The sequence below is a fragment of the Toxorhynchites rutilus genome, chromosome 2 (assembly GCF_029784135.1).
Source record: "Toxorhynchites rutilus septentrionalis strain SRP chromosome 2, ASM2978413v1, whole genome shotgun sequence".
Taxonomy (NCBI): Eukaryota; Metazoa; Arthropoda; class Insecta; order Diptera; family Culicidae; genus Toxorhynchites; species Toxorhynchites rutilus.
Genome location: NC_073745.1, coordinates 183,774,892 through 183,919,070, shown reverse-complemented (window position 1 = coordinate 183,919,070; position 144,179 = coordinate 183,774,892). Strand labels below are relative to the sequence as shown.

Genomic DNA, 144,179 nt, shown 5'->3' with positions numbered 1-144,179 from the left:
GTGCCAACCTAACTACTGTCCAAAAGTTGTTGTATTCACTCAGTTTCAACCTAGTTTCACACTAGGTTCAACCCGAAAGCTGTTGGGTTCGCACTGAGGTGTTTCACGGGTTCGCACTCGGGTTCACCAATACACTGAACTACTGAACTGTCAAGTTTCGAGTATTGTTCTGGAAAATCTAAAAATAAAGACTATGAAAATGGAAAACCTGCTGCCTTTGTTTTTGTATTATTGGAATAGTAATCCAATTCGGATTCTAATTTTGAAGAGTATGTTCGCGTGGCGGCATTAGGCTTCGTGTGCTTTTATTGGAAGGCAAAAATAATTATGGGTATTCAGGTGGGATAAACATGCTTTCAAAATCAAAATTATGAATGAAAATTTACTTTAACGTATCGAATATTTATTTTATGTGTCGAAATAGAAGGTTTTTTTTCGAAATTTAAAAAACATATTGAACGAAAACTGTGTCTGATGATGATTTTATATTATAATAGTAATTATTAGTGGAACAAACAGGAAATGCATCGACAAATGGTAAAGTGAGTGTCAGGACTACATGCATTAGGTAACCAAACAATATGAAATAGAAAATTTATTCAGACTTTTATATTTTCACACTGCACTTGGTCCATCTGATCTGATAGAGAATAGTTTACCTCCCAAGCACTAATATCGCACCGTCGACACTGTATGTTTGTCATCGCAAATATAACAAAATCAGACTATATAACGCACACCAACAAACCACCGCATTCGTGAATCTGAAAACGTTTTTTTTTTATTAGAGTCAGTTTAGAACTAACTCAGTTTTAAAAACAAATTCGCTAGAAGTAACGCAACCTCGATTTCTCTATTTGTGTTTATAATTGGACAAATACCTATTTTAATACAAAAAGACAAATGCGCACCTTTGCCCCATAGTGGGGACAAAGGTACGGATTGAACTTCTGAGACAACTTATACCAAAAATGAATGCTTCACAGAAGCGGGAGAAGCATAATTACAAGAGAGTGTAGGCACTGTCTAGTAGGCAGGAGGGGGGTGTTCTATGTTTTTTTGATGGGTGGAGAAGAGTGGGTGTTATGGTCGAACATACCACTTGAAAGTTTTTGGTAGGGAGGAGACTGATAATATAAGATATCCGAAAATGTCCAACATTTGAAACAGAATTCGTTTTTATTAACAAACTAGCTGAACTTCGTCCCACCTACAATTGATATATTGATATAAATCATTTCGAACACTCAAGTTCCCACATAAATTATTTTTATGTACGTAATCTATATTCGCGGTATATAATTTGTTTTTTGACATTTAAACCTGATGCAGACTAGGACGCATCAATCCTGATATTGACTGTTGATCCGTTTCTCCGTTCTTGAGTTAAATCGTGAGGAACGGACGCCAAATCATTTTTATTTATATAGATCAAGTTTATAAATATATAGTTACCTTCACTTGATTTATTTGAAATTCAGTGTTGAAAAAAAAATGTTTATTTGAAGTTCATTGTGAAAACATAAACATAAACGAAACATAACCGTTATTGAATTGAATGCACGATGAAAATAAAAACATTTTTCATTTGAGATTCATTTTGAATTATTTTGAAGCAATTGTTTAATTTTATTCCTCATCTTGGATTTCGGTTCTGAGAATTCCGACGCCAAGGCAAAGGCCTATCGGAGAGACAGACGATAATTCCTCATGAAGCTAGAAACCCAGTCTCTTCCTGCCAGTTTTGCAACTTGGTTGAATTCGTGCTGGAGGTTGTTGGCTTCTGCAAAATCAAACGCCAGGCACCGTAAATCTTTGAGAGTCATACCATAGTAAGCTTGTCCAGTGTTCTGCAGTGGTTCGCCAGATCCTCAAACTGCTCACACGTAAATACCTTTCTGAACCGGCCTAGTATCTCACTCACAAATCTCAGCAGTAAGCCAAAGTTGAAATGTCAATAAAAGAATATTCAAATCAAAAATCACTTACTGATATGAGCCTCTTCCTCAGAGCTGATTCAGAAATACCGAGGTCTGCCGCAATCCAATGCTTCGAGACTCCCTCCCGAAGCCTCTGTGGGGCCATTTGAGCATTTCTGGAGTGCATTTCTTCAAATCAATTTTCTTCTATGGGTCCCGTTAAAAATTTAGTTGAAAACATTTTATAAATTTTGTTCAGAGCCAAACGCTAGTGCGAACTTTTACCCCACAGCCACTGCGCACCTTTGCCCCTCAAGCAATTTTTTAACTAATCGAATTTTTAAAAAAAGCTCTTAAACTTTTTCACAAAAACGAATACGCTTTATTATCTACTATAGAATGAAGATTTCCTTGACAGTGTAGTTCCGAACTTTCCAGTTATTTTAGGTAAGTAGATCGTCATCTCCAAAACTGAAAAAAATAGATTAAAACATCGCAAAACTCTTTTTACCTCATAACAAATTGCCACTTTCATGAAATGTATCTTGTTTATATGTGTGAGCTACTGGTGTAATAATGTATCAAACGAATACACTGTTGTCAAATTTTTATGCTCGTTTGCTTCAAAAAGACCAATGCGCACTTTTGCCCCGTGCGCACCTTTGCCCCGCACTACTCACTACTCTAAGGAAGGGGGTTTGTCTTGCGTTACTTTTTTGTTACATAGGGGAGGGAGGGAGGTGTTCCAAAAATCGCATTTTTAGCGTTACGTAATTTGTGCACGACGCCTTATTTGAAAAAAGTTCCGGCAGTTTCATTACGATAATTTTTCATGTCGTTTTTCACATACAGTGCTATCGGAAATAATACAAAAGAAATTGAAAGAATTCAAAACTTGAAATTTCGTTGTAAACATGTAAGCAGTGAATGAAACGTATTGGAAGAAACTGACAAAATATGTACACTAACCTGAACAGTACGACATTTTTGCGATCAGCACATTAGTGTGGCTTTTTTTCAGATCAATTTCGCTGTCTTTTTTTATGTCACTGCGTCTCTTTCCACCAAATCAAGGAAGGGTCATAACAAGTTTTCCTTGCCCGAGGGGAAAAGCAAATAGAGTGCCACCAACTTTTGTAGTGGATGCGACCACTTGTGTGTACAAGCTGTAGTAAATAAGGCAAGTGAGCTGCTCCCTTTGGCTTACATATAATGGTAGATATAGTGGAGAATAGATACAACCAGTAGTACCAAGCAGCGCTAGAACTCGGTTTACATCTGTATTTGTTAGACAAATGTTCGTTTTAATAGAGTTCAGGGCAAGTGAAAGTTCCTTGTACACTAGCCCGAAGTAAAATACGTACATACAGGCTGGATGTGAACCGAAAGGCAATTATGTTCCAACTAGTGTGTTACATTATTTCAGAAGCTAAAATTTGTATTACCGTATTATAATGTGATGTAAATTTTTGTATTATTAACGCTAAGAGGTTGGATTCTAACACGCGATGTCACCTGACCCGGTTTCGTTAAGGGTTCCCCGTCCAAAAGAAAGCATAAATTTTGTCGACTTACAGATTATGATTGTCTTAAGCGTAGTTGGAAATTAATTAACCCCTCGGTCGTTCTGATTCGTTGCGGTGAAAAGTCAGTGAGGGCGCACTAATTACATAAGCAGGCCGTCGGGAAAATTTATGAGAGGGATTTTTGTCGTTCGCTTCAACGCCGAACATCGATCCTGAATGGCCACGGCTAGCGAGAAAGTGTTATTTCGGTAGAAATTGTTAAGAGCACCATGCGATGACTCCTGTCCCCTTATCACGGGGGCCAACGTCAAGAGGCAGCGCGCAAACGCTAGAAACGAGCCTTATCGTCTCGTACTCACGAAAATGTTCTGCTCGCCACGACAGCGAATAACAAGGCTCCATCGCGTTCCGGCAATGGAAGATTCGGGGGGACGTTTTGTATAACGCTGCTTTTTTTTTTGTATGTAGAAAATATAATCCACTCGTTTCTCGGCTCCACCATGCCACCATTATTAGGAAATAAAAACATTTTTATACAACACCAAAAACATAATAACGTACAACGTGTTCACCGGAACTGTTGTTGTGATAGTCAGGGTTCAACTACGACAGGATACAAGATTTCGGACAACCACTTTCTGTAGAATATCGACTGGAGTGGATAACTCTTTCAAAATGTAATTTTGGAACAAGTAATCCAGGAAGTGATAAACTATCTGAGGATTGGATTTCTATAAAATAATCTCAAATTAAAGATTTTGTGTCTAGTTTTTCTTTTCGTCATTGATACCATAACGTGTTCGCTCTCCGGCTGCATTGATTGGATGTCACATCTTTTCAGTGCACGATTCCGGAGCAAGACCAGAAACCAACCCTGTATTCCACCCTCAAGCTTACCGCATCATGGTTCAGTGGTTTATAATAACAGCCTAAGCAGTTGTCTACCCAGTTTCTTTTCCTCCTCTGAGGCTCGGTATCACATCCAACCACCCACCCACCGGAGATGCCGACCCCTCCCACAGTCGCTAAATCACATCAACTTGCCATCGTGGTGGTGTCAGTGGACCATCTCTCTCCCTGTGGATACTGTACTGAGGACTAAATAACACAATGGATACTTTTCACGGGACTCGTTTCGCAACATTTATATAACCCGCCGACCATATAATTCAGTCCGCTTTTCCTCGGCTCAATCTCGGGGCTCACACAATATGAAGCCGCCGCTCTGCTGTCGCATAAAACATGCCATGAAAAGCGTAAGAAAAATCTGCTGAGCTAGCCGATGGAATAAGTGCCATTGCCGATAATAAAAGAAGAATATCCACCATGTCTGAAAAAGGATTTCCTTAACTGTAACCACGGCCTGCAATACATCGTTGTTTGAAGAAAAAAAGAAAGAATAGCGAATCTACGCTGAACGTAATTGTGTCCAACCGCAGTCGTGTCGTGTCCCATTATGGTTGGGTGACCAAATTGGCCCGCACGGTTTTTTTTTCATTCTACTTATACTATCTTCAAATAGATGCGCGATCGTGTGTAATTATGATAATTAATTTGATCGATTAAACGAGAGACGTTCGAGATTTTTAGCTAGACTTAAAGAAAGCGTTATTGAGCAATTTGTTTGCCATTTGTTTGACTATACATGACTATTTTCCAAGAGTGATTGTAACTAAATTTGACTACTCTTATATTCTATTTTATTTAATTGCAGACTCGTTAGCGTTTTCAGTTATAACAGACCCGGATTTAATCTCCTACATTCGGCGCAAAACAACTTCACTTGTTTCACTGTTTAGTTCAGGGGTTCTCAAACTATTTTGGCAAACGACCCCTTTTCCAGACTGAAGTCGTACCTCAGACGCCTATAGCCAAATTTCTTTGAGGATCCTTAGTTTTGTTTTTTTTTCTTACTGAATAATTATCAATTTAAAAACATTGCAGTTAGGTAAATGAGTAAATTTGACATTATTTTCTCATGGAGGTGATCTTACGTTGTGGTAACCACCGTACCTCTCACGCTAAAGGTCACTAGTTTAACTCTCACTCCCGACGTTCTTGCAAAAAATTGAAATAATGTGACAAACCAGCCAAAAGTGTTGAAAGTCACTATAATACAGAAAAAACATTTTCTCATCATATTCAACAAAATAGACATAAAATTTAGTAAATATCAATTGTAATTAATAATTATTAATACAAATTACTCACAAACTATAAGAACATTCAAATCGCAAACCAATCTATCCGCAGCTAGCAAAATATCAATCTCCGCATTCGTTGATTTTCAAATGGTTCCTTCGGTTTCGGGTTGTTTGTAACCACACTGAAGCCTTTTTCGACAATGTATGATGATTCAAAAACGAGAAGATATTTTTCAGCAATGTCCCACAACGCAGGATATTGTGTTTCAATTTTGTATTGTAACCAGAACTTATACAAATCTTGGTTGTACTCCTTATCTGTGCTGATCATAATCAACTTTCCTGGCATTATCACCTTGATTCATTCCATGGCTATGTAAATCGTCCAAGTGGGTATGATATAACATGATCTTGAAGCTTTTGTGATATTTTTGACAAATGCGGAAACTTTGAATATTCTTTTCGGCTTAAATTTAGTTTTTAAAGTTTTGTCAGATTTTTTCGTTATTTTTGGAACAGATTCTGTACGGCACAGATTACAGATTTTCGTCAAAAAGTACAGATTGGTACAGATTTTTCCGCGTGTGAAATTTCACTCGAAAATTTTATTGAATGATCTAGAAAAGCAGTACGCAATCTAAAAAACGTATAAGCATCATCAAACACACGAGTGATTCGAGGGTAGCAAATGTTAATGTACATTGTCGTAAGTAAATATTGATATAAAGTAAGAAAGTAGATATAATATTTTCAAGTAAACAAATGAGTATTTGTTCATATTTAATGATTTTTCTGTGCAGTGAATAATTCCAATGGTACAGATTTTTGGTACAGTTTTTTAAAGAAAAAATACAGATGAGAAAGATTTTTTTCCCTTCTGGTACAGTTCAAAATGTGGCAACACTGCTTATAACATAACATATAACATAAAGACTAATGCGATCCAGGGCTCAAATTTTTTGCTACTAAATGCTGTCTATGTATCACCCAGTGAATGACCAGTACCTGACCACGGCCTGAAAGATCGATTCTCCTCTGGTATCAATCACAATGTAGCAAAAATAATTTCTTGCCACATATTTTATCTTTAATATATTGAACATACCCTTACAATAGAGCTTCATTGCTGGGTAATGTAGACTCAACCAGCTGGAGAGAAAATCTGTTGGTCTATAATAAAGTGAATAAAAATTTTCCCTGTTCGCGACCCATCTCAAGTTTCATGAAATATATTTTTTTAATTGTCACGCCATGCACATAGATAACCAAGCATTTTGTAAATTCTTTTTCAATAACTTTATTGGAATTCACTTTGTTTAGCTATGTAAACACATTGTAATCTCTTGAATTGAATCAGTTGATGAGTGTATTATCATTCAAGCTCCAACGAATTTCAGAACACAAATGAACTTGCAACCTAAGGGTAAGCTTGTTATACAGTAAGGAGCAAATTTGGACATAACTTTGATGATGAAATCTTTCTTGTTAAATCGCGTATATGTTTAAAACACACACAAATTCCAAACGTACCCGAAGGATTTGTACGCTCAAACACATTATCTTGAACCAATTCCTTTATCGCTGTCGGTTCCTCGTCGCTGAAGCTTATCCTGTGTTTCGTTTTCAGATCGAGCAGCGATTTTTGAACTGGGTTCGGAAGCCGTAGAATCGGAAAAACACTGCAAGTTGTGTTTTTCGATCTCATTTTGGTTCTCGAATAATATTTCCAAACGACATAAAGGAAAATATTATTCATAGTGTAAAAATGAAAATTACCGAAATTAACGATTATTGATTGTGAAATTACCGGTACTTCGGTAATGAAAAATGACCCGGTATTAACAAAAAAAAATCGGTAACGGTAAAACCGGTTGACAATTCCTAGATGGTATCGATTCATTCTGGAAAAGGACCAAAATGCCAAAACTAGTTTGAGAATCCAGCTTTGAAGTATAAAGTGCGTCTATCACTGCAAAAAAGTGGATCAAAAGATCAAAACTAACTCACTCGTAGCTTCAAGCTCCAAGAGAGACTGTTTAATGCTCGCTTGCTGGAGCAAGACTAAAATAGATATCGCAAATGATATCTCTTTATACTCTCGCCCGGCGGAATATTTGTTGAAGCGTGGAGTTTAAGTTGCAAATGATTCCTCTGTCCTTAGTTAGCAATTTGAGCATATTTTGAACAAGCATGCGAAAGCGAACAAGCGGTCCAACAGAGAGGAAACAGAGAGACAATTGAATTGTGCATCACCGCTACGTGCTCGTGTCCGTTACCGACGACCAGAGTTGGCAATAATATTAAAAAAAACTGGAAGATTGCTCTTGAAAAAACTGGAAGAAAACTGGATCATGTAAAATCGTTTCATTTTAAAAAGTTTGTTTTTGATTTATTTAAAATCATTTTTTTTTGCTTATTCCAATGCTTGAGAAATATAATTTTCTTAGAAACTTCATATGGTATTTATATGCAGTATTTGTAATAGGAGTACCGGTAAGTTTCTTCGTTTTCTTTTTAAAAAAATAATACCTTATTCTGCAAAAATGGTTACAAATTTGATATTCAAAGTATTGCCCATCGCTAGTCACACCTTTTCTCCATCTTTCACGGTTCCCTTTGCGGTAATAATCGGCCGGTTTGTCGGCTAACCACGAATCGATATAATTTTTGACTTCATCAAAATTGGAGAAGTGCTGGCCAACCAAGCCATGTTTCATCAATCGAAATCGTCGGATGGGATAGAACCTCCCATTTCATCGTTTCCAAGTATGTTTTGACCGGTTTCGCGACATGCGACCGAGCATTGTCGTGCTGCAAAATAATTTTATCGTGTCTTTGCTCGTATTTAGCCGTTTTTCCTTCAGTGCATGGCTCAAACGCATCAATTGTCGTCGATCGAGGTCCCCCGTAATGAATTCATTCAGTTTTATCAGCTCATAGTTCACCACACCCTGCTGGTCCCACCAATCAGGCAGCATGACCTTCTGGCCATGAATATTCTGCGCGGCCGTCGATGTTGATGCATGACCGGGGTATCCATACGTTGTCCGACATTTAGGATTGTCGTAATGGACCCACTTTGCATCACCAGTAACGATTGCAAAAAAAAACCTTTCTTTTATGCCATTGGAGCAGTTGTTCGCACGTGAAAAGCCGGCGTTCGACGTCTCGTGGCTTTAATTGATACGGCACCCAATGCCCTATCTTTCGGATCATTCCCATTGCTTTTAAACGATCGGACAAGGTTTACTGAGCTACTCCAGGTATATCTGCAAGTTCTTATTGCGTTAGTGGCGGATCTTGATCGAGTAAAGCCTCCAATTCTTCATTTTCAAACTTTTTTGGCGGTCTGGAACGTTCTTCGTCTTCCAAGTCAAAATTACCACTTTTAAACCGTGCAAACCACGTCTGACACGTTCGCTTAGTTGGAGCATAAAGTTCCACCAAAATGCGATGACTTTACGCAGCTTTTTTCATATTAAAGTAATGAAGTCCCGCAAAAACACTCTCGTCGGTACGAAATTCCACGTATTCGAAGTGGCAAAAAACTATGTTGTTTACGCTTCAACTTTTTGACATATTCTGAAAAAGCAACATGTAATGACAGTAGCATTCCAGCGAATGTCTGGAAATTTGATTCACTGGAATAATAATCAAGTTACGCCATCTTTTGTTAAACCAAAGAAACTTACCGGTACACCTAATATAACCATTCGAACAGATCAAAATAACGTTTCCAACCACTCGGACATTACTGTGAAACAATGTTTGAGGATATTTTCTTCTAGAAACTCTAGCAAATATGGTTTTATTTGGATAAAACATGAAAATCTCCTACTTTTTTCACTCGACATAAAACATAAAACTCAGACAGCCAGTTTTCGCAAGCCTTTTTTGAGGCCAACTTAGTATCACCAAGAGCATTTTGCATGGACCGGAAGAGATGATAATCACAATAGGACATCCCATCCGAGCTCCCGAAGCTTTTGGCGGGTCATCAAAGATGTGTGAGGCCGAGCGTTGTCCTGGTGGAAAACAACACCATTTCTATGTGATTAATTGACGTACACGGTTTCTGTATATGGATCACTGCATCAAACCTTACCACAATTCTCTGTTCTTTTCTTTCTCGAATTTTGACATTTCTGTAGTGTTTTTTACCATCTTCATTGCTATCTTTTTTGCACTCACAAGGAATATGAAACAAAAAACCCTCCGCCTTCTCTGTTCTTTTCTTTCTCGAATTTTGACATTTCTGTAGTGTTTTTTACCATCTTCATTGCTATCTTTTTTGCACTCACAAGGAATATGAAACAAAACACCCTCCGCCAGTGAATGACAGATTTCCATAGTAGAATATCCGAATAATAACTATTGAACTAGAGCAGTGGATCCAAAGCCGCTAAGGAGAACGATTGTGAGTTGTTATCTATGACTATTACCTGATAAAAGATAACTCTCCGCCGTCGCGATTGAAGTTCGATACAGAGTACGCGCGATTGATAACGGAATATATCGCCTTGAATATTGGTTTAAGAGGAGTTCTCTCGGTTACCTTCTCAGGTTACCAAAAGATAACTCTGCTCTGCCACGATGAAATTTCTATAAAGAGTACACCCAAAGTTAATTTTTAGCACAAGTTATGGCATCTCGATTTATTACATTAAATGAGCTGAAAAATAACAGAAAATGTTCTACTCCCCAATACATGTATATCATTTGTATATCATATATGCTAGAGCCAATATGAGCGAGCGAGACAGGAGACACATTTAAATGAAAGCATATTAAAGCTTTTCGTATAGTTTGTCAAATACACGGCCCAGACAGAGAAAAATATATTCTCGTTCATGTTCTTCTTTATCCTCTTAGAAAACACTTTCTAACTTAATTTTATGATGAGGTGTAATATTATCACGCTTCAATATAACAGCGCTGGCAGCTATATGGATAGTGTGGTCATGTGAAATAGCTTTGCATTCCAGCCGACCTTGGTTCGATCCCTATTGACGTCGTGTGGACTTTTTTTTGGCACAATCCCAAATGAAATGAGAAAATAAAACAGAAAGAGATGTCTTCTCGCATACATACAAACCATTTTTAAGCTTTTTAAAACAGCTCATTATTTGCACATTTGACTCTCCAGCACACGAAATGACATCATTTCTGCCAAAGATGAAATGTTTTTGCCGTTTGGTTTTAGAGTTCTTCCGGTTATCTTTCCCAATAATAACTCTCCAGCGTCGAGAATGGAGTTCTATAAAGTGTATACGCTATGAATAACATGAGATATTGCCGGGAGGATTGATTGTAAAAGACACTTCCCTAGGTTACTTTCTCAGGTTTCCCACAGTTAAATTTCTATCGTTGCCATTGTATTGCGATTGAAAAAGATGCGATGAATAATATGATATACAGCCGGTCCAATTAATTGTTCAGGTTTTCCTTTTCAGGTTACCTAAAGATAATCTTTCCCGCATGTTGTCCGGAGATGTTCGGATTTTCATTTCGTCATTTCAATTGATGTAAACGAATGTAAACGGAAGGAAGATTACTTGGTTTTCATTTTCATATCAATCGAAGTTAATGGAACACATTGACCCTTTGATTTTCTGAGCTTTAGAATGATTTGGAGGACCTATAACATCTGATGTTTACATAAACTCCAAGGCAGCATAGCATTTGGGCTCTATGAATCATTTTGGGTACGTTATGAACATTGCACCAGTCGTGGTTGTAATGGTAGAACAATTGGTCTGAACTTCAGAACGTTTAGGAATACTTAGAAAATTTAATATTTATATGGTCGAGGAATAGAAAGGGTGAGGGAGGAATATTGTTTATGCATCGTGAATTTATTTTACAAAAACTTGGAAAAATGAAGAAACCGTATAAAAAAATCTGGATAAAACTGGACAATATTTGACAAAAACTGGAAGATTTTAAGGTTTGACTGGATCGAGGAAAAAAACTGGAAGAATCCAGTTTTAACTGGAACATTGGCAACGCTGCCGATGACAATGTTTTGGGAGTACAGATTGTGCGTACCAAAGGATCAACATGAATATGGGAATTTTGATCATATAGTGCTTGATTTTTTTTCAATTATTCAATAGTTTGTCACGTTTCCCACGTAGAGAAAGCGAATGTTAGTTATTCAGTGGAATACATCAGAATCTACCATACAAGATGCATTCAGGGCAGAAATAGATTGTTCGACAAACACGAGCTATGACAAAAGCTGCCGCTGTGAAGGCAATGTCGAACAAAATGAGATGGAATCGGGGATTCAAGTTTAGCTAAGACAATGACCCAGAGCTCAAGACATATGAAGTTCGCACATGATTACATTACAATTACTCAAAAGTTATTAATATTCCTCCACAATCTTCCGACATCAATCCCAGTAAAAAACTAAGGACGTTATCTGTGTAGAAAATTTAGAAACCATTAAATTTCTAAAAATAACGATTTTAAAAACCACTTAAGGGGGTATTCTAGTCTAGAAATCTGAAAAAATCGAATTTTTTTTTTACCATATTTCTGTAGTTTAGGCATTCAAGAATATACTCTAGAAAGGACTTATCGAAAATCCTATTATTTACCTAGTTAGAGCCATCTTAGTGATGTGGTATCTAACCTGTTACGGCCATCACAATGAACTTCAAACGCGTTTCTCTCGGAACTAGTTTTTTTCTAACTGGCGTACACGATATCTCAAGTTCTACTGAACCGATTTATGTCAAATTTATATGAAAATAATCTGCATACATCTCTCTATCGCATGAACCAATAAAAAATTATAACTTTTTAATTTTACTATTTTTAAAAAATCGGTAAACGCAAAAAAAACGTTTTAAACAGAATTTTTGTTTTCAAACGGCCGCCATTTTGTTAAAACCCATGTTTTTGACTTGTCCGAGGTTCATGCCATAGCGACATCTTTACTGATTCAGAATCTGTTCGATTTTTTTGTTTCAGATAACCAGAAGGACTGGAATCGTGTACGCCATGGCACAACTTTTTTTTGAACACCCTCACTTCACCAGCATGTAACTATTCTAATTATGAATATTTTTTTTCCGTCCTATTTTTGTTTTATTGTTGAAAGATAGATAAACGAATAATGGTATAATGGATAGTAAAAATATTCTTTGTTTTATTTTTACGGAGTTCGAAAAAATGTCCGAAATTCGTGTCTCTACACTAGAATACCCCCTTAATGAAAAAAATTATAAATATACCTTATGAATACATAAAAAAACTCGTAGATAAGGCTAAAGACAGCTAAAGATCCTTGCAATGAACAAGGGGTACCATATTAATGATGGAATTCGAAAATTGACCAAGGCCTTCGAAATCGCGTAGAGATTTCAACCAGCGTACGATTATGAGTTTGATTCAATTTTCATACATTAGCAAATACATTCGCCATTTTTATAGAAATAAAAACCATTATTCTGAAAACAGATAGCAAACCTTTCAACTCTCATATGACACTATAATTTTATCTAAATAGAATGTTCCGAAAGCTTGTTTTTGACTTTCAAAAGAAGGGAAAAGAGATCTGCATGGTGGAGTACGATTACGGATTTGAGTCACTGTATATGCATTATAAAACACACGAAAGACTTGCAAATGTTAATGTAGTATTTGTAGTAAATAAATGAGTATTTTTTCATGACAAAATTCTAAAACGAGTATTTTCGATGGTACAGATTTTTAGACGAAAAAGTACAGAAAAGAATGATTTTTAACCCCTCTGGTACAGATGAACCATACCATAACCATAACCATATTTTTCGTGGGGCAAAGTGACCACCGCATCCGTTCATGCGACCGTATTTTCATACGAATTATGCATTCCACGAGTACGGTCCCCAGTTTCGTTAACGGGTCAATCTAATACACTCAGCGAAACAAAAATAGCACCACCTTGTTTTTTTTTTTCGTTTTAAAAGCTGTCCGATTGACCACAATTTCTAAGATTATTTCCAATATGATTAAAAAAGCATTGGGGTTGAATCCACGATAAATTTAGTTTATTTTGTAGGACCGTTTAGATTTTAGCCACTGAAAGCTAAAAAAAAGTATGCGAAATAAAACTGGCACCATTCAGCAATTCCAAATGAAATCGTCCTAAAAATGCAGATTTTGAAAACTTGTATTTTTGATTCCTATGGAAGTGTGTATTCCGTTTGGGTTGGAGGAAATATTAGTTTTCCACAGCAATTAGGAATTTTTTTGACTCAAGCGTATCTTTTGAAGAGGGGGTATCGATTTTAGTAAAAGAAATCTTTGATAATTTATATCTCAAAAACTATGAGTCGTACTGGAATAGTGTCTTAGAAAGAGTTATAGTGTATTGATGGTTGAATATGAAAAAAATATACACTGAGAAAAAAAATTAGTACTCTTTTTTCATTTACAAAATAAAAATTAAATTTGCAATATCCAAAATACATATTTTTTATTTTTTTTTTATTTTTTCATACAAAATAGAAGTCATGTAGAAAATTCAAAAAATGGGCCCAAGAAGATAAAACTATTGTTGACGAACTTTGTGGAACATCGAATTTTCAGGAATTTTCGAAACTTCGAGTTTTTGTATGTTAGCAGTCATTTCAGTTAGTCAGTGATTTCTAAAACTGGACAAACCATGATCATTTTTTTAACAAACCATGATCAGAGGTGGTCAATCTATCATACTTTCTCTTTAAGCAAAATCGTTAAAAAACGCCTTTCATCGCCTTACGGTAGAATTAGAAACTAGATACTTAGGGCTTTTCAACAAACCCAAACTCGTCTTAATTATATGTGATTTTCATGAAGAAATATCGATTTGCATTTACTAGTTGCGTAAAAACACTCACATCGAACAACCCAACATCATTTACCCTATTAAACTTGCATTGTTAGATATGCTCGGTGACGCCGAATTCAAGATCCTGGCGGCACAGGGGGGGAAATGTTCAGTGTAATACTAGACATCAGCTATAATTACACCCTGTAGTCTTGAACCATAAAAAGAATAAGAAAAAGCAACTGTCAAAAAACATTATCAAAAACCATATTGGGAAGATTCGGCAAAACTCCAAAAGAAAATTGAAATCCGTTCTCGACTATAAAAAAGATACCAGATTGTAAGTAAAATGAATTAATACACAGATGAATTGCAAAAATAAATTTGTTACAGCTTTAGCTGATTAATCGGGAAATTCTAGTGTCTGCTAATTGAATTCCGAAACAAAACTTCGACGAACAATTAGTGTTGATAAAATTGGAGCAACATTTGAACACTTGCTTGAGAGCAATAATCAGAAAAAAGTTAAATTTCAAATTCATGAAAAACAAGCATTTGGAAACAGGTGTTTTAGAGCATTGTCGCATTGGCAAATTAAGGGACATTGTAGACTAAAAACCCAAAACCTGGTGTTACTATATCGTTAACAAACGATTAAACAGATCTGAAGAAAATATAAATGATCAGAAATCAGAAGATGCCAAGTGTTAATACGTCTCAAAAGCATTCCACTGGCAACGAATTCAACAATGAAAAATTTCCAAGTAATGATTGTTGCAGGAAATTTGCTCAATTTTACAACGAAGTTGTTAATCCCTCAAATTGGGTGATTCATACATGGAAATGTCCACAAACGTGTTTATAATGAGTCAAACTATTGTCAGAACACTGTCTATAGCACTTTGAGATGCTGCTTGTTAGTGTAGTAAGTTGTAATGCGAAACTACTACTACTATTTACTTCTAAGCAATGCTATCAAGGTTTATCATGGTTAGAAGTGAACTACAAATACCGCAACCCTGTCCTTGTCCTTAGCCTTAACAATTAACATTGATTGGTATGCAGCAATACTCAAACTCTTAATTATTTCAGCACTTACTGACATGCTACGACAATGTCTTCTACTCCCTGTTTGTCTGCCTAAAATTGGCATCAGACGTGGATAGCGCAATTTATGTCATTAACCCATGTCGTCCCCTTCTGGAACACAATGTGGTCCTGCTGTCCGACTAGTTTTCCACCTTTCACTGGCCAATGGTCCATGCAATGGTGACATATTAGCACTCATAGAAACAAGCAAACAAATTACAATTTCTAATTCCTATTCATATTATCCCTGCCGCGTCCTCGTTGTCGCATTGGAATAACTTCGAGCATTTTATTCAGTACTAGCTAACTGTTCGCATCTTCCCCTTTACTGCCTAAGCGAAGTGTGCTCCGACAGAGTTTGTGAGTTTGGCTGAGGGCAATAACATCTACATTTTATTCCGAAACGTGCCACGATGTTACATTGCGGAGAGTGTCATTCTGGTCGAAGCCGCATCATCGGTAGCATCACGACTACAGCCGAAGGAAAAGCACGCGGGGGTGATGATAGTTACACGACATAACTATATATATTTATAAGTGAAGACAATCGGCTTTTTTGGCAACAATGCATTAATAATCCCGACACACCCTTCTTGTCTGTTCAGCTCAACTCGACCTGCAATGTTTGCTCTCTTACGCCACCAGAACTCGTTTTTCCGTACGATGCAACTGAGAACCAATGAGACATTGAAATGATTGTTAATTGTAACATTTCACATCGTGTTGAAACGAACGAATGATATTTTAAATTTATGTAATTATACACAAATTGAAATCCCTTGTGTTAGATTTTATTAATCTTTGTTTGAGATTTGCTTTGTTATGCCGGAATATATATCAGTTGCCGGTAGACATCATATGAAGTGATAACGTGATAAAACACGACGGTAGCAGAAGAGTCAGAGGATATAGCCATGAAATCCATTAGAAACTTTGCTCCCAACAGAGTTCCAACCATTCATCCCACATCTCGTCTCCGTTACAGGCGAAACGGATTTCGTTTGTTGTTCGTCTTTTTTTCCGACCTACATGACCCAAAGTGTCATCAATTTATTTTAACGCTTATTTTATTCGCTTCCATAATGCGGCCATCTCTGTTGTTCCTAACAACCATCGTGTCGGAAACGAGAAACATTTAATTAAATCCTTCATTCTATTTTCTTTTAGTTGAATGAATTTCTGTTAGTTTCGTATATTGATCCGAATACATATCTATGCTATCTCGGGCTACGGTTAAACCTATTGGGGAGTCGCATCATTCGAAACTATAGCAGTCCGAGAACGGAGGAGCAGCTTTGAATCGGTCATATCACTCGGTTGACGATTTATCACAGCATCCAGTTTGCCGGGAAATTTATAACTTCACTCATTGGTGTCGTCCCGTTATCGTGTCGCGGCTACTTCAAAGGCACCAAATCGCGCGCGCTCCTTCCGTTGCACGGATCGACACAACACTATCTTATTGTGGCTCGGGAAGGGAATCGCATCGTTTATTCTTTATCGGTGACTGATTGCGACGATGAGACTTCTGATGTTAGTTTCTTCTTTGATTTTTCTAAATCAAATAATCTAACGTTGTTTTTCAGATAAACAATTAATTTTTAAAAAATGGCGTAAATCAGTTTTTGTGAAAAAATGTGGTTTACTTTTATGAAATACACAAGTTGTGATCCAAAGCAAGGTCCAGTCTTTTATTGTAAGCCCCTTAATTCCAGCGTATAAGTATGTTGGGATTTATTTATCTCAACGCGTACGACTTAGAGAATTCGCAACAGCAGACACTCTTGTTTCTGATTTTCACTAAATTCCACATACATTGGTATACAGTCAACTACATGACTTATGATTTCACTGTCGAATGGTTTTAGAAAATACCATTTTGTCTCATGTTCCGAATACTTCATTTTTAAATGTAAATTTACTACATTTTAATGTAGTTATTACTACATTTTAATTGAAGTAGTGTTCGGAATTTGAATCAAGTTTCTTTGCATGATTTAAATTCCGAACACTTCATTTTAAATGTAAATTTACTGAACTTTAATGTTATAAATAGTTGAATAATGAGAGCCTTGACATTCTTTGGGTTATAGGCTACATTTTCACATCATTTACAGGTATCGATACAGTCTATAATTTATAATATTGAGCATTTGCAAAAAAGTGGCAGTCAAAACCAACGATAAAATGTTTGCGTTAGCAAATTCCGTAAAAGACAAGCACCGTTATTTTTTCAGTTTTTGTAGTTTTTTCAACTATTTTGCTGTTTTCATGTGAAGTGCTAGAAAAGTAAGAATCTACATTAAATGGATGAAAAAAATTATATTTTATGCAGAAATATTTATTAAAATAATTATTGAAGTAGAGTTCGAAATTTGAATCGAGTTTCGACATATGATTCAAATCCCGAACACATCATTTTAAAATGAGAATTTACTAAACTTTAATGTTATAAATAATTCCATAATGAAAACCCTAACATTCTTTGATTTGTAGGCTTCATTTTAAAATTCATTTACGAGCATGGATACTGCCTATAATTTATAATATTAAACATTTACAAAAAAGTGACTATCGAAAACCAGTGATAAAATGTTTCCATTGGCAAATTCCCTCGAAAACAAGCATCGTGAATTTTTTGATTTTTGTATTTTAATTGTTGTTTATATGTTCGTTCGGTAAGAATCTCGTTACGAATCTACTATAAATTGTTAAAAAAAACTTTTATGAAGAAATCTTTAACGTAAACGTTAAAAAATTAACGTTGAAGTAGTGTTCGTAACTTGAATCAAGTTTCGACGCATGAATCGAATTCCGGAAGAAAATGTTTGAACACTATTTTCCGGCAAATACAACGATAGTGCACAAATTAGGGTACAAGGACAATCCAATTCTGGTGCAATAGTAAAAAAACATTTGTTAACAAATGTTTGCATACTGTTTCCTTGCAAAACGCAGGTCGAAGGTACAAATCAAATTGATTTTCTTAGCCAGGTCTTCAACTAAAACCACAATAACAAAACCGGGGTCCTGAAGTAACAGGGGGAACTCGATTATTATATTACATTTTTATTTAACATATCCAAAAATCAGAAATGTGTTGTTTTTTGTTTTTGAATTATAATTTTTCAAAGTTAATTGTTGGTCTAAAACTCATGTTTCCTTTTTTTTCTAAAAATTATGTTATTCAATTGATAAGACTAAAATAAAATCGTGGGGCACGTTGGAATTCCTTTATCCACAATTAGCGACTTCATCATATGTCCCACGATTTTATTTTAGTCTTATCAATGCCCTAGACTAATGAAGGAGAGGTGTGATAACTGCTAACAGCTACTTGCCTAATTATTTTCTAGCTTTTAGTACATTATTATGTTTAATCACAATAAAACCGTTTAACTTCAAAAGTTTTTTTTTTACTTATTTTAATCTTTTTGATAATTATGTTGTCTGTTGTGCATTTCGTTGATATCACTACTACAGGATTTATTTTCTCTATATGAGCATAAAAGGATATTATTATTTTTGAAATACAGTCATACCTCGATATAAGGCAACCTTGATATAAAGCAATCTCGATATAACGTAACTTTTTGAGATGTCTTAGAATTGAAAATAAACAACACAGAAATAGTTTTTGGAGTATAAGTTATATCGAATACAGGGAATCTTCGATATAACGTACCCTCTTTATAACGCACTCGATATAACGTACACATTTTGAAATTGTGAAGAAAAATTTTTTTTGAATGTTTCTGAAAGAACAATTAATTATCTGTATTGTGATACTCAAACATGTTTTGTAGCTTTGATCAATCCCGAAATACAGCTAGTTTTGTGATTCCGGATTCTAAATGAATCAAGCTTTAATCAACAGTACGAAGTTAAATATCATGAGGAAGGCTAGCTTCGTCTTCTAATTGAATTTATTCACTAATTTGACTTAAACAGCAACACAATAATGTATTATAAGCTACGTTTGTGAGTTCTTTGTTATGCTTCGATATAACGTACAATTTTGAATGTGAAATGTACGTTACATCGAAGTTACCCTGTAAATGTTTCTAGTAAGTTTTCAAACAAATAAGTACCGTAAAATGGGATAGCATTAATCCTTTTCTCAATGTTTTGTGAATACGTCCCATCTAAACCCAATGATATTATGTTTCAAAATAAATGTTTCACGTCCAGTTTTCAGTTTTTATATCAATCTGGATAACGGGATTATTCAATAAAGTTGAATTTATTTAGTTCTGGAAACTTCCGACGCATATCGATACATGGTTGAATTTGTACTGAATGGACATTTCACAAACGTAAACAATGACACCGAGTGGTACATTTAGCTGATGGAAACATTTCGCGAATTTGTTTAACGACTCTTTCGTTTCATTTACAGGTCTTGAAGAAGACGATGAGCTGTTACTCTCAGAAGATTTGTCGCAAGATATTTTATATACTCCAAAAACATTGCCAGCATGACTGTTTACCTTTCAAGAACTCCTAAAAAGTCTGACTTAATCCTAAGAAGGTTGCAATTAACTAATTCTGATCTTCTCCTAAGTAATTGATTCCTTATCAGAAAAAAACCCTCTTGAAGATTCCTTGCAGAAAACTTAATACTCTGTTGAAAAATATCCATTTGAAACGCAAAAAAAATTATTCATAGTTCATTATTTTTATGTAAGAATGTGTTTATTTGTTCTGAAAAGTAATCCTTTATTCGCTTCATGCACACGTACAGTGTCTTCCACTTTCGTATCCGCGAATAAAAAGCCGAATATCCGGCTGCCGGATATCCGGTATCCAGCCAAACTACTATCCGTTTCATCACTAATTGATGCAAATTTCACTTCAATTTCTTCAGACCTTTTCCTCTACTTGATCATGTATGTCTACAAAAATTATCTTAAATGTGTAGAAGAAAGGTTTATAAATACTGCTAGGTGATAGAAAATTAGTTTTTGTGCATTTTTGGGTAATCATGAACAGTTTTACTTCAATAAAAAAGAATTGTTTTTGCTTAGATATAACGTAACTCGATATAACGTAACGAGAAAAAAAAAGTTGCCTTATATCGAGGTATAACTGTATTTAGCTTGACAAACATTCGCAAATCTAGCTTGCTTCCATTTCACATTTCCTATTCTTCCTTAAAGTGCCTGTTATATATGTGTGATTTTTGATTAGATCATTTGCCAGTTGTACGCTTGTAAAATAGTTATCAGTATACACATGATATCCATTATACAAATAATTTCCTGATTTCAATAAAATTTACCCAACAACATAGCCCTGCCCATTCGTTTTTATTTCTTCTTTACTTTCGTTTGATTTTGCGTCTCTATAACAAAAAAAGAATCCCAGACAATATTTTGTCACAGAATCACAAAACATCCAGATTTTAATACCCCAGTTGTGATGTTTCTTATTTGGCAGATACTGTTTTATGATGGATTGACAGTGAGTGCCTTCTATGGACTCATCTATACTAATCTGACGATGAGGTGTGATGAGGTGCTCGCGAAATATTATATTTTATTAGCATCATTTGCTCAGAAGTCAAACTTACCACAGGGGTCGTAATCTGGGTGCCCTGGTGGACCCAAAGTACTGTTGTCAATCAGTTGAAAGAATTTTGAAGTCAAAAAAAAATCTATCCCGAGGAAACATTTCTCGAAACCAAGGTATGCTTCTTTTTTTTGTCCCATTTATTTTATTTTAGGCTCATTGGCATTTTAGCTGTAACAGAGCCGAATTTTAATCGTGTACATACATGTCACATGTTTATCATATCTATAATTAGCACATTACACAGTTGCCATTTTTCGGCGTTAGAGTATTCCCTTCTATACCATTGCATATAGTACACATTTACACAGTAGCAGCCATTTAGGCGTAAGAGATTTCTATCTGTTCTTCCATTATCCAGTTAGACCGGACAGCGGAGACAGTTGATTGATCATTGTTGAGTTATTTATAGAACAGCAGCCCGATGTGTCTTGCAGAGCAGAGCAATTGTATGGATGAATCGATCATATTTCGACCGTGGATCGATCTCTACCGCTGATGATTGTTGCGTGTACGTAGTTATTCTGTAATAACACAAAGATGGTCAATGAGGGCCCTGAGTTTCGAACTCACGATCGATCGCTTACTAAGCGAACGCGCAACCAATGTGGCTACGGAGGCCCCCCAGGTATGCTTCTTGATCTTGAAAAAATGCTTTAGAGAGAAATAAAGTACACCGGGGCAAGTTGAAACGATTTTTCGAAGTACAACTTGAAAGATAGATTGAAAACTCACTAAATTACCAAATTGAAATCTGTTAGCAGAATATTAATTTTTAAAATGTTTAGTTTTCATATACATTATTTCAAATTGTCCCGTAGAGCAGCGTAAGTTAAAACGTTTAAAAATCATGAATTTAACGTGCGGTTTTGCTCCTCGAACTATGTACAACTGATTTATGAAACATTAAATTGAAGGAATTACATATAAACAATTAGAAGAGGGGGTTTTGGTACAAGTGAGATGTGGAGGAGTAGTCTGAAATGGACACTATATGCTAGGAATTAACATACGAAACAATAACATCAAGAACACTATTTTAGACGCTTCCATGTCAGAGTAGTGTCACTCAAAACGGCCTCTAATGGCCACGTTGGAAGGTTATTCAAAAATTCATAAATTACGTAACGCACTCAGGAAGGGAGGAGGGGATCCCTTCTGGAAACTTGTTTGGAAATAAATCTAGATAAATCCAAACATTTTTATCCAAATGACCTTTTGTTACATGCAGTGCTACAAATTATCAAAATTTATTCACGAATGAAGGAATTAGATTTTTCCCAGTATCGGATGATTTCTCTTCTGTTGCAACTCAACACCGTATCTGTCATAATGTGTATAACACAAGAGTCGAGACGCGTGAACTTTGTCGATCGAAAACAGCATGAACGAATTTCGAAAAGCCTGCATTCAGGCACTTTCATTGCTGTCAATAATTTCAGGTGATTATCACGAACGTTAAGTTGATCTTCATCGCTTGCAGTGAATTTTTATTGAAAACGTGTCAGCCATTGCACATATAAACGATGTTGTATGCAATTTCCGAGCAATCGTGAGTAGATTCATAAAACGTAGCAAGAGTTATTGTATACATCCCAACGCCGAAGTCGACAAAAACAAGAATTTTGTGTGATGAATTGTCATCCTTTACCCTTAACTCTCAATTGGTGACGTTGAATTTTATGCTTTGATTTTCACTAACACGCAATGATCTTCAATTTCGACCTTACGAATACCATGACGAAAAGGAAGATGCAAATGAAAAATGAACATCATGGCAAGCTGATGTTGATGTTCATTCCACTGATGTCCATTTATAGTGTTGTTTCATATTTATCGACTCTCGCTTGAGCAGTAGGTTATCAATACAAAGAAGGCAGAAATTCGCCGAATTTGAATGTCGTGAACATGAATATTTTCAGCACTGGTTACATGTTATGTAGGGAAGGGGGGTCTCAAACAATAAAATAATTGTGTTATGTAATTATTGGATGACCTAGTTGCAAAATTACCAAATTTTACTTGTAAATGTGAGTTAAAATGCTCAAAGCTATACGGAAAAAGATTTTTCAGTTTATTTTTCAAAAACCACTACACTTGATTATCCCTATTTAATTATCGGACGTGCAATTCTGACGATATTTTTGAAAAAATCAGTGTTTGTAAAAGCGGGAGTATACCATTGAACTAGAAAATATTCTCAATCTCAGTAGGATGATGGATTTGCGGATCAAATGAGTGAACGGTATCAGAAATTGAGCGCTGACTAACGTCTAAGAGTTTCAGCGGCGATTCGATTTTTGAACGATACGTGATGATATCCATATCGATTTTTTATACTACTGCTGTCTTGTCCCGAGATTCAGCTTTATATCAATCAATTCCGATAACTTTAACAAAGCCCTTGATTTTCTTTTTGACGTAGGACTACGCCTTTTCATAACGATGACAAATCAGAAAACAATTTACGTTTCTATTAAATAATGTTAACGCTAATAACTATTTTTCTGCGAATGGATTTTGATGATTTGTTTGGTATGCCATGTATTTCAATCCCCTAGTCTGTAAGTAGTTTAAATTGATGAAAATAGGAAACATTCCAATTTTACCATACATTTGTTCTGCCCATTTGTTTGCATCTACCTGAGCTATCAATAAGGACCAACTTTTGCATGGATGTGGCACTATTTTTAAAAAGGCAAATAAACTTTCAAGTTACAAGCCTTCATAATATAAAGTGCCTTCAGCACAGCACAGTGCGAATTAGGTGCAAATCCGAATCAAGTATATGTTGAAGAAAATTATGCTTCGTGACAATAAAAACTTCTTACCGATAGATAACGATTGACCGATGTAAGTGTTCATATCGTTTGATTAAATTATCAGACAAGAGTATCAACACTTTTCCGTAAATGAACTTCATTGTTTTTCGGCGTATTGGCTTAAAACACGTCACAAAATGCAAGACCAAAACACTGAATTGGAAGAACCGAAATCCACTGATATTGCATGGAATTAGAATCTTTATAGTTGGAATGATCCGATTCCGGTTAAAATCGCACCGAGACGAAGAACTGTTGAGAAATAATATATTCCTTCTAAATAACTGTAACATACTTTCAAAAGTTTGTTTTTCATAAACATACCAACCAAACATTAATTCAGAACTAATGTTTGCTGCTGCTGTCCGGAGAATAAACTGAATATAACTAGAGTGAAATGAAAATAATTTAAAAGAAGATTGATTCACGATTTGAAACTTTAGCTTCCCCCAGCCAACCCAACCAACCAACCGACTTCCGGCTTCCTCGGGCGACTTTTTTTTGTGGTTGGCGCGTTCGTGATTCCATTGTCTTTATCCGGGAGTCGCCGTTGGCAAACGGTAGCTGGAGCATCATCCCTGTCTTTTCTACCACACCATCGAACGAAACCGACCGACTCCACGTTAGCAGGAGACGCCAGCGCCAAAAGCCATTATTATTATGTTACACTTATTTTCCTTTCTTTAATTTGGTGGCATGCACTGAATATGATTACAATTGGATATGAAATATAACAACAAGAAGAATGGCACTTTTTTATTTTGGTCTTGCTTCTGCCCTCTATTAAAACAAAACCTCCGACTCCGGGAGGAGTGGGAAAATCGTTGAAAGGTGGGTAAAATAAATCAAGAATTAATGATAGCTTCTCCTCTCGCGCTGTAGCGCTGTGAAACGCGAAAAACTCACAAAACGCACACATCCAAACGGCGCAAATTTGATGTAAGCACACACAATACACGATAAAACTGTTCGTACATAATCTTCCATCATTAAATCGACAAAGCTTCCATTAAAAATTATAATCGAGAAAACACAACTCGAGAGAAAAAACATCCGAAGGAGAGAAAAATGTAATCAGACAAGCTTTGCATAGCGATAGAATTTCAGAGTGGTGCTTCTGGTTGCGTAAAAGTAATTCTGCATTCACATACAATCATAAGAAAATCTTCGGAACAAAAAATTACCCCATAATGCGGGGGGAACCTAACCACATACAAAGGAAACAACCAGAAGCAAAAGCACGGGAACAAGAATCCAGTGTAATTTTTATATTACATATATTTACATTAATCTTCTCCACTACATGGGAATGATTAGTACACTTGGTAGCAGCGTTGTGTGTGGTATAATAGCAATATAAAAGAAATACTCCCCATTTTTCGTATATTCTTTTTTTTTTTGTTCTTGGCGATCACGCATGGCGTGCTGAGTTCGCGCGAGTGCACTGCCGCCGCCGCCGCCACCGCTCCTCTTGACAAAGGGAACACACGTACGTGTGCTGTATGTATAAAATGTGACAGAGAGCGGCGTCGTGAGTGGTAAAAAAGACAACATAATATCGAGGAAACTCACACCCCAAGAGCGCACCCTAGAGCATAAGGCGCTATACGGTCCTAATCTTCCATGTTCGTCACGTACACACTGATGTACCAACTGACAAAAATTAACCACACACAATTTCACCCCTCTCGCTCTTTCACGCTATTCCGCGCGACAGGCGCCTCCCTGCTCATGCTCGGGCGCTCGCACTCGCTGTTTTCAAGTGCCCGTTTTGAGATCTCGCTCGGCGGGGCGGAAAGTGATGCCAAAATAGCCGTAACCGTTTTGTCTGGAGATAGAAATGTTTAAATTTTTCATTTATTCGATTATCGATTAATCGTTGCGGCAACGATTCATTCAAATAATTGTCTTTTAGTATTCAATTAATCGAGCGAATATTAATCGTTTGTGATAATAATGCACAGACGTGATAGTAGAAAAAGATTATGATGTCATAATTTTAACTAACATTAGATTGCCCAAACAAGTCATTTTGACTGCTAGATTACTCAAGCAAGTCATTTTGACTGCTTTTCAATTTCAATTAGAAAAAAAATGATGACATATCATGACATAATTTCTTAAAAAGTTGTGGCTTTTTGTACAACTTATTGATGAACGTAACACGTAACGTATTGATTAATTTTCATTTATTAAAATATTATTTTGTCAAAAACAGCAAAAGTGAGGCAATATACGAGGGCAGCCCGATAAGTATTTAGCCTACAAAAAAACAATAAATTTGGAAAAGTGGCAATTTATTTCTCAACATAGTCTCCTTTAAGCTCGATACACTTGACTCAGCGATGCTGCAACTTCTTTAATCCATCTGAAAAATACGTTTTCTCGAGGTCTGCAAAGACGGCCTCCATGGCGGCGATGACCTCCTCATTCGACTCATATTTCTGCCCGGTGAGTGACTTTTTCAAGTTTGGGAACAAAAAAAAAATTGCACGGGGCCAGTTATGGAGAATTAGTGCCTTCATCACTTTTTTCATATACCAGTGTGAATCAGGTGCAAATCCGAATCAAGTATATGTTGTAGAAAATTATACTTCGTGATAATAAAGGCTTCTTTCCGAAAGATAACGATTGACCGATGTAAGTGTTCATATCGTTTGATTAAATTTTCAGACAAAAGTGTCAACACTTTTCCGTAAATGAACTTCATTGTTTTACGGCGTATCGGCTTAAAACATGTCACAAAATGCAAGACCAAAACACCGAATTGGAACAACAGAAATCCACTGATATTGCATGGAATTATAATCTTTGTAGTTGGAATGATCCGATTCCGGTTAAAATCGCAACGAGACGAAGAACTGTTGAGAAACAATATATTCCTCCTAAATAACTGTAACATACTTTCAAAAGTTTGTTTTTCATAAACATACCAACCAAACATTAATTCAGAACTAATGTTTGCTGATGTTGTCCGGAGAATAAACTGAATATAACTAGAGTGAAATGAAAATAATTTAAAGGAAGATTGAGAATTAGGTGGATGGGGCCGCAGTTCGTAGTGCAATTCGACCAATTTGGCCGTGTCGACGGCGGAATTTCCATTTTTATCATTTTTTTTTAAATCCGTGGAAACGTCATACGCGGTCAAAACAAAACTACGAGTCCGATTCGGCTGAAATTTTGACAGTAGCCGTTTACGAGACTGTACTACACGATACGTAATCTCTCTTGCGATACTGACACCATCGGGCGATGAGATCAAGTACTTATCGGACCGCCCTCGTATCTACCATTCATGAAATTAGTCAAAAGCCATTACAAAATACTAATGTGTTGTGTAATGATATTATGGTAATAGCTAGCTTGTACTTGGTTCGCTCTGACTGCAAAGAGAACGAAGTTTTGCGTGTCTAGCAACAACATAATTTTGTTTTGACGTAGGACTACGTCTTTCATTTCTATACCGGGGTGTAAAATCAAAGTTTCGAAAACGAAAGCGTTACGCCGGAGACCGAGATTTTGAGTGTTAATAGCTCCTAAACAACTGAACGAAATGGTATGATAAACACTTCATTCGAAAGATAAAATGTCTACGCGTTCTATACTTGTTACTTTCTGATCCAAAAACTTGTTTCAATAGTCTTAAATCTGCTTTCAAAATAGACTATTGAAATCACCAATCGGTATATAAGCGAACGCCGCTCGGAAATCCACTCAGTTCAAATTGAACAGCTTGTCGCATGTTGTCGCTGTTGCGGTGAAGCTCTTCATTTATCATGAAAGCGCGGATGAACGGTGTCACCAAGAGCCTGTTTGTGCACCTTAGGCCAGAAGGGAATCCATCAGGAGGAGAGTGATGCTACAAACGGTTCCCCGGGAAGATCTCGAAGCAGCCGCTACACACACACACATACACGCATGGAATTCTTTCCGTTTGGATCGAGAAAGATCCGGAAAATAATCTGCCAGTTCCTCTAGGAATTTAAAAATACATTCATGTGAAAGAGTTTATTTGAATGTTTTCTATCCATGTAACACTGTGACCAAATATGTTTCAATCAAGTGCTATTAACAGATGGTTATCGAGTTAGCATTAACCACTGGTGGGCCTCCAGTATCGAGGAAAGTATTTTTTATGCTAATAAAATGGATTTTTCTCTACAGCGAATATTTTCAATGGTACAGATTTTTGGAAGAAAAAGTACAGATTAGTAACCTTTTTTACCCCTCTAGTACAGATTAAAATGTGGCAACACTGGTTGTGATTTTATTGTTGTCCAAATATTGAACATCGTAGAAAGAATCTTTCAACTGATGTGATGCTGCCAGCCAAACATGACACATAATATAAAGAATCCCTCAATCCTCAAATTTGTTTTCCTTTTTTCGGAAATACACAACGATTTGCAACTAGTACGAATTATATGTTCCACCTTTTAATATCATTAATTATAATTCCTGTAATCTAAATTAGCGGAAAGTTTTGACGTAGGACTACGTCTAACCGGAAGATATAGGGGGTGAAATGGAAATCTAGGCACTGAACAAGTAGGAAAAAATGCAAGAGTTCCGAATGCGGGTTTTCTCATCGTCGCGAGCAGCTTTGCCAGCTTACTCGATCACTTCGGCGGCCAAAACTATATAACGCCGGCTAGGTGGACTGGTGCACTGGTACTAACGCGCTCGGCCTAGCTACCCTTGCGGGGAACTCCAGATCAACACGGTTCGAGCGGGATTTTGCCTTTCCCTTCACTTTTCCTCCTCTACCATGTCCAGACAAGGCTACTTGGGTTGGTTTGTTGATGTGTTGTGATGCGAACCGATGTGGTGTACGGTTTGAATGAGAATGATCGTTACGGCAGCGGAGCGGGGATTTTTAAGCTGACTGGCTGGCTCGAGAATTACGCATGTGTGAGACTGCGACCAATGTTTCGTTCATTTTTGACATAGGACTACGCCTAACCGGAAGATATAGGGGGTAAAATGGAAATCTAGGCACTGAACAAGTAGGAAAAAATGCAAGATTTGGAACGCTTATAACTCGAGCATTTTTTCCTACTTGTTCAGTGCCTAGATTTCCATTTCACCCCCTATATCTTCCGGTTGGACATAGTCCTACGTCAAAAATGAACGAAACATTGGTCGCAGTCTCACACATGCGTAATTCTCGAGCCAGCCAGTCAGCTTAAAAATCCCCGCTCCGCTGCCGAAACGATCATTCTCATTCAAACCGTACATCACATCGGTTCGCATCACAACACATCAACAAACTAACACAAGCAGCCATGTCTGGACATGGCAAAGGAGGAAAAGTGAAGGTAAAGGCAAAATTCCGCTCGAACCATTTTGGACTGCAGTTTCCCGTAGGTGTATTCGCCAATTGCTCCGCAAGGGTAGCTAGGCCGAGCGCGTTATTAACAGTGCACCAGTCCACCTAGCCGCCGTTATAGAGTTTCGGCTGCCGAAGTGATCGAGTTGGCTGGCAAAACTGCAACAACAGGCGGACGCAAACGCAATCGCAAAACGGCAGCAGGTAGCAGAAGAAAAACGTTTGTTCTTCGTACAAACTGCTTTGGTGGCAAATCCAGAACAAGGCGGCATCGAGGGCGTTCGAAATGGTTTTTTTCAAAACCACGAGTACTTAGTTTTCTAAATAGGAACCATTCCATAAAACAAGGCGCTTTTCAGGGCCATTAAACCTTCCAAAAAAGAGTTTAGGAAATACAGTTCAATGCTTTCTAAAACAATATCCAAAATAATAATAAAACACAAATTGATTTTTTCATAATTTGTTTGCCAGGATATGATGAGTATGTGAATTTGGCAGTTGTTCTGAGCTTTTTAATTTTCACCAATTCTTAAATTGCTTCTAGATTGAAAGTACAGTAATTTACACTTATCTCGACATTTAGCTAATTGGACGGACCTGTAATGCGACATATTTAGTTGGACATTTTTGTAAACATAGAGTTCGGGGTCCAAATTATGACCCCACATTGAAAGTCGACAATGTACCACTGTCATCGCAAATGTTCAATTACAGGTTAAAATTACCTCCAATCCGATACTGAGTGGTGGTAATGCGACGTGCCATTGAATGTAATTTACTGTAAAATATGTCACAAGCTAGATGGGAAGAAATTTTCCAACTGTGAAAGTTGTGGCGAGTGGCAAATGCAATAGCTAAACAGAAAGGTTTAGCCGAACAAGATGGGGATATCGAGTGATAACAAAACAAAAAACTCTTTAGATTGAAGATAATTTTGTGATCCTGAAAAGGACCCTTTTTAGCCTGCATGTGAATCCAACGAGCGAACAAATCGTAATGAATGTATTTTTTTGCCATCGCTCCCTTTTAACGCTCATTCGTTCGTCTCGTTGGACTCGCCCCTCTGGCTGAGTCTGCCGATTTGTCTTTATCCTGTGAGTGTGTACCGTTAGAGTACAAAACGCGCGGACCCCAAAAAAATATCTTATTTTTTTTCAAACCGTAAACCCGTGTGGTTGTACGGCATCGGCATCCTGGACGTAACAAAGGAGAACAAGTTAAGGGAAAGGCAAAATCTCACTCGAACCGTGCAGATCTCCAGTTCCCTGTTGGTCGCATTCACTGATTGCTCCGCAAGGGTAACTAGGCCGAACGGATTGGTGCCGGAGCACCAGTATACCTAACAGCGATTATAGAGTTTCGGCCGTCGGAGTGCTCGAGTTCGCTTGCAAAGCTGCTCACGACAATCAGAAAACCCGCATCAAGAACAGAGCAGCTTCGGTTCGGCGCTCATCAAGACAACAATTAGTTTCAGTGAATGGCAAAGTGTTTCTCCGGCACGTCGCATTAAATGTTATTTACTGAAAAATATGCTGGATGGGAAGAAATTTTCCAACTGTGAAAGCTGTGGCGAGTGGTAAACGCAACAGCTAAACAGGAATGTTTAACCGAACAAGATGGGAATATCGAGTGATAACAAAAACACAACACCAAAGGTTCTTTTCAGAACCATCAACATATTCATAAAGAGTAAACAGTAAACTAATCCATTTTTCAGGTAGATAGGTAGGTATTCACGTAGGAGAAGAAAATAAAACAATATATTTCAAATATATATTTAACAAAAGCTGTCCCCTTTGTATAGTCCTACGTCACTCCGGTTATGTCCCCGACATTACACACCCGTCTTTTTTTTATACTAATGCCACTTCGAATCTCTGGCAATTCTGGAATGGACTTTAATATAATACTTTGATGTTTCTTCTATACTAGTCTTCCATTTTTCTATGTACTCCAACGCATTATCATGAAGATTTTCCACAGTTTTGATACATTTAGACACCTGTATTTCATCTGAATCAACTAGTTCTACGTCAAAACTACGACCTTCAGTTAGGGAGCCAAATCAGAAAACATGTCACGATTCTATGAAATATTTTGACGTAGGATTACGTCTTTCGGGAACATATTGGGGTACAAATTGAAAATCAAAAATCGAGCACATCGTGAAAATTGTCCAATTTCAAACGCTTATTGCTCACTCATTTCATGATGGATTGATGAAATTTTTGCATCAATCGATTTCGGTACTCCATAACATTTTTTTTATTGAAGAAAATACTATATGTCATGAAACTAACTATCAAACAATTGAAAAATCTCAACCCCTATCCTAACGGAAATACCCACTTCTGATAGGTCGAAATTGAAGACACATGCCATGCGGCGGGTCCCTAACAGAGACATCAAAACCAAGCTGTCTGGGGGAAATCGGCATTACAAATACATGAATGTAGGGGAAACTTTTGCTCCCACCGAAATGTGTTCCCTAACAGAGACATCAAAATCAACCTGCCTGTAGGAAATCGACAATGCAAATACATGAAGGTAGGGGGAACTTGTGTTCCTACCGAAATGTGTTCCCTAACAGAGACATCAAAACCTAACGGAATCCTACGTCAACTATGCGGTCGTGTCTCGGACACAACCCTCCTGTGACTTTTGACGTAGGACTACGTCTAACCGGAAGATATAGGGGGTGAAATGAAAATATAGGCACTGAACAAGTAGGAAAAAATGCAAGATTTGGAACGCTTATAACTCGAGCATTTCTCAATAGATCGCAAAGGTGTTTGCATCAATTGATAGTAAATATATCTACGCATCTATCATAACGAATAACATTTAATTTTTCTTGAGATAAACAATTGAATAATTGTGAAATATCAAGCATTGTCCAAATTCACTATGTGCCCATTTTTGATTGGTCCATTTTGTGCTCTTCAAATCGTACCGACCAAAACGGGCAATCAGAGCAGCAGCGAAATACAATGAAGCACGATTGGAAAGGAAAAAGAAAAAGATGAACGAAACATTGGTCGCAGTCTCACACATGCGTAATTCTCGAGCCAGCCAGTCAGCTTAAAAATCCCCGCTCCACTGCCGTAACGATCATTCTTCGTGTGGACACCGACTGGACAACATCGTTGCTGGACGAGCTGGACGGCGAGGGATCGAGTGCCTTTCTCAAGGCAAGAGGGCGGAGGTGGTAGCGCTGGAGTAGAATAGAGTAGAGTTTTCAAAGGGCCTTTCTCAAGGCTAGAGACGAATGAACTGCAAAAGTTTAAAGTCTCTATAATACAATACCTTCCTTCCTTCCGTAACGATCATTCTCATCCAAACCGTACACCACATCGTTTCGCATCACATCACATCAACAAACTAACACAAGCAGCCATGTCTGGACATGGCAAAGTGAAGGGAAAGGCAAAATCCCGCTCGAACCGTGTTGGACTGCAGTTTCCCGTAGGTGTATCCGCCAATTGCTCCGCAAGGGCAGCTAGGCCGAGCGCGTTATTACAAGTGCACCAGTCCACCTAGCCGCCGTTATAGAGTTTCGGCTGCCGAAGTGATCGAGTTGGCTGGCAAAACTGCTCGCGCTTTGGTTCGGTGGACATCAAGACAACAACAGGCAGACGCAAACGCAATCGCAAAACGGCAGCAAGTAGCAGAAGAAAAAAGTTTGTTCTTTATACAAACTGCTTTGGTGGCAAATCCAGAACAAGGCGGCATCGAGGGCGTTCGAAATGGTTTTTTTTAAACCACGAGTACAAAGTTTTCTAAATTGGAACCATTTCATAAAACACGGCGCTTATCAGGGCCATTAAACCTTTCAAAAAAGAGTTTCCGAAATAAAGTTCAATGCTTTCTAAAACAATATCCAAAATAATAATAAAACACAAATTGATTTTTTCATAATCCTGTTTTCCAAGATATGATGAGTATTAGAATTTGGCAGTTGTTCTGAGCTTATTGATGGTTGGGGACTTTCCCGATTATTTAATTTTCACCAATTCTTAAATTGTTTCCAGTTTGAAAGTACAGTAATTTACATTTAGTTCGACATTTAGCTAATTGGACGGTCATGTAATGCGACATGTTTAGTTGGACATTTTTGTAAACATAGAATTCGGGGTCCAAATTATGACCCCACATTGAAAGTCGACACTGTACCACTGTCATTGCAAATGTTCAATTACAGGTTAAAATCGCCTCCAATGCGACACTGAGCGGTGCTTCGGCACGTCGCATTAAATGTAATTTACTGTACAACATGTCACAAGCTGGATGGGAAGAAATTTTCCAACTGTGAAATCTGTGGCGAGTGGTAAACGCAATCGCTAAACAGGAAGGTTTAGCCGAACAAGATGGGGATATCGAGTAATAACAGAACAATAAACTCTTTAGATTAAAGATAATTTTGTGATCCTGAAAAGGACCCTTTTTAGCCTGCATGTGAATCCAACGAGCGAACAAATCGTAATGAATGTATTTTTTTGCCATCGCTGCCTTTTAACGCTCATTCGTTCGTCTCGTTGGACTCGCCCCTTTGGCTTAGTCTGCAGATTTGTCTCTATCCTGTGAGTGTGTACCGTTAGAGTACAAAACGCGCGGACCCCAAAAAATATCTCATTTTCTTTCAAGCCGTAAATCAGTGTGGTTGTATGGCATCGTTTCACATCACATCGCATCAACGGATTGATGCCGGAGCACCAGTATACCTAATAGCGGTTATAGAATTTCGGCCGCCGGAGTGCTCGAGTTGGCTTGCAAAGCTGCTCACGACAATAAGAAAACCCGCCTTCAGAACAGAGCACATTCGGTTCGGTGGCAACAACTAGTTTCAGCGAGTGGCAAACGCAATCGCAAAACGGCAGCAGGTAGAAGAAGGAAAAAGTTTGTTTATACAGACTGCTTTGGTGGCAAAACCAGCCACCGTAAAACACGGCGCTTTTCAGGGCCATTAAACCTTTCAAAGAAGACTTATTAAAAGTTTTCACAATACCAATGCATTCTAAAGTGACATAATATGACATATAATATAAATAATGTAATATGACATATAATATAAACTAAAAATGGCTTCAAATTACAACACATTGTATGCAGGATGGCATTAACGAATTTTCTCGGTAGCAAGAACTGCTTTCATTGATTGATAACTGATGTTGAAAATTGACTGACGTTACATCTGCATTGTATAGAAACATAACTAAGGAGCAACATGATGAGCTATGTATTTCCTGCTGCTCTGTTCTTATTTTAAAGGACTTTAATCCTGTTTTAATTTACTGTTGCTTTTTCAGAACGCTTATAGCTCGTTTAATTCTCGACAGATCGTAGAGTTCGTCTCCAAAACCTCAGTTCTTTTTCATTTCTATTTACTTTGTTTGCGGAGATACAAATCATACAATTCATTCGTCTCCGAAACCACAGTTTAAGGTACGGTAATGTGCTCAATAATGAAATATATGATAGAGAATGAGCTGATGACCGCCTATGCATTCCCTATCACAGCCATCATTTTGATTGTACGATATGTGCATACACCAACAGATGCCCGGCGTTGAACCATTAATAAGTACAAAGCCTTCAGAAATAAATCAAGAATCAACTATGAGATAGTGAGAAAAAATTGAGAAAGTTTGTAAAAAAAAGCAAAAACACAACACAAAAGGTTCTTTTCAGAACCGCCAACATGTTCATAAAGAGTAAACAGTAAACTAATCAATTTTTCAGGTAGATAGGTAGGTATTCACGTAGGAGAAGAAAATAAAACAATATATATAAATATAGCAAAAGCTGTCCCCTTTGTATAGTCCTACGTCATTCCGGTTATGTCCCCGACATTACCCACCCGTCTTTTTTACGTTGATAACTGTTTTTGCTTCCCCCTGAAGTTGATGATTTGTATATCAAACGACTAGGAAATTTTCTTATAATTTTTTGATTTGTTAATCATTACACATACTTATTCCAGAATTTGTTTAAATTTAAAAAAAAATGGAAGCATGCTCATTTCCCATACGATTGTTCTGTGCATTCATGTGATCACCTAGCTGTGCCTTCTATATCGAGGAACAAGCGGAGTCATGAGGTATAATTTTTATATACCACAGAGAAAAAGGCATGCGTAAATCGCTCGTTCGTAAATCGAATGCAGCAGTACTGCATTCGTATGGACAATGTGGAGAGAGGAGAGTCTAATACTCAGTCTCTCTTCACCTAGCAAACATTTAGAAGTCTCTCTAAAGCTGATGTCACACACAACGGTTCTGTTCAATACAAAATTCAAGAGCAAAATAACCTCTGAGGATCGAAAAAGAACCTTTTTTCAAAATAATCGCTCATTGATGCGATAGAGAGCCTTTTGTCGCCATTTTCACATTCCATGCGCTGAATTGGACTTAGATGCTGAAACGGTTAAAAATCTGAACACTCTAACCTTTGGAGAGTGTAAATAGGGTTCCCTTGGACTGGCAACCACCCAGTAGCGATGGTTCTGCTTGTTTGCAACCCCAATCCGGTGGAAGCTATCCCCTTCATTTTAAACTACTAATTTATTTATTTGGTAAATCAATAGACACTTTACTGTCCTAATGATATTAATGAAAATTTCTTATCATAACAATGAAATTTCGCCGAACCGCACTTCGTGAAATATGGTAGTCGAAACCCGAAGCTACTTTGTTGAACAGCCGCTGCAGGCCTTGAACGGCTGAGTTGCATCCATAGCTAGTACGACGAATAGGTACTCGAAGGAAGACGTAGTTTCGTAGAGTTCGAGATTGAACGTTAAAATTGATGTTTTCGAGGATCACTGGGCATTCTGTCCTAGCCATCAAGATGTCATACATCAATAAGGCGCGGTTTAGATCTCTCCGTACATGTAGCGTTTCTAGACTTATTAGTTGGCATCGGCTCTCATAACTTGGCAGCAGATGAGGGTTGTTCCACGGTAGACACCGTAAAGCGAACTGAATAAACCGTTTCTGCACGGCTTCAATCCTGTTGACTCCATTCAGGTAATATGGATTCCAAATCGATGAGCAATATTCCAGCGTAGAGCGAACTAAAGCACTGAATATTACTCGCGAAAAACTCATGTAGAGAGATTGGCTGAAGCATTTCTTCACAATGCCTTTTGCGACAGATTCTGTACATTCAATTCCATTCAATTTCCTGGGTTAATATGATTTTGTAGAGATGGAACTTTAAACCAAAGCGAGGCCACAATATATTTGTGCACAGACTGTTTTGGTCACTGCTCAAATAAAACTCTTACTCGTTCGACGTTTTCAGGAGTTTTTCAACTCCTATGCCTTCCAATTTTGTCCTTAGAATTGTACTTCCTGCGGCAATCACATGGATCAACCATGTTTGCATTGCCTCAGACATAGGGACCCGCGGTCTTGTCTTGGTCTTAAGCCTTTATATTTATAGAACTCTTTGCACAAAGCTAGTCAAAAATACTGCCTTAATTTTTATGTTCCAAGATTCTAAGAAAATCATCATAATTAACAGTAACTTTATTGGCAGATAAGTCATCTCTTTAAAGAAGGCCGATACAAATTGCTAAAAATACGTACGTTTGGTCAGCCTATACAGTGATACAAACTCGTAATCGTACCCCGCTATTCCTTCTTTTGAATGTCGAAAACAATATTTTGGAACATTCTATTTAGATAAAGTCATAGTATTATATGAGTGTGAAAAGGTTTGCTATCCGTTTTCAGGGATTGATGTCGGGAGATCAACAATCTAGAGAAATACAAACCATCATTCTGAAAACAGATAGTAAACCTTTTCACTCTCATATGACACTATGACTTTATCTAAATAGAATGTTCCAAAATATTGTTTTCGATTTTCGAAAACAGGAAAAAGAGATTTGCATATTGGGGTACAATTACGAGTTTGTATCACTGTATATACCGTTCTGAATCATATTCGGACGCTTAAGGCATATGATGCAGAAAACAGATCTAAGCTTTATGTACAGGTATTATTTGGTTGATATTTTCGATAAATTAGTTCAATATGCTTTTAAGCTTTCTACTTTGGTACCGATTTGATTGAAAACATAAAAATCATCGGATAAAATGCTTTTCAAATGAAGCGAATAAGAATCAAACTTCGGACACTAAATCAAATTTCGGACAGATTGAATTCAAATTTCGGACACTTTATTTTGTAATTTTTTGGATGAAAATTACATTACACTTGATTATATCTTAACTTAAAAATGCATATTTTATTAATCGTGATTACTGCGACGATTAATCGATGTATTCATATTTTTATTTTGCATTTTTCGATACAAAACTACTCAATTATAATTGAAGATATTCGATAATTTCAATTAATCGAACGATTAACCGACGTCTTTCTATGTAGATGTAAACGTAACAACTGTAAGTGTAGTTTGTGGTAATTAACATTTCTTTTCTGTCGTTCTACGCATACTTGTCCCATGTTACTTTTTAACAATTTTCACTTTTCTCCATAAAGCGTTGTTCTTATGCATAATCTTACGGAAATACACAAAAAAAAACATATAGTTTGTTCCCAGTTTTTTAAAAAACAACAACAAGTTCAATTGTCCCACATTGATATTCTATTCATAACTATCCCACCATGTATATTTTGTAGATCCATATCGAATAAATCGGTTCAAGTACAAGAATTTCATGTCACACTTTCAGCAGGGCTAATGCACTCATTTCTGGTATGGAAGAACGAACTAATTCTCAAACAAATAAGACAAACTTTAACAGAACACGTGTACACCTTGTTAGTGAATGCCTAATTACAATGAGATTTATATTCTGCGAAGGTGGTTGCAGATCACTCATTTCTTCATAAAACGATGTTTCTATGCATGATCTTTCGGAAAAACACAAAAAAAATATTGTTTGTTCCCAGTGTATCAAAAAACAACATCAAGTTCAATTGTCCCATGTTGATATTCTAGGCATAACAGTCCCACCATGAATTTTTAAACCCGTAATCAAGCTTGATTGATTCAGTGAAGGGATCTCATCACATTTCATTAAACAATAGTACAGTGCTTCTAAAAAACCCGGTGTATTGCTAAATTGAAATGCTTAAAGCTTTTGGTAGACAAATATGCGAGAAAATTTGATTGCGTTTTTCTCAGTTGCTGATTTCGGAACATGGGATAACTATGCGTAGAACGGCAGTTTTGAGGTTTGAAATGTGCTCTAAGATGAACACATAGCACTAATTTCAAGATACGCGATCGTAAACATATTTAGCTGCATTGCAAAATGGAAAAAAAATCTACAGACGATCATAATTAAACTTCAAAACGGCAACCCTTTCTCTCATCACTATTCCGTAGGTGAGCTAACTGTCCGCGAAAAGCTCACCAACACAGCAAAATGATCTCTTTCGGTGAAATAATAGAGAAAAATGCACCTAAGAGACGGAAAAATCAGAAGAAAAACACTTCACACAAGGCGCAAAACAAAACAAACCCTCAGAAGCGCCGCATAAATTGGAAGAGCGAGAACTCATTCACCCACACACGCGTATACGCTCAGCTGAACATGCTTCTTTCCGCAGCGCTGAACGCTTCGATGTTTTCTCTGGTGCGATGATTTTTTTTCACCCATCCAAGCACACTCACTCACACGTTTGCGTGAGCGGTTCGAGAAAATATTGCGCGAAAAAAATATAAACCAGAAAGAATTCCGCGGATGCGAATGAGAGAGAGAGAGAGGAAAAAAAACTATTGCACACGCGCTCACCAGGAGCAGCGCTCGTTTGCGTGAGCAGCAGCGCATGTGTGCATTTGGAAACGAGAGGTTTGCATCGATTTTTTCTCTCGCTTCGTTCAATGGGCCACAACAAAATCGGGTTCTTGGTTTTTATTCCGGAGCGCACTGTTTGTACGTGCGCGCGTGTGTGTTTGTGTGGTATACATATTGAAACAGGAACGAATGAGCGAGCCGAAGCAAGCGAGTGAATGCGCGTGTGAGAGTGAGAGAGCAAGAGAGCGAGGAAAAAAGAAGCGAAATAAAATGTTGTGCTATGAGAAAAATAGGAGGAGGTGTCAACCATTACCTCCTCTTTTTGACGGTTTCAGCCGGTTTCAGCTCGGAACGGGTCTTGGGCCTTTGTGTAGCGACAGTTGTAATGCTGATTGTAGTGTAGTGTTGTTGTGTTGTTATGTATGTCGTGTGCGCGAGAACGAGTGCAGCAGCAGCAGCAGCAGCAGCAGTAGCAGCCAGCGAGCAGTGAGCAGCAGCAAAGAGTAGCGGCAGCCGTCGTTTCGTTCGGTTTCGTCGGGGTTTTGTGTAGTGACAATAATCAACCAGGTGACATTACAAGCTATTGGCAGTAAAGTTACGGCTACCGTTTCGCGGATTGGTGTTTTGACGCTTGCCAGAACCGTGTTCACCGAATGCTGTCATCGACTGGTAGTATCGACAACGACGTGTGTGACTTTGGATTGTGATTCTTATCAATAGCATGTGCTCCACCGTTTTACCGTTCGCGCCGTGATTTGTCCGAAAGCCTCTGTAATTAATTATGAAAGTGCAGTGATTTTACACAAATAAAGTGTGTGTGTGTGCCATAGCAGTGGGTTTCATTAGAACAAGAATCGATGGATGATGGATTATCGAATAAGTCGCACCAGTGCATTCGCGCGTTATGAATGATACACACGAAAAGTGGAAAAATGAATCAATATTTTGGATGATCTGAGTGAGCCGCGAGTGATTAACAATTCGCAGCAATAGTGCTTCTTTGTTGTGCTTCAATAGTGTCAATCGGAGACAGAAAAAAAACATACACACAAAATCACAAACAACAGGTCGCCCCAAAATACGTGAAATACATGTGAGTTAGTGGAGTCCAATCATAGCACTGTAGGTACGCATATCCCAGAGTGAATGATTGAGACAGTGTTAAGCAGTGAACGGCGGTCCAGCATTCCAGGCGGAGAGAAAACCATGTCACATTTTCCTTTCCGAGGATCGCCCACTACCCAGGTGAGTTCGTAGGCTAAGCGCGCGTATCAACAACTCGTGTCGTATCGTCGCGCTGTCTCGAAGGCCGCCAAATGTGGTGCTCTCTTCGCGGTGATAACAATCCTATCTAATTTGTTCAATTTAGAGGTGATCCATCACCTCCGATGGTGGTTTATCAACACACTTTGGCCTAAGGTGGCTAAGGTGCGGACAGTGAAAAATTGTTTTATGTAAGCCTGAGCGGGCAAAAAGAGCAGACAAATGGGGATGGTGGTGAGGAGACTCACAATACAGCGTGTAGTACTCGCATCGTAATAATCGCAATCGACCGATGTTCAGTGCTGTCACAGTGACGCAATTGAGAGCAAACCTGGTTTGAACTATGCTGTCTCTGATGGCTTGCGAGAAGCTTGCGATTCACCGCTTGCAAAACGTGATTGCGGCAGCTGTTTTGGAAACATAGTGTGCTATGAAGCAACAACCGACAGAACCTACTTTAAAAGCTGATATGCGAGCCAAAAAGAACCTACTTCGATCTCATAGAAGCGATCGAAGTAGGTTCTGTTAAAATTAATGAGTTACTTATAAGTGGAGCAAAAACAAATCATAAAACAGTCATTTTTGCGGGAAAAAAATGCTCGTTTTCGTCAGAATATTTGCAAATAGCTGCCAATCATCAAGATTCCGGGACAAGTCAACACTTCAAATATGCGATGGATTTTCTGATCCATGAAATCGCTTATTTTCGTCGCTTGGTAATCATAACATTTCTATATTTTGCTTCAATTTCAATTAAATGCCATCGTTTTGACGTGATCATTTGTTATCATTATCGGCAAACCAAATTACCAAATATTCTTCTAATGAGCCTAATAATTTTGTCTTCCAAATTAAAAGCTCAAAGTTAAAAGGTTCAAAAGAAACTGTTTCTCTATAGATTTCCCTTTGCTTGCATCGAATAATTGCGCGTTTTTACACACTTAAAGATCTTCTAAATGACAAAGAATTGGATACAAAAGCGATTTTATTTATACCTTTGGAAGCTGAAATGAGACTTGATATAGTTTGAATGAGATTACTCGTTATTCATTCATTTTCAGATGAAATTCTTGTCCTATGAATTTCTGATCCTGATACTGATCATATTTAGCAATTCTCGATAAGTCAAGGATTCTTTGGGTTTGAAAATTTCTTGGAAAGCCTAGGGGGCATTCCAGGAAATTGTTGATCTTGAATTGTGATTTTACCCGAAGTGATCTCAGGTATAGACGTTTCGAGAAAGTATCTGACAAGACGTTTCGAGAAAGATATTGGACATTGTCAAAAGTTTGTTTTTTTTACTAGTTTGACTGTAATATTTTAATCTGTTTTCATCGTTGACTGTTTAATTGGACCTGTCTACATCGCAGAATTGTGAAGTTCATTTGTGTTTTACTGTTTTGGCGACCCGAAGGATATAACTCGAAACCGTATCTCCGTCATTTCACCGTCTGTTTTGTTTGTTGGGAGATGGAGAGAAAACAATGCGGAGAATGCCAGCTGGAGATAAATGAAATCGAGCCACTGCGTTGTGGCTTTTGTGAGGTTTACTTCCACATCAGCACGCAATGTTGTGGTTTCAACCTCAGTCGTGCAAGCAAAGATCTGTTCTCCCAAGGAAAGGCAGTATTCGTATGTGCGACTTGCCGAGATAAATTGGGAGGTAGAAGTGTGAAAACCTATCTACACGACGAGATCAATGGCACTGCTTCGTCAACTGATGGGTTACCCGCTCAGGTCCAACAGTTAACCAAATTGGTGAAATCGATGAGTGATAAAGTGGACAAATGCATCTCTATCGACAACTCTGCCGGGCGTCCACCGACTCGACCAAGGATGGAAAATACCTGGCCCCGACTTGGTGTTAAACGTCGTCGCGGTAATGAAGGCGAACCGATTGGTACTTCTTCTGTCCGCGGAACCAACAAAATTGATCTCAGTGACTTGTCTCTGCCATGCCTGACACCATCTATCCCCGCTCCTAAGTTCTGGCTATACCTATCCGGATTGCACCCGTTAGTAACTGTTGACGATGTTCAAAAAATTACTTCTCGTTGTCTGAATTTGACCAGTCCTGCTGACGTGGTACGTCTTGTTCCTAAGGAGGCAGATACTACGAAGCTGACTTTCGTTTCATTCAAAATCGGATTGGATCTATCATTGAAAGGCCTCGCTCTCGACGCATCCACTTGGCCCGATGGATTACTATTCCGCGAATTCATCGGCTATCCAAAAAACCAGCGTGCATCCAACGGCAATGCTCAAGCAACTACTTAAGGTTCTGTCTTCTGGACGGTGGAAATCCTAGGGTTGACACCATTACCAATAATCATCTATCGCGACGACATTCTGTGAATGGTGAGAAGCCTAGGGTTTCCACCAGAGGTGGGTATCTGTACCATTCACCAACTGTTCCCGCGCCTGATGATTGCTTGTTGCAGAACTCAACCAGCGTAGCTAGTCGTTTATGGATTTACTACCAAAACGTTCGAGGACTGCGGACCAAGATCGACGATTTCTACTGCAACACCCTGGATTGTAATTTTGATGTCATCATTTTAACCGAGACGGGGCTCAACGACGCCATCAATTCGACGCAGCTTTTTGGTAGCAACTATACTGTGCACCGATGCGACCGAAGCTGTAAAAATAGCAACAAATCGAGTTTTGGAGGAGTTCTAATTGCCGTACACCATCGATTCGTCAGTAACAAGATAATTGTATCCAGCGGCGAAACTTTAGAGCAGGTGTGTGCATCTATTACGATTGGCTCCAAGCGACTACTGCTGTGTGCAATTTACATTCCGCCAGACAAGAGCAAAGACCTCAACGTACTAAATGGGCATATTGCGTCCATCCACGAACTAGGGAACATTGGCTCCGATGACGATCGCTTGCTAGTATGCGGTGACTATAATCAACCTGGAATTTCCTGGAGTTGTTTTGATGGTCTCATCCAACCCGTGAATTATGTTCCTTTATCAATGGCTAGCTCCCTATTGATTGATAGCATGGATTTCCTTAATCTGCTCCAAAGGAATCTTGAGTACAACCACTTAGGACGAATTCTCGACTTGTTTTTCTGTTCCTCTGATTTGCTTGTGGAAATCTCGAGATCGGTTTCACCACTTCTACCAGCTGACCTTCACCATCCGCCTCTTGTCATCTCCTCTCCACCTTTGGTCGATGATTGTGCACAGTCGCATAATATGAATGAGAATGTTGAGCTTGCGTTAGATTACAGGAAGATTGATTTCCTTGCTCTAGATGACTTCCTGACTGGCGTTAGTGATCTTCTTGATGGACTGAATGTTGATGAAATGGCTGAAACGTTGTGTTCCGTGCTAAATAATTGGATGAATTCGAATGTCCCAACTCGTCGACCTGCTGTTTCTCCTGCCTGGAGCACCTTGCTGTTACGAAAATTGAAACGGAAACGTAATGCCTCGCAACGCAGACTTCGACGTAACCGTTGCTTGGCAAATAAACGTATTTTCCACTTGGCGTGCAACGAGTACCGTAATCTAAACTCATCGCTCTACAAATCGTACGTATTGCGAGTCCAAACTAATCTCAGGCGAAACCCAAAGAGCTTTTGGAGCTATGTAAACTCTAAACGGAAGAACTCGACTATACCTCCCAGCATATTTTTAAATGATGTTGAATCATCGTTCGGCGAGCAGAAATGTGAACTTTTTGCCACTCATTTTTCTTCAGTGTTTACCTCGGAATCAGTTAATTCGGAGGACCTTATCTCAGCTGTTGCGGATGTTCCGGTGGATCTAGTCAACATTGATGCCTTTGAAATCACGCCCAATATGGTAAATAATGCAGTCAAGAGAATCAAATGTACCTTCGCACCTGGACCAGATGGCATTCCATCTGCTGTGTATTGCCGTACGAATGGAGTTCTCGTTGAGCCGCTGTGTAAAATATTTAACAAATCTCTCGTTGAGTCGAAATTTCCAACAATCTGGAAGCAGTCTTTTATGGTACCGGTTCACAAGAAAGGTGACAAACGAGATGTTAAAAACTATAGAGGGATAACTAATCTTTCATCTGCCTCGAAACTGTTTGAAATAGTTGTGAGCAGCATCATTCTCGAGAGCACCAAATGCTACATCTCCAGTGATCAACATGGCTTCATGCCTGGACGTTCGGTTACCACTAATTTGCTTAGTTTTACAACGATCTGTTTCGAGCAATTGGAAAATGGAGCCCAAGTAGATGTCATCTACACCGACCTCAAAGCAGCCTTCGATACCATCAACCATGATATCCTGTTGGGAAAACTTTCAAAACTTGGCGTGTCTGAAAGGTTAACGTCGTGGCTTCGCTCATATTTGACTGATAGGTGTTTGCGTGTAAAATTGGATTCTACTACTTCTTCGAGTTTTACAAATATGTCAGGTGTGCCGCAGGGTAGCAATCTTGGCCCCTTGCTGTTCAATTTGTACTTCAACGATGTATTGCTTGCACTTGGAGATGGATGTAAGCTAGCATATGCGGATGATCTGAAGTTGTATTTCATCGTGCGGACTGTTGAGGATTGTATGCGTTTTCAGTCGTTATTGAATATATTTACTGACTGGTGCCGTCGAAATAAGCTTACGGTCAGTATTCCCAAATGCTTGGCAATGTCATATTATCGCGTCGAGCAACCAATCACTTACGACTATACCATAAACGGAGAAATACTTCATAGAATCGATGAATTCAGTGATCTAGGTGTTCATATGGACCAGAAGCTAACATTCAACCTCCATCGCTCTGCTCTGATCACTAAGGCAAATCGTCAGCTTGGATTTGTGTCAAAAATCTCAAAAGATTTCTCTGATCCTCATTGCCTGAAAGCCCTCTATTGCTCTCTGGTACGCCCAATCCTGGAAAATGCTTCGACGGTTTGGTTTCCTCATCAGCTAACATGGAGTTTGAGGATCGAACGTGTTCAGCGCAAGTTCATCAGGATTGCGTTGCGAAATCTACCATGGCGCGATCCGCAAAATCTCCCACCATATTCTGATCGCTGCAATTTGCTGAGGTTGGAAACCTTAGAACGTCGACGAAAAAATCAGCAAGCGGTTTTTGTTGCAAAGCTTCTGAATGCTGAGGTCGATTGCCCAAGGCTACTCTCGTTGTTGGATATCCGAGTGCCACCGAGGGCATTACGAGCTAGAACGCTGCTTCAACCAAGATATCATCGAACGACCTTCGGGTATAATGAACCACTCACAGCTATGATCCGTATGTTTACGACTGTCGAAGATTTGTTTCAATTTGAAGAATCTTCTGCTAAATTCCTCGCACGAATTAGAAACATTAGAAATTTATAGTAGTATTAGGTCATTTCATGTAGACAACAGTCCGATGAATAAAAGTGAATAATAATAATAATGAAAACTTTCGGCTGAAGAGCACAGAGGATTTTCCCGGATAACATTTTTTTCAGTCTGTCGTTTGACGTTCATTTGACAGACAATTCATGTTTGCAACAGAACCGAAGTCCGTTTAATTTAGCATACTAATATAAATCATTCAGATGACAAGATTATTATGTATTTTTATAAACATTTCCCAGTTCCCTTTGGCGATGCACATCTTGCAGTTAAAAACGCGCCTTCAAATTAGGCATTTATAGAACGAAAGGAAGCTGCTCTTTATTCACTTTAAGTTCGCCTAAATATCGATATTTTCAATCAGCAGCTTATTCAATGGTAGCGAAATTGTTTCCAGAGTTGTGAAAATCCGCCGCAACAGAGAGTCTTTTTCCAACCAAGTGTTTCAAAGAATGATCCAGAAAAAATAACAGAACCATTATTTTCATCGAGAAAGACACGATGGACCAAAACCTGTCGTTTGCAAAAGCAGATCTCGAGTACAAATTTAACAACAATCAATAAACCTCATCAGAATGACAATCATTGGCAACATTGCCTTGTTTGGACATTCAGAAAAGGTTTTCAAAACAAAAGCTTTCGAAAGCTTTGAAATGTTGACTTTATGCCTGAGTAGCAGGTTCGTCATATCTACAGAATAATCTGTTTTTATTCAGATTTTTCATACTTTCTGAATCCAAGAATTTGTGATTACAGATTACAGATTTTTTTTGGATTTTTTTAAAAGAAAGTTCCAAAATTAGTTATAGCGTTGATGTTTATTATATTTTTAATCATCTCACCAATTTTATTCAGATAGCATTTGAATCGGTCTCAATGGGAGTCTCTTTGACATTTTTATGTAGTCTGGTGTACTGATCTCCCCTGTTCGATCTAAAGTGGAGTGGTGATGAAAAAAACTGTGCCATCCTTCATACGTTTTCAGGAACATATAGGGAGTAAAAAAAAAGATATCGGTAGCGTTACGAAAATTGTTCAATATTATGCGCTTTTTGCTTAGCTATTTCATGAGGCATGCATGATATTTTTGCAGCTATAGATTCTGAACACTCCCTAGCAATATATTGCAATAGAATTATAAAATTTCCAATAGTGATGCTAAAATCCGTTCAAAATAGAGAAAATTGGTCTAGTCTGTGTTGGGAAAACGCATTGCGATATTTAGTTTATCTTTGATCCCAAGGTGCCCAAAGTGAACGAATAAGATTAACTCAGCTGAGATTATGCTTCAACATACCTATAACCTATAAATACCTATAAATTTTATACAGATATCATTACAGTTTTTTTGAGATAAAAAACACAGATTAACTCAATTTACGAAGTATCAAGAGGCTCAAATCATTGAAAGTACTGATGATGACTGATGATTCTGAAGATGGCTCTAGCCGAAATTCGTTGTTGAACCTGAAGAGGTTCATCTGCGACCGAAAGATTTGGGTTATTTTGAACAGCATCTGAAGGAGCCACATGACATCTGCGTTGGTGTTGAAGTTGTAAAAACGAAAGCTACTAAACTGGGCGAGCGCAGAGATAAAATATGAATCTAAATGAAATCAAACTAAACTGAATAAAAATATACACGATTAATTTATTTGGAGTGAGGAAATTCTATCAGACCGTATCCTAATCATGATCCTCTTTAATGCATTAACAGTTTTATGTACTGTGATAAACAATGTACTATTTTGCTATCTTAAACAACAATAAGTTAGGCTACAATATTCTTCGAAAAAACGGAGATTGTAGCAGTAAGTGGATGGAGGTGGAAATAGAGTAACCACTTTAGCCCCACTTCCCACTACAGTTCCGGCTCTCGGATGATACCATCAACATCGTCAAATTCGTAATAACTATGCCAATCAATGATACCAAAGCTGATATTATGAAAAAAATTTTACACAGTTCCCAATACAGTTTTTTTGAGACCAAAAACACAGATTTTATTGTGGAAACACTGCTGAAAAGTACTATTTGCGACTAGCATCGATTTTCTTCTACCATTCTAATAAAACTACTGCAAAATCGCATCGCAACTCTGTCCAAGCTTACGCCTAATTTGCTCTTGGAAAATCGCAGTGTTTTAAGGAGTTAAAAAAATGAAAATGGTGAATTTGACGTAAGAAACGAAGGGCGTGAAAAACCTACGGAAAAGTTCGGTGGTGCAAGCACCTTTAGAAGATGACACTCAAACGCAACAAAAACAACTCGCTAATAATTTGAATGTGACTCAAGAAGTCACCTTTATGCGTTTGAAGGTCATGGGAATGGTCGAGAAGAACGAAAAATGGGTTCGAAAGACAGTAGGAAAACCGAGAAATCACATTAGAAGAAGCTGTCAGGTACGGAAGAAAATCATTTCTCCATCGGATTATGACTGACGATAAAAAGTGGATTTATTTCGAGAATCCCAGGCGTCAAAAAATGCGTAGATCCAGGGGAACCGTTAATATCGATTGCTCGGCCGAATCGCTCTGAGCGGAACACAATGTGCTTTGCGTTTGGTGGGATCAGAAAGGTTTGAACTATAACGAGCTACTCAAACCTGGCAATTTGAATGGAGCTTTGGGTGAAAAACAACCGCAGTACCAAAAAAAAGGCAACACAAAGTGATTTTTTGGCATGATAATGCTCCATCACACACTGCAAAACTGTTCAAGGGAACGATTGATTCATTTGGCTGGCGAGTTCCCTCACATGCGGCTTACTCATCGCCGATTTGCATCGATGGGACACGTACTTGCTGAGTAGCGCTTCGATTGTTACGAAAATATGGTGAAATTACATGATGTATAGTTTGCCTCTAAAGAGGAACAATTCTTCTGGCGTGGCATCCACAAATTACCAGAGAGATGAGAAAAATATGTATTTATCGATGGAAAAAAACTTTTCAGGGTCATACTTATGAAGTTAATTCGATATTTTAAGTACAGTGAAGTAAAATCGTGATTTTTGAAGATTTTGATTGAAGGTTCATCAGGAATTATTTAAAATTATATTGCAGCGAAATTAAGAAAGATAGAAATTGGGCGTCAAAGAACAAATTATACAGAGGTTAGAGTGCTTCAATTTGGTTGATAGAAACAATCAACTTTATTGTCCTTTTTTTGTGATAAAATTATTAATAACACCTTAAAAATCAATAACTTTTGAGCTTCTTACTTCCAAAATTATATTGAAATCTACAAATTTAAATGTTTTACAACTAAATCCTGTACTAAACATTCGCATCTTTCAAATGGTAGCGACAGAATCGTCCTTGGTAGCGTACTTTTTGAAGTAGAGCCAGATAAAGGGATACAGAGCGTGAAATAAAAAAAATCAATTACTTTGTGATTGTTGAAATTTTAACATTTGCGTAGAATAACCTTCTATAGCCTTCTGAAAGACTGTATCTAATCGAGTCCACTCTGTAGTTCGATCTACAGTTAAGACAACTCTAAATAATAGAATTTCAATGTCAAACACCCCATATTAAATCGCGCACTGGGTCTCTCTATGGTTGAAAGGCTATTATCGCCGCAATCTGTCAAAAAAGAGTGATACATGGTTCCGCACAAAAATAATCTACTTTACCACAAGCCAAGATCGCATTTCCTCCCGCGCATTTGTCCGCAATCTTCCCAAAATTATCAGCTTCCTTGGGGAGAACCTACACCCCCTGTCCCGCAGCCCTCCTCTCACCCACAAAAATCTGAAGTGTGAAGTATACATTTCTTTTTGGCCGCGTTTGGTCCCGGATTCCGGTCACGTACGAGAATGCCGAAAATTTCATCACCACTTGCATACACCGGAAAGCAGCCGTCGACTCCTGGCGCGAGGTTTGCCTTTTTGCAGTGTGAACCGAAAGAAAAATCAATTCTTCATTTCCTCCTGCCACTGGAGGCAGCCCAAAAGAAAAGAAAACTCCTGTGCGGGAAAGAAGTAAGTGGAGAATAGATTCTCAACCAGCCGCCCCTTAACAGATTTTTATTTCACCCCTGAGGCGACGCCTCACCACCGACGGAGCGGCTCAATTTTTAACGCCAGCCAGGCATGTATATTGTTCGAACTTGAAAAATCGATAATTTTCGCACCCATTCACCCACAAAGTGCGGTGGGGGAGGAATTCCCTCACCCCTTCGCTTTCAACATCCACTCTCGAAAGTGATCTTTTTTTTCAATGGAGATATTTCCCAGGACTGTATGAAAAAGTCAACTTTCGCTCACTCACAGTAGGCGGCGGTGGTGAATGTGCTTCCGCCCGCCGTTCGCAGTGTGAAATTTTCAAATGTTTTCAATTCTCCTGACATCATCATCTCTGCCGGCATTAAACTCTCGGCTGTATCCTTTTCTGCAATACACATACACACAGTCAGTCAGTCGGTTGGTCGGTCTGTTTGATTGGAGGACGTGTGCGTATGGGCGCCAAACCAAGCCAAGCCAAAGGAAGGGGTGGGGGGTTTCCGTTTTTGCAACGTAACGAACGAAAAACGTGCGTGAGTGCGTGTTTTACGCTTGCCCCCACACACATGGTGGCACAATAGCAGGCGTTGAAAGGAAACAAATTTGCGTACACTATAAAATTTATAAGAGACGCCTCGTATGCGTGTGTATGTTTGTTTGTGTATATATATAGCATTCGAAGTTCAAATGTTGTATTACAGCGTGTTCGGATCCAACTGCGAATTATCGATTGTACAGGCGAACAAGTCGGTTGATGGAGCATGTTAATCCACTTTGAATTGGCTCGCAAAAATCTGTAATGGAATTTTATGAATGTCGATAATTTCTGGATGAAAATATTTGTAATGCAAAATTGATTAAACATATTTTTTCTGTATAAATGCACTTTAAGTATGAAGTTTTATACACGAATCCTCATCATCGCTTCAAAAAAAAAAAAAAAACAACAGAGTTCGAGTAAATATTCTCGGAATCAACTACGCTTACAATTATCAACATAAATTGTAAATATAACTGAATTGAAAACCAGATCATGTTTAATTACCATCTGACAGTTCAGTAGTATTATTTATAAACAGAAATAAAATTGTATTACGTACCTTTATTCATATTCGAAAACAAATCTTGGAAAGAGTGTTTCTCCTTCCAACAACCGTTGTTTAGAGCGAGAGAATTTCTTTAAATTTATGTTTTTAAAACAAGTTGAATCAAAAAGAAAAAAATGTTTAATAAATAGTAAATTGCAAAAATAGATAGAAATGATTTTTACTGTGACACAGTACACAGTCAATTGAATAGTTGTTTTGTGGACACAACATTCAATCGTTTCGGGATCATTTTGTTCTGAAATACCCTTCGATAAAAGTGTATTTGGCCAAGAAATCTCAAACAAAGCGACAAAAAAACAAACAAGCGATAATGATATTCGTTCCCAAAAATTCTGTTGTTTTTTTTATTCTTTAGGTAGCTTTTAACATCGAAAATGCTGACGACCACAAAAACATAAAGTAGTAGTAGCCGCAATAAGGTACGCCACAAGAGATTCACACGTTTGACTAAACCTCAAATTTTATAATAAATAGTCTAAAAGCCGCATTCTAATAGGAGTACCGGTAAGTTTTTTTTCAAAAATTAATGCTTTATTCTGCAAAAAAAGTTACAAATTTAATACTCAAAGTATTGCCCATCGCCAGTCACAACTTTTTCCCATATTTCCGGCAATTCACGGATCCATTTGCGGAAATAACCGGCCGGTTTGTCGGCTAATTTTGACTTCATCAAAATTGGAGAAGTGCTGGTCAACTAGACCATGTTGCATCGATCGAAAAAGGTAGTAATCGGACGGAGCAATGTCTGGAGAAAACGCGAAAAAAGCGGGGAAAAGCGGGTGGGATAGGACCTCCCATTTCAGCGTTTCCAAGTATGTTTTGACCGGTTTCGCGAACTGCGACCGAGCATTGTCGTACTGCAAAATAACTTTACGGTGTATTTGCTCGTATTGTGGCCGTTTTTCCTTCAGTGCACGGCTCAAACGCATCAATTGTCGTCGGTAGAGGTCCCCCGCAATGGTTTCATTCTGGTTTAACAGCTCATATTACACCACACCAACTGGTCCCACCAAATAGACAGCATAACCTTCTAACCGTGAATATTCCGCGCGGCCGTCGATGTTTGATGCATGGCCGTGGTATCCATACGTTGCCTGATGTTTAGGATTGTCGTAATGTAACGATTCGATGCAAAAATTTGATTTTTTTTAGCCAGTAACGATTCGATGCAAAAAAAAACTCATTCTTTTATGCAGTTGGAGCAGTTGTTCACACGGGAAAAAGTGGCGTTCGACGTCTCGTGGCTTTTATTCATATGGAACTCAATGTCCTATCTTTCGGATCATTCCCATTGCTTTTAAATGATCGGATATGGTTTGCTGAGCTACTCCAAGCGTATCTGCAAGTTCTTGTTGCGTTTGTGACGGATCTTGACCGAGTAAAGCCTCCAATTCTTCATCCTCAAACTTTTTTGGCGGTTCTTCGTCTTCCAGATCAAAATTACACCTTTTAAACCGTGCAAACCACGTCTGACACGTTAGCTCAGTTAGAGCATGGTCACCATAAAATTTCACCAAAATGCCATGACTTTCCGCAGCTTTTTTCTTCATATTGAAGTAATGAAGTAACACTCCCCGCAAAAACACTCTCGTTGGTACGAAATTCGACATATTCTAAGTGGCAAAAAACCATATTGTTTACACAACGTTTACAACTTTTTGTCATATGCTGAAAAAGACGCGCAATGACAGTAGCTTCCCAACGAATGTCTGAAAATTTGATTTACTGGAATAATAACCAATCTGTTGCCATCTGTTGTATAACCGAAGAAACTTACCGGTACACATAATAAAATTGACCATGACTAAATGGTAGTTCGAATGAAAAATCCGTAATTTACTTGGGAAGAAAATCGATCATCGCTTTCCCAAGCATGGTATTTTTATATGTCGCGATTTGTATTTATTCAAACTGACCTTCTGAAAAAAATGCTTTTACACCGACAGAAATAATCACCAGAGATCGGTTCCCGCGCAATTGATTCGTTTGCGCCAAGCATTGAGAGATACTCGATCGCAATACGAAGAGTATGATCAGACTATTGTATGCAATGAATCTACATTTCTAACCATTTTATCAGGACTGTATGACCAAGTTAAATTATGTAAAGTAAAAAGTTAAAGTAATTCGTTTTAGGATGGTGAGAGAGTGCTGTCTTCGAAACCTTTCCTTGGTTCGAAATGAAAATCCGTAGTTCACATGGAATGTCAACAAATGATCGCATCCTCGAAAAAAGATATATCCAAACACTACACTCAAACAGAAAACATATCATCAACATATCAACATTAGGGTGGCAATGGATGTATGGAAAAAAATCATCATCGAATTTCAAAAACCGACCATGTACATTTTGTTTATTGACCCAACAAAATTATCTCTGCAAAGTTTCAGATCGATAGGACATGATTTAGGGGTGCCTCAAAGCGCTCGAAGTTTTGATTTTTAGGTCCTCGAAAATCTTCCAAGGAAAGTTAACGAAAGAGTGAAGGAAATTTGGGAAATCGAAATTTTATTTTCGATGCCAAATAACTTAAAAATGCATGAAACGTCGAGATTTGTGTAATATCAAAAAAAATTGCGATCTTTGGGACTTAGCCTGAGAGGCAATGAAGGAATGGCTAAAAAATAATTATCGAATTCAGAGAACCAATCACGAACATTTTGTTTATTGGCCCAAAAATGATCTGTGCAAAGTTTCAGCTCAATAGAACATGATTCATGGGTGCCTTAGAGCACTCAAAGTTTTGATTTTTTGGCCAAAAAAATTTTTTTTTGAGATAGCGCCAGATATCGACGTTTTATGCATTTTTAAATCATTTGGCATCGAGGATCTAAAAATCAAAACTTTGAGCGCTTTGAGGCACCCCTAAACGTGTCCTATTGAGCTGAAACTTTGCACAGATCATTTTTTTTAGACCAAGAAACAAAATGTACATGGTCGGGTTTTGAAATTTAACATGACCATTTTCGCTGCCACCCTAATCACCATATATACCACTTTCTCAGAAAAGATGCTTTTTCGTGCGCTGAAGGGTGAAATGAACAAATAAAAGCATCTTTTTTAAGAGTTTTAAAATATTTTTATGTATGGGAGCAGATCTCTCTTTCTCTCAAAATGAACGTCAGCTTGAAATTGTACTGAAAAAAAAGTCCAAACGATCCCAAGCAGGGATTTTTTGGTAGGCATGAGAATAGGTTGTAAACTATATAACATTCCACTAGGATATCGATTACTGTATATTTAATACCGATTAGGGGTCCTATGCAAAAACAAAATTCTTGTCTCTGAATATTGTTTTTGTATTTTTTTAAAGTTTGGCCTCAAAATACACATAAAACCTCAAATAATCATCCTAGTATTTTTTTACTAATAATTTCTAATGTACCCAGGCGAAGATCGTCCAATGCTGGTATCAGTGTTACCACACCTACAGATTTATCTGGAACGGTACAGATTTTTTCGTTATTTTTGGTACAGTTTCTTTACGGTACAGAGTACAGATTTTCGTAAAAAAATACAGATTTTTTCCATGCGTTAAATTTCTTATATTTGAACAAAGCAACATTGAGGTACATGACGACTTTTACGCCGCAGTATCGCCTGGTGCTGCTGATCATAAAAGCATTTGCAATGCAATGAATGATCAGTTTCATAAGGACGAAATTCCTCACAAGGATCGGTTGAAGGTCTCACTAATATCTGCAAGGAATCTTACGTTGTTTCAATGTCCAATGCTATTAAATATGAAGATCATTTGAAAAGCGACAAGAGTTTTAGGTTGGAATAGCAGCAGAAGAAATTATCAGAACAATGGGCAGCGAAAGGCAGATCAAATATCATTTCAAAGGATATTTGTCGTAGTTTTTTCGTGGAGTTGATCAAACAAATGACAAACAGATACGATTTTAATGATTCGACGTTCAAGTCTGCGGCAATGTTAAATCCCAAAAACTTTTTCAATTTTACCAGCTTTAACGTTGTGTTGGAAGTGTTTCCAGGATTCTACAATGGGAATGTACAAGATGGGGAGAATTAATTCCGTAGCCTGAAGATAAAATTACTCCGTAAGGAAATCACAATTTCAGAAAACGAGCATGTGCAGGATTGGTGGACAAAAATTGGATGCGTAAAAAGAACTGACGGTTCACCCGCATTTTCGGCGCTTCGATGCCTTGTTTGTAACGTTCTCACTATGCCTCACTCCTCGGCAACTGTCGAGCGATTCTTTTCTGAATATAATCAGAACAAAAATAAGCTTCGAAATCGGTTCAGCAACGATACGATGAACGCTATTTTGAGATCAAAAGAATTGACCAAACATCGTGGCGACAGCTCGAAAATTTTAATAAATGATGGTATGCAATCTAGATTCATAAAAAAACTATGTGTTAGCATCATAAAATACACGAATACGAATTGCAAATTAAAATTCATCATTAATAATAAAAAAAAAAGTTTTTCAAAATACATGCTTGGATTGTAAAATGACAATTAGGCTATTGTCTTCAATTCTGACAAAACACCAGCTGAAGGGATCGGAGGGCCATTTGAAGGGAAAATAAGGGATAACATTAAACATCAAAATTCCACACCAGATACTTCATTCAATATAAGAATGATTACTCATTTTGAAAAAATATTTATGAACAAGTGGTTAGAGCAGACGAATCAAACAAAAGAGTGCGCTCGGTGGATTTTTATGTGTATCGTTTGATGATTTGGATGCGGCCAGGACAACTTCATTCCACGATGTCGTGATTGTTCCTACAATTCATGCTCGAAATCAACAATCTACAGAAGAGGCGTAAAAAAAACATTCACTAACGAGATGCTGTCATGAGCAGCACCGACACAGCCTTTGCTGCCGCAACCAATTCGACAGAGACGACGTTGAGCTTTATGTTCCAGTTCTGTGAAGCGAAAATGGTAATGGATTTTCGGGTGGAATAAACAAACTCTCACAATAAAAATTATAAATGAAAACTAGCTATACCGTATCAATCATGTGCTCCATCTACCAGTGTAACAAATTCCGTGTAGGTGGGGAAAATTTTGAGCCGATGTGTCTTCTAGGTATTCAAATAATATCCAGTAATAATTTTCATTCTTGTTCTAACGGTTTTAAATTGCTTTTCGGTCTGCCAATTTGATAGAGAATGAATTGTTTCACAAATTTTTCTGCATCCAGACTGGGTTGCCACATTTGCACAGTACGATTGAATTTTAATCGCACGAATTTCAGAATGCAAAAGTCGATTTCGATCGAATTTCAAACCAAACGGTTTTGCGGAAAATGGGTAACAGTTCGATATTGTTTCCATTAACATGGTGGATGGCTCATGCGGTAATCTAAAATTTTTATCGCCTTGCAAAATTGTTTCCTAAAAAATTAACAATGATACGATCCCGAACGTTGGTGGATATCGGATATAGCAATGAAGAAATGCTGATAATGGCGAATATGATCAACATCAACAACGCAGACATCAACATTGAAAATCGTTGGGTAGAATAATATTCGCCACGACTGAGCAAAACATTTAATGCTCATATTAATGTTCAGTTCTGTCGTTCGGTGAAGAGCAGTTATTATGTTGCAAATCCGTGAATAAGGGAAGTAATGTGGCTATGTTTCCAATTCAGAATACTGGTGTGTATACTTAATCTTAAGCTACTTGTTTCGATCATTATAAGTAGAAAAAATACCAGAAGAATTTAAAAAATTATATTTGTCCACTGCTTGTATGGAAATCTCCTAAAGTGGCAAGGCCACACAACTTCCGGAGCTTGATTGAGATGTTTCAATGCATCTACCATACATTTCAGACCTGTCAACCAGCGATTACCACCTTTTTCTCGCATCGCAAAACTTCCTGAGTGATAAGACATTGAGATCAAGACAAGTCAAAAAATCTGTTGTTAGAGTTTTTCATCAATAAGAACAAAGACATCTATGAGAGAGGTATAAAGAAGCTACCTTTAGAATGGCAACCAATTTTTCTAACAAAATGGTGCATATTTGGCTCGATTCGGACAATCCGAAGCATAATGGATTGCTTTTTCCCCAACTTTATATATTTGCTAATTTGAAGCTTGATAAAATGATAAAAAACAAGTGTAACTCAGTGTACAACCTGACTTTTTTCTATTTAGGTTTGGAAATATTAAGCGATTCTACTGAACTTAACCCATAGCGCATAAAACAAGTCAAGTGTGTATGCTGTATCTGCTTACCTGGGGTGGGGGGGGATGTGGTGTGGGGGGGTTGGCAATTCGCGTTGCTCTCTATTTTAATTGAGCAATGTCGCGGCAATAAACATTTTTCCGTTTCTTGCTTTTGTGGCCAATGCTCGAGTGCAACACAGAGCACTGACGAGCCTTGTACGGAGCCATCTTTAAAAATTCCATACGCTGCGCGAGATGTTCGCGGTTAATAAGGCCACGGCGAGCAGAACGAGTCTGTGTGTGTGTGTAGGAATAATCGTTTTCAGGAGAAAATTTCAAATGCCAATAAAACTCAATTCGCTGTCATTCAAACTATGGCAACTGACACTCTCTACTCTGGGTCCTGCTTTAGCTACTCTAAAACACTCGACACACAGACTCATATTACGATAACTATATTTATGAGCCATGATCCATCGGCAAAGTGGATGAGAAAGGGAATGGGGGGACTGAGTTTAACCAAAATGCGGGGCATGGACGATGGTTTAGTTAAACGTTGTGTCTGTAAATGGTCCAGAAAATAGAGCCACATAGCGATAATGGTCGGCTCGGTGCTGTCCGAAAGAAAGCTCAACAGCGAGCTTCTGAAGCGTTACACGCATCTCTGCAGAGCAGCAGCAGTAGTAGTAGCAGCAACTGGTAATCGTTTGTTGATCCAACTGAACGAAAGATCAAGCACACACATAGGAGGAAACCAGCTAACCGCAAATTATTGTCAGAGAGGGGAGGTGATGGTAGGAGTGGAGAAAAACATAAAACAAACGGATCAATTCAATAAGTGGGCGAATTATGTTGTGGAATGATGGCTAGTGGCATGTATGTGTCATACCTCTTGGTATATGATCATTTTTGGATATAGAAGTAATCCTTATTGATTTTGTTCAATTACATCTCAGTTTTCATAACTACGGTTACAAAAAAAAATCTCCCCTGCTTCATCAAATTGCATTGAGTCGTTTTTAGCAGCAGAAAAAAACAGTACAACTTTATTATTCTTCAGCTCACTCGAATACGAATTTAGGTATTATGATGGCTGTTCTTCAATACACCGGCTTCAGAAAACATGTCAAGCTTTGCCTACTTGAGACGTTAAACATCTCTGTGAATATGGAAACCAGTATTCTTCATTCAGGCACACTCGCTACACAATTTATGTAAATTGTTGTTCGATGGTAGCACGGTTTGCCCGATGAAGAGCATATCGCTCCGCGGTGTGGTTTTCAGATTCAACACCACCGTAAAACGCACCGTATCTCATCGCGTAGACTAACATCAGAGGAACCTAGTCCCATACAGGTGGGTACAGTATGCACAGTTTCGTTTATTGAATTCAGGCGGTTTTGCAAATTCTGGTCAGCCAAATTGTGTCGCCTGTCTCTCGCAACTAATTCAATCACGTACAACCACTGATGGGGGCTAGCATTGCCATCAAGAGAGCAGCTAACACAAACGTGTTGCTCGTTGAGTCTCAATTTGGTATGTTGCTAGGATGTTATAATGAGCTGTTGACGAGATCATTGAGACACCGGCCACAGGCCACCGGCTGGTAATTACTTTGGAAGCCCATGTTGGTCAAATGGAATGGTTGGCCACCCGGAAGCACCGGAACAAAATGTATCAACAGTTCGGTTTGAATTGCTACAATGTCACGGCAATAAATGGAAACCCGAAAACCCCAATGCACACAATAAATTATCACACACTTCGAGACACCCTGCGCGCGCGCTGCTGCTGCTGCCCCGGACTTCTCGGACTTTTTCAGCTGTGTAGAGTCCACAAAAATGAATAACAAAAGCACATTTACCGCCGTGTTAAATCGTACACAAAAGTGAGAAAATAAGACAGAAAATTATAGGTATTTACCCAAAGGTTAAACCCCTACAGAATGTGAATAAAAGAACAGCGTAAGGAATAGGGCACAACAGTACCAACAACAACACAGCAACCAAAGACAGGATCATCAATCTTTTCCAAAAACGGCTAACGTTTTTTTTTTTCTCCTGGTGCTCTTTTTGTCATCTCCCAGAGAATCAAACAACTGAATCTTTAATGAATGAATTCGAAATGAATGAGAAACATAAACATCACACTGCCGGACCAGACCAGGTCAGAGCAGGCAGCGGAGAGAGAAAGGGGACGCTGCGAAACTATGGAAAAACAAACAGAAAAAGCCGAGCGTGGATGAAAATAAATAATAAATCATCAACAAAGCAGAAACACACAGAGGAGAGTGGAGCAGGAAGAGGGAGAAAAAAAAGGATCACAACGAAGGAGGCAGAGCCCCGAACAGATAAGTTAATGAAAAGCGTCTCAATTCAATTGTCCAAAATTGAATTTTAATGTTTTCATTACAATTTAATTACCACACTGCTCGAGGTGGCGAAGAAGAAGCTGCTGGGCGGGGGATAGAGTGGCACAACAGAACGGAGCGGAGCGGGCCGAATGTCCTAAGTAGCAGCAGCAGCAGCAGCAGCAGCATCTGCTCAGCTGCTGGAAGGGTCATTTGGAAATGGTCGTAAATTATTGATGCTGATGAATCGATAAGGGTTAAGGTAAGCCAATGGTTCCGGAAGTTGGCTGTTAACTTTGCTCCGTGGTGTTAAGGAGCTGTAGTAGAAACAATGTTGTATTGTATTTGAAAATACATAATTTTTTTATTTTAGATAAATACTTTTCTCCCGAGAATCTATTATGGTCACTGTCACACTGGTAACTGTGTACCGTTTTGTCTCAAATTCCGAACACTTAAGCTTTGATGGCCACTAAACAGTGTCTCACCACTCAAAATGGTACTTTATCGCGAAATAAATTTGATTTTTGGATACATCAGGGCCTTCTTTTTCATTTAACTTCAACAAAATTAAATTACCAATATATATCCATGGTGAAAAACTAAAAATTACTTTAATCACATTTGTCTCAAATTCCTAACACCATTTATGTCACTGATTCATATTCCGAACACTTTTGTCTCAAATTCCGAACAGCAAAAATGCATTTGTTTAAAATAATCATAACTTTAGAATTACTGGACTGATTCAGATGATCGATATATGAAATTCAAGCGAATAAGCTAGGCTTTTATGGAAAAAAAAATTGGGATTTGTTTTTCGTAATTATCGATTGTGTTCGTTTTTTCTAGTTTACATAGTTTCGGGACCAAGGGCTCTATATATTTTTATATTTTTTCTTGAAAGCTGAGGATTTTTTTACATAGCATATCCAAAAATCAGATGTGTGTTTTTTATCGTTTTTGAGTTATTATTTTTCGTTCGATATTCCTATGCGACTAGACGAGTTCTATGCGAATAGGATTCCAAGTCCAATATTTTTTCAAAGAAGACAATCGATTATCTTTGAAAAAATTATAATTCAAAAACAAAACTAAACACATTTCTGATTTTTGTATATGTTATGTAAAAAATCCTCAGCTTTCAAGAAAAAAATTGAAAAAGAATATAGCGCCCTTGATCTCGTGACCATGAAAACTATAAAAAACAAATACGTGCGATGAAAATAAAATTCAAATTTTTCAAATTTACAGATGTAGTATTTTCTCAAAAAGACCAGATAACTGGTTTAATTTGATATGTCGATCATCTGAATCGGTCCAGTAATTCAAAAGTTATGTTTTTTTGAAAAAAAGTCAGAAAAAATGAGAAAAAAATGAGTTTTTGGACCACCCTAAAATGGAAATGGTCACCCTAACTAAAAATAAAATAACGGGTCTGATAGTTTGCGATAAATAACAAAACTACCACTTTTAACGGAAATCGGAGAACCACTATATCGAGTTGGCATGGAATGGCTGTATAAACGAATCAGTATATAATCGAGTTCGACCTGTTACTTCAGGACCCCGGTTTTATTATTGTGGTTTTAGTTGAAAACCTGGCTAAGAAAATTAATTTTACTCTTGTTGGTTTGCACCTGCGACCCTCGTTTTGCAAGAAAGAGCTTGCAAACATTTGTTAAAAATTTTTTTTTTATGTTGTTGTTCCAGAATTGGATTGTCCTTGTACTCCAATTTGTGAACTATCGTTGTATTTGCCGGAAAATAGTGTGTTCAAACATTTTCTTTCGGAATTCGATTCATGCGTCGAAACTTGATTCAAATTACGAACACCACTTTAACGCTAATTGTAATAAAGATTGCTGCATAAAAGATTTTTTTTTGACAATTTATAGTAAATTCGTAACGAGATTCTTACCGAACGAAAATATAAACAGCAATTAAAATAGTTTTAACTACAAAAATTGAAAAATTCATGATGCTTGTTTTCTACGGAATTTGCTAATGCAAACATTTTATCACTGGTTTTCGATAGTGACTTTTGTTGTAGATGTTTAGTATGATAAATTATAGGCAGTATCGATACCTGTAAATGCATTTTAAAATGAAACCTATAAATCAAAGAATGTTATGGTTTTCATTATGCAATTATTATAACATTAAAGTTCAGTAAATTCTCATTAAAAAGTAAGGTGTTCGGGATTTGAATCATACTAATTTTGATACATATTTCTGCATAAAATATCATTTTTTTCATCCATTTATTGTAGATTCTTACTTTTCTAGCTCTTAACATGAAAACAGCAATCAAAATAGTAGAAAAAACAACAAAAACTAAAAAAAACAACGATGCTTGTTATTTTACGAAAGTTGCTAACGCAAACTTTTTATTATTGGTTTTGACTGTCACTTTCTTGCAAATGCTTAATATTATAAATTATAGGCTGTATCGATACCTGTGAATGATGTTAAAATGAAGCCCTTAACCCAAAGAAAGTCAAGGCTCTCATTATTCAATTATTTATACCATTAAAGTTTTGAAAATTTGAGTAAATTTGTAAATAAAAATGAAGTGTTCGGAATTTGAATCGTGCATAGAAACTTCATCCATTTATTATGGTCCCTTAATATTTTATAATTGGGTTTGACTGTCACTTTCTTTGCCAATGGCTCATATTATAAATTATAGACTGTATCGATACCTATGAATGATGTGAAAATGTAGCCTATAACCCAAAGAATGTCAAGGCTCTCATAATTTAACTATTCATAACATTAAAGTTTAGTAAATTTACATTTAAAATTAAGTGTTTGGAATTTGAATCATGCAAAGAAACTTGATTCAAATTCCGAACAATACTTCAATACTAATTTTAATGAATATTTCTGCATAAATATCTTTTTTTTCATCCATTTATTGTAGATTCTCACTTTTTCTAGCACTTAACATGAAAAAAAGCAAACAAAAACGTTGAAAGAACTACAAAACTGAAAAATGAACGATGTTTGTTTTTTACGCAATTTGCTAACGCAAGCATTTTATCTTTGGTTTTGACTGTCACTTTTTTACAAATGTTTAATATTTCAAATTATAGGGTATATCAACGCCTGTAAATGATGTTAAAATGTAGCCTATACCTCAAAGAATGTCAGAATGTTCATTATTCAATTATTTATAACATTAAAGTGTCGTAAATTTACATTCAAAAATGAAGTGTTCGGAATTTGAAACTGTTCGGAATTTGAGACAAAATGGTAATTCACCTTCGAAATAGTTAAACAGAAATAGTTAGTTCTACCGATAGCTATGGAATCAGCGGTATTGCCAGCTACGGTTTGTATCTATGAATAGGCCTAAAAGTCCAATGAAACCTATTGAAGCGTGCGTACCTCAATGGAATAACATTGTTTTTCAACGATTTGTGCAGGCTCCAGTTGAAGGTAATTTCGCGTCTATCTCTTTTCTGTCCACAAACTAATTTCGAACTAACGTAACGATTTAACTTCCAGAATACTTCAATTGCATAATCATCTTTGAAGGTAATTCTCATGCCTATCCAAATTATTGAGTGTAAAATCTATATTTAAATTTTTTAATTTTTTTCCAATAAATGATATCAGGTGTACTAAAACGTATCGGACAATTTTGTGGAGCTACAAGAATATAATATACCTATAAGTTATTCTGTTATTATGGTTATTAAACGCCCGAATGACTCTTGAGTCATGTTGACGGGGAAACTGCTGAAAGAAGCCAGAACTCATTTCCAATTGAATACGAAGGCGATTTTTTTCGTAGTCCCCTGACTATCCTCAGTTGAATATAACTCTGCCGAGCCCTGTTAGGTAAACACGGTTCAACAATAAAAGGATTAAAAGGATGACATTATGAAAAATCGACGTACTTTTCGTACTTTTCGAAATAAAGTGGGTGTCCAAATACCACAAATGTTTTGCTCAGTTCGTACGTCTTTGAGGAACTGTGAAACTGTGGTTTAGTGGCACTTACAAGTTTGCATCGTTAAACGATGAAGCCAGTAGCTACCGATAGCTAAATTAAATTATTTATCGATTCCTTGTAATAATAAATGGGTCGAATACAAGTTCCCGGTAGTGGCTGCGGTTCCAAATAAGCCATGGTACTTTCCTACGACTGACTACCTGGAAAGATGCATGTAGCATCCACTTTGTTTTCAAGCGAGAACGCCACACTCGAATTGTTTGCAAGTGAGCAACAAGAAAAAACAATCTACTACTTCTAAACGCTGGTGGTGTTCCAGTTCCAGACAATTGTATGATGGTTCTACTCTAGAACATCTGCAACCGCCGGATTGGATCCAATTTCAATGCTCCGCTTGGATCCGTTCCCAGGAACTGTTCTCGAATCGGTCGACGGTGCTGTCGAAGAAGGGATGAGGGGGGTCGAGGTAGGCGAGACAGCCTGCTATGTTGATAGTTGTGCAAGTGTAAAACAACATTTCTTTGCCTACCGCGCGCGCTCAGCGAATGCAGCAGCATAGTTATTATATTTCCTACCAACCAAGCAAGCCATGCACCAATTCCGCTAAATGGCGTATTCCGGAGAACTCCTACAGATAATGGCGCTGCGTTTCAAATCCACCAGCACCCCCCCCCCCCCCCCTCCCCGCTATCGACCCGTGTGGCAATCCGAAGAGGAAAGTCTTTGTCGAAAACTACATGACAAGTGTTTTCATTGTTAAATAGGGAAAGTTTTACACACCGATCGTGTCCTGTGAACATCCTAATTGTTGTCTTCTGACACCGTTTCCGAAATGTATAACTTACATTACTCGCGTTACGGAGTAAATCCATCCTCGAGGAAATTTGGCACAACTTCGCTTCTGTTTGATTATGTTTTTCTGTTTTGTATGAATACAACTAGGGTATTTTTGGTTGAGTTCTTGACTCCAATTTGTTTCTGCATAACGAAAGTTGTTGGGCTTCCGTTCGTTCTAGCGACAGCAAGAATTTTTGTATCGCTTTGTTTTTCTCCAGTTAGGTAATAATACCTGTCATGATTTTTCAGCGAACTTGATGCGTCATCAGGGGGAGGTACGACGGGTTTCACGGGGGGTTATATTGTAGTTGTCAACGCCATAGTCTAACATGACTTTCGGTGGTAAAACCCCTTTGCCCAGCCAACAGAACGGGTAACAATCATAATGCAATTATAGACGATCAGAATGGGGGTTGGCTCTCGGTCCTAATTGAATTAACATAGGCTTAGAATTTCCTCGGTGTTCTCGGTGCATATGTGCAACCACGGCCCATGGCAAATATGCTGATCCGGCGCGTGTGGAACCCAACAAGAAGTGCACATTGGATAACAAAACAAGTGCACCAGGAGGGGGAGGATGAACGAAAAAAAAAACACCAAGGTTCCAGGTGAACCCAACTAAGTCACTGACAGTGGTGAAAAAAAGACAGAACAACATGGTTGTAAAAAGCATTATTTTTGTTAATGGGCAACTTTGGGAAAGTCACTCACATATTTTTCCACGAAGGTGTGCGCAACATAATAGCCTCGTTTTGTTTGTTTCTGCAGTAGTAAAAGTAATATTTACAATATTCCTTGCACCCACATGTTGGTTTATTCAGCTTAGTGTAGCAAAAAAAAAAAGACCAGGGTCAAATGTTTTGTTACTTCCCTCTGAAATAAATATGATTTTTTTATCACTCTGTGGTCTGTTTCGCGGAGTGTAAACTTCGTTTTTCATCCATTTGCTATCTTGACTGAATGAACTCCACAAAAAAGGGTATAACATTACAGAACAATATTTGTTTAGTAACAGACGTCAAGGAACGCAAATTATTACTGCTAAAACACGATTCCTTGCGTGAGAATGCTTGCTCGTAAAGCTTCCTGATGTGAGCACTATTCGATTGCGGTGATTTCGACGCGTAATGGATTATTAGCAAAAAAAAAGTTGCATACCCACTGAACAGGCGGCGAAGCCCTGGAAAGGGATCTTAATTCTAAGCCTATCGGTGTGTGCGCTGTGTCCGCTGTTGTGGACGCAATGGGGCTATGTGAGTCTGCAAAAAACATGCTTCATTTGACTTGCGAACTCATATTAGCACTGCACTTGCGTTTCCACCAAGTACGGAGTGAGATCGACATCGGTTTTATTTTTTTTTTTGCTTCTTTCGCGTTTCATACAAGCCGCCATAGTTATCGATTGAGTCTCGCTTCGTAAATGCATGTAATATGCAACGCATGATAATTTTTCTCCAATGGAACTCTGGACACCCTTCGTCCCCCCATATCCTCCACCTCCCCCACTTTTCTAGCTGAGGCAGCAGTCGGCACCCAACAGGGGAGTAGGACGAGTTGATGCGAGATTTCACCATTTGTCAGGTTTCTGTCTGTCCGCATTATTGCAATGCAACTGCACTTTTCTGCAGCCGATCGAGAGACACAGACGGACCCCGCTGCTACTAGCCAACAATATGAACCAACACTCGTGCATTCGGGTATTGGAAAATGGTAATGTGAGCGGCGGCGAACGGTAAAAAAAACTTGTATTGAATTTGTTACTATAATTAACTGTTCAAGTAGGCTTGAATGAAACAAAAAACTGTATTCAAACTAATTGCAACAAATCCAGCAATTAGGTAAAAGAAAACCTATGATTGATTTTAATTTGGTTGGTACAAGAATTCAAAACACCGTTCGATGCAAACACGCGTGTACATTACAGACCATTTATTTGTCATGTTTTCTTCAACAATATTATGTTTATATTTTGGCTACGCTATCGATATCGCGCGCTTGTTCAGAATCATAAGACACGTTCCGTCGAACGACAAAATTCAAAACCAACACCACGCGTTCGACACACAACAGGGCGCAAACCTTGGTGGTTCACAATGTTGACAGCGAAACAAAATTGATTGCTCATAAATTACGATAAATTTCCAAATAATTTCCGGCCTGCCCAAATGTGTGTGGTGTTCGATTGTCTCTGAGCTTTTCGGTATATGAATGGAAGGATGGTTAAGACAGCGCGCAAATGAGTGTGAAACAAAAAAAATGTTTCAGAAACAAAACACTGTTTGGTGGAAAATAAAAAAAAATAAAGAAATGTGCCGCCGCCACCGCCGAATAACGACACAACGGCGGTGGAATTAATTATGCCGGTTAACCTCAATGCATGTTGTATGTTCCTGGTTTTTTTTCGGTCCCTGAATTGATTTTATATGTGTAAGCTATCGATCATTGAAAGCCCTTAACTCGTTAGTGGTATTAGAAGCGTAAGTACACGAAAAACGTGTTCCCACGTTTGTGTGGATAAAGAGCAAATAATTTATCGTTCCAACACTTTTTTCACTCATTGGTTACTTATTGATGCAGCCAAATGGGATTTGTTCTTTTTTTGTGTCTCAGTCGGTTAAATCGCGTATGAAGCAATTCCACGTCAAATCCAGATCGCTGTCTCGACCCTCTCCGATTTTTCGAAACTTTGTACATATGGTGGCAGTTACCTAAAATCACTATTTCCATTATCAGATGACAAATTTTAATTACGACTGGTTTTTTATAAGAATGTATCCAGGCGTATTAAGCGTTTAAAAATATCGTAACTCGAAATCCAAATTTTTGATTCGAATATCGTTTTGTCTCATATTCCGAACAGTCTCAAATTCTGAACAATTCAGTTTTTAAATGTAAATTTACTAAACTTTTATTTTATTAATAATTGAATAATGAAAACACAGACATTCTTTGAGGTATAGGCCTCATTTTGACATCATTTACAGGTATCGATACAGCCTAAAATTTATAATATTAGACAGTTGCAAAAAAGTGACAGTCAAAACCAATGATAAAATGTTTGCCGTAGCAAATTCCGTAAAAAACAAGCATCGTTCATTTTTCAGTTTCTGTAGTTATTCCATCTGTTTTGTTCGTTGTTTTCATGTTAACTGCCAGATAATATATGAACCTGCAATAAATGGGTGGAAAAAATTATATTTTATGCAGAAATCTTCATTAAAATTAATATTGAAGTAGTGTTCGGAATTTGAATCAAGTTTCTACGCATGATTAAAGTTCCGAACATTTTTAAATGGGAATTTACTAAACTTTAATGTTATAAATAATTCAATATTCAAAACCCTGACATTTTTTGGGTTATAGACTTCATTTTAACATCATTTACAGGTATCAATACCGATATAGTACCCTTGGTCCCGAAACCATGTAAACTATAAGGAACAAATACAATCAATAATTGCAAATGCAAAACCCAATTTTTTGGGAGCATAACATTTTTCCAAAAAAGACTAGCTAATTGACTTTATTTCCATATATAGATCTTATGCATCGGTCCAGTAGTTTAAAAGTTATGATTTAAAACAAAAATGCATTTTTGTTGTTCGGAATTTGAGACAAAAGTGTTCGGAATATGAGTCAGTGACAAAAATGGTATTCGGAATTTGAGACAAATGTGATTAAACATATTTTTAGTTTTTCACCATGAATATGTATTTTTAAATCAATTTTATTGTAGTCAAATGAAAAAGAAGGCTCGATTGTATCCAAAAATCAAATTAGTTTCGCGAAAGAGTACCATTTTGATTAATGCGACACAGTTTAATGGCCATCAAAGCTTAAGTGTTTGGAATATGAGACAAAACGGTATGATGTGCGAAAAAGTTGTTGGGAAACTATTTAGTAAAAACTACATTTTATGTACATGGTCAAAAAATCTTACTAAAATTTAGTTAATACGATGAGCTCCGAATTGTTCATTTCCGCATCAAGAGCATTTGCACAATACCAGTATCGGTTTCCGCGATATTTATTGTATAAAAAATAGTCAAAAACTCGACTAGAAAGTACTTACATATCGTAAAACATCAGCTCAATCGGACATGATTTAGGGATGTGCCTCAAAGAACTCAAAGTTTTAATTTTTTCGCTAAGTTCAACATTTTCGGTCAACATTTTTTTTTCGAGATAACATCAGATCTCGTTTTATGCAAATTGAAGACATATGGCATCCAACTATATTTTTTTTAAACCTCCGATTTCACGTTATTCCCCTTTGGGAGATTTTCGAGGGTAAAAAAACATTTGCGCGTTTTGAGGAACCTCTAAATCAAATCCGATTGAGTTGAAATTTCGCACTGGTAATTTTTTAGGCCAATAAACAAAACATTCATGGTCGGTTCATTAAAAAATCGATTATAATTTTTTTTCCATTCATTCATTGCCTCTCAGACTAATTTCCAGAAGGTTGATTTTCGGCAAAAATATTTTTACATAACATCTCGACGTTTCATGAATTTGAAGTCATCGAAATTTCTTTTCCAATTTTCCAAATTTCATGTAACAACCAAACCCCCCCCCTCTCTTTGGAAGATTTTAGAGGATAAAAAAAATCAAAACTTTGAGCGCTTTGAGGTACCCCTAAATCATGTCCGATTCATCTGAAACTTTACACATGTCATTTTTTGGGCCCAATAAACAAAATAAAAAATGGTCGGTTTTTGAAATTTGACATGACCATTTTTGCTGCCACCCTAATCCTCATACACAATCCGAAGGCAAAATGAAATTGTAAAAATTTGAATGAAAATTATTATATTATTTAGACATTAGACATTAAATTATAGGAAATTTCATTGAAGAAAAATTTCCCCGACCAGAACGGGAATCGAACCCGAACTCCCGGCATGTTAGGTTTGACGCTAACTACTCGGCCACGGGTGCACTTCGTGAGCATCTATCTGCCTCTATTCGTGACTTGGCCAATAATTTTGAGTTAAATCGTGGCATACGGATTCCATTTTCACTGGGCATTTTTTATTTAAACTTTTTTTTAAATTTTGTATTTTGTATCCAACTTTTCCATTGAATTTCATAACAGTTTCGACATAACGCAGAGCAAAACTACGACAGATAAATAATAAAAGTATGTAGATGAACAAACTAAATATATAACTTTTTTTAATTTTTTCATGTTTTACCAATTTTCCCATCGATTTTTATGACTTTTTTGGAATATCAGCTTGACGCGGAACAAAACATATCAAATCGGAAAAAAGCCATTTTCGAATGAAATCGTGACGTACGGGCCTCATTTTTTTTAAATCTTATAGATGAGCAAATTGTGCAAAATAATAGTTTTTATTTTAATTAACAATTCTCCATTTTTTTGTCATAAAAACCTGATGCAGACCAAAAGGCAACAAACCTGGAAATAATTACTCGAATCTGCTCCATTTTCCGAATTTTGATCCATTTTCGAGTTAAATTATGACATACGGACACCATTTTTAACTGAATCTATATTTATATGAATGATAAAAGTTAGATAAATAAACAACTTTTTTTTCAATTCTATGTTTAAAAAAAACTATAAAATTGAAAATTCTAACAAACCTGTAAAACCGAGATCCTTATCAGTAATCTCGTTTGAACCTTCAAACCCATTTATCCGTTTTTGAGTTAAATCGTGACATACGGACGCCATAGCGATTTAGTGACTTCGGATTGAACCAGAAAGTCGAGATTTACTTTCGTGAGCATCTTCTTCTTCTTCTTATATGGCACTAACGTTCCTAGAGGAACTCCGCCGTCTCAACGTAGTATTACTTGCGTCATTTTCATTAGTACTTAGTTGAGATTTCTATGCCAAATAACACGCCTTGAATGCATTCTGAGTGGCAAGCTCTAGAATACGCGTGACCACAGTGCAAGTCAGAGGAAATTTCATTGAAGAAAAATTTCCCCGACCAGAACGGGAATCGAACCCGAACTCCCGGCATGTTAGGTTTGACGCTAACTACTCGGCCACGGGTGCACTTCGTGAGCATCTATCTGCCTCTATTCGTGACTTGGCCAATAAATTTGGTACTAGCATTGGAATAACCCAACGGATTACAAAGAGACATGATTTGAAAACCTACAAGAAGCAAAAAGTACCCAAAAAAAACTCCGGAACAGCAACATCGTGCTAAAACGAAGGCTCAAACGTCTTATGAGCGGATTCTGGGTAATCCCAACTACTGCATTTTGACGGACGACGAGACATATGTTGAAGAGAACTCCAGAACGCTACCGGAGCCTCAATTTTACACTAAATCAGTTGGGGAGAGTGTACCAACTACTGATACGACTGTTGCGGAGGAGAAATTCGACCAAAAGGTTCTAGCTTGCCAAGCAATTTGCGATCTGGCTTGCGATATTCTACTTTTTTCACAAAAGGGACCATAAACTCTCGATTTTAATCAAATTTGGACGAACGCTTCCACTGATTCCAGTGCTTTCATTGTATAGATAGATCATGACCTGCCTCCTCTATTCCGGCCAGATTTGGCAACAGCTCATTACACCAAATCTGCTCTCCAGTGGTTTGCGGAAAACAATTCAGAATTCAGGAAGAATTGGTCAGCAGGAAGTGCATGAAAGCTACTGGGCAAAATTTGATGGGAGATTACTTTTCGACACACTCCTTATTCGGATGAATCTACAAAAGCTCGATTTTTTACCAACTTAATTGAAGAAGCAACAAATAGAGAAATATACTCTAAAATTTTCCGATGACGAATAAATAAAGAGTTTTGAGCAGAAACGTAGCCTTTTTGCCTATCCTTTTTATGTTTCATTGTTCGAATTATAGAGGCTTTAATATTCTTTAGTTAATTTCCCTCTAGCTTTGAAAAAGGCCAATTTGGACAACCTCATCTAAACTCTTATCTTCCGGCCTTGACAAAGACCATTTGGACGCCCTCGCCGCTGCCGCTGTCGCCATCTACTGGTGCTAATTGGATCATTGTTGAATTGTGACTGAAGGTTGACTAGAGCGAACCTAATATTTGTATGGCGGATTTTGTCTCATTTTCACTTATTTGCCATTTGCAATTGATAGAACAATATGCACAGTGGATGGATGTATTCAAATAGTGTTTCGCTGTTACTCTAACCGCTCCTTCTGGTCGGTACTATTTGAGGAACCCAAATTTGACCAACCAAAACGTGGGATTTAACGTGTTGATGATGCTTGACATTCTCCAATTATCTAATTGTTTGTTTAGAAAAATCTTCATTGTGATCGATGTAACAAACGCTTCCAATCGAAGATTCAGTCATCTTTGCGATCTACCAAGAAATGGTTGAGGTTACAAGCGTTCGAAATTTCGAAATTTTTTTTTCGTGACATTTTCAGTTTTTAGATATTATTTTTACACCCCATACTTTTCTGTCACAAACGTTAAAAAAATGCGTGCGAGGTGAAACCCCACGCATAATTGTAACCCCGCCGGAAACAAAACGGTTGATGGCGTGTAATTGATTTTGTTTTATTTTTCTCTCTTTCTCCACCGGTTACCTAATTGATAAAACGGAACCGCGGCAGCGTAACCCCGCATTAATATTGATTGAAACATTAGCCTCTCTTCTCGAGCGATTCGCACTAAAAACCTGTTTGATACGAAGCGAGGATGGAAGATGGAAAAAGGGAAATATCCAGAGGCAACACACAGAGGCACGCTTAATGGGTGGATCATAACAATAATTTCCACGAGCATAATTCTCTGCGTTGTCACTTAAGATACAATTTCCGAAGAAATGCCCTGTGATCCCAGTGGGAAACCGATCTCCCCGGAGTCTTGTAAATGAGGCGGGAAAAAGGCGAACGCTCGATGTGTGTACATTTCTCACTGATAAGGATCTCGGTAGAATGTTTCCTTTTTCCTGCGATCTACTTGTTATGTGAAGTTAATTTTCTTCATTCCACAATAAATAATCGTTAATAGCGAGAATACCACCTTGCCTCCCTGGCAGGGCAACAAACATGTGTATATATAAATTTCACTGTTAATCATGCTGAAGAAGGAGGAAGCACTCAACCAGACTCCGGATAGTATAGTAGCGTTATGGCACTTCAACACAGCTGCCGAGCTCTGAGTTTTACGACCAAGTTACGACTTTGCGATCGCCGGTAATCGATCGCTATAAATTGTGGCAGAAGAAACGCTACTCGGCTCGGCAGAAATTTCAAGCTACTCGGCTTCAATCGTTCTATTGGTGACAAAAATCGATACAAATTGGAGGGAAAGTTCGGGGCTCATCACTTCTTGTAAAATTCTCACGATCGTTAATATGTTTGCGAAAATAGATATCCCGGCAGTGCGACTGCCCACCAAGAATTGATTGTGTCGATAACACGCTCCGTGTGTTTACTTCTTCGGAACAATAATAAAACGCTTGAACGGGACCCTATAAAAACGCTGACGCTAAGGAAGATTAATCAGCCACAAAATTGGTGACGGCGGTGGCCTCCGCCAAAACGCAGAGTGCAAACGCTCTCCGGCGGCGGCGGCGACTCTCTTTCAGCATATTTGTTAGATCATCAATTATTATATTGTTGGTCCCGGTCTGGTCTCTCGGGGAGTCTGGGAGGCAGCACGCAGGAGAAGAAAGCAAGACGCGCGCGGAGAGTGGAAATTAAAAACCAATCCGCATATTCGATTCAGAGGTGGAAGCGATGATCACCTTTGAGTCACAGCATCTCTTCTGGGACCGCTCGCGCCGCATTCGAATTCAAATTGCCGATTCTGATTACAACGTTAGATTGAAGATTATCATAAATTATCCGACGTTTTTACTGGGTTATATTTTTTATTTACCGTTGCGAGACGCAGGCGATCGCTTATCGGTCGGTAGCTGCCGAGAAGTTGTTCAAAGTGCTTGCTTTGTGCGTTCGCCGAGATACATCGCATGTTTTTACTAATGTTTTATCTAGTAAACCAATAAACAATGAGCCATTTTTTATACCCCCTTGTGTGTGTGTGCTTTCATTCTCTTCCTCCGCCCCCTCTACCGTTCGACCGACTCACGACTACATTTTTCGCACCGGTCACGCCAGTCACGCTATGCCATTATTTAATGAAATTTATTACTTTACATTGTTCAGCTTTAACATTTTAATAGAATTAAAAATAAGTGTTAATTAATCCACGCTACAGTTCCACCGAGCAGATATTTCTTACATTTTATTTATTTCTGACTTGGCGCAACCACGCGAAACTGCTTTACAACTTATTCAAAACAGTCAGACCGAAGTTGAAATCATAAAATGTTGCTTGTCTGCAGATGAAGTTTTACACAATGACTGAGTGATTTGCAAGAAAAAATGCTATGCTATGAGCCGTGCTTTCACAAATTACTCGTTGCGAACATATTGGCTAACCTCTGGATGAGGTATTGTAACCGATGACAGCACGTAAAATTATCAAGATAATTTATTAAAACCAGGGAGCAACACCAAACGGTTCTCGTCGTCGTTGACCAAATTACTCACCTCGACAACCTCCACAAATGAACAGACCTCCGATAACTCAAAGTCGCGGCGGTCTAAAACAAAGGTGTAAACTGGAGGAAACCATCTGTTCTTCGGGTTCTCACATCGCCTGCCGATATGTTGTGGGGTGGCAGTGGAAGAAATATATGTGAGGAAAAAAAACGAAACACAACTAAAGTAGTCGACATTTTTTGGCCGTTTGTGTTATTTTGAGTTTAGTGGTCGTTTCCTTTTCTCTGTTCCCTAATCTTGATCTCCACACGTGTTAAAGGTACGCCTAAAACGGCGAAGGCCAGCAGCAGCAGCAGTGAGACCGTCGTCCGTTTTCCTCTGAGGCGCGACAAGAATTATGAACCCTATAGACAATCAATTTGAAGTATTCAGAGAGTCGCCTCGCCTTTCAACGCCTGCTGTAACTAGATACTTCATAAATTGTGCGCGCGGTGGTCTCTGCTCTTCTATCGGACTGTTTTCGGAATGTTCTCCGCGTGGTTTGGAGAGGACTACTACTCCGTTTTAGCTGAGCTACGAGTGCTAAGCAGGTTCCGAAAAAATAGTCACGAAATCAGAGACGCGTCAGTCAAACAAATGAGAAGGAGTGGAAAAATGCTAAAATTAAACGTGTTAAAGTCGCATCTAATGGACACTAATGTGCGACACGGTTTGGAATTTATAAGTTTCGTGCGGATTACGCGGAGCTGACCACCGCTAGAAGCTAGCAGTCACTGGGAATTTCACACATTAGATATATCCACTGTGGACATATTTTGCGTGTTCCCCACCATGGGGTTCATGTGTTGTATTACTGTGTGTTCGTGAAGTATGTGCCAGGAATTCAAATTAGTGAATAATTTACTCGTAAAAAAACAAAGCTCATTCCACGCAGAACTTTATTTTTTTCTACAGGAAACTTACCAGTATTAGTCAGGCAAATGTGTTGAGAGCGAAGATGATCGCAAAAAATTGGTGTGAAAATTTAACAACTCTCGATTGATTCTCATCATTTCAACACTCCCCCACCCCCACCGCGCTTTAGATCACCCATTGAAATCAGCGTTTTGAAAACAAGCGATAATCAATGCGGCAGGCGCGAAGAAACGACGACAACAACAAAAACGATTTCTTTTGTTCTCGATTTGTGGTTCGCGATTTTTGTCGTCCCCCTGGTGTGTGTTTTGTGGGGGCTGTGCTGCTGCTGCTGCAGGATGGGTCAATTGGTCTCGGCTCGGCAATGTATATCGTGATTTTGGTTACAAGGTTTCAGTCTAGACGGCCCACGGCTTGCCTCGCTGGAAACAAGACATGGGACATCCCGGTGATCCCTCTCGGTAGGTAGGTAGGTGAGGTGTTGGATCTGGTCAAATCGAAGATTTACCCGTAAAATGTGTGGCTCGAGAGGTGGTGTAGTTGAAAAGATCCATGTGAGAAATTTCGTTCACACCAATTATTGCATTATTTTGCACTTCTCTCTCTTCCAATATTGTTTTGTGTTTTTTTGCACTTCCAGCAAAAAAAACTAGTTTTCATTGATGAAAATATTGGAAAATATTTTTGGGGCAGGACGAAGCTCCTTAGATGAGAGCGACAGTCAACGAATGCAGTTTCGAATGAAATTTGGCCGCGTTTCTTTAAAAAACCGTAGGAATTACATTCTTTTGAACGAGTTTACAATTCTTATTTAATCGGCCTATTCTATTATATAAAACAAAATTATCTACCCGTCCGTTTAGGTATTGTTTGTTCGCTATACCAGTAGTACAATCGAGCGATGGTAGCAGAAGGATGCCGATTAGTCGTTTGATGATGTATATCACGATAAAATGTGTGCAAAATATTGCCATCTGTGTCCTTGGGTGAAATAGCTCCTTCATTATGTATGGATAAATTAATAGCAAAAAAACAGTACCCATGAATATTTTTTTTATTGCCATTTTCGCTTCAAACCAATGAAACGTGTAGCTAAACGCGTCAAATTCAAATACCTTTCATTTGTGCTTTTATGATTTATGATTTTCTTCTTGGTGAATTGGTCTAAAGGATACTAAATTTTAACAATTGGTATGTTAACCAAAAAATTTCGTACATTTCGAATACGAAGAAATACTTTCTGAATATTTTTGAATTCTGACTATTGTATAAAATATTCCCAGGTTTCTAAAGATAACATAAAAATCCAGGATCTCTTTGCTCAAGAATCACAAATAAACCTATTTTTATTGTAGATTTCACATAAAACTAGATATTCGAGGTACAGTTTAGTGTTTAATCCAAAAATGAAAATCGATCTAACAGTTTAGATGTTACGAATTTTTCAAAACAGTTATATTCTCTGATTTCTGATTTCTTTGATTCATTTGATTGCTTTGATTTCCCTAATCTTTGATTTCAATTTTCATCGATTTATTTATCTGATTTCTCTTATTCATATGATTTCTTATATTTTTCAGATTCTTTTTTGTTTTACTGATTTCGCTAATTTCTCTGACTTCATTGATATCTCAAATTTCTCTGATTTATCTGAATTCTCTGTTCTTTCTGTTGTCTTTGATTTATATGTTTTCTTTGGTTTTTATATTGTTTTTTTTCGTTCTTTGTCTTTTATGTTTTCTTTGTTTTTAAAATTTTCTCTGATTGCTCTATTTTCTCTTATTTTACTAAATTCTCTGATTTCTTTTCAAAGATTTCAGATTCCAGATTCCAAATTTTAGAATCTTAAATTCTACATTCCAAACTTCTGTGCAACAAAAACTATTTTTCAAAGCTACTCGTATTTTTACAATTTTGGCGTAGGATTACGTCTTTCGGGAACATATTAGGGTACAAATTGAAAATCAAAAATCGAGTACATCGTGAAAATTGTCCAATTTCAAACGCTTATTGCTCAGTCATTTCATGATGGATTGATGAAATTTTTACGTCATTCGATTTCGGCACTCCATAACAATTTTTTATATTGAAGAAAATAATATATGTCATGAAACTAACTAACGAACAATTGAAAATTTTCAAACCCTATCCTAACGGAAATACCATCTTGTGATTGGTCGAAATTGACGATACGTGCGTTGGGTTTCAACAGAGACATCAAAACCAAGCTGCCTGGGAGAAATCGGCAATGCAAATACATGAAAGTATGGGAGATTTTGTTCCTACCGAAATGGGTTCCCTAACAGAGACATCAAAACCAAGCTGCCTGGGGGAAATCGGCATTGCAAATATATACAAGCCGGAGTATTTTTGTATTGCAAGTAAGGTGCGTGATACGATTAATTATAGCAAATAAAATTTAAATTTGGAACTTTAATGTTGGTTGCTTCGTGAAATGTCATACGAATAATTTAGCACAAGTGTAAGTGTACCACTGTATATGGTAGCAGTCGTGTTGACTTGACTATATGGAACGATTTATTTCAATTTTCATAAATAAAAACCAAAGCATGTTCCCGCTCGAGAACGGGTCGTTTGATTTTAGCTGTCTGTTATGTTGTATTCAAGGAAAGTTTAAACGGCGAGAAAAATTAGAAAAGTGAAATATCACTAGTGATTTCCCATATGCTCTACATATAGTATTAGGTGTTGTTAGTCCTATCAAAATTTGCATTGGTTTGAATAAACACTCAGAAAGTAAAAATTATGAAAGACAATTACCTATCCCATTTCAAATATGTTTTCTCTGTATTAAAGTAGCATGTATTACTGATGAGAAAAATTGATAATTGGAATTGGAAATTGGAATTGGTAATTATCTTATATTACATTGGTTAATGTTTTTCTTCTTTATTTCATCCATTTATTTCATCTCGTTCCACTTCGGTATCTTTTTTCTGATGCGCACCATCCAACGACTGTTTACCATTCTTCTGTCATCATCACTCGGTAAACACTGGTGTAGTGAACAAACAAAACGGCCCTTTTCAGAGCCACCAAATCGTTATCAAAGAGTTTAACGATGTAATTCTTCAAACATATCCAAAATCAACAGATAGCCTAACGGAATCCTACGTCAACTATGCGGTCGTGTCTCGGGCACAACTTTTACTTTTTTAGATGATTTTTTTTGTGCAGGGCCTGTCGATCGCACAAAAACAGGCTAACCGGTATTATGAATTTGTAATAGATGCAGAAGATATTCTTTAAGTGATCAAATAGTTTTCTGTTTGTTTAAATGTAGATATTTAAGTAGATGTGTAACTGATATATGCATCCCAATTCCATGCTGCGCGAATACGAAACGTTCAGAACATTCAGATAATCGGTTCGTTTCATTCAACAGGTGTTCTCGGTTGCTTTCTCAGGTCGGGGTCTCAGGATTTCGCATCATAGCGAAATAAATCGTCGATCTTATTCATTGCAAAGGCACTCTCGGTTACCATTTTAGGTTGCCCATAGATTTTTTCCAGTAGATAGACGTGAAAAATGAAAGAATAAGATAATTTGCCCCCGAGCATTAAAATATGAGATTTTCGGGGATATGTTTCACCGTGTTGTTGAGAACACCCGTTCCTATAATCTCACATAATGCCATTCAGTGTATTGTGCATTTTCGTTCTGAACCATATTTCGGAAAGCTTCATATTTCGAACACTCTTTATAAATGACTTAAAATGCTTAATTCCCTAATGATATAACTGAAGGGTTACTCTAAAGAATTCATTGTGATATTAATTTTTTAGTTATGTCATCCGGGCATTAAGCATTTCAAGCTATTTATAAAGAGTGTCCGAAATATGAAGCTGTACGAAATGTGATTCAGAACGGTACACCCAAAATTAATTTTTAGCACATGTTTTAACATCCTAATTTATAACATTAATTGAGCTTAAAAATAACAGAAAATGTGCTACCCTCCCATATTGGTACAGCAATATAAGAGCAACATGAGATTGCGAAACAAGAGACACATTGCAAATAAGCACGCATTAAACATTTTCGCATACTTTGCCGCATACACGGCCCCGACTGAAGAGGATACATCTCCACGTTTATGCGTTTATGCGTACTTTTTTACTCTTAGAACACAAGACTTTCCATGCATACTTTTAAGATCCAACTTCATTTTAGAATGTGGTGTATTCATATTTTATAACGTGGTGTATTATTTCTTATCACACATTTAACAGCACTAATGGCTATGTGGATAGTGTAGTCGTGTAAAACAGTTCTGTCTGAGAGAATGAGAGGTCTGCTCCTATACATACAAACATTCTAATGCTCTTGGAAAAAGTTGCTTTTATTTGTTCATTTCACCCTTCAGCAAACGAAAAAGCTTTTTTTTCTGCCAGCGCTAGTTTGGGTCTATCCAAACTCAAGCTCTAATAATTCAAAAGATCATAATCATCCGTCAACTTATGTTTCTATTTTGCCACTATGTTGAACGAACGTGCATTCATGACCCATTGACAATGCTATCCAATATTTGAACTAAAGAGTTCTTGTTAAATTTCTGTGATGTTTGTTATCGTTGGCAATAATTTTCTACGTTAACCACGCGGTCGTGTCTTGAACACCACCCTTCTTTTTTCGTATGAGCACAGTTTTTCTTCCCAATATCTCATGGAATAATACGTCGATTCGATGCATAGCGGATGAGAAGTTTGTGATCGAATCACAAGCAACTATAACATTTTTAACATTTAAGGATTGTGCAACACAAAACTTGTCGATATGATTAAACAAGACGAAGCGCTTCTCTTATTACGAGACAACGTTTTTAGGACGAATCGTGTAAGATAAATTACACGCTCGGAAACATGTTCGACTATTGGTTGTTCCCTGGAGAGTCGCTCCCAACGAAGCCCGCCGTCGATTAGACGGTGCACTGACTTATGGGGTTCATCCACGCACCTCAAATATTGGTAAGATACGTCGTCTTCGAGAAACCAATCTGCCTGATAAATGTGGAAACGATAAGGGTGTGCAAGAGCAGGAGAAAGCAAGACGCGGTGTTCTATGTTCATATTCACGAGATGATCAATCATTTCCACAACGTCGCTGTGGCTTCTGGAGTTACCGCCTGCTTCCAAACCTGTACCGAATGATGTTATTGAGTCCCGAGGTTACTCTTGCGGTTCGTGTGAACTTGTCAAAAAAATATCTGTATGTAATTCATTATGTCGAAACTTCCTGTGTTTTTTCCGTCGCTGTTCACATCTTGCTGCTGCTTTCTTCGAGCCCCCGAGAGGAGAAGTGAAACAAATTTCCCATAGGAGCAAGAACTCATTACCCATTTTCGCGTCACTAATCAACGGCGAGAATTGGGATGCTCTTGAGCGAAAATTAGTTATACCCAATCCATTTTATGCTGTAGAATCAGTGTAACGGTGAAAGTTAATTTCTGTCAAATGTGAATTGGGCCTGACATGCTTGTGAAAATGCTAACCTCAATCAAAGGCGGCATTGGGTTGGATTTCAGAAATTAAAATGCTAAAGTCAGGGCAGAGAAACGGATGCATATCGTGACTTAACTAAAAGGAAGAGAGGCAAAATATACAGTGCACAGTCTCCGAGTGATAATAATTGCATGTCTGCACAGATGCACATGTAAATGAAATTCTGTTGTGTACTCATTTTCTCTGCGTTTTGCATTGTGCCTAGATAAACCGTATAATTTATGAGTATAATTACATTATAATGTAATGTATTATGAATAATTGTTTCAGCAAAAAAATAAACCAAAAAAAGTGTTAACGAAGATTGACAGAAGAAAATCGCGAAATGCACGTTATTACGGTTATTAAAAGTTCTTTTAACATCTTGTCCACTTGTCAGACTTATTGCGTGCGTGTGTGTGCGCGCACCTTTGGCCAGCTCCGAACGGATCATAGGCGGCTTTGGCGCTGTCAGCGAGATAAGGAAAAAAACATGGCCATAGGCAGCATGCGCGGTACTTATGTATTGCGTGTTGCGTGCGCATATCGCAGAGAGTAAACCCACAGACCCAATTGTTGTTTGTTCGACGCACATTAGCGCAGTTGACAGACAAGTTCAACACGTTTTTTATTCCACCGTTTTCCTGCGCTCGAACAGATGCAACACGCTGCCGCCGCGTTACGAGAAATCAATTACCGTCAATTTAAATGCAATTAAGGAGCAAAATATGAACATAAATTTCGGATACGGCCAGAGGTAATTAAACTGGGGAGACAGCTGGATCTGGATGAACTTCGGGTGAAGATTCACCGCCATCGAGCATATGACCCCAAGTTTGGGCCGAGGATATTTGTTTGGCTACTGCGCTTCTGCGTCTGCAGCTGAACGCATCGGGTTAGGCTACTTCAAAGGATTATCTCTAGTGCAAATTTTTTGTGGACACGTTATCCTCAAATCGGCAGACTGTCTGGCAGTCCAGCGATAACTGGGCACGCACACTCATACACACATTTTGATGGAATAATGCCTCTAAGATTTCGACCACTTTTGATAGTCCGTTCGCTGTCCGCTAATTTACGGCCTGCCGCAGCAATAAAATATCTTTTTTAAACATTACATCTTTTTCGCCGAAACTGAGAGACCAATACCATTTCCTGCAGGCCCACACCTAACGGCGATCAGTGTTCCGAATGTATTTTGTGGGTATTTATTTTCGGCATTGGCGCACAAAAGGCAGAGTGCTGGTGACTATCCGAATATACCATGTTGCAAGTTTTATTTTTATTGCCTTTGTTTATCTTTTTTATATCGTTCTTTTAAATGCAAAAAGGTCAAATGTTGCACCGAAAATTGCGCGCTCGCTGACCAACCGCAACCTACTTTCCTTCCGTCAGCAAACGGACCTCGGGATAGAATAATTTATAGTGGATGTTTAAGTTTTTATTCCTTTTTCTCCGGGGCTGACCTGTGCGTGTCTTCCTTTCCCCGCAACGAAGCAGCCAAAATATTTGAAAGTGACTGTAAAGCCGAATTTTGGCGTGTTCTTCATAAAGTGTGACTTTTTATGAATTGAACACCCGGCTGACCTCAGTGCCACTTTTTGGGAAAAAAAACCCTCAATGACATTAACGCCCGTCACAATGCCGCTAATGCCGGTAGCGGAAGTCGTCTCACATGAACGAACTTTTTCGCAATCGATTGCTTTTGGATCCGGAACCAAACTGTAATCAATTTTCAGGACAAGCGATTCTGCGATTCAACACACACCGGAAGTATTAATATTTATGAAATAATGCGCCTTACCGCAAGGATGAAAAAAAACTGTGGCTTCGCTAACCTATAAATAAAATTTGTTGTGACATTTTCCATACACAATGAATTATAATCACATTAAAAGTCCCGAGAACATTGTCGCAAACCGAATTAATAATAGCGAAAAGGATACAGGGTCTTGGCCAAACAAGAGACACATCCAATGGAAGAGGGTGGAAAACCAATAAACGCCCGAAACCGTCACAACTATCTATGGCTGTGGCTGGGCGCTTCAGTTTATTGTACTCCTCTCTCTCTCGCATTCTGTCCAATTCTGGATTTGGTTTGAACAAACATCGGAACAGGAATGGATGTGAAAATAATACACATCATTTCCTAAGTAAATACACGAACGGAAAGTACGGGAACTCGGGGACTTGGTGTGGGGTTGTGATCTAGACAAGGTGTGATTCAAATGGAGGGAGAGGGACAGAGTGAGTGCGTTTTCAGATAAATATTGATGAATCAAAGCTGCACTTTCGAAACACTTAGGATACCGCATGCTTACTTTGTCCGATAAATAGGGTGATGTTCCTAAATAGTTTCTCGTTATCCACGTGAACTTTTTTGCGATTTCAGTTTCAAGCATCGGAATGCCTATAGATATACTTGAACGTTCATTCCATGAATCATTCAAGAAACAGTAAGCCTCCCTTTCGGCACGCCATGAGATTCAAATCCAATTTTATGTAAGATAAAGCTGGACCTAACGCCCGAAATAATGCTCGAGTGTATCTACGCGATGACGTTTCAGTTTTGCTCTGCTCTACTCCGTTTGATCCCAACGGAAATCTCACAGGATGGAAGAAGGCTGGCTAGCTAGCTAGGAAGGATGATGGGCAGAGCAGGAGGAGACAAAATCAGGTCTCATCGGGACACCTCTTAATGCTTGATCATTTATTATGATTTAATGTGTTATTTACAGTAAACGACGGGGCATGAAGCCAAACTTATCATCGAATTCTGTTCTCGCCCTGTTCATCGCCACGCTTGGGATGTGTTTTCCCATCTATTTCATTTCTAGTGTAAATATTAATATTAATAAAATATTACTTTTTACGATACGGAAAAGTATGTGGCAGCCTTTCTGCTTAATGATACAAAAAAAAAAACAGAGAAACAAGGACAAGATACGGAAGAGGGTTGGAAACGCAATCTGTGTGTGGTACCATTTTTACGGTGTTGGAATAAAAATGGAACGGTTTTATTGTTGTCATTGTGTTTGCTGCTGGAGCGGCTTTTAGCACCAGTCACACTCCTATATAGTTAGCGTAGGATATAATGGGATCGATCATTACTATCATTGATATTGTATCTCAAATTTCATACACGCATATGGTCCATGGAGCGGAGGTTAAGATAGTTTTATTAACACTAACGGTATCCGATATGATTGAGTGGTAGGATTCTTCTTCAAGGTGATGTGGGTCAAATAAATGATTTCAGGCTGAAATATATTCAGTTCGCAGAAAAGTTTCTGTCTGACAAAACCCCGTCAGTTCAGATCGGTTTTACTTGAGAGAACGACTTTAATTTTTTATTCTTGAAATTCTATTCGTTAGCAAGATTTCAACATATCGAAAGTGTTGAGTTCTATTGTTATCTTGATGCTAATTGGGAAAAAATCGGCTTCATCCAACGCACAACACATCAATTAAAAATCCAATATTTGCATATACAAGCTTATAAAAACAAGTAGCATAAAAGTTTAACGATCCAACGATTGTCTACATCTATCGGATTATTATGCGTTACAAAGTTTCTCCGAATGGATTACGCAGAGAAGCTTGATTGGGTGGAAAAAGGAATGGCCGATTAAAACCAACCGAACAAGTATCGCGACAGATTAACGTTTCTTCACACTTCTTCGCGTTCAATCGATAGCTTTTGTGTTTGAGAGCATCATATGTTGTTGCCACTATTCGGAGGCGGGAATGACCAATAATCCCCCCCGGGGGTAAGCGACTGATTCCTGGGCAGAGAAATGCATCACACAAAAGTCGGACAAACCGAACCCACAGTGTACACAATTTAAATTACTTATTTTCGGGCTTCTGTAGTTGCTAAGTTGATCATTTGATTTGATCTAGACTAGAAAAATATAGAATGATGATGTCAAACAACGAAAGACTACGATAGGCGTTGTGATTATGTCACAACTCTCTCGTAGTCTTTGAAAATTCAATTTTAAACTTTAAAAAATTATTCTCAGTTTTAATATATATATTGTTGACTGCTCCCTGACTAGAACAATTGGGATAGAAATCGCAAATCACATAAGTTTCTCTTCTCCTCAGTGTCCGTTAAGTTAGCACTATATTTGCATTCCACCATTTTTTGTTTAATTTCCTTCGATTTTTCCAACTCTGTTTTACACCAATCTATGTAAAAATAAATTTATTGATAATATTTTTCTCTCCTTTTCCTTTCAGGTATTTAAGGCTTCTGGATGTTTATGGTAACACGGGGTGAGCTGGACATACGGGGTGATTTGGACCACCCCTTTATCTCAAAAAGTACGGCTCAACTTGGATGTTTTATAATGTCATCTCCTTTTATTGTTGAACCGTATGTACTTAACGTAAAAAAAAACTTTGGAAAAATTCGACAGATGGAAGGAAACGGTAGCATGAACACAGCAAGCACTTTGATGGTCAAAAAATGTGAGTTTTCCGATCGTGGTTTTAAGGTTTTTCTCGCTGATTAAACAAACTTTTCGAAAATTGTGCAGTAAAGTTCTGTTCACCTACAGTGAGGAACAATTTAATGCAGCGAAACTGTAAGTTTGATAACAATAAATGAAATTAATTGCATTTAAATTTTTGCATGTTGTGTGGGGTGACATGGACACCTTTCTGTGGGGTGAATTGGTCCTACATGTTTGAAGCTTTTCGTTGGCCTAATTGATTCCAAATGTCGCGGAATTACAGAAGAATGATAGACAAACAACGTTGGAAGAAGGAGGAGCTTGAAAAACTAACGCAGGCCATCGAGGACGGATTTTCATTGACCAAGCATCGAAAGTGCTTAAAAATGCTCGAACAACAGTGAAAAGATCCATGCAGAATTCAGAATGGTCTCAATGCAATTTTTCTGGTCTGGAATCTGGCCAAGACACCTGGTATCGATCCCAGAACACTGTTACTGATTGTAACATTATCCCAAAATACTTCACAGAAACATAAGTATGTTTTTTCCATGAAACACACACTGGACCAAATCACCCCACAGACGGTCCATATCATCCCGCATCAAATCATCTCTTTTATTTTATGATATATTTGGTAATCTGAAGCTTGATATAACGATTAAACATTATTGATTGAGAGAAAACAAGTGTAGCTCAGTGTACAACGTGACATTTTTTATTTAGACCATATTGGTTTAGAAATATTAGGCGATTTGCTTAGGCGGTCCAATTTCCCTCAATTTCCCCTACTTACGGGCGAAGGATTTATTTCAAACGAGTGATTCACACTTGGTTCATGTAATTTCGATCTTTATAAATATTTACTTGAAAATTCACCTACAATTCTTTGATTCTAATGAACAGTATGCTTTTGATTCCTGCAGCTTTCCATTAATAATTTACCAGAATAAACAACATCTTTTCAGTTAAAAGCCACTGAATATTACCTCTTCGATTATTCGGTTCAGCGGCGTGACGTACGGTACTTTAAGTAATGACGTTGCTTTCATTTGAAAGATGAGAAAATTTCGCACAAAAAACCAAAATTGCTGGCTAGAGCAACATTGGAATAGAAATAGAAAATTACACCTTCGCCCGTTTCAGTAAGTCGGGCAAACGGGCCGCGATGAAGTTGCAATATTTTCTTGCTTATTGCCGGTAGAGCAAGGACCGTATTTGAAACCGCTCGCTCGTTACATGCGACTTACTCGCAGAGGTGTATAACAGTGTGCCTCACCGCTACATTAATTGCTCGTTATTGCACAGAAATGCACCAAAAAAAAAACCTAAGAGAAAATGGGGATACGTCCAAATTTTGTCAATGTAAACCCTTTACGGCATTGGGACTTTTAATATACAGGGTCTTTAAGATTAAACGCTCACGCAGAAAAATCGAATAGCTCCTTATAAAATTTTGTTTTCGCTCCGAAGGTGGTAACACTGCATTCCCCACTTTGGGACGATAATATTCGGCTACTCGTTCAATCTGATCGAACGGTTTTTGGTGTCAAGATGTACAATTTACAAGAACGTGTATTTTTTCATTGACATCGTATTACTTGAGCAACCAAAGCCCTAATGAAACTTAGTCCCCTTCATGGTAAGAATTTCAACATTTCTCGTCGTCGATTACTTCCTCTGGGGGTACGTGAAGGTCCGTTATTATGTTAATAAGCCACAAAATTTGGAGGAACATAAAAAAGAAATAACTCGGATTTTCAACAGCATCGAAGTCGTAATGTTAGAGCTATGCATGAAGAATTTTGTTCACCGTTTAAACCGTAAAATAAGCTTCATTTTCGTAATTTTTTTTAATAAAAATCGGTTCACTTTTGTAGAAGTTATTAAAATTTGTTGCGTGATCTGAAAGACCCTGTACATCATATCAAACAAATCTTTGAATATTTCTGATTCGATTGATATGTAAATCAGCAAAAGCACAAAAAAAGTTGAAACTTTTTCATAAAAAACGTGACAGCATTCTGAATTGGCACCTTTGAAAAAAATGGGTAGTGTCAAAAAGAAAATATTATTCCTCTTAGAATTTCAAACAAATTAAAATATGAATCTAGAATCTACACAGAAGCGTGAAGGTTGTTTGGGAAAGTTAGCGGAAAACTGCTTCCGCTGATTGTATTTTAAGTAAAAAAAAACGTTTAGACAAGCTGAATGGCATCGAAAGATGACGTGTTTCCTGGATAAGCTTACGCATCTACTTAAATCGGATAGACGGATACTGGGCCATTCATCAATTACTTCAAGCGCCATATTTTATTCTAAGTAATGACCATTTTTCAGGCAATTTATAAATGCTTCGCGGAAAAAGTCAGGTTTGGTAAATAAGTTAATAAGAATACGAATAGTTGATCCCAATTGGGTAGCTCAACTGTGGTCGTTGGACGCTTTTACTCGGTGTGACGGGACATTGTCATCGAGAAACATCACTTTGTGGTGCGTTTTCTGAGATTCCAGTCGTTTTGGGAGCAGAGAGCATAGTTCAGTTCTGTCAATTGTTTTCGAGAACGTAAACTATGACCGGTTTTGTTGATTTTCAAAGTGTCATTCCATATTACATCTCCCTTATCCCAAGAAACACACAATATTATCTTCTTTTCGAATCGATCGGTCCTTGCGCTCAATGTGGCTGGTTAGTCGGGGTCAACATATAATCTTTTGCGTTTGAAATTCTTGAAATATATCCTCTTTTCATCGCGATCCGAAAATTTCGCAAATGCTTTTACAATTTTTTTGTTGTATTGTCCGTCTGTCAAATCATATGGAACCCATCTTTCAACCTGCTGAATCTTCTCAACGGCTTTTGAGTGTTGGGAAACGGTTGTTTGCTCAATATTTCATAGTTCTGCGAGTTGTTGTTCAGTGTGGTCATCATCTTGGTCCAATCTTCTTGAATGGCGTTAACGTTCCCTTTGGAACTTTTGCCGTCTCAACGTAGCATTAAGTAGCGTCATTTATTAATACTTAGTTGAGATTTCTTATGCCAAATAACACGCCTTGAATATATTCCGAGAGACAGTTGAAGGAAATTTCTTTGACGAAAAATTCCCCGGCCAGAACGGGAATCGAACCCGATCACCCAGCATGACAATGTGAGACGCTAACCACTCGGCCACGGGTGCACCGATACAGTTTGCTATTCGGCGTCTTCAAACACTTTCAAACCCCTTTTGTAAACTTTTTGAACCACTTATAACATTTAGATTCATCAAGAGCATGCTCGCCATAAGCTTCCGCCAACATTCAATGCGAATCAGAAGTAGATTTTTTTAGTTTATAGCAAGAAACCACTGATGTCCGCAAATTGTAGTTGGTAGACACGAAATCCACAATTTTTAACACAAAAAAAAAGTTTTGGTGGTTGCATGAATCTTCTAAAATTTTGAATTGGATATTGTTGGCAGCAGTCTTCAGAAAACATACGCTGCGCTTCACTCGAGTTAAGTTTTCATCAGCGCGAGTTCATGACATACACATATTCTCTCTTGGTACGAAGTGTGCCAAATTCATCAAAACGAGAGCGCCGAATGAACACAGTGCATAATTCAGATACTTAACATCGCTTCTCATTTGTGTGATGCGCGCCTCATTTTATACACACACACACACACACACATAAAATTCTAGCACCCTTTTTATCTTCGCTCGTTCTAAGTAAAGCATAAAACCGACAGCGCGCCTCCCTACGAACCGTATACGCTTGTGTGGAGAAAAATAACTCAACAGAGAAAGCAAACCAGATTCAAGCGCGGTGTAAAACAGGTATAGAAATACGGAGCGAAATACGGCGCAAAACACAGTGTCTTCACTCGGTGCAAAAACGGTGCTGACAACAACGTTGCATTCTGAAGGCTGGTTGACAGATGTCGAAAACGTAAAAAAAAAAACTTTTAACGTTTTATATAATTATGTGCAACTATTGTTGTGTGAACCTATTAAGTGGTCTTATATAAAATTAATCCTTCGAAAAACGAGAAACATTCTTTTTGCGTTACACGTTCACACATAACCACATATGAAAACCATGCATTGCATTGTTGTGACCATACTAGCACTTCTAGTCATAATTTGAAATCATCTCACGTAGCACGTATGGCCGGCGAATTTAAACTGGTCTTATAGAAACTGGGCAGAGATTATCAGGTGCCTCCTGAACTGAAACCAAGATTAATTGTAGTTCAGGAATCGATTCCATTACGAGAGAGTGCATTGTCTAAAATTAATTCAATTGAACTGTGCACCATCAGTACGAGATGTGTTGAGAAAATAACGCGGGTTTGAAGAATCCAATTACTTTTTTTTAAATCATGTTGATTTTTCAACCATATTCATTGTTTACTTTATATGTAGCAGTCGAAAAGTTAGAGTTTTTTATGAGCTCGACGATTTTCATTTGTTAAAAGAAATGGATTGTACTTTTTGTATCCAACGTTGCGTAAAAAATGTAATGAATTGTGACAGAATTTTGAATTGTTAACAAAGGCCAAAAGTTTAGGAGTGATATAGGCGTTTAGAAGATGACCGTGAAGACGCTGGAGAAGATGAATGCCCTAGCACATAAAAAAACCGTTGAAAAACGCTGATTATGATTCGCTCATGTCAATTTTTTTCGAACGTTTTGGGTATGAAACGCGTGGTAACAATATTTGTTCAAAAATTATTTAATTTTTGCCTGTTTCTAAAAATTAAGAGAACCTCAAAGAGTTGTCGTTTTACAAGCATAGATGGCATTAAAACGTAAGGCTCGAAGAGCTAAAGGCTTTCCCAAAGCTAGAATTGTGGAGGGGTTTTTAATGTTGGCAGAAGCGCTGGCATAAGTCCATAACATCCAACGGAGACTAATTCGAAGGTAACAATATTAACCCATTAACGACCAAGCTTTAAAAATTATTTTTTTGACGAAAGCCATTGTTGTATTTTCGATTATTAACGCTAAAGGGACTCCAATGTTCAAGAATTATTTTTTTCCCATCTTCCATTTTCCGGGAAATGACTGTTCGAAAAATCTAACATTGGCCTAAACCCGCACTTTTTCTTTGCAAGTACAAACATACTGCGAACTAAAAGTCACTTCATTTAGCAAATATACGGTATTCATAAAGGCATCATTTTGGATTCTCGGAAGAACAAGAACAGGAGAATGGAGGTCTCTAAGTATAAATTAATCCACCTAAGGTGAGATATGGCATTTCTTATTTTATGTAATTTAAATTTATTACTGACAGGCTTTTTCTTATGCTGTTATTTTTATTGTTAACTGTGGAGAAATATCAATGCTTAAAAACTAGTCTCTCCAATTATCCATTTCCCGAAAAAATCGAACATTTTCCAAAACCTGCAAAGTAGCAGAGCTAAAAAACTATGGCATAGAAGGTTGGGAGATTATTAGTCGGTCCGGCGGAAGAATATTCACACAAACAATCTCATTAGAATCCTCGTTTCACGTACTGATCATTTCCTCCAGCTCCCCCACAAAAGAAATTCTACGGGCCGCCATCACCTAAGGTTATTACGGACAAAAATCATACAGATTTTCAATAATATTTGCTGAATTAATCGATATTTGCAAACATTCACAACTGAAAATGCAAGAATAACTGGAAAACCTTCCATCTTCTAAAGTAAACAAATCAAAATGCGCAGCGGAAGTTAGATGGTTGGTGTTGATTCAGCAGAAAAAAAAAGTTCGTTATGGCCAACGTTCGATTTTTCGAACACTCAATTTCCCCGGCTGTTATTTTCCTGTATGCCGCTCCATCGAATGATTTTCGCTCTATATCACAATGTATGTTCTTTTATCAAAGCAATACTGTAGAATACTTCACATATTTTTGTATTTTATTGGGGTTTTTAATTGAAATTGAAAACACCTTCCAAACATACTTGCTTTAAATCGATTTTATTATCCAATAAAGTTACTTAAAATTGAATGAAATCGATATAAGTGGTAGCTAATAAATTAAGCTATCTTTCGGTGCATAAACATTACCATATGATTCCTGTCCAAAGACATGAAAAATTATCAAAGTTGCTGTTCGATTTTTCGAACGCTTGGCCTAAAATTGATTAATGTGGCTTGCTACATGAATATTTTTTAAGGGCAATTATTTTCTGAACACTCGTCTTTAACGACCGGATTACTAGCAAAGGCACGACGAAGTCATTCTTCTTATGACTGCGCTCATCCCTATGTCACAAAGATATTCAAAACAATTTTGAAACTTTTGAATGGAATGTTTTCATGTATATTCTCCATTGCAACAGTGCAACGGTTCTCTTCTTTCGAAAGAATAAAACTGAAATCGTTTTTGACGGCAAGTGATTCTCTCAGTGTTGCTTAACCCTATTCCTCAAGGTATCAAGGTTTTAAGGCAACATCTATGAATTATGTATACTTAAATTTGTTTTAGGTAAAACTTTAATTTTTGATTTAATAATCAATTTTACTGAAACGCTAATTTATCAAAACACTTGTCCGGATAGTTATACACAAAATCATGGTTAACACCATTAGCATCGTGTTTACCTTCTATGGAAATAGTGTGAAAAGATCGGAAAAAGTAGTAGTCTGTGATAGACAACGCTTCAATTAATTCGATTGAATTGATAAATACTCCATTGTAACATGCGAGATGCACTATATTTTAAAAATCTTTATCGAGTTGTTTGATATCAAAAATGTAATTAATTCTTCAATCACAGTGAATGGCTCCAATCTGTTGAACGTCGAATAATGTTCAACTGTGTTTCATTGATTTCAACAATCAACTGAATATCAATAATATTATTCAATATATTACTCGTGAATGTGTCACTGTATTATATATCAGTCAGTGGTTACAATAATTTTTCGGGCGATCTCTGGAATGTTATTCACAAATGTATAATGTCTATGTTTTTTGCTTCAATCATACCACATTAGTTCACCTACAACAACTTCTAAAACATTCAGCTTTTGCTGCCGGAAAAATTAACCAAAGCGATATAGCGAGAGAGAGGGAGAGCAAACCACCAATAACTCCATATGTTAAGTTTCATTGCGACACCTTACCGTGTGCCTTTACCTGGAGCGCCATAAAATGTGGAGAGTCATAAAAATTGTCCCCATAAGTCTCGGTCGAACAAAACAATCCGATGTAACGGATTCCAATTTGTCCACCGTTGGTAGTAAACGAGGAGAGTAATAAATATAAGTGAGCGCATGTGACTTGTTTGTTGTTAGCGTCTAATGTGGTAATTGCTGTTTGAGGTATTCGAAGATATATGAGCTTCCGACAGTTCGCTGCGGATTATGACGAGCGACTTTTGGTATGCTCCCAGGTCTGATTGATCGCGTTTGGTTACGACAACCTAGTCGAATCGGTCTAATACAATTTATTCGCTGTTGATACACACATCTTAACCAAAGTTTCCGCTAAAACTCACGTGTGTCGATATGCAGCAATCCAGTCCGCCAGCCAGCGAGAAATTCAATACGTTCAAAACAAAACGACGATAAACTGCAGCCTGTCAAGGTAGAAACATCTTGTCGGGACAATGATATACACACAGAAACCCGCACAAATGAGTAGCAAAAACGTAAGCTTTTCTGTTACTTCAGTTCACTTTATGGTTTGCGTACAAACGGGGGTATCAAATGATTCCAATTGGTGTGCCTATCCAGCTTTTTGCACTTGAACAGCGTATAATTCAGTTCTGTCTTTGGAGATATGCGATTCTCTGTGATAATCACGACTTAGTTGTCAAAGTGCACAAACAATTACCATCAGTTCAAGTCATAAACCTACATAGCTGTTATTGTTAGCTGCCGTTTGAAGCATTATGGTGGAGTAATTACACTCGCTCAAGCACAGTCACAACACGCAACAACCCAGAAAAGTAGTTTTACAACGGTAGAGCATTAGGAAAATATTACAGCTGCATGCTACAGCTACTCGAGAGTCTACTTCAATCACGAGCATCACAACATCCGAAATTTACCGTAACATAAACACAGAAAGTGAAAAATGGCCGCCTTTTTCATAAATGGCGCCGAAACGATCCATGCTTAGAAACAAAAATAAATAAATTGCCAATATCGTTGAAAATGGAACGCTGTAGAGAGGGAGAAACGAACGAAACGGCACGAAATACGGTGAAGGGATCGAGAAATTTATTAATCACTGTTAATGCGTATTTTAACAAGAATAATTGAGCTAAATGTATTGCCTTTAGGACGACCAATCGTTTCCCCTCGCTTAGAAGCGGGAATATTTCTATTACGCTTCGTGATGATTAATTCTATTGCACCGTTCACATTCAGGTAGAGAATCTTCCACCAAAAAAACTCATTCACCCCATCGCGTATATACAGCCAATTATGGTAAACAGAGAAAGCCGAAAACGCCATTTTTACAAACAGATCTGATAAGTATTAAAACATGGAAATAACATTAAATCTATATCTTACCTGGTTCTATTCCGGTTCACTTCCCTTCCCGGTTGTAGGTTCAGCTTGCTGCTGTTTCGGCGGAATCGTTACAGACCAGTGGCAAGGCCCTATCGCGACCGAGCGAGGGTTCTTTTGTCACGAACAACATGCACACATACAAACATAAATACAAGGAGCTTTGAAAAAACAAGACCGGTACTCTAAAGTTCGGAGGTCTTCGATCCGTAAGCGAGTTGCTTCGTCACGGCGGTACGAGACGCGACAATGAAATAATAAAATCATCTCATTTGAATAATTTCGAGCGTGTGATCACACTGTGCTAAGGCGAGAGATAGAGAAATTGAAATAATTTCTGATGGAAAATACAAAAAAAAAACTTTTTTGGTCAACGAACATTACAAAAAAACGTAACTTCTAACCACTTATTTCCAATTTCGGGATAATCTCTTCATACCATTATGGCAAGTAAACGAATTTTTGACACTTTTAGCTGACAAAACCCTAAGCCAGGGAACGGTCAACATAAGCCGCCCGAACTTTGCTGGAACAGAACGCAGGAAGGGCCAGCTGCACTCTCAAAGCTGTCAAACGCTCATCTGCTGCTGCATTCTTCTATGGCTGACTATGTTTTCCATTCAATTATTCGAAATTAGAAGTCCAAAACGATCCCTGGTGAGTGCCAATTGACATGTTGGTTCAGCGTGACAAAAAAAAAACGGAACCAACGATTCTCGATGCTGCTGCTGAAAGGGATTTCGGGACGAAATCCAATCCAGTTTTCAGTCATCCATTTCTAATCTTTTTTTTTTTTTTGCTCTCGGCTTCTTGTTGAGTGTCTATGCTGAAATGGAAAGTGAGCATAAAGTGTGTATGTGCGAAATGAATTCCATGAAAGAAAGCGCTAGCCAAAAAGTAAATTGAGCGAAACGGAGTCGAAAATTGAAAGCTCAACAAACAAACACAGAAAACAGGGCCTGAAAACGGCAGCGATGTGTTTGAAGACTCAATAACGTTTAATTGTTGCTGTTTGAATGTCAGGAAAAATCATTTATCGACATGGCCACGGACGGGAAAGCAGCGAAACTCGTTGAGTCGGTTTTTACACTGCTAACGAGCATGGTCAGAACATGTAGGAAAATTGTTAACATGATGTTTTCGACGTGCACTGGAAAAACTGGTGTCTCAAATAGCAAGCAAGGAGAAAATAATATAACTGCACACTATTTAGGGTGAGTCATCATGATGCCGTTTCGATACTACTACAGTAGTGGCTGCACATTCACGCACATGTCTTCTGTCTGCAAAGTGTCTATCATTGAATTTATTTTGTTTTGTTTTGTTTGCGGTATCGAACAAGGTGTTCATATTAAGTGAGAACAACGCCGCTTTCCAACCGAAAATCAACCCGAGGTGCCCGCAGTGCCCAATTGGAATCCACCAGAATGTTTATAAATAGAGTTATCGCGGAACGTTGGCATGGAACGGTATTAACACGCAAATTTTGATTGACAACTTATTAACTACACAATTGAGGGACGACTTCGACACGAGAGAATGGGGTGGTTTAAATTTTCTGGTGCTCTCGAATCGAGGTATCGATGGGATGCACACACATATTTATAGAAACAGTACCGTTCCGTGACAATCCTCACCAGCCCGGTGTTTCCCTGCACTCGCCATTATTAATCATTTTCCGTTGTTGTTGTGGGCTGGCAATATGAAAAAAAAAACATTTTTTCGTGTTGACTGGGGATGAATAATTTTCTAATCGAGTTGGGGGACTGTGATTGTTGTTATTTCACTGTGATATGAAATCGATAGTTATTACATTCGAATGCTAACCAAAACATGTGTGTGAGAAACAAATGATTCGGTGGGTATCGCTCGAAAACAAAATGCAATCTTCTAAACTGCGTTGTACCAGTTTACAAGCTTCATTTTCCCCCATCTACTCAATTTTGAAGCGACGACAGCCATGTATAAATTTGTGTTAAATTTCTGTTCGTCAAATTAGTCATGTCTCGTTCCTACATTGATCAGAGACACCTTGATCATGTTTCTAAGCCAAACGTTCAAACAGCTATCACGACTTACTTCTACCTTGTTGCACATAACCATCAGGTATGCATGAGCGCGTTTGCAAAATTAATATATAGGTATGTAGTCGACCATATTTGACAACCCTCATCATAGTTGGCTGTCAGTAGATGAGACAAAAAAAAACGCTTTGCTGTCTGACCTTTTTTGACATTAGCCATCGTAGTAGCCACCGCGTTCGTTGCCGCGAAGACACATATCGCGTAAATGCTAATTTATTTTTTCTCGTGTTTCATGCTCTCGTACATTAGCTGATGGTGTTGTGTTCCCTCTTCCCTACTCTATTTCAGCTCAGTTTCCTAACACATGCATCAAATCTTTGGCCGGTGATTATGATGAATGATTATATCACGCAATTTCGTTACGTTCCCCGCGCATATTGCTACTCGTTCTTCTCCTCTTTATTTTTTTTTTCACTCGCTGCACTCGTTCGACATGGATCTACTACGGTCAGGGGTGGGGAGGTGTTTCGCGGTGAAGTTCCTCAAATTATTGTTAACAACCAACAAACCTACAGAAGCGAGCTAGGCATTCGTTGTTTCTTCTCAGTACGTCTGATCGATTCATTAACTCGGTGGGCGTGGTCATGTTTAATTAATAGGTCGCTTCCATTGCTGATCTTGGCTTTCGGTGGAGTATTACAATCGTTTCTGTATTCGGTTATGGTTAGAACAAGCTTCCTTTTGAAAGATTTTTCTAAAGCTAGCGCTGGTTGAAATCGTGTCCCATCTATGCATGTAAAAGAACTCTCCAACCAAACGACTCAATCGTTTCCTTTATCGATTTTGCAGAGTGTGACTGAGCATTGCCATACTACAAAATCACTTTGTGTTACCTTTTATGGTACTCTGATCGTTTTTCATTAAATTTTTTTTCTAATTTCGCTGCGATATCATTTTAAACACTGCTGATGAACCTTCAACTAGAATATTCAAAAACCATCATTTTTTTTCCTTTAGAGTCCCCGCACACTGCAGACTTTTTTCAACCGATAGCTTGGTCGGGTTGGGTTGTTAGTAGGATTGGGCGATCTTGCATCGATTTTCAGAAGATCGATCTTTTCCATTCCGATCTCCGATTTTTCGGATCGATTAATTGTATCCGAAAAAACGAGAAGATCGATCTTTTTCCTTCGATTTTTTCGATCGTAGCGGGTTTTTTTCCAGTGTACATTTTAATCTGACAAATTTAACAACATAATGTCAACATTTGGATAGCTTTCGAGGATGTCAAATAAGTGATAGTGAATAGAATTGGGCGATCCTGGATCGATAACTAAAAGATTAGCCTTTCCTCTCCGATTTTTTGGATATATTCTTTCTACTCCACAAAGTCGCGAAAATCGATCTTTTCTTTTCGAATTTTCCGATCGTAGAAAAAAAGTCACAGGAGGGTTGTGTCCGAGACACGACCGCATAGTTGACGTAGGATTCCGTTAGGCTATCTGTTGATTTTGGATATGTTTGAAGAATTACATCATTAAACTATTTGATAATAATTTGGTTTTAATGTCTCTGTTAGGGAACACATTTCGATCGGAACAAAAGCTCCCCCTACTTTCATGTATTTGCAATGCCGAGCTTGGTTTTGATGCCTCTGTTAGGGAATACATTTCGGTGGGAACAAAAGCTCCTCCTACTTTTATGTATTTGCAATGCCGATTTCTCCCAGGCAGCTTGGTTTTGATGTCTCTGTTAGGGACCCGCCGCATGTGTCGTCAATTTCGACCAATCAGAAGTGGGTATTTCCGTTAGGATAGAGGTTGAGATTTTTCAATTGTTCGATAGTTATTTTCATGACATATATTATTTTCTTCAATATAAAAAATTTTATGGAGTGCCGAAATCGATTGACGGCAAAATTTCATCAATCAATCATGTAATGACTGAGCAATAAACGTTTAAAATTGGACAATTTTCACGATGTGCTCGATTTTCGATTTTCAATTTGTACCCCAATATGTTCCCGAAAGACGTAATCCTGCGTCAAAATTGTAAATTTGTTTTTCAGTGAACATTCATTTTAATCTCACCAAAAACCACTTGACAAATTTCATAAACATTGGATCCTCAGGATATTTTAAATGCCCTCTTTAGAATCGAAGCCCATGCTCTTGAGAGAATTTCTTTGGAATCTGAGCCTGTAATAATCTGAAGATGCAAGATGCGCTTAGTTTAGTTAGTAGCATAGCACATCCCAGCCAGACTGAAAAATAATTCGTAGTGCTGTCAAAAAGACATGAAGTTTGGCACTGTCCTGATGGAACACGACGCTAGTTGACTAGTTGTTGGTAGAAGCTCAAAATACAGAACGCCTCCTAATCCCACCAGACACAGAGACACATGACATTCTACGAGTGAGGACCAACTTTAGAGATAGTTAATGATGATTCATTTTGCTCACCACGAGTTGTTTTTGCCGCTCTACATTGTTGTAAATGATCCACTTTCATCACCCATCAGGATTTGTTCCAAAATGGCATTTTCGTTACGTTTATGAAGCGAGTGGCCGATAGAGATGCAATCCATTGAAGTTTGTTAGGTCAAATTGTGTGGCAATGCCACAATCACTGATTCCTGTCGCTTAATTTCTTTATCAGACTCGAATTTTCCTCCGAAAGCGATTGACATGGAAGAATAGCTGTGGTTCGAGAATAATGAATGGATTCAACTTCGAGATCAATTGCGAAAAATTGTGCAAGAACGCAGGATATTCTTCAGAGGACTGCAATCCAAATTTTGGATGTACGTGAATAAGAGTATCACATATTCTTATACGGTTTTGAATCATATATACTAATATGATATACACATAAAATCTGGCAAATATAAATCTTTCATTCTTGGAGTAAGATTCAGGAGTGAGAGAAGAAAATTTCACAACAATAATTATCTTCAATGTCCATTCATTCAAGTCGCGCTGAACGCATTGAGCTTCGTGTTCTGTCACTCCAAAATAAAAACAGAGGAAGACTTTTTGTTCACAAGTAGGGACAAGTATTAAACAAAAACTGTATCCGATAAGATAATTTCACATTACAATTATGAATTTTTTATGGAAATATCATAATGTATGGACAAATGATTGAGTAAGATTTAGGGCTACGTGTTTTAAGCATTCTAAAAACACCAAGTTTTTCAAGATTCTTTCTTTCGCGTAAATTTCAAGCTTTAATAAACGTCGCAGTGTATTAAACATAATACAAGTGCAGACCGGAGAGATTTTTTATGAAGGCTATTATACAGTTCTCAAAAGGGCTCTGCATAGTCATAGTCAACTGAGGATAGTCAGCTATCTGACTATCTGACTGACTATATCCGCATTCAGTTAGTAATGACTTTTGGCTTCTCCATGCAGTTTCTCCGCCAAAACGACTAAGTCGCTATCTCCCTCTACCGACTCCACTGTATCATTTCATTCTTCCCAGTCAAATTGTCCTCATTGCATTTTGCAGTGAATAGCGTGCAGTGTGTGTGCACTATTGTGCACGCTATTTACTAATACTAACGCGAGGATCTTTATAGCATACTTGATAAATGTCTAAGTTCGTTGGTTTGAATTCACGATGGGTAGACCATAAACCGTCCATTGATGGGGTAACTTCTTGTTTGCATCAGAAATCATGTTTTCGTTCCTCTTTTTATGAACGTAAAAATATGATTGCGTATGCGTGTATAAAATTAGTGTCAGGGGGAAATGGAAGTGTAGATTGAAGTCAGTTGAATGAAGAGGCAGATTTGTATCCATTAATCGCGTCAGTTAAAATAATCACTGACTGGACTAGTTCACCAGTCATCCTCGCTAGTCAACGCTAGTAATTTTCTAGTCAAGTCACTTTTTGTTGGCGGCGACTGCCGGAGCAGTTCTAGTTGAAGTGAAGCTACGGAGAGTAGAGTCATTCTTCATTTTTCACATTCGAAGATTTCGGGCCCTGATTCTCATTTCCAACCTATTTTATTGAGTATAATTTTCATTCTGATAAGGTGAAAAGTACAAAATCAGAAAAAATCAGGATCATTTTAAAAAAACAGGTTGATTCGAGTGTGTGTCAGGATATCTGGGAACGTGCTAAAAGTTTGGGAAATCCTGAAGAATCAGGAAGGTTGGCATCTCTGCCTGTTTGTAAGAGAGGATTTCAAAGAATTCAGGATCGCGCATGACCTCCGCCATATGGGCGACCGTTTTTTCACACCTTGTACCAAAGGCGTTTGAAGATTTATTGAACACACCAACTAAGATCCGTGTTTCGTGCTTTTTCCGATGACAAGTACCCACCTACGCCCGCGTTTAAAGTAGTCCCAGACAGCACGCCGCACGCACTCATAATTCCGTTCCGTGGCATTGCCTTTTACATTCCGAAATCGGGTGCGCTTAACGGCAACAACAAAAACATAGTAAATATTTGAAACTCAACGCCAGTAACGAATCCATCGGGTCATGTCGATCGGGAAACTCTGTTACACACACCCAAGGGGGGAGGGCAATAAACAGTCGAAAATAAACAAAACAGAAATCACTCCAATGTCATAATAATAAAACAATATTTTTTATTTCATTAGAAACGACCGTTTTGCGGGTTTCCATCAGGGGTGGGTTGTCAGTCGCGCACACAACAATCGAGGAGTAGAGATTTATTAGGGAAAAGTGCGAAATCAAACACAGTAAAACAGCTACAGCTTGTGTAGCGGAAAGTTTTATGCTGTGTCTAGCGAAAAACAGCGAAAATGTTCCAACATTCCGACAAAGGTTTGGTGTAATCACTGGAAATCAGTGCAAATGTTATGTACATAAACAAGTTTATTGACACAGATGGTGGGATGTTTGATTTCACCGAGTGCGTCTGATGGGCCGTAAAAATCGCACGAGTGGATTAAGGAGGTGTCCCATCTGTTTGATCGATATACATGCACATAAGCCCAATAGAGTTTTCCAGGTGTGCGTGTTGCAGCACAATGGAATAAAACGCTGAATGAACAAATTTTTGCTGCCTATTAGTGGTACTTTGGTAACTTACACGTCACCACTTCGACGAATCACATCGCATTTCCATAGCGTGCCGATTTCACGAACAGAGTTTGCTAGCTCTCGCCGGATTCAGTTTCACCAGTATCCACTTTTCCGCCTTTGAACTGCTATTTGGCATTCTGTCGTTTGTTGTTTTAGATGGCTACGAGTCAACAAATGCAAGCCAGTATCTACCTGAGGTGCCAGCCACACGTAAACGCTCTGTGCTGTCGGCGCTTTTCTTCCTCGAAACCCTAACCACCACCGTATCAATATTGACTGTGTGCATAGATTATGTTTACAGATCAGCTTAATTTTTTCGCTTCAACAGACTTTCAAGTCCTATTTCTCAGCTTGTCCGAAGCGTTGTTTAACTGTTGTCACTGCCATCAATCGTCCATATAGTTTAGCAACCGAGTGTATGTGTGTGTGTGTGTGTCTTTCGATTCTTATCGGCTTGTACACCCTTTACAAGATCTGAGTATCAAGATTTCAACAGATTCCAATCCTTCACCTTCTCTTGCCGCTCCTTCGGCCACGATCTCGACTCACTCTGCGTCAACTATAGTCGCCCGCGTCGTAAAAAGCAATAATACGGATGCGGCGGAATCGTTTTGATCTTCTTTCTCTCGGGACAAACATTTTGAAGGAATGAAAGAAAAAAATGAAAATACAAGATTTTTATTGAAATTAGCCATTTGTCGATTTCATTTAGCTCGTTTCTCGATCCCCCAACTCCATCGTAGCTCGGGGTTAATCGACGAATGAAATATTAATAATACACGACTTGGTGCTTATATGTCTGGCTTCAGGGTTCTCGATAGAGCAAGAGAGTCAGTGAGACGAGGCGAGTCGTTGGGTGCTGCACGAGATTCAGATTCAACAAGCAACGCCGAAAACCACGAAGACGGTAAGCTTTCTGTGAAATTCTAGATGCCGGCTCCGTCAGAACCCGATCACGAAAAATGCCACGATGTCTATCAATTAAACAAGTGAAGAAGATTAACCCGACATCATCTGGTTAATTTTGAACGTGTGTACACCGTCGTTTTGCCCCGACAAAAACAGCAGATCGTGTGCAGCAGTTGAATGGCTTGAAATTGGATTAAATTTTGATCATAGATAATTGTCTATAATTCATGGTTTGCCGCGGCTTGTTTTAAAACTGTCACCACCGCCATCACGAATTAAAGTGGTGCCATCATTGTCTGTTGCTGTTGTGCTGGTTGTGTGTAATCGACAGCTTGTGTCAGCCAACCCATCAGTACCAATTTAAACTGTTAATGGGCCCATAAATAATTTCTGTTCGGTTCCACCATTTCAACATTATGAATCTCTCATAATTCGGTGTGTGTGCAGTGAAGCGGAGTCAAAATGCCCGAAAATTGATCGCAATTATCGGAACAACTGTTAAATTGAATATAATGTATAATACATATCAACTCGCCCTCTGTCTCGAGGAACCAGTGCTGACACGGAAAGTTACCCCCCTAAACGTGTATCGTCGCACCCATTGTGAATATTTTCCGTTTCTCTGTTACACAAAACATGCTAATCAGCTTATGTAGTCCGGAGCAAACAGCAAAGCATTATGTAGAGTTGCACATTTCATAAAATTATCAATTTCTTCCAAACACCCTTCTTTTCGTTGACTTGGAGCGCGGCGCGGCGGGTTAAGCCCTGTCAATATGCATTCGCATCCATTTCCGTATTTTTGTCGGTAGCATGGAACTCACTAATAGCGTTGTTCTCTTCGGGGTTGACTGATGGCACCCAGGAAAACACGATTCGGTAGCACCCATCATAAGGATGGGTTAAAATGCAATTGTGGATCAACACACCAACACACAGCACAGCAGAAAAACGCACAGCTAGGCACAATCAAACGGCGCAGCAGGCCTCGATTTATGTATTGTTCCGCATCCTCCTAACAACATCATGTTCCCTCGTCATTTTTCGTGTGCTATGTTCTACAGTAGCAGCAACAGCAATAGCGCGCTGACTAGGCACGTTGTATGGATTTGAATTTTTTTTTGTTTATACCATGAAATAATATGATAATCGGATTACGCTTTAGATTTTATGTTCCACTGCGCTACCATTTTCACACTCCCAGCCAAAAGCCCCCTGGGCGAGCAAAACCTGGAACAATTCGCTGGAAACGCGCAGTCAATCATCGGCGATATTTTTGTCTCTTTCGATGGATGGATGGATGCAGCTTTGGGTGATTATACGTGTAGAAAAAGGTTACAATACTTTTGTATGTACCGTTCCGTCTTTTCGATCAGTTGAGTGTAAATAAGCAAGGTTCTCAGTTTGAGAGGTGTAGTTTTGGCTCGAACAATAAGTCTTCGAGGTTGTACGGTAAGCATTAAGTGATATGAGAATGCGGTACTTAGGGCAAATATGTCCTCCGCAAACGTTCAATCATTTCTCTTATCAGTGAGCTGTTGGTCGTGTTACCCGCGGAACATTGATAGTGTGTAAAAGCAGACATAAGAGGTTGGAATTTTTCAACACACGGCGTTCGATGTTTCTGGATCTTGTACAAACAACCCCGGCACGGTTGTCGGACGCGAGAAAACAACACTCGAAACCACAACTAGGAGTACATATAGCTTCTCTATTTCCCAATCGGTTCGCGCGAAAACAAAAGCAAAATACTTCCATATCAGCAAATCGTCGTCTTCGAATTAGATAGCTGCCGGAATAGACTCTGAGACGTGTCTAAATGATAGATAGATAGATCGGTATCGCGGCCAACAGAGTGTTTGATGTAGTGCGCACTGATTTCGTTTGTAGCAAGGCCCGATGATGGAAGGGCAAATATTGGTTTATCAACATTGAAAAAGCTGAATACAGCACTCGTGTAAATATACACCAAATTGTGTCCTCACCACGGTAGTATCGGGACAAACTGTTGCACATCATTTAACGATGTGAAAATGATACCAAATGATACGATACCCATGCGATCGAAGGCGCAACCACACACCGACAACCAACGGCTGCATGTAGCTTATGTTTTGCTGGTTACATTATCGAACTGAAACGAGCGAAACCTAAATGATGTTTTAAATGTCAATAATGTCAATAATAGTGTGTTTCACCCATGTATTTATATACACACAAAAATCGTACCACCACAATTATGTACGACTCGGCCAGCCAACTCGGATCGGCGAGATTTGCAGCAGTGCTTTTATCGAAGCAACCGCAGAATGAACCCATTCCCGGATCGATGGTGAGTGGTGCGTACGATGCCTACTTTGACCTCAGTTCAGCTCACGCAGCGTATATTCACATGTCATACACGACACACTGAGTGTTATCTCTACAAGCGGCTAGCGTTTCCATCATTGACTGAACCAATAGTCGTGATAGCGGACTTCGGGCCAGGCTGCGCTGATGGGATCACTGAATGTGCCCTTGGGCAAGTGGTGCCAATGTGGTTCAGACAATGCGGAATTAACCGGGCTTTTTTGCACTTACCTACGTCTAACCGTCTAACCCATTTTCCTATGTTTTTTTTTTCGAAATTAAAACACAATTTATTACTGTTTGTTCGTAAATGCTCGACATATCATCTTCATTGAAGGTACAACAATTGAATATAAGTTCACATTTTGATGTCGAACTAGGGAAAACAGCGAAAAATTGTTAGAATGTTTAGTTATATAGTGTAGTTGATCAGTTTCTCTTTTTTTCTCCTAGTTAAACTTTGTGAGAAAAAGCACACGAAACGAAACGAAATCCAACGAAATTCATAAATCTTTTAAAAAAAATCTAGCTGACTAGTAATATAATTCAAACCATGTAGGGCAAACCAAATGCTTGGTCATCCAGTTCGGTGTATTTGTCAGTGCAACTTGTATTGTTCCAGTGAGCGTGGTTCAAGTATACTATATCTACGCCAAAAAAATTGATTGAAAACATAGATCTTTATAAGTTTTTCGAGCAATTCTAAATTTTCCGGCGTTCGGCTAAACGAGCGGTCTATGAGCTCTCTCTCTCTCTCTCTCTCTCTCTCTCTCTCTTTCTTTCTCTCACCCTCGCTCTTTCAATTTTCAAGTCAAGCTACAGGGATTGATTTTGTAATGAGAAGGAGGCGATCTGGCGTAGTGGTAACATCCATGCCTCTCACGCTGAAGGTCACGAGTTCAATTCTCACTCCCGACATTCTTCCAAAAATGGAAGTAAAAGTGACGAACCAGCCAAATGAGTCGAAAATCACTATAATACAGATAAAAAAAATTGTAATGAGACCCTTTCAAAGCTAGAGCCGAATGAATTTTGTTTGTTTGAAATCTAGAATAGAAAAAAATACAATCAATCACCAATTGTCCAGACACTCGGCGATGAAAGAATCGACAGATTTAACTTCTCCGTTAAAAAAGAAAAAAAAGGAATAATCGTACAAACCTTATCGAAATCGCCGAAATATACGATATTTGAAACCAGCATGGTTCAGCATGTAAACCTATGTTAACTATGCGGTCGTGTTTCGGACACAACCTATCAATTTTTTCCAGCTGTTTCATACCTTTTATATTTCGAAAACTGGAGGTAGGTTATATCTGTGATATAACCGCATGGTTAACGTGGGACTACCGTTGGCTTAGTAATCATTTCTTAAAAGTTACATATTTAGAGTATTCTCAATAAGCAGATGAACATAGAACACGTAGCAAAAAAGAAATATAAATAAGAAACATTATTTCATTTATACTTGAGAATCCTGTCGATTATTTTTCTATAATTGTGTTCTGCACAGAGTTTGATTTGTGCAGAATTCTGAGAAAAAAAACTATAATAAACAATGATAGGTCTGATTTTAATAACGAGATTTTTTTTAATAAAAATTGCGCAGCGGTGGCGGTAATACGTAAGTACAAAAAAAAAATTATATGTTATACTATTTTTTTCTTAATGTTATCTCGCGTTTATTTTTTTCGTTCCAATAAACGTAAATATCTTAATTCAAAAATTACAGGAAATTATTCCTTATTTTACAAATCAGCTTCTTTGTCGGGTGATATTCAATTGGTTTTAATTTATTATCAGAATTTTGAACACACTTTTTGACACTATCTGTATTTTTTCCTGTTTTTTTAAACACTTTTCGATGTCTTATTCTAAGAATTTTATGGCGACTGCTTGAAATTTACCGCTCTATGGGCCACACGACTGGATAACGTTTATAATCGAATTCGAAGGTTCATCATTTACATAAAATTAATAATTTAACTAATGTAAAGGGGAAACTAGGTATCATTTTCATAGCATTACAAAATATAGTACGCAACCAGTGTTGCCATATTTTAATCTGGGTTCATCATCTGAGTACAGGGAAACTTCGATATAATGTACTCTCGTTAAAACGTACCCTCGATTTGACGTCACTCGATATAACGTATATTTTACCTCGATATAAAGTGCACATTATCAAAACCAAAAAAAAATAATTTGAATATGTTTTTTCTGAAAGAACAATAAGTTATCTGTATTTTGATACTAAAACTTGTGTTGTAACTTTAACCAATCCCGAAATACAACTGTTTCGTGGATCAGGATTCTAAATGAATCAAACTTCAATCAACAGAACGCAGGGAAACACCATGAGAAAAGTTGGCTTCGTCTTTTAATTGATTTAATTCATCAACCTTCCTCAAACAGCAACACAATAAAGTGATATAAGCTACGTTTCATAGTTCTTTATTATGCTTCGATATAACGTACAATTCGATACAACGTACAATTTTGAAAGTAAAATGTACGTTATATCGAAGTTACCCTGTAATTAGTAATCTTACTCATCTGTACTTTTTCTTCCAAAAATTTGTACCAACGAAAATATTCGTTGTAGAGAAAAATTAATTTTATTAGCAAAAGAAACTCATTTATTTACTACAAATATCACATTTACATTTCATTCGTCATTCGTGTGTTTGATGATGCTTATACATAGTTTTTTTTATCTAGATTGCATACTATCAATTATAAAAAGTTTCGAGCTGTCGCATCAAGCGATACTGCGGCGTGAAAGTAATCATGTACCTTAAAGCGGCTTTGTTCAAATGTAAGAAATTTCACTCGCGGAAAAAATATGTACCAATTTGTACTTTTTGACGAAAATCTGTACTCTGTACCGTACAGAATCTGTACAAAAAATAACGAAAAAACCTGTACCTTTTCAGATAAATCTGTACGTGAGGCAACACTGTACGCAACGTCACCAGGATACCAGTTAATGTATAAATGTAATCATTTCAATAGCGCCCATCAGAATGCATCCCCAAGCAAACAGTTTTGCATGTCCGTTCAACACGATAGCAAAAAAGAAGCAAAAAAGTATTTCACGGTTTCAGTTTCGTCAGGTTGCTTCGATTGGTAGTTAGTATCAGGCAATCGCCTTATGGTCTGTTCAAATGTATGCGAAGTCATATTCTTTCGCTTGGGTATGATTTCATCACGGGAAAACCAAGCTTAAGCAAGTTAAAAGCACAAATATAATAAATTATAATGTTATTATAGTGATTTCAATAGTTTGCTTTCGATGCAATTTTTGAGCTATCGAAACTAGTTTTTGGGGTCAATAAGTAACAAATTCCCCACTGCTTCTTTCATCTATTGAAGGAAGTGGTTTTCAAACTACTCCGTTCAACAGCCAGAGGGTTATTACCGCTCAAAACCTTGTACTTCAAACGTAACGCTATTGTTTTCGAACTTACACCCCAGCACAGAAACGAAAGACGTAGTACTACGTCAATAACATCAATGAAAAGGAGTAATACAGTTTATAGTTTCCGTGGCAAAATTTGTATCAAACTTTTAGAGAGTAGACTTATAATAAAATAAATAAATGGTATAGGAAAAAATGCTATTTTTCTTCAGATTCACAGCTGAGTTTATTCTAACGATCTTTGAATGATACGAGTTTATGCATCAAACCAATTAAAAATGCAACACATGTACAGTAGGGATTGTTAACCGGTTTTACCGTTAACCGTTTTACGGTCATTTTTTATTACCGAATTACCGATAATTTTACAATCAATAACCAGTAATCGTAATATTGCACCATAAATAATATTTGCCTTTACGCCGCTTCGAAATATTACTCGAAAATCAAAATAAGATCGAAAAACTGGATTAAACTGGATTAAAAACATATCTCCGATTAAAACAAAAAAATATTACTGGACAATCGAGCTGCCTCTGCCATTTCGGAACCGACCGAAGAAGTTCCGTCAACATCCGGATCCGAGGCCAAAGAGAGAATCGTCATCGTCCAATATTTCTCCAAGTCAGGCCCTCTGGATGCTATTCTGGCTAGATTGGCAGCTAAATATAGGATACCATTCAGCACTATTTCATCAGATCAGAGGTCATCAGATACAAATACATGACAAAAATATTCTATGCTCTTCGAACTGTTCGCTCAACATCGGTGGACTCTAAACGTGCGTTTTTCTCTTCTGGAAATTTTGTTAATAAGAATCGATCTAGATTAGACGACGACACATATGACATTCTACATGTCCTGAAGTATTACTTAAACCAACAAACTAAGTAGCCAAAACTTGGAAAATGCTTTTGATATACTAATTATTAGCAACAAAAGCCGTTTTTTCAAGAAAATTATTTATTTCAAAATGTTTTAACGGTAATTTACCGATTTCTGAAATTTTGGCACGGTAATGTAATCCTTAATGTGCAGTGATCGACACAAATAAAAATCCAGCTCGAATAGTAATACAAATTTGAACAAAACTTTTAAGTTTTCAACACACTGCGGACCGCTCACGAGTTTTCTCGTGTTTCGCGTTCCGTCTGTTACTGATGGATCCCGAAACAACCCGTGTTTTCTACACTTGATGGTTAAATCCTTGGTTTGCCAACAATCTAACAAGACCTACCGATGGCTCGCCTTCGTCTCATCCACACCGAAGGAAACGATCTCATTCGTGGAATCCGGATGAATGAAGCGTTCAAGTTCGTCCCAAAACGTGTGGTCCTTAATGTGTTAACAAGATTCTCGATTTTAATTGATGGTATAGAAAAAACAAAACGTTATAGCTCAATTTACTATAAAATATCGTTGATCTCTTTTTGAAAAATAAAAATGATAAATTTTGTCCTAAAGGCTTGATTTGCATGATATGACAAACAAAATCCACTCCCGAAAGAATACTTTATTGTTAATTTTTCATTGCTGCACCTCCAGGTTTCAACACTGTCTACGTGTAGCACAAACATAAATTGTAGAGCGCAAAAGTCAACTTTTTGTGACCTCGAGAATAGTTTTTAAAGCTGTAGAAAAACGGGCGGACACGAAATTCGATGCAGATTCGAAATATTACTGTGCGCGACCTTGAACGCAACGAATTTCAACGGTAAATAGCCGAGAAGTACGGAGTAGGTCGTAGAGCGGTTCAGAATACCATTCGGTACCATCAACAGCATGAAAGTGTCGGCTGATCGACCAGAAAGAGAATCGAAAAGTGTTACACGAACGGTCAAAATAATCACCATCAAAAAGGCTGGATCTGCCGATTCATGATCGCAACATTCGACAACGCGAAGCAGACCTTGATCTAGAGAGCAAGGTTAACGAGAAAAAACGAATTATCTTCGCAAGGAGTCAAGTCACCAAGCCGCTGGAGTTCTGGAAGCGTGTCATCTGATCGGAAACGGTGACTTAGAGTTTGTGAAAGATGAAGGATTCCAGGACAGACATCTTACAACCAACCATGAAACATGGCAAAGGAAATATTATGCGTTGGGGCTGTTACTCATGAAGGATTATGAAAACAGATGAGTATCCTTCCGATCGATCCGCGTTCAACCCATAAAATGGCAGTCCAGAAGTCTCGATTTGATCTCAATTTAAAATCTGGGTGCTTCCGTGATCGAGTTGTTAGCGTCTGAAATTGGTGATTGAAGACAAAGGAGGTCACATTGACTACTAAATAATCTTTTTGGTTCTTTTTTTTTAACACGAAACGATTCGGATTGTTATAACAAATGCATTCTGACCTTTGAAAATAATACCTTGCAACGCTGGTTATTTAACATGTTTCAAGCTGGTTAAAAAGAGTATATACAAACTGTTCACGTTGATTCACGCTCTGTCAAACAACGGAAAATTTAACCAGCTTTGTAAGCTATCAAAGGCCGTGTGTCATCGTCAATGAAGAGTTTACACCAATGTGTTTGCGTGTTCGGCACAATATTTGTAAATATATTGAATTGGTCTATTTCATACGCGACTGATTTATTAATCAAACATTGATAAAAGCCAACGCTCTTTATTTGTACAGTAATCGGCTGACACTACACACCGGCACAATATTGGCTGGCTTTCAACAGACCGATGAAGCGATAACAACAGTGGCAATAATCTAAATTGGAACTAAGAATAACATATGGGAAGAATTGCATCGATTTACGATGCACGGCGGCAGTGCAAATAAAGTGGGTAGATGATCGTGATACATCGTGGCTACCCGTTATCGGACGGTTTGAAAATCGAAAGAACCATAAAATCATGTAGTTACGGGTACTGGCCGGGCACGTACCGATCCGAACTATGTAACGCGAATATTTCCCAGAGCCGTTGTTCTCACTGTGAAACGCGAGACGCGGTATACATCATCACGCTCGTTGAGTCGGAAAATATAGCCGCGATAACAAGACATGTCATGTCAGAATGAGACAAAACAACGCAGTTATTTGACATGATAGTGACATTTAAATGCATTCATCGTAATTACTGTAAACGCCGTCTGAACAAGTTGTGAAAAGTCGTAAATGCGGTGATGCCAATTTAAAGACATTGTAGATTCTAAGTGATGTTTGATGTCATTCAGAACATTCTCCGGTTTTCCCATCGCAACATTTCTCACGAGAAAAGTAGAATTACAACACATTTTTCTAGTTTATAATTTTTTTTCCATTTTTACTTCCATTCCAGAGTACTACACCTTCCGCACCATCCTCACCGCCCGCAGCTCCTGTTGCGATGGCTGTCACAACGACAGTGCCTCCGGGAGCCCGCAGTACCTCCCCATGCTCAGCAACATCCGGTCCGCCAACGTCCGGCAGTGGACGGTGTTGTGACACTGGCCGGCCAATCTTCACCGATCCCATCTCAGGTCAGACGGTATGCTCGTGTCAATACGATCTGATAAACTACCAGCGACTGGCAAGTGCTGGTATCGCCGGTCCCGGCGGCGTTCCCCTATCGATGTATAGTGCGCCCTATAGTCCCGAAACTATGGCCGCATATTTCCCAGCTATTGGGGCCGATCAGGCACCGTTCTACGCAAATCCAGCCGTAAGTATTTTCGTGTTCAACTGAATCATCATCATCATTCACGTGAAAAGAAAACAAACTGTTCATTTTCGGGAGGTCCACAATCTTCTTACACGGGTGCAAAAATATTTCACCCGAAACCATAACCCAAAGCATCTCGACGGTATCTAGTTTTTGTACGCTATCCATGCATTATCAAAAATGTAACATGCCACATGAGATGTTAACATTGTGGAAACACAGTAAATGAATCAAAACTGAGAGCATTCTCCGACTCTTCCACCCATCGCCCGCCTCATCGTGTCCGGAGCATACACAAAGGAAAAAATACATTGTGTCTACATTGATTCAACATACTCCTATCGGACTGACCACATCTCACTCGGTTTTGGGATTAACCACACATGCTACTCTAGCGCTAGCGCACACCAGCAGCCGGTGCGCCATTTTTCGGGGGTGGGGGGGGGAGTTAAATAAAGCGCCGGAAAACTTTTAACCAGCAGCACATGGTTTACTCTGTAAACCACCGAACCCTGGCGCGACTGTTCCCGAAAAAAAGTCAACTATTCTGATAACATGTGAATCTCAGTTTCACGCGGAATGGCACACGAATGAGAAAAAAATCATCGCGAAATTTGATTCCGTGAGCGCTTAAACCGACGGAGCATGTCCATATACGTGTCAAACACAAAAGTTGATAATTCTTTCCAGATAGTTCACTTTTGACCGATCGTCATATATAGAGAAATGTTATCGATGCTTCCATTCGCTAGCACTCCGGCGCGATAGACAGAACGAAAAATCTGGGAAGACAATCAAAAAAGTAAATCCGAAATAAACGCGCTCAAGTATCAGCTTAAGCTTCTTTTCTGGCTACTAACTAGGCAACTGGGGTGGCTCTAATCGCCTAGGGGCAACCCTATCCTCTTTCCATTGTACACATTTCGTGGAACATTCCGCGCTCAAAATCGAACCAAAATACTGCACACAGAAGGAGAATAATAATGATAATAAAAGTTTATGAATTTGTGTTCTCCACCGTGTTTTGTCCTATTCTTGGGGTTCTGTCTTGACTCTGTTCGATTTCGAACCCGAACGACGAAAAGTCGTGCCACATATATAATATCCCATCATCATACAGTGATTGAATCAATAACGTAAATTATCATCTATTAGCATAAATAATGTCTTAATTTAATAAAATATGATGTTTATTTGTTTATTAGTCATGCTGAGTACGGTTTTCGATTCTTGTTCACAGTCTGCTCTGAGCTCCGAGAGGATTTTTATATTCGGAGTCAAAAATTTATGAATATCTGTTCGTAAGCTCATGTTTGAACTCAATCCGTCCGATTGTTTATTGTTGTTATCGAGTTTACAATTTTACTTGCCTCGAATCATCGTTTTTCTTTTTTTTTTTTTTGCTTGTCAATGGAGTTTCGCCCGCAATCTTCAAATACGTCTTCGTCTTCACTCCCGGAACCCGGAGTCCCGCTCCAAACGCACCACCACAAGTGGTTGCATTCCATTCACACTTCCCGTCCCTTCTGTGGCCAAATCGCCGCTGAATCATTCGAACAAATCACAGCGGGTTTTGGACAGTTAAGCATGTACAAACCCAGCAGGTCAGATGTTCCGTTTCGATTGCCATTGTTCGAGATTCGTTCGTTTATTTTTTACGAGTCTTGTGTGTGTGTGTGAACCACAACCATTGGCATTGAAATTCAAATTCGAGATCTCTTACGGAGGGCTAAATCTGAACAATATCATCATTTTATAGCTTGTTAATAAAATGCGTGATTACTGTAAAAGTTTGACGTTTTGTTGACTTTTCCGGATTTTCTTCACTCGTTGAGAGCGTGTTAGAGGCGATCTCGAAACACGACGCGGTTGCATGTTGGTCCACACATTTGGAGTACTGCTGCTTTGATCAATGGTTGCGATTCAGATGGATTCATTCAGATGTGCTGTGGGAGAATTTGACTGATCACACACTGCCTTCGAATCTAGCAGGTCCTTAATAGAAGAATATTAGAGTTATTAATGAAATGAAATATTATCAAGTTTTTTTTGTGTTTAAACTATTTCTAGTAGCAATCATATCCCTATATGGGTTCAAGACACATTTTAGGTTTCTGAGCAACCTTCAGAATATAATTGTATTCGAGACACACCAAAAAGGTCGCCTCTGTATCTTGGTCTCTTTAACATTACTTTCAGGAAATGAAATTGACACTCAACACTTGCACCTTTGTCTTATCCTCTTTCATGGGGTTTCGGACAACGGTAGAAACAACATATTCAATCACTTTTGGTATTATATGATGGCTTACCTTTATGACGACCCAGAATTTCTCGATAGGACGAATTTTCGGAGTATTTAGAGGATTTCCGGGCCGGTAATAGTGCGAGAATGCCAGAACGAAGCTTCCAGATCGCTTGCCAAACAAGAATGGTTTCAGCGAATTCCGACAATTCTTGAAGTTTCGATGTGGTATTCCAGTCCAGATTTTGACCTCAATGTCTCACAGTTTGGACCTGGTTTTTGAACCACTTCCTGTACCTTGTGCAAATTAAGGCCAGAGTGTTGCGTCTGCCTCTTCGGTTCGGTGCCTTCCGAACTTTTTTTTTATCCCAACAGTTTATTTTGTTAGGCTAATTCAGCTATAATAGAGCCGAATTCATTCGTGAACATTTTTTATCTTAAGATAACTTTTGTTGTGTATTACACTGTTACCGAACTTCCGAACTATGTCTCTGTTTAGTACAAAAGTAGTTTTTTTTTTGCCTAAAAAGATCGTCTTTTTTATCCCGAAACGAAATGTTGGGTCGATGCTCGAATTGGTTGAGAACTATTCCGATCGTCCCGAATCTGTCGCGTTTCTTGCAGCTGTCATCATTTCGTACAATAGTCTAATTACGTGAGATATTAAAGAACTTATGATTTTAAGCTGTTTACTGATCATTGTTAGGCAAAATTAAGTGCCCACCTCATAATTTTTTGAGTTTCTTTTCATTTATTGGACCTCAACCCCATCGCGAATTTGTGGGTGATCCTCGATTCAAGGGTTAAAAAAAACTAGTGTTGCCAATAAAAATTCTGAATCACTGGAGCACGCCTGGAAAAAAATGGATACACAGCACCTGAAGAATATGGTGGAGAGCATGCCGAAGCGCCTTCGGCAGGTTCTGATGGCCAATGGTGGCGACATTAATTATTGAAATGTGTTCTCTTACTTTAATTTATCTTTTCTGGAACCAATATGAAGTGGGCACTTTTTTGTCACTGTTTTTCAATTGTATTCGATTTTTTCTTTGAGTAAACTTCTTTTATTTCAGTGTTTCACAAGTGAAATTTAAAAAGAATACAAAAATATAAGGTATCAAAAAAGATTACAGGCAAACTTTTTTTGTGCGGGGGATAGGGACCGCACAAAAAAAAATCATGCAAAACTACACCAGCAGTTTTAAAAAATCGTGTTCGGTATACATTTTGAAAACAAAACTTTTTTTGTACGGTAGTTAGGAACTGCATAAAAAAGTTTCTCCCAAGAAAATAACTGAAATCCACGCCATTCACCGTTCAATTTCCCTTTGTTTCCCTGCTTTGCGATGGGACACTTTGCCTTTTCGGTTGCGCGTGGCTGTTTTGTGCTTTTAGTTGCATGTCGAAACGTCTTGCTGTTAGAAATCATGTCATGCAAAAACTTAGAAAAACATTTGAGCATTTGATGAGAGGTGGGGAATGATATCAGAAGTGGATAATTGAGACGCAAATATGCTTTTCTCGCACCGAAAAGCATATAAACTATCGAAAAAAAACTAAATGGACGATAACTTCGTCAAATATGCCACACAAGAAAAAATGCACAACAACAGGTTTTACTGCACTTTAATTTGAACCAAATGAATGAGAAAAATTTAAGTGTGAAACGAATTTGAGCTAATGGTACAAATATTACACTATTTCATACACTATAAAACGCACATTCATCGTCAGCCGCCTGCCTAATCAATATGGTCAAGCATCGTGAGATTTCTTGCTGTTTTACCGTATAGAAGAAAGTGAAGAAAGTCAGTCGCATGGAGGCCATCCGGAAGATTAAACTTTTTCAAAATAAATCTGAATGTTGATTTGTCAAGTCTTTTTCATTAAAGAAAAACGCGTCTTTTTAGCGAGGATGCCAAATCAAAGAAAACATGTCACGTTTTTATGAAACTTTTAAACCTTGATAACTAAATTGATCAATGGAATTAGTAATTCTCTAAGATTTGTTTGATATGTTATATATTACATTTCGCTAGTTCGCGATTGACTTATATTGACAGAAATTGGAAGCATTCTCATTTCACCCTACTTTTGTTTTGTGCATTTTTTATTTACTTTATTCTTCAATTCCTTTAATTCCAATTCCTACAGGAACTACGCAGTCTCAACATTACCTGAGACATTTTATTAGCATTTAGTGGATATTCCAAAGAATCCAAATAACACGGCTTGAATGTATTCTGAGTGGATTATTGTGATAGTCGGTTTTAATGATTCAATTATTTCCACCTCATAATGTTTCCCCAGATTTTTCTCTACATTTACTTTTATCAACTCAATGGTATTTTGGCTGAAGCAGAAATAACAACAGAACCATTTTTCCCATTTCGCAGTCCATTTATGTATATTCCCTTCGGGTTCACATTTTCTTCTAAAAACTTTCTGGTTATATCGGATTCCTGTGTTTTTTTTGGCCTCATAATTAGGATTTTATCCCTATTATTTTTATTTCTATTCGTGATTGCACAGCAGCATTCATGATTCATAGTTCGCTCATCTAGCCTGATCAAAAGACAACCAAATGGCTTTTCTTAAGGCCGAGAGTTAGATTTAGTTGTACTCATTGACCTTTTCAAGACTAGAGACGAATGAACTGAAAAAGTTTGAAGCCTATATAATTCAGTACTGCTACTACTAATACTATTTCCCTTTGCACAGTCTCGCTCCAGCTAGCGAGCAGTCAAATGCTGATGTCACACACAGCGGTTTTGCTTCATACGTTTGATGTCATGTGATGTGTGTGATGTGTGATTTTGTTCGTAACGTCAAATCTCTTTTTGTCGCCTTTTTTATTTTGTATCACACGCAAACATTGTTGTTATTTTTATACGCTGTCAAAAATAGATTGAAATGTCTATGAAATGTGGTGGTGGGGGAATATATTTATAATCACCTAAGTCCATGTGTGTGTCAACCTGTGATTGAGTGTGGAAGAAATCAGGATAGCCTGTACTGGGTTGCCCGGAAAGTTCGTGATGATGTTTAGGAAGACGAAAGTATATTACGCAATCTTTAACGCGGCTTTGAAAATATATCCTACTCCTACTGTTTAAGGTATGACAGTCCATATAGGTTTTGTGGTTTGTGACACTATAACTACGACAAAAAAATCAAAACCAGATAGCATTAAAAATTACTTCTATTGCGACAAATGGTGCATGAAACAGGAAATCGGGATCATTTCAGAGAAAACATGTAAAATTGAGTGGTTGTCAGGATATAAGGTAACGTGACAAAAAGTCTGGGATATCCTGAAAAATTGGGAAGGTTCACATTTCTGGATATAGCTGTTATAGCTATAATACAAAGAAGAAGAAGAAGAAAATGTTTCGCGATGCATGCTCTGTGTAATATGTGAATTGATTCAAAGAAACGGACTGTGGAAAATGAGCAGGGTCATCAACATTTTCTACTTAAGAATCAAGAATAAATCATTTTCTGATATACACACACATAGTGCAAATAATTCAAACATCTCGTCAAAAGGGGCAAGTAATAATAAGAGTTTGATCGAAAATGATTTATTATTCAACAAAGTATTCCAATTTTATCCAAACTTATCAAGATTCAATGTACTAATCGTTTCGGTCCAAAATTTTGGGTTAAAATTGCATATACTTTACTAATCATAGTAACAGTTTTCAGAAATGACGAAAAATCAAAATATTTTGAGGACCTTCCCGGCTTGGAAATTGTGTTGATACAATTCATGGCAATTCGTATAAATATGCATCTCACTATGATTAGTAAAGCATACGCATACTGCAATGTTGGGCCGAAACGATTGAAACTCGATGAGTTTGGATAAAATTGGAATACTTTATTAAATTACAAATCATTTTCTGTCAAATACTTATTATTACTTGCCCCTTTTGACAAGATTATTGAATGATTTGTACTATTTGATGGATCTATTAAGTATAATAAACTATTGAATAAAGAAGGATATTCTATCATATCTTTTGAACAGCTGGCAGCAAAAAAACGTACGACTTCGAATGTAGAATAGTTCTATTTCATCTTACAGAACGTCATTCTGATTCTAGAATACTTTCGCAGATGATTATTCACGCTATACAAAATGGAGCTCATTATTGACAGTAATGTGCATTGCGTGTTAGCCACTTATATAACACAGATTACGCATTAATTACGTACCGTACGCCATAACATAACTGGTTGTAGATTAAAACCATCGTTATCACGAGTGACTCTGACTGTGCAAACAAGTTAATGAATGTCAACTATTTTTTATCATGCTCAGTAAACATTGTCGGTGGTAGTGGAGTGTTTGCATCACCTCACATCCCTGTTCTGGGATTTAATCAGAGTCAGCGTCGATTTTCCGGGCGAAAAACCATTGATCACATCCTTGGGAAAACAAGCAAAATAATATATTGATAACTTTAATTGGAGATCCATTTGGAGTCGCCTCCATGGTACCGGCAATCGACCTCTCCTTTTTCTATAGGAGCCTTGAACCACTACGACCAATAGTTTCATATATTTTAGTATGCACGGTCAGTTCGTTCCATCAATCAGATAATAAGTCATAGTTTTACTAGGACATTGCATCTCCCCCAAGAAGGTATGACTTCCTATGTGACTTCCTAGATGAAGGTTCATCAGGACATATCCCGTTTTCCAAGAATCCGCAGACTTCGCAGAATCAATACACTGGACAGTAAATGTTCCGAATGTTCTCTGCTTCAAAATTCAGCTATTGAAATGACATTTATCATATGTCAGTTTCAATAGTTTTTTTTAGTGTTTTAAGGATAGACTACATTCTTAAACCAGCTTTGACTAACATGTGTATGCTTTGGATGTATTTGATGCTGCTTGGCTATCTGAAAAAATACGGATGTTGGCATACCAGTATTCTCTACCCAAGCAAAAGTTTGTATAGGTTAGAATAGCATGTTTTTTTTGCTTGAAAACCGGAGGCCACTGTCCCATTGGGATTGGCTTGTCAATACCTGGTCCCAGTTATCCCAGTTCATGTAGATTTATCAATCTTCGACAGAACAGTTAGTCATTGTTTTCACCCGGTCTTTATACATGATTCCCATAATGTTCAGTTGAAAATCTTTTAGGATTTGTACACGTCTCTTCAAATCAACATCTTGAAAATGTTTTGCGAGTTGAACATGTACAAATGTAGCTCTGGGGGTACGCTGATCATTGCTCCAGGTATTGATAAGGATTCCAGATGTTGTAGTTCATCATGTTTTTTTTCCTGAATTGAAATTTGTGTTGTTTTAGGCCACCACACTCACGAAGCATATGTTAATCCCATGACCCTCAACGTAGCGAAAATAAACTGACGGAAATAACGACAATGAGCCGACATCAATAACACTATTCACGTGTCTAGAAGACACATTAACCACGAGCTGACTCATATTTTTCCAAAATCGAGTGTAAAAACATCGGTTCAAACTATTCATCATAAATGTCATATTTCTCAGTTCCAATTATTAATTCAGTAGATATTCCTGTCATTTTTATTGTCGTTGGACAATGACGATTAAACAAAGGGATTCAAGAGCACCCTGTGTTCATTCGAGCACCCATGACTGCGTCACACCTGTACACTGCTGCTGCTGCATTTAGTCAATTTGTCAACAACGACTGCATTTAATTTCGGAACCCCAAAAAGTTGTAGGTTTATCGCCATCCTTCCCATCCATGTAGGTATGTAAATAACGCTAAAAGCTTTCAGCGCAATACACCTGCTTCTCCGTTGCTGCTTACCTTCGTTTGCTGGGGTTGGTGATGTGTTTCCTCCAAGAACAACCCGATTCCACAGCTGAGAGGAATTAGCGTTACTCTAGCCCATCGTGATAGCCATCACCGGGAAAGAGGGCCCTTTTCGTGTGCCTATCAAAGGCTTCACGCTTCGATCTTCTTTTGCTTTCCCGAGGGACGAATGCTTAAATTTCTGGACTTTTCCGCATCCGTTTCGTTTGGCCAAACTCTTTTCCACGGAAAACGATTATTGACTACGGCTGAAACACTTCTAATAAGTTGAGTGATCGCGGGTCTCTCTAGCGTCGTTGCTTTAGAATTCTAGCTTAAGAGAAAGAGACGGAAAGATGAAATTATGTTGGCAATAAAGGAATTTTTTATGCGCGTATAATTTATCTTAACTACCTTCTTGGCGGCAGTTAGCGAGAAAGGATTGCCACAACACACACTGCAGCTAGTGGGAGAACGCAGGAACAAAAAAAAAGTGGAGTGCGCCCATGCATAATTTATTAAATGTAAGTGAAAATTTTAGAAAGCACGAGCTTCCTCTTTTTTATTTGCTCGAAAAAGATTATTACAACTCATTTTACAACCTGTTTATGGTTGGAGTGAACGTTTTACAACTTTATTTGAAAACGAGGTGCATTGTTTAGAGAAATGATTAAGGGCGAAGGCGAATGTCAAACGAAACATTAGCGCTATCATCCTTAATCGCTGTTGCAGAGCTCGGGGCTAAACTGTTTTGCAACTTTTTCAACGCATCAGGAGTCGGAAAAATCAACACATCAATCTAAATCATTTGCTAATTTGCTAAACAATCGCGTGTGAGGTCCGCATCTCTTGAACCAGTGCTAGCACAGAAGCTAAGCTTGGCTTTGATTTCGATGCGATGGGGCAGAGTATCAACTGCAGCAGTGCTGCACTCGATCGGTGAGCTCTGATAGTGCATGCGATTGTGTTGTGTTGTTTACCGAACAGCGTGCAAATCCGTTAACATCATAAAGGCTGTCGAACACGGCTTAAATCGGTGTAAACATAAACTATCCAAGCAGAGGATGGTGATTGTGATTGAATTATAGGCGTAAGTGCCCACAACAGTGGATCCGAACACAGCGAAATATTTGATTCAAGCAACACACATGCGCCAATAATGTGCTTTACTGAGTGGTTCCAACGGTTCATTCGGACCCTCGGTGTGTATTCCAGGATCAGCCTATTTTGAATGAAAAGTCACGTACTGAATGTGCAGTTCGGTTTTTATGTTTGGCAACTTATTCGTTTCTGTTGTTATTTTCATTTTATGAATGGAGCTTCTTTTTTATAACCACACCATGTGTAGAAATTGTGAGTTTTTAAAGGCACTTGGTTGTGCAAAAATACACCACCACCGCCGCCACACACACACTTTTCACTTTTGTATGATAAGCATGCGAGGAAAACGTAAAAGCGAATGCAATTTGTCAATAAACACCTCTTGGCAAGCCGAGCGACAGCAAATATTGCTGATTATGCTCATTTTGCCACGGAACGGTGTGGAAGTCGCCAGTCGCGATTGTTGTTGTCCAAAATGATCAGCTCGTAGAGGTAGTATCAAGCCCCAGCCTCGAAACGCGATTGCTCTACATCGATAAACCTTGAGCCCGTACATGGCCTCCTGCTCAGCTCGTGTTACAGATTAGCTGAAACACTCTAATTATTGTATGTTTTGTTTTCGTGCAAAACACAACACTCGCTTAGCCACGGACCACTGAGTGTTTGTAATTACTAGACTAATGAAACACATTCGGGCTATCACCTCTGATAATTCGATGTTCGAAGTTTCGACATGTGCTTTTTTGTGCAATAACAAGAGTAGATTTGAAACAAATCCGGGCAAAACTGATTTCACTCTGAAGAGTATAACTATGATTTAAATCAGAAACGCTCACAACTTCAACTCTCCATAGGGAGCACTATTTTTCGCATTTCATCAAAACCAACAAACAAGCCAATCTCCGGTTGGCTTGTTTGTTGCTATCACGCGTAAATGGTTCTGATAGTAGCGTTAACCCGGCTCCACCAGAATCAGTGCGCTTGTTAATAATTTGTTTAAATGAAATTAATTACGTGTCAGATTCAATGTAAACGTTTCTCGTTGCCACGCTCTTACTCATCGTCTCATTTCGCGCTTCGTAAGCTCATCGTATATATAACGAGAGACTGACAATCGTCAACTTATTCTCGATGGCGAGAACACCAATCATATTTGACATGGAAGTATGACCTTTCGTTGCTTTATCAGCCCAAGAAGCAGAAATGTACATATTTTTAAGAAAGGGAGGGAAAATAAATGGTTTGGTGTTATTTCCACAGCAGCTTGCCTGATAATGACAACAATTAGGAACAGCTGCGACAGCCGAAAAATATGCAGCTTCCTACTACAATTCTACAATTCTTCTCAGGTTAAACGAATAATTTACTCCACTCCAAAACAGTCCAGGAGGATTGAGATTCACAATAGGTTACTGAGCATTGTTTTCGATCTCATTCGCGGGTAGCACTTTTTGTTCTAACAAGTTCAAATTTTATTCCCATTGCAGGCCGCCGGAATTGACCTGAAGGAAAATCTCGCAGCCGGTGGTGCACCATGGCCTTACCCCTCCGTCTATCACCCGTACGATGCGGCCTTCGGTTACCCCTTCAACTCGTAAGTTTTTAATTAAATTTATCAATATCCTGTTTTGTGTCTGTTCCGCGAAGCGCTCCCGTTCTATCTCCGCAGGTTGAACACTGGAAAAATTCTCCGAGAAACACATGTTTCCTCCTTGCGCAAATTCATGTACCCGTGATTAATTAGTTTCATCCCGCCGCATCGTCTCATTAGTCGGTATGAACACGAGACCAGAGAGGCGATTTCTGATTATGCAATTACGACAAATTTATGAAGATGTTTCACTTGTCAGGTGAAATGTCAAACGCCCGCAGGTTACATATTTTAATGAGTTTCGAGCAACTCGCGGAACGGAAGGAACGAAAAATTGTATGTTGATTCCACCCCACTTCTGCAAATGTGTGTCAGCTGATGATCACAAGACGATGGAAAACGTTTTGACATCCCCGCGAGCTTGTGATCTTTGCCGTGTTGTTTTTTTTTGCTCGCTCTCTCTGTGAAACAAGTTGATGACAAATTTATGGCTAGTGTAAAGTATTTTCTCCGGAAAGTATTCTGCCAAAATGGTTTGTTCGTTCGGTCTCTAATCGTTCGAATGTTCCTAAGCACACGTCAAACGGGTTCCGCCACCGAATTCTTTGATCAATTCACACCAACCTGATTGCGTCGCAGTAGCGTTCAACGAACCGAAGCATTTCCATCGAATTGATAATCGTAATGATTGATTTCTCAATCGGAAAAGAAGCCGAACTCTCGCGCGCGTCACAGTAGACCATGAGTTCAAAATACATATATCACCCCGTTTACTACGACAACAAACATGATGACGATGATCAACATGGTTACCCTTTGAAGCGCGTCTGCCGTAAAGTAGGCGATGAGTGATTTACTGATATGCCGCGCGATATATCGCGACACACTTTTAGCCCGAAATACACGGCATACTTTGTTGGACTTCGCTTTATGTTAATTCACCGCTGGCGGTTCTGCAATTGTGTGCTGTGTTTAGTTTTGAAACAAAACAATTGCGATATTCCTTGCGATTTGTGTCGCCTTGGTGTGTACATATATTCTAATGGCAGGAAATGTAAGTTTTTTTCCCTCTCGCTCTGTACATTGCTCATCGTTTTGTTTCGCCCGCTTGTTCAAAAATCGTTTAACAACGCAAATGCATGTATTTTTTCACACTGGCTTTGACATTCATTCACGGCAACAACGGGTGTATATTCATATCAAAAGTGTCTTAATTATACGGCTAATGTATTATTTAGTTTAGACATTCATACGCTTTCGGTTGTTGGTGGTTCGTGGCGGCCAAAGTCGAACGCAACTCCACTGACCGCTGCCTGTTTCGCTTTCGGTAGCTGATGAATTATTGATGGATTTAATATTCCATTAAATATTCAATCCATTGTCATTTCCAGGTAATGTCGCGCATTTCTTCAATCCAACAGCAACACACACACACACACACACACACAATCGGTTTGATACCAACAAAATGACGTTCTTTATTGTCCTACGGAGGATCTTGATCGGAACTGTTTGTTCTCTGCTCGCGACACACATTGGACACCAAAATTCTCCGAACACTGTCATTGATGAGCGCGCGTGACTCCACGGTTTCTTACGGTTCAATATTTCAGAGTGACAAATCGAACGTTTCGAACGGTGTAGTAAGCGTTCACTCACTCACACGGCCTCAGGCGGTGAACGATTGTCATTACGATCGTCTCTGCGACGACCATTTGTTCAACATCTATAGCAGAGAATCACGATTCAAACAGTTTCTGTAAAAAAAAACTTATCGCAGTCGTTCTTGCCTATACTAAAGGGTGTCCCACATCAAATTGCATCACAGAAAAAAAACGCTGTAGAAAATTACCTAGTTTACTGATTCTTTTCTAACTTTCAAATAATAAGACATGAACCTATTAGTTGTAAGCTTTTGGTTCATGTCCTTGGGTACGAAAGTGACCCCGTTGGCTTCGTACCATTCCAGGACATCCTTTAAACAATGGCACGAAGCGAAATCCGGCCAAAAGATCGTAGGACCCTCGTGTTGTCCATGATGAGACAATGAGGCTTCTTCAGCATCTGAGCCCGTGACTTTTCCACCGTATTTTGCCGTTCGTCACGATTTGGAGCCTTCTGCAGCCCCTCCCGGTCCTTTACTCTCTGAACGGAAGACTTGGACAGATTCATCCTTTTGGCCCCATCCCTGACCAAAGCTTTGAGATTCCGCTTAAACGCTTTCACGCTTTCACGCGATACGCTTGTGATGCTGAGCACTAATAGAACATCCATTCTGACCGCATTTCTCATTCCGTTCGATGCTCAGGGTTTCGTAGTAACGTTTAGTCACACGACTCACCATCTACTGCACGATTCCGTGTTGTTTTCCGATGTCCGATGAGAGAGTTGAGGATTTTCCAGGTGCTTGCACAAAATCAAATCGCGACGTTGCTTTTCGAGTGACGCAATTTTTTCAAATTTTCGAAAAACTGACAGCGACAAAGATACAGTGTAAACAATACACTCTAAGCTAGTTCTACCCAAATTTTTAATAGACAATACCCAATGGGTAATTTTCTACAGCATTTTTCCGTGATGCAATTTGATGTGGGACACCCTTTAAGCTAGATTCGGGGTCGATGAATGACTCAAACAAAATTAGATTTCTTGAGAATTCTCTTAAAATTGTTTCGACTATTGTAATTGTTAGAGTGCCAAAAAAATGATGACCATCTTATGTTTTCAAACGGGACTTCCTTAAAAATGTTGACTACTCTATGACAAATTTCAGCTCAACCGGACTTAATTTACTAGTGTCGTACAGCCATCAAAGTTATAATTTTTTTTTGAAACCGATAAAATAGGCATGTTCAAAAACAAAACAAAATCGAGATCACAATAAATTTCGACATTTCATGGAATTTTAAGACATTTGGCATAAAAACAATTTTTTTAAACCACGATTTCATAACTCCCTTGAGTGATTTTACGGGTTTCAAGAAACTCAAATGTTGACGTTTGCGGAACTAGTTAATGAAGTCCCATTGAGCTATATCTTTGCATAGGGTATTCTATCGTGCAAATCAACATTTCGCAGGAAGCCCCGTCTGAAAAAATCGGGATGTCCATTTTTATTGGTACAATGAACCATACGTTTTGCCTCGTATTCCGGAAAACTACTAAGTCCCAGAGAGTCCATTTTGATAGAAAAACAATGACGGGATGACAGTAGATCTAGAAGTTCCATGTAGTTTGAAGATATTTGGAACAATTTTGATAATTTTTGAAACACTGAACATGTATAAAATAATGAAAAACTCCATCAGAATGAAGAAAATCATATATTTTTCCAGCAAATGATGTAGTAATTGTAAAATGACAAGGTTTATCTGAACGCGCTAAATCTCATGTTTTGATTGGTTCAATTTGTGTTCCCAAAGTTTTGTTGTCTAAAAGCAGCAAGTAAAGTAGCACCGGAGCACAAATTGAATATACCATTGCAAAAATAACCTTAGCTGCCATCAGGAAAAAACAGACAAAAAAGCGACTCAGTAAATATTCCCCCGTTGCTGCAATTGCAGCTGTTCAGTTTATGGTTTGCTAACGTACTGAATGGACATACAAAGTTGTCAGCTTCAGAATGCAATCTCACAATATGTACAAAGAAAACTGTACAGTACTGAGCTTGCAAGAGAAAACTTCAAAATATCCAAACCGTCTCGTAGCCACTGTAGATTTTGATTTTCCAATTATGTGCGTGGGTGTAATTTGGAAGTTTGTGTGTACGAATTTCTCTGTTTGATATGCGCTCATGGACGCTTCATGTGCAATCATGGACTCGCGGCCTGCATCGGTATTCACCGTGCATCAGTTTAACTGCTATTTCAGTGTTTCATCGCATAAGTGTAAAAATCGCATCCATCTCCATATGCCGTTTTTTGCCGGGACTCTCTCAGTAAATTTAGGTATGTGTCCGGGCCTAATGGTGACTTTTACGATTGATTTTTGCGAATTATGCACACAACCGATTCGGTTCGAATTTTCTGTTGCCGTTCTGCGGAAGGTGCTGCATAATTTATTTGTGTATTATTTCTTTGAGAATTGAGTAAGAAACTGAAAAACTGCTTAGGTACTCAACAAGTTTAGTGTTTCAGTGTCGCTCTAGAGAGCGAGCAATCAACAGTGCATATTAATGCTGAGGCTGAGAGTTAACCCTTTATAAGGCCGTGGAAAGTAGGCAAGATATCGACTCAAACTTAAGAGAACATAATCCTTTCATGAGGAAGAACACATATTCATCTTAGATAAAAAATTAGCGGGTTTTCTACATAAAAATAACTCTCAAATGAATATCGCTCATTTTAAGCAGCCTTCAAAAAATTGAGCATTGCCAAATACCTTCAGAAGTCTTTGGTTAAGCAAAATATTGAAATAATATTCCAAGTGTGGCAAAAAAAATGTATTGGTGGTAATATAGTTACCACGGCCTTATAAAGAGTTAATTTGCACTTCTTATTACTTCGCTGCCTGAATGGCCATTTAATTTACTTACATTATATGTGCAAATATGTTGAGCAAACAGTGTTAAATATATATTGTTGTTTTGACCATTTTTTTATTATCTTATATCTTTGGACAGAAATAAAAAGAAACTTGTTTCAAATATATGATTTAAAATACAATAATTCAATAATTTTTTTCGAGTGAACATGAAATCTATGATTATTTTTAAACAGAGTTCTGATCTGGAATGTGACAAATTTTTTAAAGAAATTTCCAAAAATCATAATCTCTATCCCAAAGTCGTTTAAGAAAGCAGAGAAGGCACCCCTAAGCATATTATATTGTTTAATCTTATTCTCAGTATGAAATTCTCAATAAAAATTTTCAAGAATATATGGTAATTTTTTTCCTGTTTGGCTTATGTGTTCCGTTTTTATTCCAGAACAATTTGGTCAGGCAATCTCCACTGAAATATGAATAAGAAGCAACATAATGAACTATGTAGTTCTACGTCTCTGAGGTTATGCCTCCGAGATTCTTCTTCTTCTTTAATGGCACTAACGTTCCTAGAGGAACTTCGCCGTCTCAACTTGGTATTATTTGCGTCATTTTTTATTAGTATTTAGCTGAGATTTCTATGCCAAATAACACGCTTCGGGTGCATTCTGAGTGGCAAGCTCTAGAATACGTGTAATCACAGTGCAAGTAGGAAGAAATTTCTTTGACGAAAAACCCCCCCGACTAGAACGGCAATCGAACCTGAACCCCCGGCATGTTAGGTTTGACGCTTACCACTCGGCAACGGGAGCCTCCGAGATTACCCACCCGTAATTTTCTCTCGTGCGTTGGGCATTCGTCAAGAAATGTTTTAATTTTGATAAGTGGCAGTAAAACAAAATCTCCAAAGAGTCTGGTTGTTGAGTCAATGATAATTTGGCTTTGCACCTGCACAACACAATCTTGGTGTATTTTAAAGAAACTCCAGCGCATTGCAATAGTGACATATCTCATTCTTGGAGCTAAGCAACACGTAAAGTGTGCCGTAGTCAAGCATAACTATTGGAAAGCGCCGCATTATCAGTTTACGAAATGCCAGAATGATCATGGATTTTCCCAGAATCTACTCTGCAAGTTGTTAATGTATTGTCGAAAGCGAAATCCATGTAAACCATCATACTCGGGTTCGGTCAACTATTCAGGTGATATTTTGTAGCTGTTTTTAGACGGAAATAACGTCTGTTTTATGCAGACGAATTCCACCATGGCTATATTAAAAGAGAAGACATACGTTTCTCAACAGTATCTTGGATTAGTTGATATATTATGTCGAGACAGACACGGCTGCATCAATGTCAAGAAGGTTCAGAAGTTCTGTCCACACCATCGAGTCGATCCGCGAAGTTGTCCAGTAATCGGGAGAATTTGAATCCAATTCCATGCGAAGACAACAAATCGAAAATAATGAACATTGTAAAAAAGAAACTTCATGCGAAAATTCGGCCTAACCATATTAACCAGTTGTCGTGATAATGGTTTGATTCATCTACCCATTCATTGCTTGATCGAGACCGATCATATTCCTGTACCTAACAATACAACAGTGATAATGACAAACGTTAAAGAGTGTTGCACACTCGGTCTGCTCTTCTGTTCTGTGATTCTTTTAAGGCGTTCAATTCCGCTCCCTTACTTGACTTATGCTTTGTCCGGCGACTTCATTAATATTCACACTCAATTTATGCGCTTATTTTTAGCTTGTTTCAGACATGCTGCTGCTGCTTTTGCAGAACGCGATGCGTGACCGAATGTGTTTTTGTTCGATTTTATTGCGCTTCCTCAGCAGCAGCAGCGCAATCTAGTGTCCGATTACCACATTCGGCTAATTGTTAATCAATTGAATTATTAGTAAGACATTACGTTGACAAGTCGTATTTGGGTTGGTCGATGAAACAAAGCTGTTTCCTGTCCGTTTACCCCACCCTCCCTCGTCCCATTCCGGTGGAATGTGGTTTTGTTCAAGTGAATCAACACAACAGTCTGTTTAGCAGCAGTGTTGACTTGCGTTAATAATTAGTTAAAATGTTTTCGGTGCTTCAAACGAGACAATACGCGTTGGTTGGCTGCGGGCCGATCATTCTTATCGTGGTGAACATGTCCAAAGTGGGCGTCTGGCCGAGGTCGGACATTCCGGTCAACGAGTTGCATTCGATCCGAATGCATTACCGGGAATAAATTCAAGAATAATAATTTGCCTGTGCACGCGTGACTTTCCTAGAAATCAGATTGAATCACACGCATCCTGCTTTCGACGAGTAATTAGGGGGGATTAGAGTCCTACGTGCCGCCCCCGAAGACAACCAAACGCCGTTCTTGCGTTTTTTTGTTTGTTGGAAACATGGGCCACCTTTCTCGTATTCAACTCCCTTTCACTGCTGCCATGGCACATAACTCCCTTTGACTTTTTTTTATTGGTTATGTAAATGAGCGCAGCACCGACAGAGGGCGCTCCGGCCAGGAAAAGTAAAGTACAGAAATTCAGTGTCGGGTCTCGCGGGAACATAAAACTCAAAGATAAAAGTATGATAATTTGATCATCATGGCCACTAAATTACTTGCTTGTTATTAGGTATTGTTTTGCGTTTAATTCCCTCTTTAGAAAACGTGTTCCTAACCTGGTGTGTAAAGCGACATAGTTTGGGCTACACATCCATTTATGCTTGTGTGTTTGTGCGCTGTTTTATGACTGATGGCGTCTTAGCATAATGGAACTAGTAGAAAAACAGGTTCCCGGTTCTTTCGGAACCGTGGAGTATCTCGTAAATTTGAAGTTTTGTTTTACCATATACTGCGACAATTTCCTTCGCAAATCAGAAGTAGACAGTGCAAGCCATACCGAGAATATGATGAGGCAACTTGGTTCCATGGCTAGGCGACTAGGTCTGAGAGTGAGCCAATTTGCATTAGTCACCGTGTAGTTTAGTTCAATTTACACGTTCCGTTCACGACCGGTTTCATTTGGTCTTATTTTTGCGAGAGTCTCTTGGCTGTCTATGGCTTTAATCGACGGAACGTGACCCTCTACCGGGTAGTACCGGATAAAAGTGTAGGAAAGCAGTATGCGCAGATGCGTGGGTTGCAGACGAGCGCCATCAACTGGCTTGTTTCCAGCGCACTGCCCAAGTGTTGTACTTTGACAAATATGTAGGTTTCGGTAAATTAATACATATTTGCTAATAAACATTACAAATTAATAGTTCTCTTCACGCTGTCAGCTATTTATTTTACTGGGGAGGAATAATGAACACGCTAATTTTACGACGCGTGTTATTGGTTTTGATACTCCAAGGTGAGCGTATTCCTTAGTGCAGCTCTGAACGAGTTTTATGTCAATTGTTGCAAATTGCTATCGCGCGAACAAGGAGTCGTACAAAAGGCCGCACACAATTAGCAGTTTGCACAAGGTTGGCAGTTGGCTGGAATTTATTTCGTTGTAAATTGCGCCCGATGAAGGATCATCAACAGCGACGCAACGATCCAAACTTGTTCCTCCGAGCGCGGCGGCATCATTTGTTGATTGATGATGGACAGCGAATCTTCGCGTGATATCAATGAAACCACACCGGTGGCCAACTGTCAGTACAAAAATTGGTCGAAGCGCGTGCTTTCAATTGAGTAGTGCATAAATAAATATCGAAACACATGAATGATAAATAATCCTTCGAACCGATATCATCTTCATGATTTATCTGAATTTGATTTTCTCAATCCGTATCCCGCCGTCATCGACAGACCGACAGATGAGGGCAGCCTCGACAGGCATCGACTGTGGGAGATTTTTCGCGAATCGGCTTCGTTTGGGGGCACACTTGGGCCTGTTTGTGTGTCGTTTGTCAACTTCCCGGAAGGACATCATCCTACAACATGAACGCCGCGCTTCGTACGAATACGCGAAAACCTCTGGCACATTTGCTCGTGTCAACTTCGAGTCATAGTCCGCCAGATTAGCAAATATTCAGAACTTTATTCGTTCGCATCAATCGCTCAATCGGAAATCTGCTATCGGCACTCGGTCTGCTACAACCGGATCAAGGCAATCCGATGAGTTCGCTTCGTGTTGCGGCCAAACAGAGAGCGGCAGAGCATCTAAACAGTGATAAATGATGGCTGATTGAAATTGAACAGTAAATTTCAAACACGACGACAAATTTTCTCCATTTTGATTGACTTTTGATGGAAAAGAATTGAGCTTCTAGGGATGGAAACTATTGAGCGGGGGAAGAGAAAAGAAATTAATTTAGACAGAATGGATGGGGTCTATGTCATTCACACCGGTTTGGTCTACAGGAGCCATTGCGTTTCAACATCAACCAAAGAGCAGGATTTAAATTATTCATCAAACACAGTAACGACATTACTTCAGCGAAAAAAAAATGAAAGCACTTTCCAATTTCCACCATATCATAGGCTACACAGCTCTGACGACTGAGGTATCCGGGAAAACGTTTCCACCGATTTTGTAATTGCCCTATAATATGACTTGACTGCTGTAATGTGATGGAAAAATGGACAATTTTTTTCTGTCCGAACCACTGTTACACGCTGGAAACATGAACAATATACTGGGGGAACGAATTGCAGTGATGGTAATGACGATGGAAAAGGATTACCGTCGAGAGAGAAGTGTTTAAACATTCATGATAATGGAAAGCAATTCAGCGGCGGTTGTGACGCTGATGGATAAGTGCAACTGTTCAATGTCATACGAGAGGAGAGAGTAAAAAAAAACAAATCGGTTCATATTTCGTACAAACACGATTTGCAAATTAAAGGGCTAATTATATTAGAGGTAATCTGCATGCCGCTTAAAAAAATGGGAAAATGTTTGCATAATTTCTTCGCCTCCATGTTGAGTTTAATTGTTACGGCAACATCAACCCTTGCTTGTTGTATTCCAAATGACACGTCAAGTATTAATTAGTTCGGAGGTCTGAAATGCAGGTGAGAAATGTATAATGCCTTTATCAAACACTTTTTTCTCTCTCTGTCAGCCAGCCGACGCAACTCGCCGAGCCAAGCATGGCGAGATCAAAAAGCGATAAATTTACGTTTGTGACCCGGAATAAAGGCAATACGCGGAAGATTGATTTATTTACCTTTCCGCATCACAACAACCCAGACCGGACCGGGCGAAGAGTGTTGTACGCTTCCGACCAACGATATAGTGACAGGGGGCAGGGATCATTAGATCCGTCCTCTTCGGAGCGAACATTGCATGATTTATCAACACTAACATTGCTAAGACACGGCGAACTGGAAACATCTTCGATGGTCGACTTGGGATATTCGACTCGTAGCTCGTAGCCCTGTCTTCATTTCACGCCCTTATCGGAGGTGTCGGTTGACAGGTTCATGAAAAATTGAAAGGTGTTGATCCGATCACTCGATCACCCCAAAGAGATGGTATCGGGACATCATTTTCAAACAAAATAGTAACCATTACGAACTATTCCGCGTGCAGGCGATGATGATGGTTTTGTTTCGAGACTGGATCGAATGTACGGCAGGTGGCCTTTTAGATAGATGCCGTCCAAATGTGTGAATCTTATATATGAAACAATGGTTTGGAACGGATGCTGATTTCAGCTATCCTTATTTAGTTGAGTTCGTCTCCACTAGAATTAGAATTGGAAAAAACAGGGGGGAAAAGTGAAATTTGTAAAATCGAACCAAGGTATGATAATTTTTTGTGTCATTACTATCGTCTTTTGAGGCTGTTTCTTCACCCAGTTTAATTTTGCAAGAGAACACAAACGGAAAAAAATGGAAAACTATGTCGAGCCGTCGTACGTATCTAAACGCGCTGAATTCTACCAAAAGGAGCGACTAAAGTAGCGAAGTACAATTTGAGTACATCAATATCATGCGAAAACAGTCATAGCTGTCCACCGTGCGTATTATTCTATCCAAGGGAAATGCGAAAGAGAAGTCACTATATGAATTTTCAAATCGCTCTAATCAACCTCAGTATCTATTTTGCTACCATGTTGAACGGATGCGCCGTTTATTTTGCTCCAAAATGCTTACTAAGAATATGCACAAAATAGATATTGTGCAGAGCATGTACTGACGCATAGAGGCAACATAGAACAGAATTATTATAAATTTCATTTGCGAAAAATATTCTTTCTTCAGCCAATGAGCTTGGGAGGGGGAGTTGTGAATGAAAGATGTCAAATCGCATTGCAATTCTGATGTTTTTTTTTTAATTTTTGTTCTCAAATCCGAGGTGGGGACAAGACGAAAATACGCTTCGCTACGGTGTTCATACCGTAAGGTGAAGGGTGTATGTGTGTGATTGAATCACATGTAACTGTATGTTTCATGCGTTATCAATGGTGGTTCTGGTATAAATATAGAACCACCTTTTTCTAGACACACACACTGCAGCCACGTGTGCGTGTCCAGAAGAATAGATACATCGCATGCATTACCAATAAGGACACACATTTTTCACATATGGTCAACTTGTGTATTGTTCTTGCGAGAAGAAGAATTTATTATCTTTAAATTGCCATCTTTAGTAGCTTCTACAAAGCTTCGCAAACCAATCGGTTGTTTTCACGGCCACCAAAACATTCTACAAAAGAGTTATTTGCAAAATTTCGATGCATTCTATCCATATTGATAAATGTGAACTGATTTTTATGTTGTTTTCCGTTGGGAAGAAGCATGTGAGAATTTAAGAGTGAGACTTTTTTCGATCAATTAAAGCCGATTGTAAAGACTTTTCCACTAGTGAGAGTTGTGTCATTCGCTGGAAAACAGAAGGTGAAATTTCTATAATGTTTGTTCTGGCAGACCATAATTTTGTAGTAATACTTAAACAATTCGATCATGTCTTAGACACTGCCTTTATTTTTTTTTTGCACAATGTTTAGATTCTGAACAAAACAGTGTGATTTTCATTGTTTAACATGTTGAGGCACGACACTGATCTTTTAAGGAGAGCGTTGATTATTGGAACTAACTAAGTTATAAAATAATAATGAAACAAATATACGTTTTTGACAACTGCCCGACTAGAGCGTAATGCATCTTTGTCATCAAAATTCCTGGTACGGAATCGACGAAAACAAAATTATGAATGGTTATTACATGGTTATTATACCTTTACATTATGGAGACCATAAAAACTCTTCAAACTCTGGTTTACGCGCTCTCAAATAATATTGAATCAAGTGATAATAAAACTAGCTGATAAATGTGGGTAATGCGAAATATTTCCCCATCAAAATCCGATCGCACTTGAACAACGGTATCTGATCACATCTGTTGAATAGAAAGATATGTGGATTCTGTCGGTGACATAACCGAATATACGTAAGACTACACCTGTCAATTAAATTTTTCAGTATCTCTCAGCAAAATAACGTTCCCAAAAACATCAATCTCAACGAAATAATTCACAAATTACACTATGCAGCCCCATTCGGAGAATGGCAACCCAAAATCCGAACCGAATCAGTTGTGTGATGGTAAGTCGGCGACAGCAACCACAGCGAAACAAATTATCACCTTCAGTTTTCAACCGAAGAACACAGCTCTCACCACTCCAAAATGTTTGCCTTTCTTTTCATCAGACTTAAAACGTGCTGCATCTTGACGTCACTTTCAACTCGGGAAAATGCTCAAATTAAATCATGATTTCTGGATTCTCATGGATCAACGATCGGAAAAAGACGTTCTCTCCCGGCAAAAAATATGAAAATCAATAAAAAAAAATCCCAAATTAACTCTCAGCTATAACATATGGTGGGAGAGGGAGAGGAAGAGTGTTGAATTATAGTGATTTTTTGCAGTTCATGCGCTGAATCATGAATGAAAGAATGACTCAACAATCTTCAGCTGTTTCTACAAACCACCTTTTTTTTATAAAATTATTCGTAAAATTTCGAGGCATTATGCAGTTTAGAAAACTTAACCTAAACTTTCAGCCTTGGAAAGGGCCGTTTGGACGCCCTCGACGTCGCCAGTTGACTAATTGCTGGCTGCCGAATTACACTGATACACACAGAAGCAAAGCAGAAGAGAATAATTTTAAATTACATTTGCGAAGAACACTGATTCTTCAGCCAGCGAGCAGGGGCTTTTCTCTTCACGGAATCGCTTCGGAAAGAGAGTTGTGAACGAAATCGCAATCGTTGCTAAGGAGCAAAACAATTTATACCTCTCACTCGGAACAACGTGACATGTGCGGAATCAACTCTCAAATCAGCGGAGAGAAACAGCAAACATATTCCATAGCACAGTCCTTTGTTCTATAAAAACAAGCGCATATTTCATTCCTCAGAAAGCTTCCAATTAGCGGCGCGATTTTTCTAAATACCTTCCACTGAGCGCAGTATTTCTAAATTAACTCTCAGCGAAGAATCAGCACACGATGTTGGCTGATCGCTGTTGAGAGTGAAACTCAGAGTCGAAACCACAGAGGAAAGGAATTTATACCGCTGGCTCAATGCAATGAACCCTTCGAAGAAAGAAATTATACCATGTAAGCTAACGACCGAATTACATGCGAGCTTGTTACTTGTTGTATTGTGGGAGAATGTGAGCGGTGAGTAAAATCGAAAAAAAACTACTTAGTCTTAGGCTAAAAATTGCTGAAGATTTCTACTATTGATTTGCGTATTTGGAATCAAAATCCATTCATCAAATGAAGAGATATAACGTTCAAAATATATACAATTTTTCCACCCGAAATTCGTAAAACGTAAAAAAATAATCGCTGTGCGAATACTCTTGATCATAAAGACTAGGGATAATATTGAACTCGGTAAAACTGACAATCAACGGAAGGCAGTTATTATAAAAATAGATGCGTGATGTCCAAGACATGACCACATCCTTAACGTAGGGCTATGAAATCATTACATTCAAATCGCCTGTTTATCACTGTCCATATTATTTTAGGGAAAAACGAAATTTAAGATTATCTCTTACACTTTAGTAGATATACTACTTAGTACTTCAGTAATTTTGAAAATTTTCATAACAATTCTCGGTCTCGAAATATGCTGTTGGCTGCTCGCTGTCTAGAGCGAAACTGAAGAAGAAATTATAGAGTAAAATGATACTTTTCGCTCGATGCAATGTGACATGTGAGAAGCCGACCTGCACACGCATCAGCAAAATATCAAGCAACAAACACGTATTCCATGGCACAGCACTCTTGCATTGAACCGCGCAGCAAAGTAGCAGGATTATATTATTTTTATTACTGTTTATTTTGTTACATTTGTTAAAATGCATTACATATGGGGCCTGATTCTCGAATACACTTCACGGTGGAAACGGAATGAAACGTATCCGCGATGACAACGGTACGGTGTCGACATCTGGATACGAGATTAGTTTCCCACTAAACTTATCATTATAATATCAAATTATCTTCAGATGAAATTTTTGTATGAGCTTATTATATCACATGAAGAAAACAAAGTTTTCCACTCACATTAAATACCAGTTTTATACGAAGAAGTTAATTTTCATTAATGATTTTTTATTTGAAAAGTGCTCATTCTGTCTGAAAACTCATTATTATCTTCGACACTTCACTAACTCGTAAAACATAGTTCAGTGGCGTGCCGTTTATTTCGTTTCCACCGTGAAGCGTATTCGAGAATCAGGCCCATAGTAAAATCAGTGTCATATACCTTGGACATATTTGCAATGTTTGAATTGTGACAATTTTTTAGTAAACCATTAAAAATCCTAAATGATGAATCTAATGTTAAATCATTCGGTAGTGAATTCCAAATTGAAACGCCTCTGACGAAGAATGAATTACCATGTTTGAACAAGTGGTACTGCGGAATCACAACTTTCCGACAGGTTTTGTAATCAAAGCTGGTAACAGAGCTAACAAATGGCTAACAATGAACATTGCGTTCGATTTTTTGACGTTGATTGAGAATCTACCATAACGGTAGTGTAGAATTATAAATACTTTGAACCATAACAGTTCATTCGCCTCTAGACTTCAAGAAGGCCAATTACGAAAACTTGAACTAACTCTAGTGATCTAGAAAGATCACTTGGAAATAGTCCAGAATCACTGCTGTCTAATCGCTAGCCGGGTGACTAATGAATCGTGAATGAGTTCGATTTAGTCAGGAAACAATTTTTCGTCTAATCATAACTCGCCGAAAAATAACAATCGGCATTGCGTTTTTCGCGAGAATCAAAGTGAGCGTATAACATTCTATCGCCTCACGTATTCTGAACTTTTTTTCGCTGTCGGTGAAAACGAATGTGTTTTCTCTCAAATCGGCGAGCATTTTGATCTCTGGTATCAATGAGGTACATATAGAGGTGGAGCAGTAAGCGAAGTGTATCTGTATTGGCATACAAAATATCGTGTCGTAATAATTTGCATTCATAATGGAATGTATATGGAAGAAACAAAACAATGTTGAGAGTACTCACGGTTGCATGTTAATTTGAGCCAAAATTCTCATGAAATCATCCAACTGGTTGCTTTTTAACAGATGACAATTATATCGTGGCTTATTTCGATTTTTCATGTGGTAAAAAGGTCCAGAGAGCAGTCGTATGCTTAGTTCTCGAAAACAGTAACATTTTCGGTGAAATTTTGATTAATTAGCTATTATTATCTCACAACATACACACCGACACTGAGAGCCTTCGAAAAATCAACATCATAACGGTAAAATAATGAAACTTGGTTTGTTTCTATGAACGTGGGGGAGTGAAAATGCCGCATGGAAATATCACTTTTATCCGTCTTTTTCGACGTGATTTCACTAATATTCACTCCACGCTATCACATTAGCCTCATAGTCAGCGGGAGCTCTACAAAAATTAACGTTTTTAATTGATAAATTACTTCCTCAAAATATCATTTTCACATGGATGCGGTGGTCAATCAAAGATAAACACAACGACTGACGTCACTATTTGCGAAATAGTTATGGCAGCGCATGCTATGTCGCTCGAAACTCGACCATCTTCATTACCTTTTTTCCAGGACATTGCTCTGGTATTAGGTATTGGGTAAACATGAGGGAGCGAGGAGCAAATTTTGCCTACGATATGCATCAACCGCTGATCAAACACGACTGGGATGACTTGATTCGAATTCACTTGCTTGTTTTGTAAAGGCTCCAAACTTTGCAGGTCATTCGTCTCTAGACTGCGATAAAATTTCAAACAGATACCCACATTTATAATGTTTTGTGTTTGTGTTTGTTTATTTTTCAAAACAGTTTTTGAGTTATTGAAACATGTTTTTGGGTCAGTAAGCATTAAACATCATTCGTAAACCTTTTATCTTTCGAATGAAGTGATTATAATAGTACTTCTTTTAGCCGGCAGAGGTCTCAACGCTCAAAACCTTACAACTCAAACTCAACGCTCGCGTTTTTTGAAGTTCACACTTACACCTTAGTACAGAATTGAAACACGTAGTCCTACTTTGAAAAGATTTTATTGTAGGAAACTGTGAGTTTAATATTCGACACAATGAGAAAAGAATGGTGGTGTAAACAATCGAGATTATTGATACAAGTGTCGAGAAAATTACTCAGCCCTCGACTCCACACACTGCAGGCAAACAGGCCCAACATATCCATTGCATACTTCCTTCTTTTGCCGTAATGCATTCAAATTGTTTCAGTTTCTTGCTTCATTTACGACGTCCTCGAAGGGAACCTCGCGTCATGCTTTTTGAACTTCCAACAAACAAAAAAAAACTGCTTATTGGCAGCCTGCTCTCGGATTCTCAGGCAGACCACCCCCACGAACACTTTGCGCCCTGGTGTGTGGATGAGTGATTATGTTTTGTAATTACCACTCATTAAAGTTTATGGAAAAAAGTGCTCTGCGCTCGTCGGGGGGCTCATGTAGAACAGATTCGCTCCCATCGACAAATGCCGGCAAACAAACGTTTACGAATTCAGACGGCGGAGAGCACAACAGCAACGTCTGGTTAATAAGAGTACCCACTAAACGCTTGATTATTGGGTTTCAAGTGCGAAAAAACCGATATCTGGGAAGGGGAAATTATATCTTGAATTGTAAATTCAACGCGCTCTTATGCGCTCTTTTTATGAGATCTCCATTACGTTGTTTCCATTCGTCTCCTTTCGAATGGGTGCTGGGTTTCTGGTGATGCCGCCCTCCAAACTCTTGCCACCATCAGTGAATCAGAACGATTGTTTCGCATACCAAGGCCTCTACACAACAGAGAACTACAAAATGGAGCACCATGCTCCTCTTCTTCGGCTGGTAAAGAGAAACCAATCGAAAGAAAACCACTTTTAATGATTTTTCATACATCATTCATCTGGCTTCGCACTCGGGCGCACATTCTACGCTTAGTTTCGTGGTTACCGACCACCAAACTTCTTCATGCCTGGCTTGATAATTGCTTTAATGTTTATTCAATTGGGAATCACATCGAGTCTGTGGTTTTTCATCTTCTGTTTCACACACAAGTTCTACACCTCTGAGAGGGCGATGGTTTCGAAACGAAATGATAATAGCCGGAGAAAATAAGAACATAAAACATGGCGTCTGCTCCTCTGTGACGGGGTCCACCAAAATATTGACGGCCGTCGTCTCGTTCGCGCCTATTCCCCCCAAAAAAGGGGCAACCAATTTAAATCACACGCTTCCCTCAGTTTTGCCACCATGGAAACGTGTGATTTTTCTCCATTCCTTGTTGTTGCTAAATAAAGGGAGACAAAAATTGATAAAACTTTTGCGATAACTTGGTAAGAACAAAAACAAGCTTGTTGCGCCCGAAGGCAACATGATGTTTTTTTTTGGTTGTTGTTGTTGTTATTCGGGTTGTGGTGTAATTGCATTCGTTGTGTATCACGACGGAAACGGAATGGCGCCCAAGGCGTGACATTACTGTGGCATACCATAGTTCGCCATAGTCAGGACCTTGTTGGTTGAAAATCACGCAGCAGGCGATGCTCGGAAAGTCGGTAGCACAAATTATAGACTTTCGTTCAATGCTACCTTGATTGAAATTTCTTCCTAGCGCCGGAAGCAATTCGGAAGCTTCGAGCGTAGATTTGAAGATTGTACATGGATTGTTTGTTGTTCAAAAATCGAATGTGACGCACACCGTTTCAACTTTAATTCGTTCGCTTCGATTGGTTATAGCCGAACTGAAACTACAACGACAGCAAGTCAAAAAGTCCGAACGAACAAACAAAACCACAATATTACGGTTTCCCGTGATGGTGAGATGCCACAAAATGACCAAAAATGGCTGGCAGCGGCTGTTTGAAATTATAGAATTTTTTTTCCTACTCTCTCCCTGCAAACCAGTTCAACCACGAAATAGAATATGAATTTTACGTACGCCATACGGTCATTCCGCCGACTTTTTGTTGGGCCCAACTTCGATTGCCTCTCCCTCTCTCTCTCTCTCTCGGTCCGCACACAGTGTTCACCTCGCATAATATCATGCAATTAGTGGTTCTAGCTTGAAAATTAATCATCTCACTCCTTTCTTCTCGCGGCTTTCTCTCTTGCTTTCACACGAACAGCTACGGAATGGACCTGAACGGAGCACGCAGGAAAAACGCCACCCGCGAAACTACGAGCACACTGAAAGCGTGGCTAAACGAGCACAAAAAGAACCCATATCCGACCAAAGGCGAAAAGATCATGCTAGCGATAATCACGAAAATGACCCTCACGCAAGTATCCACGTGGTTTGCGAACGCGCGGCGCCGGCTGAAAAAGGAAAACAAGATGACCTGGGAGCCCCGGAATCGCGTCGAGGACGACGATGTTAACCTGGACGACGACGACGACGACAACAAAAGTTTGAAAGATGATAAAGAGATTCTAGGTGAGTTCCGTTCTTTTGCTGGTATATTAATTAAATTAAACATTATTCCGTTGAACGACGAATGATTAATGACTAAATTTTCATGATATTGTTTTTTTTTTACCTTCCAGATTCCAAAGACTCTGGCACGGGTTCGAGCGAGGACGGTGACCGACCCTCCAGATTAGACATGCTGGATCGACCGGGTAACAGTGATTGGAACGAATCACGGAATGGCAGTGGTCCCAACTCGCCCGATATATATGACCGGCCAATGCCGGGGCACCCCTTGCTACATCCTTCCAACTTCCCACCCCATTTACGATCTTCGATAGGAACACCTCCGGAGGTAAATCACACGCCAAGCGGAAGTACAAACCCTAGCAAGCCAAGAATATGGTCTCTGGCCGATATGGCGAGCAAGGAAAACAAAGACTCCGATGCGTCGTCGCCGACGGCAGGATATCTGTCGCCGGGAAAGATCGTTACACCGCTGGCCGGTCGTGGGTTGAACCCCTTGCATCATCACCCCTATATGAGGCCCGAGTTCTACCGTAACCTGTACGGGCCCCACCTAACGTCTGGTTCCGCCGAGGTATCCCTGCTGGAGTCGTATCAGCGAACTTTCGGAGCAACGCTGGCCCACAATGGGATTCCCGTCGGTATCAATCCGCTGATATCGAAAGCGTCCGGTAGTGGGCCTCCCTTTGCCCCACTGAGTCTCACAACCGGTGGCAATCCGCACATGGCGTCCCAACCGGGCGCTTCTCCTGCCTCAAGCACCTCCTCTGGACCAGAGAATCTGACTCCATCCTCGCCGCCAACAGAGAAGCTGATGTCCGTTGTCAACACTTCCAAACCATGACTGTTAGAAATCAAGTAAGTCATCACTATCACCTAACTATCGCAAGGCTGTAGTTTTGAAATTCGATGAATACAAGAAAATACAATCAGACAATAATAATGAATGTGATTATGAGTTTCCCCCCATTCTCGTCTAACACAATCGATAGAAATCAGGACTTCTTCTTTCCCTGCTGCTAGGAGTTTGTTCACCTCAAATATACTCAAATCCATTAGAGCCGATAAAAACACGTTATCAAGAGAGCCAAAATTCATTTAAAAAAACGCATAGTAAATTTATCGTAAAACACACAGGGAAAGAAGCCATAACAAATTTGCAATCACTAGAGCGACAATTATTCTCGAATTCATTCCGAGTTTTGGTTTCGCGCAACTAGCTATTTTCAATGTCTTCAATGATTGGGCGAAAAATTCCAAATGCCGTCGGCAAAAGGGAGCAGCTCCCAAACGCAAATAATCTCAAAGTTGTTTGCCGTAGTTCTCAACAGCGCCACCGAATGACGGAACGAACAAAACGAAAACTAATCTCGCTCCCTTCCTCCCTCACCACTCCGCTCTTGCTTCTGATAAATTTGATAAAAAAGAAACCCAAATTCTGAAGTGCAACGAATTAGTCATAAGAACGAGAAAGGAGCAAGCCGCAAAAAAACCCGCGCGAATGAAGATCGTTGTTAAATTCTATCGCCCAAATTTAAGTTTTATTGTGTTCATAAAACAAATGGTCGGACGCAGTGAAACTCGGAGATTTTCGTTCACACCAACAAAGAACTGTTTTTGTACATTGTAATGAAATGTTTGTATAAATACAAAATTTAATTGATAACATCTAAACGAACGTGTTGTAAATAAGGACTTATAGATAACAGAAAATAGTGTATGTGATATTAAAATGTATTAAATAATAATTGATAAGAGGGTAAATAGTAGCGCGCCGCGAATGAACGTTTTTATTTTATTTTTATCGCGTATCGTTCTTTTATTGAACGTGTTTTTCTTTTTGTTCGTCGTTCCTTCTTTCCGTAGTCAATCTTGTTTCTTACCCTCACCAAAATCTTCTGCTAGGTTCTGCTAGATAGCCATTGCGTTTAATTAATGTTTCTGTAAACTAAGAACATATCACGGGGAACTCACTAAAGCCATTTCATTAGTTCAAAAATTAGCATTTGCCATCTTCTTAACTATCAGAGAAAAAAAAACGAGACCAAATGTTGAACATGGGAAAAGAGAGTGGTAAAAAAAATATATGTGGAGGAGGCACAGACATTTGTTTCATTCGACTCAACACTCCACGGATGTAAATTATCGCAAAGATTTGTGAAGGAGAAAGCCGATAGCTGGAAACAATCTTTGTAAAACTGTATAAAAACTACATTAGTTAATTATTTAACCATCCTATTTATTTTTATTGAGAAATTTAGCTAAGCGTTAGGTGGAGAATTACAACCGTGTAAAGCGAAAGCACTTGCGTTAATTTGGCTAACCGAAACAAAGTGAAACGCGTATATATATATAAATTAAACTTTATATATTATAGAGGTAATTAATTACAATAATTGTACTGTAAATGATCATGAAACTGTGCATGAAAACAAGAAACAACAAAAACCATCGTAATGTTACTAGTTGCAATAAAGAAAATGACGGATGAAAAAAAAATCAAGAATATTAAAGCCGAGGTGCTTTTTTTGGTCAGTCTTGAAAGAAAAAGTCCCATTTCAGTTTCATTTACTAATTGAAGTCGGAGGTAAGTATGTCGTTCCTAGAGTAATTTTATGCGTTTTGAGCTTAAGCAGCACTGAATGGTTCCAGACGGTTCCATTAGAATGTTTGAAATTATGATTTTTAGTCATTTGAACGCGATTTGTGTTAAAAAAAAGTTTCAACGTCAAGGATGAAATTGAAAACAAAATTATTTGAAAAAAAAAACAGGTGAGTAATGTTCCCGAAAAATGGAAAAGCTGACTCGAAATATTAATTTGTTGACTTTTTGAAAATTTTGGTGGTTCTATGAAGAATCTTTGGTGTTGTCATTGGCGTAGATGTTGTTCGATGGTGGTGCTGGATGATGACTTTTGCGCCGGGATTGGTGTTGCCGATTTCGATTTTCGTTGAATTTTGATAAGTTCTGGCTAACCTTTTGTCTGTGGATGTGATGCTGACATATTTGGCGTTGCTGTATTATATTGTCCCGATCCCGAACTTATCAATTATTGGATACAGAAGGATACAAACTGAAATATAGGATCCTAAAAACATAATTCCGAAACAAATTATCCACAAATTATTTTTTCGTAGAACGGCAACAATAATTCCGAACCAAATCCGGTGGCAGCGAAGGTGATAACAACCGTAGCAGAACATGTTTTTACAGTCAGTTTTCAAGCGAAGAACAGAGCGCATACTACTGAAAAATGCCTTCCCCACATCCAGCATGAAAGGCGCTGCAACTTGACGCCACTTTTAATCCGAAAACAATGCAACTTCTGAATGATTGATAGGCAAAAATCACACCCAAACACAAGCAATTGACAAAAAAAAATATAAAAATTAATTTTCTTTTTCTTATTTCGGATATGACTTTAGAATGCATCGATTTTTTTCAAATAACTCCGATCGTTTGCGTGGTTTTATGGACGCGACTGAAGAGGATTGGTTCATGATTCATGTTCGTTCTGGTGAGAACAAGCTAGCCATATGTCGAATGTTGTGCCCTTATTACCAATACACGAAATGCGTCTCTTTTTTGGATACATATAATGTAGCCGAAAGGAACGTTTATTTTCATTTTGAATTTATTGTTCTTATTTATGGTTTGTTCATGTAGTATCAATACAACAAAATAAATCATAAAAAAAGTTTTCTCATAATAAATTGTATGATGTTTATACATGATTTTGTTGAACTTTGCTTTTCCTAAACTTTCCGTCGATTTCATCCTTGACGCTCCTCCTTGAGTCGATACATAGTTCTTTGCTTTCAAAATAGAGTCCATCATCGGGAAGCCAACCGATTTCAGAACTTTGTTTTGTTGGCATTGTGAAGCGAGAATATTCACTCAACACACGCAGATGAATGTGGAATTATCAAGAAGTGTCCCAAAAACATCCTTAGCAGGAATGAAGAAGTGAGGTGACATTTCATATGGTTCAACATTTTTATAAATCAAGGTATAGGAGAAGTGTGTAATACGCACCCCCTAAGCGAGAATGGATTTATCTTGATCATGCTCTTCAAAATTAAGGTAACAACTAACGTAGTTTAGTTAACCCTCAGTCATCTGTAATCGTTCTGTATTTTAGATACTGAATAACAAAAGTGCTACGAATTTTATTTTTGTAAGGCACCAAATTCTATATTTTTCAATCATGCGGTGTTAAATAGCCCAGCAGAAGTATAATATGCTCATAAGCTGATTCTATCAGAGACTATAAGGCTCAGAGAAACAGCTTGTATGAATGAGAGATTCCATCAATCTATTCCCTTCATGTCAGCTAAGAGAAGAAACCGTTTCTCCGGTGAGCGTGTTCTCCCAGTATTCGTGCATTAATTCTCCAGTCCGCGCTTCTTTTTCCTACATTCTCCGAGCATTTAATATAGATGCCAGATGTGAAGACATGTTTTCGTTCTGAAGACATTTAATTTTGTGAAAACATACTGAGGTCATTTCAAAGTATGTGAAAACAATTATTTGTGTGATTTTTCGAACATGATTTAGAAATATCGTGATGGTTTGCTCATTTTTGTTCATTAGAATTACATTTGAAGAAATTTATTCGTGTCATGCAGAGATATTTGAAAAAAAATATCTGGAATCCCACACATACAAGCTATTTGTCTCGTGAGAATGTTATTCGGCCGAAAGCGAGCAAATTGCCCCGATCGAGGGTATGCCGTTCTTCCCGATGGTAAGTT

General features: G+C 38.3%; 1 protein-coding gene across 1 annotated transcript; it reads left to right on the top strand.

The window, feature by feature from the left end:
• The first annotated feature begins 39,357 nt into the window (after positions 1-39,357).
• Positions 39,358-141,907, top strand: LOC129768321 (homeobox protein caupolican). Its single transcript, XM_055769882.1, has 5 exons — positions 39,358-40,227; positions 109,944-110,306; positions 120,945-121,051; positions 139,117-139,424; positions 139,535-141,907. Exons 1-5 carry the CDS (start codon positions 40,129-40,131, stop codon positions 140,266-140,268), a joined length of 1,611 nt encoding a protein of 536 aa, XP_055625857.1. The 5' UTR covers positions 39,358-40,128; the 3' UTR covers positions 140,269-141,907.
• The last annotated feature ends 2,272 nt before the right edge of the window (positions 141,908-144,179 follow it).

What these genes read in the sequence shown, in the direction of transcription:
- LOC129768321 (XM_055769882.1), top strand. Translation starts at nt 40,129, where the DNA reads ATGATTGAGACAGTGTTAAGCAGTGAACGGCGGTCCAGCATTCCAGGC. An exon ending in CGTTCTACGCAAATCCAGCC is followed by an intron (nt 110,307 to 120,944) that starts GTAAGTATTTTC and finishes TTCCCATTGCAG; the next exon opens with GCCGCCGGAATTGACCTGAA. An exon ending in AGATGATAAAGAGATTCTAG is followed by an intron (nt 139,425 to 139,534) that starts GTGAGTTCCGTT and finishes TTTACCTTCCAG; the next exon opens with ATTCCAAAGACTCTGGCACG.